General features: G+C 57.7%; 1 protein-coding gene across 7 annotated transcripts; it reads left to right on the top strand.

The window, feature by feature from the left end:
• Nucleotides 1-11,853: 11,853 nt before the first annotated feature.
• ARHGEF10 (Rho guanine nucleotide exchange factor 10) lies at nucleotides 11,854-105,626 on the top strand. 7 transcript variants are annotated; one of them, XM_045991617.1, is made up of 30 exons: nucleotides 11,891-11,926; nucleotides 13,767-13,892; nucleotides 29,684-29,752; nucleotides 37,133-37,285; nucleotides 37,902-38,189; nucleotides 40,890-40,953; nucleotides 45,177-45,253; nucleotides 47,336-47,392; nucleotides 53,024-53,187; nucleotides 55,046-55,162; nucleotides 57,625-57,739; nucleotides 60,749-60,855; nucleotides 63,308-63,385; nucleotides 63,605-63,784; nucleotides 65,302-65,418; nucleotides 67,204-67,296; nucleotides 70,069-70,239; nucleotides 71,487-71,632; nucleotides 73,526-73,701; nucleotides 83,967-84,082; nucleotides 84,391-84,518; nucleotides 84,661-84,761; nucleotides 86,562-86,683; nucleotides 87,471-87,557; nucleotides 89,043-89,248; nucleotides 89,670-89,827; nucleotides 93,144-93,286; nucleotides 97,242-97,416; nucleotides 101,130-101,252; nucleotides 103,931-105,626. In XM_045991617.1, exons 3-30 carry the CDS (start codon nucleotides 29,716-29,718, stop codon nucleotides 104,434-104,436), a joined length of 4,005 nt encoding a protein of 1,334 aa, XP_045847573.1. In that variant the 5' UTR covers nucleotides 11,891-11,926; nucleotides 13,767-13,892; nucleotides 29,684-29,715; the 3' UTR covers nucleotides 104,437-105,626. The 7 variants fall into 7 exon arrangements, with proteins under 7 accessions (XP_045847591.1, XP_045847563.1, XP_045847606.1 ...); XM_045991635.1 differs by lacking the exon at nucleotides 13,767-13,892 and having other exon boundaries at nucleotides 11,854-11,926; nucleotides 67,207-67,296; XM_045991607.1 differs by lacking the exon at nucleotides 13,767-13,892 and having other exon boundaries at nucleotides 11,854-11,926.
• The last annotated feature ends 1,284 nt before the right edge of the window (nucleotides 105,627-106,910 follow it).

Here is a 106,910-nt window from a genome sequence, read left to right as displayed (position 1 = left end):
CAACTGTTGATATAATGTACCATAAAGCAAACATCAAGGAAAGGTTTTGTATCAATATATTCTCTGAGTGTGGATCAATTAACTCAGAAATCAACAAAAGTAATTTAAAAAACATTTATAGAAATCTTAAAAATATACTTATTAAAACTCACACTCTAGAATAAATCATTCTTTGAAAAGGATTATTCTTACAAGTGAAAGCTAATTAAAAAAAAAAAAGAAGTGTGAAAGGCAGCTAAAGCAATAACTCCAGGGATGTTTATAGCTTTCTATGCTATAATTAGATAGAAAAGGGGTCAAGATTATTGGCTCCATAACATTAGCAAATTAGAAATAGAATAATGGAACAACCCAAAAGTAAATAGAAGGGAGAAAATAAAAATGATAGGGTGCAAATTAATAAAGTGAAAAACAATGATACCATAGAGATAGAACACGAAAGAGATTTGGCACAGATTGAAAGCATGACTCCCTGGCAAAACTGATCTAAGGAAAATAGGAAATAGAGGGCAGTGGGAGGTGGGAGATGGAGGGAGGGAGGAGGAGGCGTAATACATGAGTCGTCTCCGAGACTGTGGTGGCAGAATAACGGTCTCCCAAAGTGTGCCCATCCCCCAGTCCCCAGAACCACTGACTGTGACCTCACATGGGAAAAGGGCCTGGAGATGGAGACATCCTTGATTGTTCAGATGGCCCGTCTGTTCCCAAGTGTCCTTAGCACGGGCTGAGGGGGCAGTGTTCAGAGTTAGGTGCTGTGAGGACTGTCCCGCTCACAGCTGTTGGCTTGAAGGACGGGAGACGGGCACGAAGTCAAGGAATGGCGATGCCGTCTAACTCTGCACAATGCCCAGAGCAAGATTTGCCCTGAAGCCTCTGGAAAGGAACACAGCCCCGCCCGCGTCTTCTTTCCTGGTTGTGAGAGCTGTGTCGCACGATGACCTACAGACGCGTCAGAAGATCAATGGGTGTTGTTTCCGGACTGAGTTTGCGGCGCTTTCATCCAGGGGCAGAGTCTGACAGTGGGAGCGCCGTATCAGATGTGGCTCCACGGTAATCAGTGTGAAAGCTTAGAATCCCTGGATAGATTCCCAGAAACATCTAACTTACCAATACTGACCTGAGAGTTCAAAAAACCATCATAAAAATTGAGTAAAAATTTCCCAGCAAGATGACGGAAGCTGCACTTGGTTTTGTGGGCTCATTCTACCAAATATTCAAGGAAGAGAGAATTCGAATTTTATTTTACTTAAAATATTTACTTATCTATTTGAGAGAAAGAGCACGCGCACAGAGGGGCCGAGGCAGCGGGAGAAGCAGACTCCCCGCTGAGCATGGAGCCTGACACCGGGACCGGAGCCCAAACCCAGAGTCTGATGGCTGCTTCCTGAACTCAGCCAGCCAAGCACTCCTCGGATTTTAGACAAACTCTCCCAGGAGTAGAGAACACGCACATGATGAGATTTGCTTAGACTTGATAAGGACAGTCTGAGAGAGGAAATGACAATCTTTGCTTGTGAACTTAGGAAAAAAATCCTTCAAAAAATCAGGCGACTGAATCAGGAGTCGTTGAAAGAAGCCTGTATTGCAGCAAGCCAAAGTCCTTCAAAGTCCGAGAACCTGTTACGTTTGAGTCCGCCCTGGGAATCTGTAGTTCATTCAATAGCTGCAGGAAAGACATTTCATGAAAGTCAAACCCCCTTAATAAGGAAACCTCCCAGCACGTGGGAGTGAGAGCGAACTTCCGTATCTGACAAAGGGAGTTTCCGCGCGTGTCAGACGGGTGGGTAAGCCCCACGGGTCAAAGTTCATGTTGGTCCAACTATTTGCAAAGGAGCTGGCGTCAGCTAGTGACACGGAAGGTGTGTGCACCCTTGGACCCAGCATCTCCAGTCCTGGTGTCCATCCTAGGAGGCCAGAAGAGGTGCCCTGGCAGACGCGCCTGTGGAGGTCCAGGGCGTGAGGCTCCTAGCAGCAGCAACGCGAGCGTCTGGAGCGCCCGCCTCTGGAGCCTTCATCGGCTCATCCTTTCAGGGCACAGAGGACGAGTGACTTCATGTGGCAAGTAAGAAGGGTCTCAGAAAAATATAGTGTGACACTATGTATATCTGGGGTCAAGAGCATGGAAATGGAAGAAAACACATTCGAGAGAAAGATACTGAGAGCGGGTTGGTCATTAAAGCAAAGGAACGACAAGCACAAAATTTGGGATATTCCTGTTCCCCCGGGACGAAAGAAGGAGACAGAAATGGGGACGTTGATATAATCCAGTCACGGCCTATTGCTTAAACCGGGTGGTAGGGAGGCAGGCAGTGACTGTGGATCTTCCGATCCACACATGTGTTATGCGTGTGGTTTAGGGTCTGTGTGCTGTTTGTGGAATATACCCCAATTCTCCCGACACGCTGCGACAAGGTGGGACGGGACACTGGGTTGTGGGTTAGGCTGAGTCACCTCTGGGGAGCCGCCGAGGAATGATGACAACCCAAGCAGCAACACTTCCCTGCATTAACTCTTAGACTGGTCCCTAAGTGCCGCCGGGCGGCAGCCGGGGCAGCTCAGCCAGCTCGCAGACCGGGGAAGCGCGGTCCTTCCTGCGCTCGTCCGACCCACGAGCTGAAGCACGGCTAAGCTGAGCACGGACGTCTCCTTCCATTCAGCCAGGGCACATTTTACGATCACAGCATGTTGCTGCTTTTGAAAACTATTTCATTGGCCGATTACTTCAATTAATACTGTCTGTTTTCAGATGAGGGAGTAGTTAGGGGATTTTAGAAAAATGTAGCAGTTTCCCCCCCCCCGACGACATCGTCGGTATTATCTCCCACAACATAGCCACCTTACCTAAGTCTCATCTGGGAAGGGAATAAGAAAAGAATTAAAAGAACAATATTGTGAACATACACTGAGTCATAGCCCTTCTACCGCGGCTTCAAGTCCTGGCTGGTTCTAACCCTGCAAGGGCCAGCTTCTTAGAGCTAGAAAGGGTGGGGCTCTCATCAGGCTCTCTGCTCCGCAGAGAGCCTGCTTCCTCCTCTCTCTCTGCCTGCCTCTCTGCCTAGTTGTGATTTCTCTCTGTCAAATAAATAAAATATTAAAAAAAAAAAAAAAGAAAGGGTGGGGCTCTTTGTTTAGCTGGTGGTCTGCTTGTTAAACAACACAGCCGGAAATAATTTGGCGGGGGGTGGCTAGGGAGCTCAGTCGGTTAAGCGTCTGCCTTCAGCTCAGCTCAAGATCCTGGGGTCCTGGGATAGAGTCCCACATCGGGCTCCCTGCTCAGCGGGATAGACGGCTGGCCTGGGAGCTGGACTTCCCGGGAGCAGGTGCACCGAGGGGGAGCCAGGGCCCAGAGGAGACCGTTTGTTTGGGCAGCTCAAATGCAATGTCCCTTGGGATGGTTTGGCTTCATCGAATCAACAGGTGGTCATTCTGCTCCACAATGACCCACATCCTAGAAATCGGAGAGAACCACCTCTTTCACGGACAAGCTTTTGAGTAACTGCAGTGCTTACAATGTGGTGTGACGGGCCACCATGTGTTTCCCTGGGTCTCCGCAGCCTGTAGATGACAACCGGCGACAGGGAACAGCCCAGGCTGCCTCCCTCCTGCTTTGGCCTCTGTTCCTCAGGTGACCTCAGCTTTCTACAGGGCAGAGCCCGGCCTCGGTTCTGCTGGAGGCCAACCCAGAAGCCCTGCAGGTAGCAGAGAGTGGGGCGGACCCCATCCTGGAGGAAGGAAGACGCTGGAGAACAAGGGGGCTGGCACTCGGGGAAGCTCCGCGCAGGGCAGGAGAGGCCCGGGCAGAGGAGGGCAGACCCCAGGAGGCTTTCAGCGGGAAGGCCCCTGGCCACGGCCGAGGGAACAGCGGTTTCCAGCAGTGAGGGAGACCAGCCCTGCCCGCTGCCCTTGGTGGTGCGAGCGGCAAGACTCCTTGGTGTCCTTAGCGAGATGTGTCCCCCGAGTGAGGTTAAGGGCCACTCCTGCTGGCGTCGCACGTGTGGGGGTTTCCTTCACCGGCCGGTTCTCCGGGCAGCCTGGGCGTCCTATTGTGTGTCCTACTGTGTGTCGCAGGTAGCGTCAGGGTCCCCAGGCCGGGGGCTCCGTCCCGCAGGCCGCCTGCGCCCCCACACCAGCCGCAGGTGCTCCGGGCTGCGTGGCTCTCCACCCGGGTTCCCACGGCCCCGTCCTCGGGCTGGGGAACTCGCTCCAGCGGCTCACAGAGCTCAGGGAAACACGGACACGTGCCGGCTTATGCCAGAACCCAGTGCAGGGTAAAGGATGCAGATGAGCAGCCGGATGGAGACGCACAGAGGGCGAGGTCTGGGAGGACCCTCGCGGGGCTGGGGGGCATCACCCCCTCCACACTCCGCACGTTCACCCACCCGGGGGCTCCCCGAGTTCCCACTGCTGGGAATTTCGTGGGGATTCCTCGTGTGGGCGTGATGGAGCACGAAGACCGTCTCCAGCCCCCTCTGCTCCTTGGAGGATGTGGGGTGCGACTGGAGGGGCCCCGCTTCTGGTGCCGGCTCCAGCCGCCCTGGCCTGAAGCTATGCCTTGTCACCTCATTCGATCACACGTGCTCCTCGCCCCCCCCCCGCCAGGAAATTGCAAGGGGGTCCGGGCTCCGTGTGAGGAACTGGGAGCAGAGAAACAGATGTTTTGTATTTTATCACAAAGGTGTGATGAGAACCGGTTGTAGAAGGGCTCGAGAGGCCGACTGGCAGTGGGGAATTAGGACACGTGAGCATCCTGGGGTGGGCTCAGCCTTCCCCTGGAGGGTTCCGGGGGCCAGAGCTGGAGCCCCAGCCGTCCTCTCTGTGTGTGTGTCTGCCTGTTTTGGTGGGGGTCTGACGGGGTCTGGAGGATCGGCCTGCTGGTGCTTTGAGATAAGGCTGGACTAGGAGACTGAGGTCTGGGGAGGAAAGTTTCAGAGATGGAGTTGAGCTGGAGCAGGGACACCCTGTCCCTGATAAGAGCTGAGGACGACAGGTCCTTCTGTATGCAGCTAGGAAGGGGCCAGAGGGAGGTTCCCTCCCTGACCCCCAGGCTCAGGACTTAGTTAAGATGGGAGGAGAGGGAAGGCGTGGGTGGTCAGCCCCACGGGGTTGCTGGAGGTTGGAATCCTCGTGGGAGGAACGTCGGTGAACTGGAAGACCCGAATGTGCTCTGTGTCCGGGCTGGCGCCGCACGGCCCGCCCCCGGGAAGCTGGAAGCCGCAGCAGCCCTGCAGCCCTCGGGGTGCTCTGGTCCACTGCAGGACACTCTCCCTGGGCTTCTCCTAGTGGTCCTCAGAGGATGGGGGACATGGCTGACGACAGAATCAGAACAAGTGCTGTCCTCCGACGTGTGGCTGGGGCTCAGACGTCCCACTTCTCACTAATGGAGAACAGGTTTGGGGGGCAGGTGCTCCTCGAGCCGTGGCCTGCTCCAGGCTGTGTGTCTTGCTAGGCATGGATGACACCTGTCCTTGTCAGCACTGAGAACTGCGGCTTGTTGAGGGTAGAACAAGGGCTCTTGGAACAGAAAGGAACCTTCTAGATCATCCATAGGCGTCTCCTTCCTTTGTCCCTTCTTTAACAATTCTTCCCAGCTCCAGCTCCTCAAATTTGGAACTGCTCTGCCAGAAGCTTGGTCTGGAGGAGAGGAGGGTTGGGGAGAGGATGGGGGAGGGAGATGGGGGAGTGTGGGGGAGGGGATGGAGGAGAGAGGGAGGGGATTGGGAGAGGGTGGAGGAGGGGATAGGGAGGCGGTGGGGGGAGGGAGGAGAGGTTGTGCAGTCCGCGCCCATGTAAGGAGGGGTGCAGCCCTTCCGATGGCTCTCAGAGCCCCAAGCCTCAGCCTGCTGGCTTCACGGAGCCTCTGTCCCCCTCCCCCACTCATGCCGCAGGTGTTTCCCTGTGAAGCTGCTGTCCTTAGAGCTGTCCGCCTCGGCCTCTCCTTCCACTGGACACAGAGCAAAGCAAGAAAACAGCTTAGTCGTTGTTGCAAGTGCTCTGGGAACAAAAACATCCCTGTTTCCCGACTGGAACAATGCTTCCTTCTCCCCACCAGCTTCTAGGATCTGTCTGAAACAGAGGGGCAGTGTTAACCCCTGATCTCCCCCAGGCCCCTCCACGCTCCACTCCAGTTCTTCCGCCTTCTTTCTCCCCTCCCCACAGCGGCTGTCCACGCAGCCTGCCATCCCTCCAAGGGGACATGGGTGGGCAGGACGTGCGCTTGTTTGAGGCGAGTGGTGACAAGGACACAGGGAGAGAATGCGGCCTCCGCACGTAGGGCGCCTGCGTGATGACTGCCCTCTCCCCGCTTTCCTGCCTGTCGTTTTCCGCTGACCGACACACATTCCAATCCGATGGATGGGATCCGGGCTGAGTTAACGCAGCCAGACCATTTCCTCTGGTCAGTCGTTTGTGTCCCGCTGTCCCTCTGGGGCGTTTGGCAGCTGGAGACAGGTTGGGGTGGGGGGGGGCTCGACACCCTGCAATTCACGGCTCCCGGCCCCGTCCTGCAGGCCATCTTTGTCCACAGCCACACCGCCCACCAGGTCCCACTGGGCCGCTCTAAGTAGGAAGCTGTCTGTAACCAACCACCTGACCTTGAAACCCAGCTCTGTCCAACACCTGTGCACGTAACGGAGCTCCCAGAACAGAGCCCTGAGCAAGGAGAGGAGGGCCTGGTCTGCGGGGAGGGGGCACCAGAGGGGGCTCGCCTGTGGCTTCAGGACCAGTTGCAGCGTCGCGGCCCAGGCGGTCAAGCTTTCTCTGAGTCATTCCAAACTGCTTTGTGGAGATACCACTGACATAGGAGAAACCGTGTGTACTCGAGTGTAGACGTCTGCGCGCGTGTGACCATCACCACGGTTCAGAAAGGGAGCCCGGCCACCCTCCGCCGCTTAAGACCACCTGCCCCATCAGAAGCCCCTCCTGGCGGATTCCTGAATGGCTTACGTGTTAAACTAGTTGCTTGTTTTTGTTTTTATCTGAGAACTTTGTCAAGACACAATATGGTCAGTTGATCGGCAAGGAGGCCACCCTGGGAAGTGAACGGTGCAGCTCCGCCCCAGTGTGCATCTTTGACTCTGTCCTCAGGGACAGGGCACTGGGGAGGAGGAGGGGAGGGGAGGGAGACAGGGTGGATGCACTTCCCTGGGAGTCGTGCCCCAGGGCCTTTGTGGCCCCTTATGATCAGTCCGCTCCATCCCCTGGTGGCCCACATGGGGTGGACTGTCCCCTAGGAGGTCCTGTGTACCCACCCTGTGCCAGGTGTGGTCAGCAAGCTGTGTGGGGAATGGCACCCACAGTGGGACCATCCCTGGGACAGGGCTTCAAGGGTCAAGGATGGCACAGAAGGAGAGGGGCTTATGGAAAACCTGCCGGAGGGTTGGAATGGGGTAGGGCTGCAGGCCGGACAGACCGCAAGACAGGCCGCTGGGGTAGGGTTCCACACTAACTGAACACACAATGTGCGTCTGGCCCTATACTTGGTGTTGGGAGGCTTAGAGGAAGCTTGAGGACTCCCATGGCTCAGACCCTCAGTGGAAGAGCCAGACACACGAGAACACTGGGGGCCGAGACTTCTAAGCGGTCTCACGCAGCCTGGGGCATCGGGGAGCTTTCCTTAACCCAGCACTGCGTGCTCTGAGCTGCCGCCCAACTGAGACCTCCCTGGTGCCACATCTGCTGCCCCCAGGCTTCACGGCGGTCTTTGGCTGCGCGGCACTGGCTGGGATCCCTCCCGCGTGCTGAGTACTCTCCCGTCACACCATCTGCACTGTCCCTTGACCACTGACAGAGCCTTTAGCAAACACTCACACTCGCGGCTCTGGGTAGAGTGCCAAGCAGGTGCGTGCCCGTGGCCGCATTTAATCTCCACTCCCACCCGAGCTGGGAGCCGCCTATTGCAGCTTAGAGAACACGGGGCCTCAGTGAAGTTCGTAACATGTCCAAGGTCGCCCACTGAGAGGTAGCAGAGACCTGGCCCTGGGGGACAGGGTTCCAAAAGCCGGTTCTGCTCTCCCATGCAGCTTAGGACCGGCACCCAGGAGCCAGGGCTCATCTCCTTAAGCAGCTCCTCTCTATTCTAGTGACAAGATCCAGTGCGTAGGTCTAGAGGCAGGGTCAGCCAGAGAAATGGAACCACTAGGAGACAGATTTGAGAGGTCCATTTTAAGCAGGGGCTTGGTTGGTGGGATGCCGGGGGAGACTGGGAGTCAGAAAGCCCCGGGCGGTCTGTGGTGCTCTCAGGCGGGAGCTGAACCTCTAAGTCTGCACAGGTGTCTGTTGGGTTCTCTGTCCGTGGAGGACCCTGGCTCGCACACCCGTTCCTGCTGCTCAGCAGCCCGATTAACTCTTGCTGTGGTCAGTCTAATTTTAGCCTTTCTTGTATGCGTGTGATGGTATCTCATTGTGGGCTTCATTTGGATCGTCCTGAAAATTCCACTGTTGAGCACCCTTTCCTGTTCTAATTGGCCATCAGGGAATCTTTGGTGAAGTGTTTGTTTTTAAATACACTTTTTCTTGTTGGTTTGTAGGAACTCTTCCCTGGTAAGTCCTGTAGTTTGTGTGCAAACCCTCACTCCCAGTCTGTGCTGTGCTTCTCATTTTCTTAACGGTCATGAGATCCGCAGAAATGGCCCATTTTTATGGATCCATTTCGATCCTTTAAATCCTAGTGCATTTTGTGTCCTACCCTGAGATTGATATTTTCTACATTTTTTCCCCAGGAATTTTATAGTTCAAGGCTGTGATCCATCTCAAATTTCTAAATTCCATGTTTAATGCTAATAAGTTATTTGTAGCTTATTTTGGATTTTCTATGTACACAATCCTATTATCTCTGCATAGTCATATCTTCCCTCCTCAATCCTCACACTTTTTTTTTTCTCGCCTCATAACACTGGGCAGATTTTCCGGTACAATTTGAACAGAATAGTGATGTGTGAAGATTCTAACGTACCTTTCTCAATATTTGGTAGAAACCGTAGACAAAACATTGGGGACAAATATGACCAAACTGACCTATATGGAACATTACATAATACACACAGAATGCATTCAAGTGCTCACAGAACATTCACCAAAACACACGGTCTGTTGGGCCATGAAGGAAGTCTACAAATTTTAAAAGCCTGAAACCCTATAGATTATATTCTTAGACCACAGGAAAATTGAGCCATAGTCATAATGAAAAGAAAACCAGAAAGCCTTTCAATGTTTACAAATTGAACCTAACTTTTCTTTATCTCCCAAGAGTCAGCGAGGGATTCGCAGTTGAAATTCTCCACCTTTCCCGCACGAGGGAAAAGGTAACTACTTCTAGTTACGATGCTGCTACTGTATTGTCCTCATAGGTCCCAAAACGCAATTTCTGAGTGAAAACAATGTGTCATATTGTCCTCAAGTTTTTGAAAATAAGCTTGTGAGCTGTCTATTAGAAACGTTGATTCAATCTGTTTTCATTCTTCTGGGACAATAAACAGCCCCGAATCATGGTATGACTGACCGAGCACCCGCTGTGTGATACATCACACGGGCTCTTCGTAGAGTTCTCCCTTTCAAACTCCTAAGTGGAGATGTGCCTGTGATTAGTCACATTTTTATATGGTTAGAGACTATGTAAGTCACACAGGATTTTATCAGGGTCAGAAACCAAAGTAGCTCAGATGCTCTGTGTAAGTTCTTTCCCTGCAAATTTTGAGTGCAGGACCCCAAATGGACCCCAAGTGGACCCCAAATCCCGGTTTATTCTACATATGGTGCTATTTTCCCTCGCACCTCAGGTTTTAGTGACCTGGAAATGTAACAAGCGTGTGGCTAGCTGGAATTAATTCAGCTGGCCTTTTTCTTTTCTTTTTAACCTCTGTCTATTAAAATTATCTGGGTGGAAGACCTTTGAGTAAGGTACTCAAATAACCCTAGGAATAGAGACATTGCAATGTTTTTCTGATTTTACAGTCACTGGAAGGAGATATGTTTTCTCACTGGTTCAGCCCCCAGTATCTTCACAGCAGGAAGCAATTCTGAAACAGTATTTAAAAATAGCTCAGCCTGTTCCACAAAAGGAGCAAATGCTAATGGTCAATATTGCTAAAATATTCCCTTACCTACTGTTATTTACTTCCCAACCCTTGTGGTCTTTACATGTTGTGACTATGATTTACATCACTCAAAATTTGCAGGGAAAGAACTTACACAGAGCATCTGAGCTTTAGGGGTACTTAATGTTTAAATTAACTGTGACAGCTACTTTGTTCTGTTCTAGAAGCCCAGTGAATGGGGCCAGAGATCTCTAAGATGTCTGGCAGTTCTAAGATTCTGACTTTAAATTACTTCTATGACTCAGAGACTTGGGCAAGAAGGGGAGGAGTCCAGCGGCTGGGAACACCTCTGTTAAGCTGTAACCACGTAACATTCTGTAGGTGTCACTGTGGTTTCTTTGTATTCTTGTTAAAAATTGTCCCAAGTTCCCCCACTTCAGTCATAATTATAACAGTAATCCGTTTTCTTTTTAAATTATAAAATGGGGCTCCTGGGTGGCTCAGTGGATTAAGCCTCTGCTTTCTGCTCAGGTCTGCTCAGCAGGGAGCCTACTCCCCCCGACCCCCTGCTTACTTGTGATCTCTGTCAAATCAATAAAATCTTAAAAAAAAATACTGCTGGTTAACAACAGCTCAGAGGACGATGTTCTTGTGCATGCTGGACCCTTGGGTGCAGGCCCAAGCATTGTGAGTTCATCTCCAGCCACAAACAGACTCATAGTAGGATGCTTTGACAGCCTAAGAAGCACGTAGCCATTCCAAGGGTGGAAACAGAAGGGGAGGCTCTTCCCTCTTAGAGCACTAGTTTCAGGTTCTTAAAATTGCCTGGGAAGGGGCGCCTGGGTGGCTCAGGGGGTTAAGCCTCTGCCTCGGATCAGGTCATGATCTCAGGGTCCTGGGATCCAGCCCGGCCGCCCCCATCGGGCTCCCTGCTCAGCGGGGAGCCTGCTTCTCCCCCACCGCCACTCCCTTCTCTGCCTGCTTGTGATCTCTCTCTGTCAAATAAGTAAATAAACAAATCTTTTAAAAAAAAATTACCAGGGAAATGTGTGAGATCCTTGCATATCCTAACGCCCAAGCCTTGGCGGGCCTGGGAGCAGCTGACCTTCTGCACAGCCAGGACCGCCCCTGCTGGCAGGACGAGCTCCCGAAGGGAAGGTGCTCTCCGGTAGTCTGCAGCACCAGGGGGTCCGCGGGGAAGGGCCGGTATCTGGGGGGGAACCCACACACGACCCCGCCCACGTGTGCAAGCTCGCGGGTCACAGGAAGGTCCAGGAGTCTGGGGGGGTCCTACCCACGACCTCGCCCACACGTGCAAGCCCCAGGGTCCGCGGGGAAGGGTGCGTGTGTGTGTGGGGGGGGGGGGGGGGGTCTTGCCTACTGACACGCCCACGTGTGCACAGCCCCAGGGTCCGCTGCAAGGACCCGGTGTGTGTGAGTGGGGGGGGTCCTGCCCACGCCCACGCGTGCAGAGCCCGAGGGTCAGCAGGAACGGCCAGGAGTCTGGGGGGGGTTCTGTCCACGATCCCGCCCACGCGTGCAAGCCGGGGGGCTCCGGGGGAAAGGGCTGGTGCCTGGAGGACCCTGCCCCCCCCCAGGTTGCCCCCACCCCCCACCCCGCGCCCACGCGTGCGCAGCCAGGCGGGGCGTTGGGCTTAGGAGGGGCCGAGGGCGGCCACGTGGCCCCGCAGGAATGCGCGGGCGTGAGGGTGGAGCGCGGTCGAGGATGGGCAGGCGCGGAATCCAATGGACTCCCGGCACCGTCGGATCTGGCCAATCAGGGCGTGGGGGTGGATCTGCCTCTCTATGGGCGGGGCCGCGGCGCATCCCCGGGCGGCAGAAGCGGGGCAGGGTGAGGGGCGCTCAGAGGGACGGCGGGCGGGGGTCCAGGAAGGGTGAGTGCGGGCTGGCGGGCCGGGGTTCTTGAGGGGCGAGATCGGGCCGGGAGGCGGGGATCCCGGGGGGACGATGCGGGCCCAGGGCAGGAGAGGGGGTCCGGGTGGGGGCGTGAGTGCCTGCCAGAGGGAGCAGGGGTTCCAGGGGTGGGGGGAGGCGAGGTTGCGGTGCGGAGGCTGCGGGCCGGCGGGTGGAGGCGGGGGTCCTTGGAGGGAGCGTCCAGCGAGTTAATCGCGGGGCCGCGGATGAGTGTTTTTCCTCTGAAGCGCGTCTTTTGCCGAACGCTCGATCAGTCCGGCCGGGCTGTGAATCCCGCGCTGCCCGCCGCCTGAGGTCTGCGGGTCCGGGCGCAGCGGCGCGGGGTGTCCCTTGGTTCCCAGGAGCAGTGCAGGTAAGGGACCCAGCGCAGCCCCCAGCTCCAGCGGGGTGCGCCCTGTGCCTGCCTTCGGCCCAGCGCACAGTGCAGGTAACGGGCCGTGAGCGGCCGCGCAGCTTTAGCAGGGCGTCCTCCTAGCTCCCCTGCGCACAGCCAGCGCAGCCCCCGAGCTCCCGAAGTGTGTCCCCTACACCCTTGGGCACAGACAGTGCGGGTAAAGGATCACAGGCAGCCTCCCAACTTCAGTGGGGTGCCCCCTGTCCCCTGGCACGACAGTGCAGGTAGCAGACCATGAGCAGCACCCCCAAGTTCAGCTGTTACCCCCAACCCCCGCGGCTACGCACAGGTGTGGCAGTAACAAGCCCATGAGCGGCTGCTCCCACCTTCAGCGTTGTGCCCTGTGTCCCCGTGTCCCCAGGGTTGGTGGTAGTGGGCTGTCAGGATCCTGCAGGAGAAATGATGAGTTGAGGTATTTATTTGGAAGAGTAATTTCCCTTTTTCTCCAGAGACAAAGTCATTGGCCTGCTTTAGGATGAAGGCAAATGCTAGTTAAAAAACAGGTGTTTCCCCTCACCCCAGAAACTGAAGCAGGTGTGCAGACTTCGGTGGGGAGATGCCTCCTTCTTCCCACCTGGCCACACTTCTCTGTGGGACCCGAAGTTCTGAACATAAACACAAGTAAATGATTCAGCTTGTCCCAGAGCATCAACGTTCGGAAAACAACAGCAGATATATTTGATGTCATGTACTATTTATGGTCGTGACTCACTTTCGCTAGAGGTAAAACTTCTCATTAACCCCAAACCTCCTGGGCTTTTCTTTTGGCTCTAGTTGAGCCACAGAGTAAAACTGGAGTTGCCTGCTGCATTCTGGACCCCGTGCAAGGGTTACTTAGTTTCCCTCCAGGTGCAAGAGTTACTTAGTTTCCCCTCAGCAGGTGCAAAGGTTACTTAGTTTCCCCCCAGGTGCAAGAGTTACTTAGTTTCCCCTCCACAGGTGCAAGGGTTACTTAGTTTCCCCACAGGCTGAACGTTGCAGGGAGTGTGGTTTTCTCTGTTCATTTATTGCTTACAAAATGTAATCTGAACATGTTTCCTAGGAAATAACTTTTATTAGAGAAGGAAGATGAAATTTATTGTTTGTAGTTTTTTAAAACATCATTTGCTCCTTAATCTGGCAGCATTCATTTGATTGGCTCAGGGATATGATTTAGTGGCCAACATCGTTAGGTCAGTGTATCATGTCTTTTTGTCATTAGATACAGACTTTGATGGTGTCTTGTCATTTGTCTAAGATGCTCTTTCCTAACTGGTTAGTCTTTCCATCAAAAGAGTTAGAATTAGGGTAGATGAAAATTCAAACTGATTCAGGATAGCCTTCTACCTTTTAAAAGTTGAGCTTGACTTTCTCTAAATTTACTGTCTATCATCTAGACGTTCTGAAGTGCCATATTTTCTCTGTAGTTTCTTTTGTGGTGTAGTCAGAAGGAGAATCTTCGGGAATTCTTTCGGATGGAGGCACGCTGGTGACTTCAAGGGGCTTTGAGAGGAGCCCTGGAGTGAGTTCTGGAACTGCTTGCGCAGCCCTGGGTGAGTCAGGTTATCCCACAGAGCTTCTGTTCACTCCTTACGAAATTGCTAGAAGGTAGTACCTATGGCTTATTACACAGAAACTTTCTGCCTAATGAAGAACAACTAAAACCGAGGCGAGTTGGGCTGTATTATTCTGTGAATAATACTTCTAAAACCCCATCAGGAGATACGGTATTTTATTGCACAGGGAGTCCTCGGAAGGCTGCAGGGAAAGACTCAGGTCTCAGAGCACGTTCGTGTTCCGTTGATCCCGGACTCAACAGTTTGCCCAGGTAGGAAGGTGAGTGCAGAGAAATACGACAGATGGGGAAAGGAGGTGATAACCATTCAGGAGGTCGCCTTCTCCCTTTCTCATGAAAGCCTTGGACCAGTGTAATTCTGACAGGAGCGAGGAATCCTGGAGCGTTGCAGCAGACAGGGCAGTTCCCGGTCTGCGGAGAGCTGCCAGGGGTCCCGCAGGAGAGTGGAGTGTGTGCTGCAGGAGGGTGTGGGCAGGGCTGGCTCCAGGGGTGGCCGTGTGTCCCCCCTGTGACAGTTGTGACAGGTGAGGGCTGTGATCAGGTTGCTGGCTGAGGACAGGGAGGCCCGGGTGGAAAGCTGGTGGGGCCCCTTCGCCTGTGCCACCGACCTCAGCAACACACACAAGCTCTTCCTGTCCCTGTCCCTCTGGTTCTGACTGCTCCGCGGCACCAGGCCGAGACGCTGGCTCGGGCTTCTTTCTTTGCGTGTGTGTTAAGTTTCAAAACCTCAATGATGGAAATGACGGGTCATCAGAACCTCTGTTCCTCTTGTATTTCCTGCTCTCCTCTAAGTCACTGCCGTGAATTGTACCTGCCAGGGGAAGGGATGTCTGTGCCTTATTTCCTATTTTAATTAATGGAAAAATGATCTTTTGAAATACTAAAAACCTTTGTGCGTGTTCATGTTTTTCTCTTCCGTGAACCCCCTATCTAATATCTAAATAATATTAGAAATTATTTTTTAATGTAAAACAGCCTCAGAGCTCTAACAGGGTGCCATGGCCATTGTGCGGGGAGAGCTGGAGAGGGAGCGTGCTTGCTGTTGGGCTTGGGGAGTGGCGCGTTGTGCTTGAAAAGGAAATCGAGGCCCCACAGTGGGGGGCAGGTGGGGGGGTGCTATGCACCTGGCGGCCCATCTCGGGCTCTGAAACCTTGACCCGGTGAATCACTTATGACTTGACCTGGGGAGTTTATGAAGAAAACAGAATGAACCGTGGAGGGCACCTGCATCCTTCGCCCTCGCACTGCTCCATGGGCAAAGGAACCCATTGCCCGTGAGGCGTGTCAGGATCCCTGAGGGTATGAGTTTGCTCCCTGCGAAGAGGGTCTGTATTCATCCTTATCTGAACCAGAGCCATGCTCTCTGGCTCTGGAGATCCAGACCCTTACACATGGACATTATTATTTTTAAGAAAGAAATACGGACATTTACTTTGAGGTAGAAATACCAAATGGAAAACCACAAAGTCACATGTAGACGTGAGAACCGAACTTGTGTTTCTTTCCTTGGTATGGGCAGCGTGGGGCTACCCGGATGAGGAAGGCCAAGGCATTCTGTTTGGATTGAAGTGAGCTGTGCCCGCGGAGTGCTCTATTCTCTCCTCTTCTCTCAAGGGGAAATGGTGGGGACTGGAGCCGATGTGAAGGGACGGGAGACAAGTGACCGGAAGAGCCGTGTTCGCGCTGATTTGCTCCGTGTGCAGTGAGCAGAGGTTGGAAGCCTGGACTTGGAAGTGCTGGTGTTCAGGGAGGTTGTGGTCCGAGTTTCCCGCACATAGAGTCACCCCGCTGGTCTGCCTCCTCGGACAAGGTCCTGCCATTTTCTAAGGGCAGCTTGAGAGTAGCTTGAAACCCTAGGTCATTGGCTGAGTGGTCTGGATGGGACCCCTGTGTGGGCTAGTGTAGACACAACCCAGGGAATTCCAGAGCTCATGATGAGCACATTTCTGAGGCCGGAGTTCGTTTCTCCGTGAGAAACCTTGAGCTGGGGTAGAAAGAATTCACTGTGTCTTTTTACTCCGGGTGTGAGCAGGTCTGAGCCTGGCCGGGTTGCCCAATCAGACAGCCAGGAGGTTGTGGGCTGTTGCTTGCTCCCTCCCAAGGACAGGGACTGGGCTCCCCTCCTGCCCTGTCCTCTTGCTGCACAAGTGATAAGAAAGTTGCTTCCCGTTTGGTTCTCAAGCCGGCGGCTCAGCTGGGGGTGGGAAGCAGCCCATGGCGGCGTGGACCATGCCCTGCGTGCTGCCTGCTCCCAGGGCAGAGCTGCTGCGCAATGTCATCTGCGTGGGTTCTGCGAATTCCGCCGGCAGAAGCTCTTCTTCCAGAGCCACGCCCCTGAGAAATCCTCTCTCTGCTTAGCTGTGCTGTGCGGAAGAGGTCAGTGTTCATCTGGAACTGAAATCTCAGCTCCTGCCGTTAGGTTCCAAGGCCACACGGCACACCAGTCTCCTTGGAGCTCTCGTTCCAGAAGGGGTCTCATGAGCCAGACAGAGACTGAACCTGGGCGGCGGCTGCTGCTGCTTCAGGCTCCTTCCTGAAAACCATGCAGCAAACCCTGGTTTGTGCTGATGTCCCAGGAAAGAGAACAGGTGCACCATTCTGCCCCAGCACAGGATGACGCCAGAAGTCTATCACAGGTGGCTGGTGCAGGGAGGAGAGGCTGTCTGTTTCCCAGGACCTTGGCCAGAGGGAGATTTGGACCCTGGGATGCTTCTCTGCTCAGCTTTCTCAGATGAGCTCATCACTCAAGGGGAGGACGTGTGTGTGCTCCCCTGGAGTCGAGGAAGGTGTCTGCTTCCAGGTTTCATGTGCAAGGGGATTCCTCTTTTTTTTTTTTTAAGATTTTATTTATTTATTTATTTGTCAGAGAGAGAGAGAGAGTGAGCACACAAGCAGGCAGAGCGGCAGGCAGAGGTGGAGAGAGAAGCAGGCTCCCTCCCAAACAAGGAGCCAGATGTAGGACTTGATCCCAGAACGCTGGGATCATGACCTGAGCTGAAGGCAGTGGCTTAACCGCCTGAGTTCCCAGGTACCCTAGTGGGTTCCTCTTATGGCTCATTTTCCTGATGGTCTTCAGGGTGCCCCAGGTGGACCCATTGTCCCGGGCATCCTGACTGTGTAAGAGCTCTGGACACCTTTTCCTCCAGGGCTCTGCTCTAGGAAATTGGAGGGAGTCTGTGGTGAAACCATCCGAGTAGGCCTCCACTTCCCCCTTGCTGAGATGGTGTGGTGACTATGATAAGTGGTCTGGAAATGGAAAGCAAGAGACAGGGCTGGGGTGCTGAGGGGGGGAGGGTGGTGGTGCTCGATAGTCACATAGGGGCCGGGTGGGTCTTCACTAGGAAGGTGATGCTTGAGTGAAGTTCGAAAGAAGGTGAGTGAGATCACACCAAGAGCTTTCTATCGGAAGGGAAAGCATGTGCAAAGGCCTTGGGACAGGAGCAGCAAGAAGGTCCTGTGGTCACAGGAGACGGCTTAGGACGTGACGTCAGGGAGGTGACAGGGTGACAGAAAGCCATTGCAGAGCTGTGACCCTGTGGAACCCTGTTTCCCTGGGCCATCCTGGCTGCAGTATTGAGTTCAGATGACACAGGGTTGAGGATGGGCAAGGGAAGTCAATGATGAAGCTTTTCCAGGAACTCAGGCAGAGATGGGCTCCAGTGTGGACCAGACAGGCGGCCTTGGAAGGAGAGGCTAGTGCTATTCTGGGCACCTGTTGAAGATGGAGCTCACAGGGCTTGCTGGTGGGTTCGATTGGGAATGGGAGGAAGGCGGAATTGAGGTAAGTCCGAGCTCTTGTGGGTTGTCCCGATCAAGGCGAAGGAGGAGGTTTCTGGGGGGAGGAGGTAGTCCGTGTTCCACCTGCTGAGGAAGGTGCCTTTCAAAGGGGCCTGCTGATGTGTGGGTCTGGGGGAACTCTGGACTTCTACCCCTCAGCAACTTTCATGTACAAGTCTCCCCACTCTTCTCGAAGTTCATGGTGAGACACTTGGTGTTTTCGAAAGATCTATGTTATTACCGAGCTCCAGTAGCGAAGAAACCTGAAGAGGATTTCCCTCTTATGAACAAGCCAAAAAGAGGGCATTGCGTTCAGCATCTGTTTTGTGGGGAACCCCTACAGGCGGTGTGCACCCCAGCCAGCCCCTTCCTGGGCACTGCTCTCCGCATCCAGCCACCAGCGCTTTGAATTGTGTCGGTGAGCCTCTGCTGTGCTTTATCTCCATGTATTTTGGGTATCCCTTAGGATGCTGTGTCCTGAGGCCTAAGAAAAGCCAGAGAGAAGTAATTTTGGGGTCTGACACGCTCACTCATTTTTCCACATGAATGAAAAGTCATTCCTTCTTCAGTTTACACCATTTCTGTTGTGAAAGATTTCATAGGAATACTGTGCTTTTGGCTTGCTGGGGAACCTGTACCCCATCCTGCAGGGTTAGCTTTCGTCTCCGTGCTGCACAGAACCTTCCATGACTCACGCATTGTATCCTTGGAATTTTGGATCTCTCACACCCTTTGTTCATTTTGCCCAGTCTCCACCCCTGGCAACCGCCGACCTGTTCTTTGTACTTATGAGCTCATTTTTATTCCACATAAAATGAGATCATATGGGATTTGTCTTTCTTATTTCAGTTAGCCGTCAGGGCCATCCACGTTGTTGCGAACAGCAGAATTTCTCTCGACAGCAGAACACCCCCTGCACATGTAAGCCGCTGTATTTCTCTTTCCGTTCAGCCTTCAGTGGACGCTGACGTTGTGCACACGTTGGCTGTTGGGAATAAGGCTGCAGTGGATGTGGGGGTGCACATACCCTTTCAAGGTCTTGTTTTTGTTCTTTTAGGGTAAATATCCAGAAGTGGGATTGCTGAATCATATGGTAGTTCTAGTTTTTGTTTTTTGAGGACCACACTGTTCTCCAGAGCGGCCGCACCAGCTCGCCTTTCCACCAGCAGTGCAGGAGGTTCCCCTCTCTCCGCATCCTCGCCAGCACCTGTTGTCTCTCATCTTTTTGACACGAGCCATTTGGACAGGCGGGAGGCAGTATCGCATTGTGGTTTTGATTTCCATTTCCCTGATGGTCAGTGATGTTGAGCATCTTTTCACATACCTTTTGGGCACTGGTAGGTTTTCTTTGGAAAGCTGTTCAGATCCTCTGTCCATTGTTAAGTTAGGTGGTTTTTGGGCTACTGTTGTAGGAATTGTTTATACATTTTGCATTTAACCCTTTATGAGATACGTGATGTTCAAGCATTTGTTAGGCTACCTTTTTATTTTGATGATGGTTTCCTTTGCTGTGAGGAAGCATTTAGTTTTAAGTAGCGTTATTTATTTATTTATTTAAATGTGCTGTTGTTGCCTTTGATGTCAAATTCAAAAAGTCGTCACCAACACTGGTGTCCGGGAGCTTACTGTGTTTTCTTCTCGGCGTTTCTTGTCTTCTAGGTGTTTATAGTTTCAGGCCATATGTTGCCGTGTCTCACCTATTTCAAGTTAAGTTTTGTGTATGTCGTGATGTAGCGTTTAGTTTCATTCTTACACACTGCACATGTCTGTTGAGTTTTCCTGGCTCCATTCGCTGAAGACACTGTCCTGTCTGCACTCTGGGTTTCTTGGTTGTAAATTAGGTGAACACGTGTGGATTTATCTCTGAGTTCTCCCTTCTGTTCTGTGTGTCTGCTTTTATGCTGCTCCCAGACCATTTTACTGATTCCTGGAGCTTTGCCATGTAGTTTGACATCAGGGAGTGTGATGCAGCAGCTTTGCTCTTGCTTGAGGTCGCTTTGGCCATTTGGGGTCTTTGTGGTTCTTTACCAATTTTAGGATTGTTTCATTGTGAAAAACACTGTTGGAATTTTAATAGGAATTGGATTCAGTCTGTAGATAGCTCTGGGTCACATGGACATTTTTAACAATATTCTTCCAATCCATGAACATGGAATATCTTTTATTTTTTTTAAAATTTGTGTCTCTTTCAATTTATTTTATCAGTGTCTTAGAGATTTCATTGTATAGGTTTCTAACCTCCTTGGTTAAATTATTCTTAGTTTTTTTTTTTCTTTTTGATGTGGTTGTAAGTGGGATTGTTTTCTTAATTTTTCTGATGATTTGTTATTATGTATGGAAATGCAACTGATTTTCACATATTGATTTTGTGTCCTGCAGCTGTACTAAATTAGTTTTAGCCATTTTTTGGTGGAGTCTTTAGGGTTTTCTATAGGTAGTGTCATGTTGTCTACAAATAGTGATGATTTTCTTCTTCCTTACCAATTTAGATGCCTTTTTTTTTTTTTTTTCTTTTCTTGCCTAATTGCTGAGGTTAGGGCTTCCAGTACTATGTTGAATAGATGTGGTGAGAGGACATCCTTGTCTTGTTCCTCTTCTTACAGGGGAAGCTCTCAGCTTTTCATTGAAGGGGATGTGAGCTGCAGGCTTACCACATGGGCCCTTTATTATGTTGGGGGATGTTCCCTCTAGACCCACTTGTTGAGAGTTTTTTTTTTTTTTTTAATAAATGGATGTTGAATTTTGTCAGCATTTGTCTGCACTGATTGTAATAATCATATGACTTTTATCCTTTTTGTTAGTACCAGGTCTCATTGGTTTCTTTGCAGATATTGAGCCATCCTTGCATCCCTGGAATGAATTCCGCTTGATCATGGTGTTTGATCTTTTTATCGTCATGCTGGTTTTGGTTTGGCACTCTTTGGTTGAGGATTTTTACAGCTTTATCAAGGCTGTTGGCCTGTAATTTTCCTTCATTGTACTGTCTTTGTCTGGTTTTAGTGTCAGGGTAATGCTAGCCTCCTAAAATGCATTTGGAAGTGTTTTCCATTCTTTGTTTTTCTTGAAGAATTTGGGAAGGATTGGCATTCTAACTTTAACGTTTGGTAGATCTCATCAGTGAAGCTGTCTGGCCTTGGATATTTGTTTTTTGGGGAGGTTTTTGATGATTGATTCAACCCCCTTACTAGTAATTGGTCTGTTCAGATGTTTTGTTTCTTCGTGATTCTGTCTTTGTAGGTTGTTTGTAAAGACTCTAGTTTGGACATTTGTTCACTTACAATAGTTCACGTTAGTGTCTCATGATGCTTCGTGTTTCTGTGGTGTTGTTTGAATGGTTCCTCTTGTAGTTCTGGTTTTCTTTGAGTCCTCTCTCTTTTTTTCTTAGTAGGTCTAGTGAAAGGTTTGCGAGTTTTATCTTTTCAGAAAAATGGCTCTTCATATCACTGAGGTTTTCTATCATCTTTTCATCTTTATTTCCTCCACCCTGATCTTTGTTATTTCCTTTCTTCTACTAACTTTGGGCTTAGTTTGTTCTTCATTTTCTAGTTCCTTGAGATATAAAATTAGGTTGTTCATTGGAGATTTTTCTTGTTTCTTAATGTAGGTATTTATTGCTACAAACTTCCCTCTTAGAACTGCTTTTCCTGCATCCCATAGGTTTTTTTAGGTGTTAATGTTTCCATTTTCATTTGTCTCAAGGTATTTTTTCTGATTTTCTTTGGATTCTTCTTTCCCTCATTGGTGGCTCAGTAGGATATCGTTTAATCTCCACATATTTGTGTCTTTTCTCATTTTCTTGGGGTTGAGTTCTGGTCGGATTGTCTTGTGTTTGGAGGAGGTTCTTGATACTATTTCAGTCTCCTTAGATTTGCTGAGACTTGTTTTGTTGCCTAAGCTGTGCTTTCTCCTGGAGAACATGCGTGTGCACTTGAGAAAAATGTATATTCTGCTTTGGGAGTGAATGTTCTGTGTTAAGTCCGTCTTGTCTGATGTACCATTGAAGGCCAATGTTTGTTATTTTCTGTCTGGACCATCTGTCATGCATACTCTACCCAAAGACTCGGGCTCAAGGAGAAGACGCCCACCACTCTGGAGGGCTGCAGGTCATGGAGTCCCTAGTCTCCCACTTATCATCATCTTCATGGTCATGAGCCTCTATTCTTGCCCTGTGGCCTCCCGAGTGTTGCCCTCCATCTGATTGGCCATCCTCCCCGGTTCTCCAGCCACATCAGTCCCTGATCAGATACCTCTGTGGGTCCCCTCTGAGCCCAGGATGAGGCCCTGCACTGGCAGGGGCTGCAGGTCCCCATGGCCGGTGAGCCGCTTCTCCTTCCATCCTGGGGCCTTCCTCCTCTCAGTCTTCCTCCGGGAAGCACTCCCTTCTTACCCACTCTGGGCTCCTTCTCACCTCATGGAGTCTTAGCTGGCTCTATGTCTGTGTCCCTGCCACAGGCCTGCTGCATGGGCAGAGTGACTGTGCCATCTGGATACCCTGCTCTTCTTCCTGAGGTCCACGGTGTGGCCCCAGCCGGTGTTGTGTGTGTGGGCAGCCCCAGCACCCCCGGGGCGGGATTGGGAGTTGCATCTTGCAGGGAGGAAGCAGGTAGGGCTGGGCCTCCCCACTCCCCGCAGAACTGCTGGCCCTTGGTGTTTGAGGAGCGGCTCACTGTGCTCTGGGGTGACGGTGCTTATTCTGGGTCTGATGCAGTAGCACATCGGCACGGGGCCCTTCTCTGTGGGAGCCCCTCAGTACACTTCCTGTACATGGTACCCTCGCTGTGGGAATGGGAGTGCGGGGCAGCCCCTCCCCAGGTGGAGCCCCCCCCCCCCACACACACAGTGGGCAACCAGGGGCATGGACCCTGGCCCCAGAGCCTCCCCAGAGACTTCCGTTCTGAGGCCTGGTGTCCTTGTGTGCGAGGTGTCTAAACTTGGAGTTCATGTTCTGCAGGAAATCTCTGTGCGCATGGTCTTAGGGGAGGGACTTGCGATTTCACTGGGGGTCACGTCCTGAGCTGACCCTTCCCTGGGGTGTTCGCCCCCGTCTTTGGATGGGGCCCAGCGGGTGTGGGGGATGACAGGGTGGCCCGAGCAGGCTGCGGAGGGGGACCAGCCCCAGAACTAGTCAGAGAAAGGGACGCCTTACTGGCAGGCTGCCTGGGGGCGGGGACGGGTGGGCGGCTTCCCTGGAGCGGAGGCCAGGGGAGGCTTTCTTCCCTCCAGGAGGCACTTTCTGCTGTTTTGTTCTGTGAGCATGACACTTAATGAAAACGTTTCTGGGCAACATTATCTGTTAAAGACAGAGTTAACTTACTCCACAGTAAGTTGTGGTCACTCGAAGCAATTGGAATTTTGTCCAGGTGATTGGGAGGTTTGGAAAAAACTCTGGGTCATTCTGACTTGGCTGAGCCCCGTTCTGACTTGGCTGAGCCCCGTTTGTGGGGTCATCATGTGGGCGGGCGTCTCAGGAGCTGCTGTGTGGTCCTGAAGCACTTGCTGTCTGTGAGTCTTGTCTTGTCTCCCCATCCCCAGCGGGTGAGGATCGCTGCCTCTCGGATCCTGGCAGAGCCCTTGTGGACCCCAGCCCCGGGGTTAGCCCCCTAGCCCCCGCCCACCCCACATCCCAGTTCTGTAGTTTGGGTACGTAAGAGACAGAAGAAGAGGCCAGGAGGGGTGAGGAGGAGGGGGAGGAGGCAGGATGCCCCAAGCAGAGGTGAGGGCAGGAGGGACAGCATGGGAGGGGACAGGTCTGCAGGGTCCTGGGGCCTCCCCACCTGAGTCTCCAGCTGCCCACATGAGGACCAGACCAGGAGCACCCGCAGCTGGCCCCTTCTCCTCCCCCTGCCCCCTCTTCTCCCTCCCTGCCTCTCTGCTTCCTGCCTTCCCTCCCTCTCCCTCTCTTCCCTCCCCCTCCCTTCTCTTCCCTCCTCCTTCCGCCCTCCCCCTCCCTCCTCACAAGGTTTGGAAAGTGAACTACCTCTGGCTTTTGTGCCTGTTAGCAGCCCCAAGTACACAATTAGGGGTGCCTGGGTGGCTCAGTGGGTTAAAGCCTCTGCCTTCGGCTCAGGTCACGATCTCAGGGTCCTGGGATCAAGCCCCACATCGGGCTCTCTGCTCAGCAGGGAGCCTGCTTCCTCCTCTCTCTGCCTGCTTGTGATCTCTGTGGTCAAATAAATAAATAAAATCTTAAAAAGAAAAAAAAAGGTAGATGTTTCAGCTCCGCAAACGTGCAGGGTATGGCTCCGGCGTTAGTCCTTCGTCAGAGCGCGGGGGCATCCCTTGAAGGTCACGAGCATTCCTTCTTTCCGACTGCATGCAGCCGCCCGCAGCTTCCACATGGAGCCCCGTCTGGAGTGGCCTACAGCCGGGCCTGTGGGGTAGGGGTAGGCAGTGGGAGGGGTGGGGAGGGACAGCGCCCCTTTGCTCTCCTTTCGGTCTCTCTAGAGGAAAGCAGTGGTGCCAGTTCTGACTCTGGGCCAGCGAGGGCTGGAGAGCAGAGCCTTGAACAAGGAGGCGGACCTACAGCCAAATTCATCTCAGCCAGTGCGGAGGCCCCAGGCTGGGGCAGGGAGGAAGGAGGCAGGGATGCAGAGGCTTGAGGCCTCTGGGCAGGAGGGGAAGCAGGGGTGTAGTGTCCTAGGGGGAAAGAGGCAGGGGTGCAGAGCCCTGTGGGGAGCACAGAGCATGGCAAGCTGCATAGGCCAGGACGCAGGGAGCGCGTGGAGAGTGCGGGTGTGGGAAGCGCCTCAGCCTGTCCCCACCCGCCTAGTCCGTCCACAGCCTCCCTCTCTTGTGAGCCGAGGCTTCTTGAGACCTTCAGTCAGACCTCCGTCCCGACTGGCTGTCTCTGCTCTGCCCCTCCAGCCGCTGGCCACCGCTTGGTCATTCTCTTCCATCGCAGGACACCCCAGGATTCTGTTTCCTCAGGCTGTGAATGGGGGCCGTTCCTACTCAGCATGAGTTGTGGAGACGTTTTGTTCCACTGAGGCTGGGTGTGGTCCTTTTCTACAGGGACAGGCTTCCAGGAGAAAGATGTGTCCTTCCCTCGTGGCTGGGGGCAGAATGGGGCCTGTGGAAGGTGGTGCAGCCGTGGGGAGCAGGCGGAGAGAGGACCGGGCCGGAGTGTGCAGGGGTCGGAGTGTGCAGGGGTCGGAGTGTACAGGGGAGGGGTGTGTAGGGGCGGGGTGTGCAGGGGGCGGGCAACCCAGGGGCCAAGGCTACAAGGGAAGCGGACAGCTGAGCCCAGCAGACAGGGTGCCCCGACCCAGCCTCTGGCTAGAGAATGTGACCTCGGGGGCCTCACCTTCGTACTCTGGACCCTGGGCTGTTTGGGAAAGAGCTGCTTAGCTGCTGGTGGCCATAGGTTTTCTAATACCGTTGACGCAGAATAAATTTGCTTCTCTTTCAGTTTTTTGTCTTCTGGGGCCGGTGAATAAAGGAGGGGAAGGGATCTGGGGTTGGCGTCAGTCTGACACGAGTGCATCGCTCACAGTTGGAAAGACGCGGACACCGGACAGCCCCGCATAGCTGTCCTGACCCTAACCCTGACCCTAACTCTGATCCCAGCCCCAACCCCAGCCTAACCCTAACCCTCGCCACAGCCTCCCTGGTAAAGCCCAGGTGCTCACGGGCCAGAAGTCCCGGACAGCTGAGCTCCCTGCAAGCGTGTGGGAAGAGTCTCCGTCCTTCCCTTTCCCTTGTGCGTCACCGTAACTGTGAAAACGTTCTGTGCGGGGGGGTTGGCGCGTTTGGTCTGCCATGGAATTTAAACTTAGCGGGGCCATTCCGCCAAGATGTGCGCCGTGAGATCTTGTGTGCTTATCCTCGTCCCCCCATGGTCTCTGTGGGCGGAGAGCCTTACCGATGTGGCATCCGTCCCGAGGCAGTCCCAGAGGGAGTGCACCTGCCGTGGGCCCGCGGGGTTTCCTGGTGCACAGCGCTCAGCGCCCAGCTCCCTGCCCCCTCGTCCCTGGGTTCTGTCCTTGGGGTCCTCTCCTCTTAGGCAGGAGGGCCTGAGGCTCCTTGTCCAGGCAGTTTCCACGCTGGTGCTCCGAGCCAGCCCCTCTGGTTGGGACTCTGGGCGCTCTGTGTCTCGGACAGGCCAAGGTGGGTCCTTGCTCTGGCGGCGGTGGTGGTGGGCTCTGATGCGTCTGGGCTGGGCGCAGGCTCAGCCACCTGCAGCCCATCTTTCCGTGACTGAGACCGGGGAGACGGGTGGAGTAGACGTTCGGGACCCCCCCCCCCCAACCTGTGCCCACAGTGCACAAGAGGTTGTGTGCTCAGCAGGGCTGAGCCTGCCGTGCACTGAGTGAGGCCGTTCCCTCGGGTGTGAGTGAGCCCGTTCCCTCGGGGGTGAGTGAGCCTGTTCCCTCGGGGGCGCTGCCCCAGCCTCAGGGACACAGTCCCCCCCCCCCGCCCCCCCGCAGCCCTGCAGCTGGACGCCCGCAGGCGGGTTGCATGGCTGAGGCTGAGGACATGGAGGCAGGACCTGCAGAGCCCTGCCTAGCTGGGGGAGGTCAGGGGAGCCGGGTGTCCCCAGAGCCCAGGCCCCCTGCCCCCTGCTGCGTGTTCTCTCTGCTGCTTCTCTGTGGAAGGGACCCTGGTTGGAAGTGTCCTGCTGTCTTCAGAGCCCCGAATGCCGAGCGTTGCTGTGGTCACAGGCTGTGAGAAACGTCTGTCCTGAGCCTCGGCGTCCTGCCGCTCACATGCCCTGCATGCTCGCTCGCCCGTCCCACACATGGGGTGAGATGCCAAGGAATGCCGTGGGGGCCAAGGCTCGGGAGTATTTCTGCAATGTGGGAAAAAGCAGGAGGAGTGACGTGGGGTGTCCAAGTGCTGCCCGGCCTTAGAGACCATCTTGTGATGCGGAGCCAAAACACCTGCCGACAAGTCCCATGAAATGGTCCTGCGGGGCTCAGCCTCTGGGCTCCTGCTCCGATGGAATACGTCATCTTTTTGTTTAAAACCGCGATCTGGGTGCACAATGCAGTCTCTCATTAGGATGCTTAAATTGGAAAGTGACCGCAGTCGCACAGCCCAGACTGGAATTATGTCCTGCCGCCGTCTGTCGGAGGCCCGTGTTGTGTCAGTAAGGCTCCATGCTCTGGCTGAGGTCAGTCTTGGACAGAGCCGGCTGCAGTCCCGCTCGGTCCCCAGAACACTGTCTGCAAGCACTGAGGGTCCCCAGGGAGGGCACCACATGTCAGGTGTCACCAGAAGACGGCTCAGCGATGTGGCTTTGGTCCCTGTGTGGCTCCACCCTGTGGGTGCAGGCTGAAGTGGGGTTTTCGGTGTGGCCTGAAGGGCCCAGGGGGGCAGGACACCTCCCGGGTGCTGAGCAGTCTGTTGGGGGTGAGTGCATGCTGGCCTCGGAAATCTGGGGGCAGAAGCATGTGTTTGCAGGTCCTTGTCAGGAACGCGGCTTCCCGTGGACGCTGCTGTGGGGAGAGCGGCGTCACAGAGCATGCTGCGAGCCGCTGGACGCTTGCCGGTGTCCAGGACACAGATCGTGGCGCCGGAGGCTGGCTTCCAGTCCCCGTGCCACAGCTGGAGGGGGTCACGCACCCGCAGGGGCCCTGCGAGCGGGGCACATTGGCGCAGGTGGCCGTTGGAGCAGTGGAACCCCAGCGGCGTCTGTCCTGTCCTGTCCACGTCCAGTGGGGAACGGGGCGCTCAACTGGCCTCTCTTCTCAGGTGTTTCAGGGACAGCTGGCGTTAGTGAGTTTGTGCTCTGTGGTTTGAAAGAAAAGTGTTGAGGACAAGTGACCAGTGTGAGGAGGGGGGAGGCCCACGGCTGTGGTGGCTGGTGTGTCCCGGCTCCTGCTGGAGGAGCCCGGGGCAGAAACGCCACTTGTTGTTCCCGACCCGAAGGCCGTCTTCTATGGCTGTGCCCCCCGCTGGCCTCGCGCTCCAGGGGCTCCCATGCTGAGATCAGACCCAAGAGAAAGCTGTGAGTTGCCCGAAAGCCCGAGGACCCCTCCGGCCCCTGGGGCACTGTCGCTTGGGGATGTTCTCCACGTGGCTCCGAGAATGCCGGGTGTCCACACCCCGTCTGTGGCGACAACGCTGAGTAGCTGCACACCCGGTCCTCACCTCTCGGACAGCTAAAAATACGTTTCCCTTCTTCCTCACTTCCTCTCGCGACTGTGGAGTCCATTGTCCCCTGTTCCTGCGGATACGTCGCGTCCTTCCTGTTCCCCGCGGTGCCTGTGGGGTCTAGGCCGGGCGGGGCCGGATCCAGGGTGAGGTCGTTTCCTTGTGGGACCAGCATCGGTGGGAACCCCAGCGTCTTGGACGTGCTCGTGTGCGGTGCAACATGTCACTGCTGGCTGGGTCCTCGTCCCTTTGCAAGCTCACCTGTAGGATGCAGAAGCGTGGGAGACTTTTGGACTCACGTCCTTGGGAGATGACGTGGCAGGAGAAGGCATTGCCCTCCATGCAGCTCCGAGGGCCGTGCGATCCTGCAGACATGCGCCCCGTCCCTCCCGCCCCCTGCTGCCCAGGAGGGATGGCCCGTCCTGCGTCCATGCTGCATCACAGGCCGTGACCCCTGCGGACCCCACGCTCGGTGCCTGGAACGCAGTGGACGTTGGTTGGACATTTGCTGGCTGACGTGGGGCGGTGGGCGTGGAGTTCAGTGTCAGGGTCTCCGCGCCTCTGTCCCTCTCCCTGTGACCAGGTCACCACAGCCTGAGGCCGCCACTTCTCAGGACGACGCGCTCCCACCTGCATTATTTCCTCCGTAACTGCCGCGGTCTGCATGCGTCTGTCAGCTTCGGGAGCCGGGCGATGGCTTCTGGCCAGGAGGGTGAACCTGCCGTGGGCTCTGCGGGTTGATGTCATATCGAATCCTTGGAGAGGCTGGGGTGCGCGTGGTGGGATGGACGGCGGGCCGCAGTGTGACTCGACCAGTGCTCGCTGCCACCTGCCCGCTGCCCCCGCATGCCCCGACCCCCTGTGCTCGGATGTCTCACCCCTGCAGCAGCCAAGGCCACGCCCGCTGCTGTCCCTGTGCTCCTGGTGGCCTGCAGGAGGGCAGGGGTGCAGCCCCAGCACGGACGTCCGTGTGTCCTGGGTCTCCTCGGGGGTGGGTTCCCGGAAGCCCTCCACGCCTCCGTTCCTTCACTTTGGAACTAGCTTGGGAGCCCGCGTCCGGGAGGAGAGACGGGACGAAGCTGGAGGACGGGCCTGAAGCGCAGCGCAGAGGGGCGGCAGCGCGGGCAGTGTGGGCCGTGCCCCATTGGGGCCCTCGCCAGCTTCCCTTGTGCTGCCCGGGCTGAGAGCCGGCATGGTGGGCACCGCAGCTGTGTTGGCAAGGGACCCACCGCTGGCCCCGCCGCGGGCAGGTGTGGGCTGGGGCGTCGTCACCGCCGCACCCGCCCTTGGCGCCCGCCTTGCCGCCCTGGAGCCTGGGCATTGGCCGTAGGAGCCAGGCAGGTGTCTGGTGCTGTAAGCCGCTGAGAACCAGGGAGCTGGCAACAGGACGGCCCCCTCGGGAGCTGGGACGAACATCCTCACAATGTGGCTGGTTTCACATTCTCACACTTCGTTTTCTTCCGAAAGCACATCGGGAAACAAAAAGTGCAAAGAACGAGAAAAGAATAAAGCCGGGTGTGCAGAGACCTGGCCTAGACCCCAGAGCTTAGCGACTGAAGGCTTAGTCAGCCTGGTTGGCGGTCCTGGGCAGCGAGTTGTTGACTCGAAGCCAAAGCTGAAGGAAGAGAAGGGGCAGCCGTCGGCCCCAGGCTCCCTTCTCCCCTGGACCCTCGTGCCGGGCTGGGAGGGATCCGCCAGCGAGCCCGGGTGCCGAGGGAACTCCTGGCTGCGACCCTGGGGAGATCAGGCCCCCGGGGACTCTGCATGCTCACAGCCATGATTTCGGGGGCGAGTGGCCGTCCCTCGGGGGTGGGTGCTGGCCCTTCGGTGAGCACCGTGACTGGGGCTGACGTCAGCCCTTCACCTGTGGTGACTGTGGTGTCTTTCCTCCCACAGGGGTCCAAGGACCGAGGTTTCCCAGCTCCACCATGGACCGGCCAGAGCCGCCCGCCCCAGCTCCTGAAGGTAACGGTCGTCTCGCAGGGCCCCTTCCGACGTGGGGGGCCCTCGGGGGAAAGGGGAGGGTCTGGCCACATGTCCCAAGGAGGTGGAACTCTGGGCCCCTGCCCGCCCAGTGCCCCTCCCTTACCTTGGGGTGACCTGTCTGAGCCTCCTGCTGGGCCCTGGCACCCCCTCGGGGCAAGCGCCTGCCCGGAGTCCTGTGAGGTCCGACCGACCCATCGCAGACCCACGTGGGGATGAGGACAGGCGGACCTCCTAACTGAGAGAGCACAGGCAGGCTCCTCGCCGCCCCAGGCGTCCGCGAGTGGAGCAGCAGGATGGCTACCAGGTCTGCCTCCTTTCGTGCTCGGCTCGCTCAGGGACAGCGGGGACCTTTTCGGCCTGGCTGCTCTGTATGTGAGGACGGCGAGGGAGGGGGCCCATCCTGGGCCCTGGCCAGACTACAGAGACCGTGGCGTGGCAGCGCAGGGCCTGGTGCTGTCGCTCCCAGCTCGCAGGCCACAGTCTGCTCGGGGCTCCCGTCCCCCAGGACTTCCCTTGACATGTGCCCTAGACAGACGTGCATGTCCCCGCCATGCCAGGAGGCTGGAGGCTATAGGACCGGAGGGGCAGTGAGCCAGAGTCTGGGAGGAACCCATGTGGGGCCAGAGCCTGTCCGTCCCTTCTCCTGTGCTGGCTGTGCAACTCGGGCCTTGAGAGCCTCTTGGGAGGCATCGTGGTCTCCTGATGCCTTCCCAGAACTCATAGCAACCCCCTCCGCCCCGCCCCATGGCAGGGAAGGAGGAGCCCTCGTTGTCCCGTTGCCAGAGGAACGTGACCTCACCCACAGCTGGGTGGCAAGCACCTGCCCACGACGGGTCGGGGCTCCAACAGGACACGAACAGAAGCTGTGTGAGAAGGGCAGCGGGGCGGTGGCCTGTGATGGTGGCATTGTTCTGGGGACACCGCTGTGCACACGCAGCCGCCACCCCAGGGATGTCCGGAGCCAGGAGGAGGCCGACAAGGACGGTGGCCGTGAATGGCCCCTTGTTGGGGGAGCTGTTTGCGCCTGCTGCTTTGCAAAGCTCTTTTTTTTTTTTTTCTAATAATAGTAAGAAATAGAGCACAAATAGCCTTCTTTCGAAATGAGAGAAACATCTTATCTTGGATTAAGGTTTTGTGTTACAGTAGATGTGGTCTTACTGGCCCCAGGGACAAAATGTGTCGCCTTTATCTCTGAACTTAAAAATGAATATTCTCCTATTTTTTTCCCTCAATGTCTTAGTTCCTCCATGGCGTGGCTTTCAGACCTGTTGGTGCGTTTTCAGCAGCCCTTGAGGGCTGTCTGCTCAAAGAGGGGACGACCTGGGAGGGGCGTCTGTGTGTCCCTGAGCCCTGGAGCTCCCGGTCCCCTGAGAGATGAGCGACCGAGCCAGCCCGTCCTGAGCCCAGGCTCTGTGTCAGCTGTGTAGACCGATGCATTCCAGGAGCAGAGGGTGGCCGGCCTGGGCGGGAGACGGGGTGTTTCCCTCACTGTCTCTGCTCCGGACTCAAAGTCCCAGTGGGAAATGTAACATTGTAGCCCATAGTGACTTAGCTTTTGTTGCAGTTTGGGAAGACACTGAGATCTTTTTGATCTGAGAGATCCAGTGTGAACTCTCGATTCCTTGGAAGTGCGCCGGCCCCAGGGTGCAGTTTGCTGCTAGATGGATGCGGAGGCCTCAGTTGTGGGAGGAGGGCGGTCACAGGTCAGACCGCATCCCTGGTGCTGTGCTTGCTGACGAGATCGTTGTCTTGTCAGGGCGTTGACCAGAGGGCCAGCCTGGCACGGGGTCTGAGTCAGGCCCAGGCCCGGCTCCTCTGCCTGGAGGGCTGTGGGCGGGACCCTGGGTGGTGCCCGGGGACACACCAGCAATGTTGCCGGAGGTCAGGAAGGGGAGAGTCCAAAACAAAGGGACTCCTCTGTGGGTTGGTTCATGGCCCTGCAGTGGCCCGGGGCCTAGGGGGGTCCTGAGGTTCCTGCTGTGGCCCCCTCACCCCAGGGGGAGTGTGCAGGGATGGAGAGGGACGGAGGAGTGGCTGAGCCGGAAGGGCCTCCCGGAATCCAAGCGGAGCTCCTTGGACGTGACTCTAGAGCTCCAGCAGGTCTGACGTGGACGGTGGATTTTGTGCCGATGAAGACCAAGGGCTGCAAGCAGGCCTGGCCTCCTGTGGGGAGCGTGTCGGTTACCCTGGAGCACTCGTCGTGGGGGCAGAAGCAGGGGTCCGTCAAGGAGGGGCCTGCCTGCGCAGCCATGCCACTTACTGCGGACAGGACCACAATGTCGTCCCTTAGAGCCCGGAGGCAGGAGGCCCAGTGTCCCGGGGTGGGCAAGGCGGGTTCCTCAGAGGCCTCCCTCCTTGTCGCATAGACGCCGTCTCTCCCCGTATCCTCCTGTGTTGTCCCTCTATGTGTGTCTGTGTCGTGATCCCTTCTCCTTATGGGGACCCCAGTCCTACGGCACCAGGGCCCGCCGTAGGGACCTCCACATGACTGTGTTCGGAGTACCGGGGCCTTGGCCTTCAGCAGAGGGTTTTGGGAGACACAAGTCAGTCCTCGAGAGGGAGCGGCAGAAAGTAGCAGCTGGACAGGTGGGAGGAAGCCAGGAGTGTGTAACGTCATTGATGCCCAATGCGGCAGTGAGGAACAGCCCAGTGACTGGAGGGGCAGATGCGGATGACCCGTGGGCGTTGACTTTGGGGACACATCCCCCAGCATCCCGTGAAGCCGTCTCCCCAGTGGTGGGGAGGCAGCAGGGGTGGTGGGGGAGAGAGGAGCAGGTGGAACACGGAGGGTTTAGGGCAGCGAGACTCCTGTGTGTGACCCTGTCATGGTGGACACGAGTCATTGTCCAAAGCCATCAGGGGCACGACGGGAGCAGTGGACTGTGGGTGACAGTGACCTGTCAGTGTGGGTCAGTCGTAAGAAAAGCTCTTTGCCACTCACTCCCCTTCCTGAGCACGTGAAACAGGAATCCCTTTCTCCCTGCATGGGGGAGCCCGGGGTTCAGGCCCATGGGGTCAGAGGTCATAAGGCTTTTTTTTTTTTTTAAGATTTTATTTATTTATTTGACAGACACAGATCACAAGTAGGCAGAGAAGCAGGCAGAGAGAGAGAGAGGGGGAAGCAGGCTCCCCGCTGAGCAGAGAGCCCGACGAGGGGCTCGATCCCAGGACCCTGAGATCATGACCAAAGGCAGAGGCTCAACCCAATGAGCCACCCAGGCACCCCAAGGCTTTTTTAATAGCAGTGTTTTCCAGGTCACATAGGTGTATTTTATCTAATTCTTAACATGCCCCCGTAATAGAATATCCCTTCCAAGGAGAGCACTGGCCAAGGGAAGAGCCAGCTTGTGATTCTGAGTCTGCCGCGTGGAGTGGGATGTGTGCGTGGCGTGATTTCTCACGTGGCTAAGTGGGGCTATCTGCTCCCCGCCACCCCACGCCCGGCCTGTCTGGTCGTGTGTGTAGTTGGTTGTCATTTCCCTGCCGTGTTGATCTGGCAAACGGGAATCTACGGGATGGGAACAGTTGTATTTGGAAAACGTTGTCAGTTTTGGTTTTTCCATTGAAGAGATTTATTGCCCCAAGACAGGTTGTGACAGTTTGTTCCTGTGAATAAGCTGGCTGCTCACTGATAAAGCCAAAACCCAGACCACGAGTGTTTTCCCGTCGCTCCGTACGACCGGAAGATGGTTGGGGGGGGTACGTAAGCCACCGCGACCGGTGCGCGGGGACAGGTTCTGTCCACCCCCAACCCAGGCGGTGTCTGGTGGTTTTACTTGTAACGCTGCTCACTTGGACGACATGCGTGAGCCGTATCCACGTCTTGATTAAATACAGACCTCAGAGGACTAACATTCTCGGCGAATTCGGACGGCCACATAGGTGTGCTGACGCTGGAAACAGCCGTGGAACAGACAAGAAGTGTCCTTGTTGTAGAAAGTTTGCCAAACACAGGAGCGCAGAGAGGAGAACGTGGGTCCTTCATGGCGGCCCAAGAGCGCACGGGCCCTGGGTTGGTCTTCATGCGAAGGGATTGCGTGGTGGTAAGCTGTACCCACCAGGTGCCCCTGCGGCGTCATGCAGTATCCCGTTGAGCGGCGTGAAGTTCAGCCACGTTGTGCGTCCACAACCACCCTCTGCCTCCAGAGCTGTCCATCTGCCCACGCCGAAGCCTGTCCTCTGTGGCCTCTCACCTGTGCCCTCCCCAGCCTGCGTGTCCGCCGTCTTGTGAGTGGAGGCACGCAGTGGCCGCCCCTGGGTGACTGTGGTGTTTCACTTGGTACAGTGGCCTCGGGTCTGTCCGTGTCGCAGAGGCCAGGGTTGTCTGTTTCAAGACCAAGTGTGTCCGTTGTCTGTGTTGACCACATTTGATTTACTCTTTCATCCGGCCACGGACTCTGGGGTTGTGTCCATCTCTCCGTTGTCGTGAATAATGCTGCTTGGAGTGGGTGCACACTCATACGGTTACATGTGTGTGGTTGCACACTCGTGATCGCACACTTGTGCGGTCGCACACACATGGCTGCACACTCATGGTTGCACGCGTGTGATGCACACTCGCATACACTTACAGTTGTGGTCGCACACGTGTGCGATTGAATATTCGCCTCGTGGTTGCTCGCGTGTGACGCACACTCGCGTACACTTACAGTTGTGGTCGCACACGTGTGCGATTGAATATTCGCCTGGTCACGCGTGTACAGTGGCATGCTGTACAGTTGGACTCGTGCGGTTACACGTGTGTGGTTGCATGGTGCATGTTTGCACGTGTGGTCGCGCACTTGCATGGGCCTACAAGCGCCTGCTTGACTGCTTGTGTTTAACGCCTCCACGTGAACCCCCACCCAGAAGCAGGTACTGGGCTGTGGGGGAGCCCGTGTTTGGCCCGGACGGTGTGCACACCGGCTGCTCCAGTTCACGTCCCCTCCGGTGGCGCACCGGGGTTCCGGTTCTCCAGCCCTCGCCAACCTTTGTTATTTCCTATTAAGTGAGTATGAAAGGGCCAGTTAACACTATTAGTGTGTCAGGAACCTCTTTCCAAATTACTGAATAAACTTCAACGCAATAATTTTAGTGGTTTCAGTAGTAACGCACTGCGTAAACGTGTCCTGATTTGGAGACTGTCTTCTATTGTAAGACATGCAGGTAAGTATTCCGATGGCCTCCGACCATTTCCGCAAGGCAGACTGTCGTGGTCGAATTTCTGAGCTGGAGGATATAGGAAGTAGAAGGCGCGGGTAAATACCGGCAACTTACCGGCCACGGGGTCACCAGTGCACTCTCAGAAGCGCGCGTTTTAAAGACATATTTTTCTGAAGCCCGTCCTTGATCCCATGTCACTATTTGCCACTGTCTTGCTTTTAGCCAGCGAGGGTGACGTGCCAGAATGCTGGGCGGGCCCATGTGTGCCGCGGACGTGGCATTCTGGCGGAGAGGTCCCTCCCGCCTGCCCCCTCGCAGGGGCCAGCCGGAGCTCTCCGTTACTCGTCCCCAGTAAGAAAGCGTTTCCTCTGAAAGACCCGTTAGAGTGTGTTGCTGGTTCCAAAGACTCAAGGAAACAATACACACCTGGTATTTAAAGCCACTTTTTCTTTTGGACCATCAGTGGTTCATCTGGACAGTGAGGCCGCAGCTGGAAAAAGTTTCTAGGCTGACTCCTGCATCCACACACGTCTGCCAGCTTCCCTCCCGAGGAATGACTCCACCCTAAAACCCTGATATGGACTGTCTCGCCCTCCCAGTCCCCCCTCCCCCCAGCTCAGGAGCTTCCAGGTGCCCGCGTCCTTCAGCGGCTCAGGGGCGTGGAAGCTTGTTTCCGTAGCCTGCTCGGCACCCGTGCTGCTCGCCGTTGCTGACCCAGGCCCTGACCTGGGATTGAGGGGCACTCGGGGGGCTCTGGACAGAGCGGGAGGGGCGGAGACCACCCCCACTGGGACATCCCAGCCTGGCCTCACCCCGCACCCCGCTGACTGGAGGTGACCCCGTTAGCACCATCTGTAAGGCCCCAGGCCATCCCAGGAATCCACCTGGACCCCAGCCCCAGGGACAGAGAAGGGAAGGGAGCCCTGGGGCTTCAGCACAGAGGTGTGGAGGGCAAGGTTCCTGTGTCTCCGTTACCTCAGCCCTAAGACGCACCTCCCCTGGCCTCTGATCCCGTTCATGTGTCTTCAGTTCTAAAATAACTGCGTTCAGATCCCTACGTTCCCCACAGGCACCTTGGGAAACAGTCGGGCATATTGACCAGCTGTTTGGCTGGTAAGTCAGGGTGGAACCATCTGGAAGGGACCCAGCTTGGGGCAGTGGGTGCCTGTCCTGGCAGATCCTTCCCCAGCCTCATGGAGCCGGAGCTCTCTGTGCCTCAGGCCCCCTGAGCGGCTCAGAGCAAACCCGGTCGCTCTAGGGCGCGCTAGTTTGCTTGCTGAATGAGTGATTTCTGCTCGTGCTGACCTTCAAGTCATCTCTCTCAGCAGGTCACGTTTTCCTCCTCTTAGTGCCCATTACTTCATAAGGGAACCCCCTAGATTCCTCTAGGGCCTGGGGTCCCTCAGTCCTGCAGGGGGGCCCCTCCCGTGAGTGTGCGTGAACGTAACCTGAACGGCCCAAGCTTCTCTCTGGAAAGTGACTGATTTTTTCTGGTGTTTTGTGATTTGTCTGAGCACCAGACAGTAGCCAACTGTCTTGTTGTCACCGAGTGAGTTGCACGGTGGTGGTTAAGGATGTCCAGTTCGGGGGTTTTTCGTGTTCTGACTTTGTGCCCAGTGTTGGGGTGCAGAAAGGAAGAAGAGGTTCTTCTCTCCCATGCTGTCCCCTGCACGTCCTGCTCTGTCCCCTATCCCAGCTCCGTAGCCTGGGCACTGTGACCTCTCATGGGCTGCCTGGGCATCTGTCCCCCTGCCCCCCGCTTTGTGAGCCAAGCGTGGGGGTCCAGGCCTCACCCCGCGGGTAAGGCCCGAGATGGCCAGCCTCAGATGCCTGTCCCAGTGCCCACCGGAGACCCCCTTGGTGACATCCGTGAGGCCGAGCCCCCTCCTCCCTGCCCCGCACACCCTCGGCCAGGGACGTGTGGCCAGAGGGCCGGAGGGCGGCCTGACGTGCGCAGGGAGCGCAAGGTCCCCTGCCTCTGGGTGGTGATGTACTTTGCAGGTGGCTGTGTGGGCGGAACGGGGGGTCTGGGGACCCGTGTGGCGGGAGCCACGGCCATTCTGTGAGGACGTTGGACGTCTGTCGTGGGCGCCCTGTGTCCAGATTTTCCCTCTCCTTCGTCTTTGCCCTGCTGCCCTGGCCTCCCGATGTCCCCTGCCACTGACAGCGAGCGCCTCTCCCTTCCTCTGGGCTTGACCCTGTTCTTCCGACCTGCAGACGGCGCGGCGAAGCGCGAGTCCGCTGGCCACGAGGACGACGAGGGGGAGCAGTTCGATTTCGACAGTGGAGATGAGGTTCCAGAAGCAGACCGACAGGCTGTGGGCGCCCTCCCGGCCAGGAACGCGGGCGCAGACACCCCCTCCGGCTCAGGTGGGCTTCCGGCAGCCACCGGCACACGCGGCCCGGCAGCTCCCTCGCCCCGACGGCCGGTGGGATGGGCGCGGGGGCCGTGGGTGTCTGGGAGTGGGACGGTCGTGACCCTTCTGGGGCATGAGCCCAAGAGACAGGTTTGGCTCTGGCTGGGGTCCCTCGTTTCTGCTCCTGCCCCATGTGCGCGGGGCGTTGGGGGTGTTGGCCGGCGAGAGCGGCCCTGGCGCCGAGTCCGCGGGGACGTGGAACGGGTCCGGGGTCAGCGCCGTCGGGTGAGGGAAATCCGCTTGGGTCTCGGAGGGGGCGCCGTCGGCTCGGACTCCCCGACCAGGGGGACGGGCTGGGGTGAGGCTTCCTGTCTTCGTCCCTCACAGCAACCCCTCCACGTCGCTGGCCCCCTGAGCTCAGGCGGCTTCTCGCTTGCTCGTCTCACAGTGGAGGCCGCACCGGGAGCTGCCAGGCCCCGTGGGCGCGCCCGCCCCTCCGATGCCCCAGAGTTGGGGGCGCCCCTCAGCACCCCAGCTGTGGGCGTCTCCTGGATGGCCCAGTGTTGCCTGGGCCCCGGGGGGGCAGGTCAGCGGTGCCCCCACCTTGATGCATGTGTGTTTGCCTCCAGGAGGTGAGGTTGGGATGGGGACGGACACAGACGCCCCGGCAGAGGCCGCCGCCCTCCAGGCCCCAGCGAGAGTCAACCCCTACTCCGTGATCGACATCGCGCCCTTCCAGGACGAGCAGCCCTTGCCCCCGGACGCGGACGCGGAGGACGACGGCGGGAGCCAGCCCGTGCCCAGCGGGTACTCGGTGCCCGTGCCCTGCGGCTACGCCGTGCCCTGCAGCCTGCCGCTGCTCCTGCCCGCCTACTCCAGCCCCGTCGCTGTCCATGCCGAGCCCCCGCACGAGGAAGGTAGTGCCCCTGCTCCTCTCTGCACACCGCGGGCCGTGGACTAGCCTTGTCCCTAGGAGCCGTGGTGCTGGGTGCTCAGCGAGAGTCGCCAGAGCGGACCAAGGCGGAGCTGTCCCTGCACCTGCTGAGGCCTCAGGCACTGCCACCCCTGCCGCGGGCACAGGTGTCCAGGCGCTCCTGAAGGCCCGGCACTGTCCCCCCAGCAAGTGTGGTGTGTTCTGTGCACAGTGGACCCGTGAACGCAGCCCGCTGAGTTCTCCTCTCCCTAAACACTGTGCTCTGTGTCCCGGACATGCCACGGGGACCCAGGCAGAGGGCTTCTGAGGGACGAGACACCCCCAGACCCAGAATTGTAACTTGGATTACGTGAGGTTTCAGTAAACGGGTTCTTTCCTTCCCGGTTATGCACAGTGGAGACACAGCATCTTTAAAGAGAATCTCGAATTTACACTGGGAAATGCACGAGGTTTTCAAGGTTGACGTTTCCCCCCATGTTTTCCTGGTGTCATTGGCAGTGATCTCGGAAGTTCACCACGATCCACGATGCTGTCTGTATCTTGTAGCCCAAAGACTAAGAACGATCTGAAAATAAGGAAGTAGATGATGCAATCAAAAAAAGATTAAGGAACATGTTCTTATGTTAATTTGCTTATTTTCAGATCGTTTGGTTATTTTTAATAATTAAATACTAATTTATTCTTAAGTAGTTTAGCGTACTTAAAAACCCTTGGCTGCTCTTTGTGCCGTCCTCTTGAGCTGTTAATAAAGCCCTATCATAACGAACACTGTGGTAAGTCCCCAGAGCCAGGAAGACAGGTCTGATTGTCTCTTGAGCCTTCAAAGACAAACAGGTGCACCAGACTCTCCGTTGGGGTCATGGGAAAGCCTGGACTTCGGGGGAGGCTGGTGTCCGAGGCCTGGACCTGCGCTGCCGGCCTGCCGTGAGCTGGCCAGCTTCTGAACTCTTTGCACCCTGTGGTTCTCCCATGGACCTGGGGGTGCCTCCTAGCTGTGCCAGGGCTCAGGCCCCCTAGCACGGAGGCTGCCCCATCTGGACCCTCAGAAACAGGAACAGCCAGAATCCCTTCTCTTCCCTGCTGCCCAAACCTATTCTGAAGAAAGCCTCTGAGGTTCCCCTTCTGTTCACTAGTGGTCCTCCAATGGCCAGCAACTCACAGTGCTCTGCTGCTTGGCATGAGCTTCCAGATCTTTCCAGAACAATAAGAGATGAACTGCTAGTGTGGCCAGAGAGAGAACTTGCAAGTATGCTTACTTCTCCTGACCTCTCCTCATCAAAGGTCTCGTGTCTGAGCACGCAGGAAACCGGGTGCGTCTCCTTTCTTGAAACGGGGAGCACAGGGAAAGAACACGTCATTTTGGGTGGGTAGTGAGACAAGGCTTGGGTGGTGTGCATTTGGGGATGGGGAGTTGTGCCCTTGGCCCAGACACGGGGCCACAATCGTGGTGCGCAGCGTGATTGCTGCCAGTTAATGTCTTTCTTCAGCACTTTGGTAGCTTTGTCTCTTGGGAGGTCCTGGGGGTCGTTCTCCAGGGCCGTATGGTGTGGTGGAAAGAGCAGAGTTTGGAAGGGGCGTAGGGCTGAGTTCAGATCCTGACCCTGCCTCTGACCTGACCTGTGGTCCATGGCAGATGCCTACCATTCGGTGGCCTTGAGAACACGGTGAGTCCGTGTCCGTGTGGCTCCGGCTGCACCGCTGGGGAGTCCCACCCCCGAGGAAGGGCAGTTGTTGGTAATGAGCAGGACCAGGGGACCATTTATGGCTGAGGTCTCCACGCTAGGTACACTGTGCCCCGCTTTCGTGGACCGCAGCGTACCGTCGCTTCTTTCTGAAAGGCGTTTTGTGGACGGTGTCCTGGTGTGGCTGTTAGCGCCCGTCCTCAGGTGCGCTCGTGGCCTTTTGTCCTGAGCTCATCACCCTCTTGGTAAGCCAGACCCAGAGGTGTGAGAACAGCTGTCGGTGGAGACGCGTGTGACGGACTCTGTGTGTGCGTGTGCCCACGTGTGTGCATGCACGTGTGTGCGTGAGTGTGTGTGCGTGAGCGTGTGCGCACGTGCATGAGGACGTGAGAGGTTGTTGTCAGACACCGTGGAATTAATTCCTCCCGTGAGATCTGCGGAGGCCGCCATGAATAGTCCCAGTCGGAGATTCCCACGCAGAAGTTAAGGGCTGAGAGGAAACAGATTTCTTTGTCGCTCAAACTCGATTTCTTTGGGGCACTGCTAATCCCGGCTGTTTCAGACGGCCTTTGTGTATCGCTTTTTACTATAATCCTATTTTATTTTATTTTATTTTAATTTTATTTTTTTTTATATATATATATTTTTTATTTATTTGACAGAGAGAAATCACAAGTAGGCAGGGAGGCAGGCAGAGAGAGAGGAGGAAGCAGGCTCCCTGCGGAGCAGAGAGCCGGATGTGGGGCTCGATCCCAGGACCCTGGGATCATGACCTGAGCCGAAGGCAGAGGCTTTAACCCGCTGAGCCACCCAGGCGCCCCTATAATCCTATTTTAAATACATTTTATCTAAAACCTGAAAAGCCTTTAAATCTGTCAGTGAATCATTTCTCTGGTAAGATAAGCTTATTGAAAAAATATAAAAGCATTTTAAGGATAAAAATCCACTTTCTGGGCATTTTACCCTAAGCCTAAACCCACTGAGTTTTTTCTTCCCTACAGAAACTCAGGAAGCCGCGGAAGACGGCCAGTTTACTTCTTTACGTTCCGAGGATCCAGCAAGCAGGTACCTCTTCTAACCTCCGTCCGTGCCCTGAGTTCATGACCCTTTCCTGAGATGTGGAATGCAGCCGTACGAGGGGCTGGCCTGCCCGCCCTCGGTGCTGTGAGGGGACCGGCCAGGCGCGCCCCCAGCCCGAGACCCTCCCTCCCAGGTCCGGGACCGCTCGCTGTGTCTTCTCTGCCCCCTGCTGTCACCCGGGCTCCCGAGATGCAAGGACCCCACAAGCTGTCCCTCGTGTTCTGGGGAGACAGGCCGTATGGGGGCACAGGCAGGTCGACCAGGAGCCTGCGGCCCTCCTCGGGCTCCGGGTGCTTTAGCGTCAAAGAGGGTCTCAGTGTCCTGTGGGGGAGGGGCTTTTCACGGCGTCGGACCCGCCTGGCATCCAGAGTCCCCCAAACTGATCTCATCGTAGATCTCTCTTTCCTGCCACTTGCCTTCCAAGACGCTGTTGTCTGCGTGAGATGCCCAGGCAAATCCCCTTTTCCTGGCGAGCTCCTCCTCCCGTTTCGGGACCCCTGCGCGAGCACACGTGCGATAGAACGGACGGCTCTGTGCCCTCACTCTTATTTCCTGTGTCCCCTCTGCTGCTGGACGAAGGGTTTTCAGGGAGAAGGACCAGGTTTACCAAGGCTTAGCACGGACGGTGCTGGGCGCGTGGTCGGTGTGCCCATGGGCGGTTGCCGGGCAGCCGTGCTGGGGGAACCACGCACCACGCCTGTGTCGCATGTACTACTGTGGGTTTTGGCACATTGTATCATCCGTCCCCAAATTGTGTTAGAATCTGCAAACGTAGTATTCTGCCATTTTACGTCTACAGGCCCGCGGCCTCTTGTGCGTTCACGCTGCCGTACAAGCGTCACTACTGTCTGCTTTCCGAGTCTTTCATCTTCTCAGACCGAAGCTCCCCGCTGGGCGGTAATTACCGTTCCCGTCCCGGCCCCAGAGAGCGTCCGTTCCGCGCTGGCCTACGAGCTTGCGTGATCCAGCTGCGTCCTGGAGTCCGACTCACGGCTGTTGTCCCCGTGTCGGGCTCGTTTCCCTTTGGGTCACGTTCGCAAGGCTCCCCGTGTTGCAGGATGCGTCAGGGCTGCCTTCCTCGTCAAGCGGGCACTGGGGCCCGAGCAACCGAGTGCCGGCTCCCGGCCCTTCGGCTCTGCCCCTGGGGGCAGGACGGCCTGATCTCCGGTGCAGCCGGCCCTCTTCTGCGGGGCGGCGCCGGTCGCATGTCCGTCAGCGATGGAGTCCTGCCTTCTCCGTAAGATCAGGAGCTGATTTTCCAGTTGTAAAGAGTATAGTCGTACTACTGAGTGGGAAAGGTCCTCGTGGTGGTTTTGATGTGCATTTCCTTGATGAGCAATGACACGGGGCCCCCCGCATGCCTTTGGTCCGTTCGTGTGTCTTCTTTGGGGAGACGCCTTCAAGTCCTTTACTTATCTCCAAACTGGTTTTTGTTGTTGAGTTGTCAGTGTTCTTTATTTGTTCAGCATTAATTCGTTGTTGGGCAGTGATTTGTGAACGTTTTCTCCCGTTCTGTGGGCTGCCTTTCACTCTCTTGGTACTTTCCTTTGTACAAAAGTTTTCGATTTTGATAAAGTCTAACTTTATTTTTCCCTTTCGTATTGCCTGTGCTTTTGGCGTCCTGCCCAGCAAAGGGCCGGCAAGTCAGCGCCGTGCGGCCGTCTCACCGTGTTTTCTCCCAGGAATTTCGTGGTTCAGCCCACAGGCCCGAGTGATGTTCCGATGGTGGTCGGGTCTGGCTGATTCGAGGTGTGCTTACGGCTCTCCGGCCCGGCGGTCCCAGCCCTGGGCTGCCAGGGTGACGTCCCCGGCTGTCCTCGTGAGCCTCTTTCGGTCTTTAGTTCTGTGCATTTTTGCTTCACTTACTGGGGCCCCTTAGGTGGTCGTGCGTGTGTTTCTAATTGTTACATCTCCGGTCGTATGGAACCTTCTATCGATTTGCAGTCTCCTCCTTTGTCTTCTGGAACCTTGGATGAGTGAAAGGCCCTTTCGTCTGAGCGGCGTTCACCACATGGTGACGTGTCTTCCAACTTAACTGGTTTGTGTTTGGTGTCTGGTGTGCGTGTTTGTTCACTTTGAGCCTCGTTACTCGGATCTTCCTCTGCTCAGCATTTCCTGAGTGCCCGGCGCGTGCTGGGCATCCGAGACGGGAGAGCAGGTGAGCCAGTGTCCGCACAGGCATCGGCAGAGCGGACGGCGAGAGCGCAGGCTCCCGTCTGGGGCAACCTGCCCGCGCGCAGCCGGGTGTCCTTGGCCTTGGCCTGTGGTGCTCAACTCACTTGACGTTTCCTTTCGGGCAGCGGGCTGGCCTCCGGAAGTAGGCGAACTCCTCGCCCGACGCGCGGGGTCTCTGGAGAGAGATGCACACCTGCATGGTCTCTCTACCTGGGTGACCTCGCGAACGTTGCCCGCTGCGCCCAGGACCCTTCGTGAGGACCGAGGACGATGAAGGACGCGTGGGGGGCACGTTGTCCTGCTGATGTAAACTTCACTTTGGGAGCGTGTCTGCTGAAGGACGATGAGTTGACCCAGAAGGGCGTGAAATGACTGAGAGGCTAACCCTGACCTGTTCTCCAGAGCGCAGCCTTGTTCAAACATGTGGAAACACTCAGGAATTGTTAAAATATCATCTGTATTTGCTTCCCATTTTCTTTTTTTTTTTTTTTTGCTTAATGTTATTCTGATGTAATTTTCGATGTAAAAGGTGTAAGAATTTTCTTTTAGTGTGACAAATTCTCCAATGGAGTGCAGGACTTACCCAGTTCTAGCCTCACGAGCGCCCACAGGGCGTCCTCCCGCGCCTCTCGGTCTTGCAAACATCGAACCGTTCACGAGACCTTTTAGCAAACAAAAATGACGATAATGGAAGAGACCGTCCTGCGGTGACACCCCCCATCTCTGTCATTTACTGTGAAGTGTGGCATCAACTCTCTGATTCTTTCTTCCATATGGAGGGTCTCCAGCGCGTCCCGTGTTCTCGGGGTGCTGACCCCGTGTTCCAGGGTCTGTCCCTTCCCGTGAAGGGCTTTACGCGGCGCTGAGTGTGTGTTTGCAGCATGCCCCCGAGACCGCGTGCCCCGAGACCCGAATTGCAGCTGCGTCGGTGTTCTCAACAGCTGCCCTCTCCTCGAGGCGGCCCTCCATCTGTGGAGGGAACCTGATTCCTTCTTCCAAGTAAAGCATTGCCACGGCTTCCATCACCTGCGAAATGACACCCCGTCCCTCTGTGAGACCCCGTGGCTTGGCCCCTGGGGCCCCGCGCGGTGAGCAGACCGCCAGGTGTGCCGTGAGCAGTGTTCACCTCTGGTGGCGGGTGTGATGTTGCTTTCTCCCGCTAACCTGTTCCCGGGGTCATGAGGGCCCGTCGGTCACTGGTGTGGCCTTCCAGTTGGCACCGTGTGCGGCATCTCACAGAAGACCTGGCAGGGAACGGAAGACCACCAGGGTCTTCTGGAGCAGGGGCTTCCCGTCGTCTTCTGTCTGTGGTGCTGGGTCCTGTGCCGTGCGAGTGGTGAGCCTCCAGAGGCATCATCAGTAGCTCGGAACGGAAGCTCGAACTTGGGCTCTGTGTTGAGAAGCCGCAGCTGGGGTGTTAAACTGGGGACGGGCAGATCAGGACCCGCTGAGTGAGGGGCAGAAGCCTCCTGCACGTGTCCGTGGGAGCTCCCTCAGCCTCCCAGTGACTGGTCTGGGGGACTGAGAATCCCAGGGTGACTTTGACGGAAGGCACAGCTGGGGCCACCCACACGAGGGCAGTGGGGTCACCAGATCTATCCCTGACACGTCCTGGGCCCGGGGATGTGAGCTAGGGGCAGGGGGTCCCCTGCCCCGGCAGATACAGGGCAAGGTCACCAGCACCTGTCACTTACTAGAGGAGAGTGGAACAGAGGTCACTAGCTTTTTAAGGGCTTAACTCTAAGTGTCGGTTTTACAAGCTGCCCTGAGAAAGTGGAGCGGGACGGCACGGTGGGAATCCCAAGCTTGGGTCCTTCAGACAGGTCCGGACTGCGGGTGTGGGCAGGCGTGTCACACCGTGAAACACACGGGCAGCAGCTCAGAACACACGAGGCTCAGCCCAGGGCACCCATGATGCTATCTGGGGAAACCGAAGGGGTACAGACGGGGAAGCAGGGGTACCCTTGGGGACAGCCTGCGGCCTCATGACGGGAGTGTCCACTGTTGTGATTGTGTGGTTTGTTTTCTCTTAGTGACGACCGGGCGCACAAGGAGGACAGTGCCCTCGCCCGGTGGGCTGCGGACCCGGCCAACACCGCGTGGATGGAGAGTAGGTACCCACACCACCAGGAGCCGGGCGGGGCCCCCCGGGGGTGTGTGTCTGTCAGGTTGGGCTGATTGTTCCCGTGGCCTCTTCGGGTCGAACACTTTAGAAACGTCTTCATTTACCCCAAGTACTGACTGGTGCTGTCCCCGGCTCCCCGCAGCCCTCCTTTCCCTCCCGTGGAACCCCTCTGCTCACCTCATCCCTGCATGGAGTTGCTCCTCGTTATTTCTTCCTCGCACAGTGTCTGGGTTTTGTTACGACCGTCCTCTGTTTGGGGACTGATGCTTTGACCCGGGCCCATAGTCAGCAAGTCACCATGGGACATCAACCAGATAGGTTTCTCGGGATTCTCACTAAGATGCTTTTTTGTGCTACCATTTTGAAAAGGGGGTGGTTGGCTGGGGGGCCGGGTAAGCCAGCCCACTGTCTGGATGGCAGACCAGATCTTCTGGTCCACGTGTGGTTTAGAAAGCTGAGCTATTTTTAACTACGTGTGATTTTTAATTTTTAAAGAAAAGTAAAGATGGCTTTTCTAATTATCTCTTTATTATTCACTGGCTCACTAATTTCTGTTGTCATTATTTTATATGATCAACTTCCAGGGAAGAATTGTCTTAACCGTCTCCTAATTATTAAATTATCTCCCAGAGTGTGTTGTTCTGGTTTTAATTATGACATTGTTGAACTTCTGCTAGGGGCTGCTAAATTGGGTTCATTACAGGATGAAATTAATATCTTCCAATTCTCTAGAGAATTTATTTCCGAAGTAAAATTTGTCTGACTTTCCCCTGTTACTCGTTTTATTACATCAGAGGCAGCTAGTTAGAATAACGCACAGGTTAGGTGCGCTAAGCTCTACCACAGTAAAAGAATCTGGGTATAACATTTGATTCCCCCAAAACTTCACCTAATAGCCTCCTGTTGACGGGAAGTCTTTCTGATCACGTACACGGCGCACGCCTGTACTCTATGTACTGTATATACAGCATTTTTGTGATAAAGTAATCTAGAGAATAGAAAACGTTAGAGAAATCATAAGTACGTGAGAATACGTTCGCGGTGTGTACCTCAGACGTCAAGAACAAACCTGCTCGTAAGCGGGCTCACACAGCCCGCAGCGGTGTTTCTGGGGCCCGCGGATGCGCGTCCCTTGCGTTCTCTAACAGTGTAGAAATGCTCATCACGATGTCAGTTAATATGACAGCAAGAAGGCAAATGTCCATCATGGGGGGGCCTGGCAGCAGCAGGAGAATAAGGACCACCCTGAATTACCTCCCCCCGGCATCCCCCCGGAAAGTGATAATGGCTCAGTGTCAGAGGAGGGGTTCTGTGTATCGACCTCATTTTCTTGTTGCTGTCTAGCCGCCGGGAACACCGTAGCATGGTCAATTTCCACGTGCGGCCGCACTCACGGATAGGTAAATGCATTTCCGGCTTCACCGCTGTCCTGTACGGGACCTGTACGTGCTCCTGTACGGTGCACAGCAAGTAGTTTGCCCGTGGAGAAGCCTCACTTCTTCCTAAGACAACTTGTTACAGTTTCGGAGGAGATGGATGGTCCATGATACAGTCGGAGAGATTTTATCCTAACAGGCGAACGTTCGCACCCTTGGCCGAAGCCTGCTTTTCCTAGCCAGTGGTTCCGAATATCCCGGAATGATCGGTTTATTTTCAGTTTCCTTTCAACAGAGCCCCGCTTGAGCCTCCCTTCATTCCTGAAACTGTGCACACCACCGTTTCATTTTTTGCGTATCACAGCAACTTCTCAAACTTAAAAACATTTTTAAAGGGCCACATAGAGATGTGTGGATGGACCCAAAATGATGGCCTGTGTTGGCCTGGAAAACACAAAACTTCCTGTCGGCGAGTGTCCCAGCTGGGTCAAGTAGCGGGTCGTCCTCCATCCTGAGAAAACATCCTGTCCCAAAAGCAATGGTCGTGCTCCCGTGGGTCTCACGAATTAGCCCTTACCAACCGACTTTCGGAGTAATTACAGCCTCATAGGGGACTGTGGGCGGTCCTAACAGTGTAAACTGTACTTGGTGAGTCGGGTCAGGTTTTCACGTTCCCCTCTTTGTATTCCAGATCCAGAGGAAGCCATTTATGATGACGTGCCAAGAGAGAATTCGGACTCCGAACCAGGTTTGAATCGTCTGTGATCGAGTTTTAGAGGGTTCAGTTACCAGTGTTTCCCTCTGGGTGTAAAAAAGCACTAGTTAGCCTGCACACAGTCTGTAGACGCGCGGCTCACGTGTGTTTCGTGGTCGTGTTTTGTACGTTGTCTAGTGTCTCCTTGGTGCCATGCAGTGGGTTATTGGTCTGTGCACACAGGTGTGTGTGCTTCTATTATAGGCCTTTAATGAGGGTGATTGACTAACATAAAGAAGCAGAAAGGTTAAAGATGTGAAAAGTCGGGATGGAAAGGTAAAAACATGGAAAGTGCCAGCATATATGTAATAAATGATTTAAATGAGAAAATAGAAGAAAGGAGTCCTAAAACTTTTCCAGAATTAAAGAGCGACGTAGGTTCTCAGATTGCAGAAATACAAAGTTAAAGCCAGGTCCAGCCTGAATCCATACCCTGGCACATGCACTTGAAACCGTGAGCACAGCTCAGTCCACTAATTCCAAAACACGAGCGTAAGAAAAGAGGGAAACAAAGGCAATATCAGATAAAGATTGGGGAGACTGACTGCTAGACTCTAAAAACAATTTCATGTTGCATGTCAAGGAAAAGGTACTGAGCTTAACGAGCTGCAGAGAGAACAGAGAGCAAATAATGACTTTGTGAGCGAGTCTAAGCAGGCAGTGAGGAAGACAGCCCAGTGGTAGTGTTCCATCCCCGAGTGTGGCTGCAGCGTGCAGCTAAAGCCCTGGGCAGGGCACCGGCCATCTGGGGAGGCGGCAGACTGACCCTCGTTTCTGCCGTCTGTGTGCTTCTCAGGAAGAGGGTGTGAATAATGATTGTGTATGTCTTGCGGTGATAGTTTGGGTCTGCATTTATGGGCAATCACTAAGAGAATAGAAATAGGTTATTTCACTTCCAACCCAGTAGAGAAAAACTGAGTCTGGGTTGTAAGAAGCAAGAAAATATAAAATAAGAAAGGAAGAATAACAAGAAAGCAAGAAAATGTAAAATAAGAAAGGACAGCGAATAGTATGAGAAAAGATGGCAAAACTAGTCCGAGGATACTGCTGTTTATAGTAAATATAAATTGAGTTCAATTGGCCATAAAAGAAAAAAACCCAGATCTTGGGTTGGATAAATTCACAGAGCTAGGCACAGATTTTAATGAGAGCTGAATACGGATACAAAACATTTGTAAGTAAATGGATGGAAAAAGAAATACAAGGCCAGTTCCAACTAAATATAACAGCCAGTATTACTCTCATATACTGGATGTTAGTCTGTAAAATGTTAGGCATAGAGACCTTCACAAGAGAGAACTGTAACCATTCTAAACTTGTGTGCTCCTAACAAGACAGTCTCCAAACATATAAAGCAAAACATGACCGAGATGTAATCGGCCGTAGTTAAGTATGGGATCGGAGTGGGAGGTTTTAAGAAAGCTCCTCCCACTGTCGTGGATACTGGATGTAGAATTAGTGAACTGCAGGAGAGCGCGGTATACTGTCTACGGAAAGATCCCGTATAGAATCCTGAAGCTAATCGTTTCAGAATGCGCTTTTTTTCCAAACGCCTGGAATATTGTAAAAGTTATATAGCATTCCTCAAAGCAATTGTGAGTAAATGCCAAAGAATTAGTGTTCATGCCTCAGTCTCTGATTTTAAAAAAAATCAACAAAAGGAAACATTTTGAATATTAAAAAAAATAACACTAATATCTAGCTCATGGATAAGACTGAACACAGGATGGAAATTAAGAATATTTGACTTGAATAATAGTGAAAACGTTACATAAGTTTTTATGGGATAGTTTAAAATAATGAATTGTAGATATTGGCATTTGTTAATAACAGAAGATAGGAAAATAATGAGCCAGCATCTAACTCCGTTATATAAAAGACTAGCAGAGGGAACTCAGAGAAAATAGAAGAAAATAAAAATGGTAGGGGCACCTGGGTGGCTCCGTGGGTTAAAGCCTCTCTGCCTTTGGCTCAGGTCATGATCCCAGAGTCCTGGGATCGAGCCCCGTATCCGTATCTGCTCTGCTGAGCAGGGAGCCTGCTTCCTCCTTTCTCTCTGCCTGCCTCTCTGCCTGCTTGTGATCTCTGTCAAATAAATAAAAATCTTTTTTAAAAAATGGTAGCAGCAGACGTGATAAACAGAAAACAAAGAGACAATAGAAAGTTATCAGCATAACGAAAGAACAGTTCTCTAAAAATAATATGAAAGTAGACAAGCCTCCGGTAATGTTGGGGAGAAAGGATGTTATTGGACGGAGAGAGAAGCAAGAAGGGAAGGAAAATGGATCAGTAGAAACTCATAAATGCCATGAAGGGATTCTGGAAACAACTTGGTATCATTCAGTTGCAACACTTGGACTGCATCTGATGTAGAAAATATGAATGCATAATGATTCCTGGTCTAGAATTAATTGCTTAACTGATGTGCCAGACAGCCCACTGAGACCCGTGTCCTCGTCTCAGAGTGGCTAAACCATCAGGTGACAGGCAGTTCCTCTGCTCTACACACAGTTCCAATGGACAGTAGAGGACAGGAGCAGGTCACTCCTGAGGGTCTCAGTAGAAGCTTGTAACCCCCTTCACCCAAAGGGGTGATGTTGAACATCCTAGTGAAAATGTAAAGAGATAAAATCCAGCAGTATCCCAACAAACAAGCAAAAGCCAACCGTGGCCCTTTAGATTTGTCTCAGGGGTTATGGATCCCTTAACACTAGCAGGTTCTTTTACCATCTTTTCCACGGGAATAGACTAATGGACATAAACCTTACTCCCATCTCAAGGCATGCTTATAATGCACTTGGTAAGATTCAGTCACTGTCAAAAGCTCCTAATAGAAGGAAACGTCCTCAGGCTAATAAAGGACGTGTCCTTGTAATCCACATCCAGCGTACTAACTGGTGAGTTAAAACACGTGGTAATTTATTCATTCCTCCCTGTTTGGACGCTGCCACACACTGAGCACTGTTGCAGGTTCAGCTAACAGACTCGTTCTGCGCCCCAGATTCCTACGTCGAGGGAGACACACACTTAACATTTGGGCCCCTTCAGAAATCAAACAAGTGTTTCTGAAGGAATGTGCATGCAGGTATTGTATTTAAACGCATGCTGCAAATGAAGTGGGAATTGAAGACTGGTTTCTGCAAAAACAAGCTTGAAGTTTATTTTTGGGTAATTTATGCATCCAGGTACGCCCTTCCCAACCCAGACAGAGTGATCTGGGGCCTCCCAACACCAAAACACCAGCAAGAGGTCTACCAGTAGTCTCCCTAGGGAGGGTGCCAGCCATTCTGGGTAGAGCCAGCCGTGTCCCTGTGAGGACAGTGCCCTGTAGGGCACCGATGTGTATGGTGTGTGTGCTTCAACTCCCACGTCAGCCAGCACCCTCCCTTGTTAGGATAACAGATGGTCCTGGTCCTCTCGGTGGCCCTTTGCTCTTTGCTTATTCAATGTTTGGTGGCACGAAAGTTTTGAAACAAAAAAACAAAACTTCAGGAAGACCTAGCTAATGTGCAGATGGTGATACAAACTGGTGGTTCCCTGGCAGGAGTGTTTCCTGTAGAAATTTTTGCCCATGTCAAGGACACGTGTGTAAGGGTGCTTGTCTGTGGCATGATTTGTAAAGAGCAGAAGAGGTGGGGAACACAGTGGCCCCACACCTGGGGAAAGGATCCATATATGGCAGAGAATTCTTACAGCAGACCATTGTGCTGCAGTTAAAAATGAGTAAGTGACGTGTGTGTATATATAAACACACAAACTTACAACCACACATGCTTAAAAGCAGGGTTGAGCAAAAAGCAAGACCCCCAGGGGTAGGGTGCAGGTACCTTTACGTTGGATGGGCACCTCTGAGGTCAGTGGACGCCCGTGGGCCGGGACTGCTTCATGCTGACCTGGGGGAGGGCACAGGGCTCTGGCTGTGCCTGGGTTGCTTTGTGCAGCTGCTCCGTGGGAGCAGGCGCTGCCATGGCATAGGTGGGGCCCGCACACCTGCTCCGTGGTGCTCTTTGGTGCACGTGGAGTGTTTGGTAATTAAACACATTCAGTGAAGATGCCACTAGATATTTGAGGTTCCCTGGAAGCGTAATTGCAGAATTCAGGCTGTCCGGGACCTCGGCCGTCTGGTGAGCCGCGGACACGCAGATGTGTTCGAGGGAGAGTGGAGGCCCACGTGCTTTGTGCGAAATATGGCCATTGAGGGTGCAGTTCCGTCGCAGCCCTGGGAGGATAGCGGACCCTCACACCGTACAGGGGGGAGCATCTACATATTTTTAAATTGCGGCCAAGTGCACACTGCGGGAAACTGACTGTTTTAACCAGGGGTGAGCACACTTTTTAGTGGCATGACGCGCGTTCATGGGCTGGTGTGGCCACCCCCAGCGCAGTCCCGGCCCGGGGCAGGTAGCGAGGTCGCGGCCCAGAAGAACTCAGCCGGTGGACCAGCTCTCCCTTTACTGGCCTGAAGGAGGAGCACGTGCTCCGTGGCTGCCTTTCCTCTGCAGCATCAGAAAGTGTCCCTCTGTGCATCCGGGAACTCCGGAGGGCCTCACAGCTCACCCACCGTCAACCCTCTGTGGTTCACGAGACGCCGCGGAGCCCTGGAAGCTTCCCGTGTGCAGGGGACGCCCAGAGAGCACTGTGTATTGCAGAACGCGGAGCAGAATCGCTGTCACACGTCCTGACCCCTGAGCGCTAACGCAGCTAAGATAAAGGTGGTCCGCTGTGCCTGGGGTGTGAGAGCTCTCCACTGGTAATTCAAGCAGAAATTACTCTTAACGGGTCGTTTATACTTGAGAAAGGTCGTCTGAAATCACCATTTATGCTCACGTGTTAATAAGAGAAGCCAGAGCGACGTTTCATTCTCAGAAGCTCCCGTGCCCTGCAGCGCGGCACTGAAAATAGGAAGTCCATCTGCGTTTCTTTGTTCCACTGCACATTTTTGTGTTAGGGCGTATCACGGGATCACTTTTTGTGAATCTGTGGTCTTGGCACCTGTTGGAAAGGACGCGCATTAATTAATTCATGATGAATGTCAGGACTTTGTCCTTGCTGTGGGCGTACCGGTGAGGCAGCTCGGCTCAGTGAGCTCCCTTTTGCAGAATAGATTACGAAGTAAGAGGTGGGAATTACAGCCTTTGGAATTGTTAAGGTAAGGACCCCTCGTCCCCGTGTTCGGTGGCTAGACTGGGCTCTCTACTGACGGCAGCATGTTAAACGCATTTTAAACGCAGTAAACGTTGAAGCGCAGACGTGTCAAAGCATTGCTGGCAGCAAGGCAAGATTCACTGGTTTCCCGTGGACTTCCTTGTTGTATTTGCACCTCTCATCCGTGCGTCCACCGTCCACTCCTCTGTTTATTTCCCTGCACTTATCTTCGTATGGCCAACAGGTTATTTGGTACAATTCTGGTGGCTTCTTACAGACCAGCGGCCCTCAGTTTGCACCGGGGGCTCACGGGGGCTCACGACCCCTCGTGCCGCTGTCCCATCCCAGAGGTGCTGCTGGCCCTGGGGTCTGACACGCTTCCCGCCCCAGCTCTCGAGGCTAGGGGAAGCCATGCACACGCACAGACCCTAACGAGCCAATTCTGCTTTTTGTATTTCGCTGTGGCCTTTTCGCCCTCAGATGAGATGATTTATGACGACGTTGAGAACGGAGAGGAAGGCGGAAACAGCTCTCTGGAATACGGCTGGAGCTCCAGTGAATTCGAAAGCTACGAGGAGCAGAGTGACTCGGAGTGCAGGAACGGGGTCCCCAGGTCCTTCCTGCGCAGCAGCCACAGAAAGCAAGTACGTGTTGGGGCTGTGCGAGGGGCAGCTTAGCACCGAGCGCCGTGAGCACGAGGGCACGTTGCACCCGTCACGTGTCGCTGCTTCCAGTGTGGCTGCGCTTAGCGTGGGGGAGGGGCAAGCGGGAGCGAAGGGGGCCCCGGCTTGCGTTGTGAGTGTAGCCGCAGCGCGCGTCCTTAGAGACACATCAAGATGGCCCCGGGGACCACTGCCCGCGTCACCTGTGTTGTGCACAGATGGTCACGGCGTGCCGGGCACGCGGAGCGGACGGCCTCGGTGTCTGTGAGACGCCCGTGCTGCCGAAGGACTGAGCCCCGGAGCAGCCCCCTCCTGTCCTGAGGGGAGTGTGCGTGCACGTGCGTGTGCCTCCTGGGGGGGTCTGGGGAGGAGCTTCAGGGGCCGGAGTGTAAAATCCAGGGCTGGGCGGTGGCCCACGGTGGCCCCGGGTGCACTCAGGCGGACCCTCTTCCTGAGACGCGTGGTCTCCGGTGGTGTGGCTGTGCCGTTGGTGAACGGGGTGATGGGCACTCGCTCATGGCCGTGTCCGCCCGTGTGAGGTCGCGCGTCAGGCTGCAGGCACGCGGAGGCGGCCCGTGTGATAGTGCAGTGCGTCACCCGCCCACCCGCACCCAGGGAGCAGAGTGGCTGCTGGGTTTTCGGCTCTGGCCACTGTGTCTGTCCGGCCGGCCTGTGGTTACGGGTCACCTAGCATCCTCGTACTCTGGGGACGGCTGCATGAAGCTCGGGAGAACCTACCCCTTCAAGAAGGTCGCCCGAGCTCCTCACAGCGTGACAGCCGCCCCCGGGACTGCTGGAGCGGCAGCCAGTACAGCCGACACCAGCCAGCCGGGGGACCGCAGCCGGATTCCGTGTGCACCCGCCTCTCTGGCTTAGGGCTGGGTTAGGAGAGAGGAGAGCGCGCTGCGGCTTCCTGGGTCAGGTGCCGCCGATGAGCCTCTCACGCACTTTCTGAGCTGAGACTGCCCCCTTGCCTGCTGGGTGGAGCCCGGTTCCCTGGGCAGATGCCCCGAAGCGCCGAGGGAGAGGCTGCTCCGCAGCAGGTGGACAGCCCACAGGGTGGCTTTCGAGTGTGGGATGACCATGGGGCGTCCTCCTCCCTCCCCTGCCCCAGCGTGGCCACGTGCTGGGGCGGCCGGCAGCACGGCCAGCAGGAGGGACGGGCCGTGGGAAGGCCCAGGCGTTCTCGTTCTAAGTCGTGGTTTAGAACGGCTCGCCGAGCGCTCTTGTGCTTGACAGTCAGCTCAAGGAGGCCGCACTGTTGAGGGAACATTTGCAGCAGGCGTCTTTTCCGGGGTCGGCACGGGGAGCATTTGCGGGGAAGCCCTGAGGAGGCCTCGGTTTCTGTATCGGAGACGCGCGACCCCGTGGGCAGTGCTTGCAGGAGCCCTGCCCTTCCCCGGCCCAGACGACGTGACGTCAGTTGGAGACTTAGAAGTCTGTGCTGCCCGTTCCCAAATCACGACACCCTGTATGTAGGGCAGTCTTGAACTCGGGTACCTTCTGCCTTGGCGCTGACACAGAAGGATAATTTTATACCTTTTCTACTTACATGTTGGGTCATTTTAATGTCCTCAGAATGCACGGGAATGAGGTCCCAGAGGCTTCAGTGCCCGTGCTCGCTCTTGTCGGGCGTAGAAAAGTCCCCGGTCTGGCCCCTCCTTGCCCCACATGTTTGACTTCCCCATTTGTAGCTCCCGGGGGTCGGTGGGCCAGAACTAGGGCTCCCGTGGGGCGTGGGGTCCCCCAGACGCCGCCGCCGCGTCCTGCCAGCGTAAGACTGTGTCTCAGGACGGGAAGACACGCGTTTGTGAACAGCTTGTGTCTCTTTGTGCTGTAGCTCTCCCATGACCTAGCGCGTTTCAAGGAGCACTATGAGAGCAAGATGAGAGCTTTGATGGCCACCGCGGTGGGGGCCGCAGAGATTCAGCAGCTAAAGCAGAGGCACGAACGGAAGGTAGGGCGGCTCGCGCTTTGACCAGCTGCGTGGGTCATGCGTGTTGGGAAACAGGCCGTGCTTCCCGGAGAGGCCGCACGGCAGCGATGTTGGCTCTTCCTAACCATCCTGGTTCCCAAAGCGTGGTCCTCGGCTTCCAGAGGTCACCACCGCCCGCGGAGGGGCTCCCACTGGTCCCGAGATGCTCTTCCCCCTCCCTCCCGTCCGTCTCGGTCTCTTACACAGGGATGCGGTCTCTTACACGTGGACGCGAGTGTCCCCCAGGCTCCATTGGGTGTCACTTCCCGGCCTGATGGGCAGGATCCCGTCTCTCAGATGCTGGAAAGATTCCCACACGTGTGCTACCGCGCCGCCTATCGGGCCGTTTGGGAACTACAAGGATTTTCCCTGAATGTGCGGCTTCCATGACCCAGGACAGGTTTTATTATTTCTAAATGAGTGTTCATTGAAGCTTGATATTTTTCTCAACGTTAACTCTCCGTCCAGTCAACGTAGACCCGTGAAGGCCAGGTGGACAGAGCTCACGGGGCCCTCGGCACTTTTACGAGTCTAAAGGGCCCCTGAGACCCGGGCTCGGAGCAGCTGGGTTTGTGCGAGGTGGCGGCCGTCCCCGGAGCTGTGTTTTAAAAGGGCACTGTCAAGTACTGCTCACGTCCACGTCCCGCGTCCTGCCGATGTCCTGTGGTTTGTCCGTGTGTGTGAAGTGGCGTCTAACCGAAAACAGACGTTTACCTAGAAATGTCTTCCATGAGAGTCTGCTTGATTCCAGAGTGTTCTTGTGTCCTGGGCTTCCCCGAGTAGGAGCAGGACTCTGGGAGTCTCAGCCCTTCTTTCAGCTCAGCCTTGGTTGGTTCCTGTGCAGAATGTAAGGCAGCAGGTCATGTGGGAGCGTCTGGCGCCTGGCGCGATTTCCCAGAGAATCGTGAGCTCAGTCGTTGGTCACGGGGCGGCGTGACGGAGGCCAGCTCGGTGGAGGGGTTTGGAAGCAGGTGCGCCGGTGGGGAGTGGCAGGGGTGAGCAGAATGCGTTTGGGAGCAGGGGGGGATAACATGGTATGTAGTTAGGGCCAGGCCAAGCTGACCCCCTTCATCCAGAAAGAAGCAGGCATGAGGACGGGTTGGGGGCCCTGGCTCAGCTTCCTGGCTGCTGGGACCGGCATCGCGGCTCCCTAGGTCCTGGGGCTTCACTGCTGCTCGAGGACTAGGTGCTGTGCAGGCTGGTCCCCTTCGGTCGTGTTTGCAATTCTCTGATTCTCGTCCGGGGGCCCCTGACTGGGGCCTGGTGAAGATGGAGGCTTAGCCATCCAGCATGGGGTAAGAAGGAGGCGGTCTGGGTCGGGAGACGAAGCAGAGACGCCTCGCGGGCAGATGGGCCGTGGAGGGTGCGAGCCGGAGGGCCCAGCAGCTGACGCAGGGGAGATGGTGCGGTGAAGGGCACGTCCCCAGGACGGCAAGGGCCGATGCGGGAGTCAGGGGGCTGCCGTGGCCATGCCCTGTGGAGGCCGGAGCAGGGTCCCGTCTGGCGAGTGTGGACATGGCTTGGCTGCAGCTGGCCGAGGCTCGGGGACTAGAGGACAGTCAGGGGCAGCCGGGGTCACAGTGCGTGTCCGACACCAGCGCACGCCCCCGGGGAGGGCCCCAGGCTGTGGCGATCCGGCCCTCGGTGCAGGGAGGTGGAGACAGGGTTGCAGTGTGTCTAGTGTCGGAGGAATCGCTGGGAGGACCGGGCGGCGGGCAGTGTGGAGGTCCCTTGGACCGGACGCTGGCTTGTGGGGAGGGGGACATCTGGGTTTCTCTGGAAGAATCCCTGAGAGCCCGGTGGTGAGTATCTCCGATCTCAGAGTTTTCAAGAACAAGGAAGGTGAGAAGCCAGAGCAGCTGGCCGTGGCCTGGAGCCCTGATGACCGGTGTGTGCCGCTGGGCTCTGGGTTCAGGGAACCGGAACCCCTACACGGCGCTCTGGTGGGAAGTGGGGCTCTGGCTTCCCACGGGCTGTCCTCCGTCTGTGACCGCTCACGCAGCCTGCGTGCACCCCTGAGCTGATGGCCCTGCCTCCCAGGGAGCTCAGCAGACAGCCGGGGGCTGTGTCCTGTGTGTGCACTGGGACCCGGCTCTGCCGCGTGACTCTGTGTGCCTCTGACACCTGTGGGGCTGTGAGTCGTCCCTGGAGCAATGGGACCGGCCTTACGCGTGGCGGGTGGAGGAGGGGCTGCTGGTTCAAGTTCGCTTTTCCTTCTTTCTTTTCTGTTGAGCACACAAAACATGGCCCAGGCCACGCATGCACACACGCGTGCACACGCACACCACGCACACGCAGGCACACAACACAGCAAGCGAGCTCTCCCTGATCACAAAGCCAACCCGAGGGGACGTTGTGATGCTTGACAGTATTCTTTTAAAATCACAGCAGCAAGTGGGTTTCTGTCGACGGTGCTGCTTCTCACGTTTTCCCCCCTCTCGCAGATGCAGAAGCTCATGAAGGCCGCCAGGGAGGGCACGAAGGACGGACTGGAGAAGACGAAGGCCGCTGTGAAGAGAGGCCGCTCCCTCATTCGGACCAGGTCCTTCATGGCTGCAGGTGTGTGGCCCGGCTCGGGCCGATGCCGCAGGCCTCCTGGTCCCCTCCGTCCCGCAGCGGCTTGGTGCTTCTGCCCCATGCTTGTCGCTGGGGTTTGACTTAGCCAGGCCACCTGCGTCTCCCCTCCCGGGGCAGGGAGGGTGTGCTCGGATCTGTGCAGTAGCTCAGGGACCGACACACACGCAGCGGAAGGGCGAGTCAATTCTCACGGCTGGTGGACTCCACTTCTCTTTCCGTGGTCTCTCAGCACACCGGCCCTTCCTGAACCCTGCCCTGGGGCTTCACTCTCTGCACGCCCCTCAGAATTCCCTCCGGTGTCTGACCTCAGTCAGTCTGCATTCTCTGCAACTTTATTCTTTTTTTTCCTTTAAGATTTTATTTATTTATCTGAGAGAGAGTGGGTGAGAGAGAATATGAGCACGGTGGGGAGGGGAGTGGCAGACGGAGAGGGAGAAGGCAGGATCCCCGCTGAGCTGGGAGCCTGAGCCTCAAATGCAGGACCCTGGGATCGTGGCCTGAGCTGAAGGCAGACGGGTCACTGCCTGAGCCATCCAGGTACCCCGTCGTTTGTTCTTAGCAAGGTGTGACCACGGACGGTCTGTGGACGGAGCGTCGGTTCTCGTGTGTTCGTGTATTTCCACAAAGACACGGGCTGAGAGCGCTTGTTCTGAGCAGGGATTTTAGGGACCCTTTTGGCGGCGAGGAAAGATCGGGGATGATTCCTGAAGTTTCAGGTTTTCTGAGGTTCTCAGCCGGGGGCAGGAGCCTCTCTGTGCGTCCGAGAGAGATGCGGCATATGGAGGCTGCCGTGTGGACGCTGTGGACCGAGGATGAGATGTCTTCGCACCCCTGCGCTCTTACAAGGCAGCCGGCTACCTGCGCGGCGGCCACGGGTTACCTGCGCGGTGGCCGGAGCACCTGTTCCAGGAGCGGGCGCCGGACCCTGATGGATTCCTTCGCAAACACGAGCCTGTTGCCGGCACAGATGCTCTAAGAGGCGTTCCAGTGCACGGTAGCGTTTACTGACCGCCGTGCTGGGGGGCACCGTGAAGCCACGCCTCCTTAAGGAGCCTCCTCGGGGACCGCGTGTCACGGCATCGACATGCACTAGACCCTCCTCCTACGCATTCTAGTCCTAGTGAAGTTTTCAGCGTCTTGAAACAAGATGCGGGAAGGGGGTCAGGAGCCCCGGTTGGGGGTTGGGTTCTGATGCAGCGTGTGCCCTGGGGAGAGGCTGCAGCGGGACGGCACCCCCAGGATGAACCCCTGCACCAGGGGAGGGGGCACCACAGGCAGGTCTGACAGGTGCCCAGGCTGGGGCTTGGAGGCCCACCCTACACCCTGACCTGGGATCTGCAGGCCAGCACCCAGCACGCAGGACAGGTGGGAAACCCCGAGCCGGGCAGGGAGACTGTCTATGGGGACCCCTGAGGGGGTGGCCGCGGGTCAGGTACATCCCCAAGCCCGACGACCTTAGTTTCCCAAGCTGCGAAGTGGAAGACGGGACTGAGTGGTGGTTCTTACACCCAGGCGTCGTCGCGAAGGAGGTGGGAGCTTTTAACCCCTCCCACGCACCCGGGCTCAGCGGCCCTGGGACTGATCCGTGAAACCCGAGGGGGGTTTTGGATACCGGAAGGTTCTGTTTCTACTTCTTGTTAAGACTTTATTATTTAAGGTCAACTTCAGATTCACAGCAGCATTGAGCAGAGGGCGCAGAGATCTGGGTACAGCCCCTCCCACGCAAAGGCCCCGAGCCCAGCGCCCTCACCGTCGTGGTGCGTTTATCGCCTCTGATGGGGCCACGCGCCATGTCTACGCATCTTCCGTCCGATGGGCCGCGTTCTGTGGGTTGGGACACAGGGCTGGTGCAGGTGCCCGCTGTTACCGTGCCACGCAGAGGAGCGTCACGTCCTAAGAATGGCGGGTGCTCCGCTGGCTCTTCCCTCCCTGCGCCGCACACCCGGCGGCCTCTGCTCTTGTCACTGTCTCTGCGTCTTCGCGTTCCCAGATTGTTGGAGTCGGAACCCGGCCGTATGCAGACGCCTCAGACCGGCTCCCTTCACGTGGGCACACGTCTGTAAGGCACGCCCACGTTGGTTCGTGGCTCGAAGGCTTGTTTCTCCGCAGCGCTGGACACCATCCCCTCCGGATGGACCACAGTTAATGTGTCCGTCACCTCCTGAAGGGATGCTTGGCGCCAAGCCCTGGCCGTCGGGAGCCAGCTGCTGGGAGCACCCATGGCAGGCCTGTGTGGGCCCAAGTTTTCAAGTCCTTCAGGTCAGGATCGAGGGCTGCGGGGTCGGACTGTGTCAGCTTCTGTGAGGAGGCCCCCGACTGTCTCCAAAGTGGCCGCACCCCAGCAGCCCGGCTGTTCGCGGGGGCCCCGCAGCTCCGCGCTCCGGCCGGCCCGGGGTGAAGCCCTCGCTGCGGTCGTGGGCCCGTCTCGCAGGGGTGTGGACACCGCGGGATTTTACAGTCTCCTCACGGACGCTTCGGCGCGGCCGGGTGTGGAGCTCTGAATTCGATGGTCTGGGCTCCCGCCGCAGTAGAGCCCTTGCTGTTCCGGTCTCCAGCCGGCACAGCCGAGTGTTTAGAGACGCGCCAGGTTTCGGTCCAAGCTCTCGGCTGTGCTTCATGGAGCGCCGCGCAGAGTCCAGAAGGATGCCCAGTCTGCCTTGGCTTCCGTCGGCGACCGAGCGTGGGCTCTCAGCTGGCTTCGTTTGAATGCGCGCTGCATAGATCAACACGCAGAAGGGTTCAGAGGTGTTCAGAGGACACGCCTGCCTTTTAAGATTAAACTTCCAAGTATTGAAAATTTTAGGTGTCGACGGACGCTGGTTCCTCGGGTGGGAAGGGTATTTTCTGGGCGCGTCCGCGTTTCCATTCAACCTGGCCCTGCGGAACCTGAGCACGAAAGACCAAAGTGCCCGAAGCCGGGATTCGGTGGGTTTTGTTGTTGTCCTCACCACGCGGTAGCATTCTGACCGACCCTTTCCGACTTCCTTTAAGATCACAGATCCTGTCTTGAGGAGGAGCAGAATTTATTCATCGATGTTGACTGCAAACATCCGGAAGCCGTCCTCACGCCCATGCCTGAGGGTCTGTCTCAGCAGCAGGTAGGATGGGGGCTGTGCCGGCCGCTCACGGAGCTCCGTGTCTCCCCGTCCGACCCCTGCCGTCCCCCGCTTGCGGCCCCCATGTGGCCTGGATACGGGCTTCCTGGCCCACGAGTGTTTGGGGCACCACCGCCAGAGTACGCGGGAGGCGGGTGTGGGCGCGATTTATACCGGTTCTGACAGGGCCACTTCAGCGTTGGTAAATGGCACGTACGCAGGCCCCGCATGCAGACTCCGACAACCGATGAGGGTGTCTGTGCGACTTTAGCCTCTGGAAACAGGTAGCAGAGGGAAGAAAACGCGGAGGTGTCGGTGAATGATTCTGGGTAAAAGGAAGAGAAACCTTCAGAGCAGAGTGTGGAGCGGAGCTGGAGGTTCCAGGGGGCCCTTGAGCTGTTCTCCGTGGGGTCAGCGTGATGCCCATCGTGGGGACACGCCGCACGAGGTGGACACATGTAGACAGTAGTGTGGGACGGAGCGGTGTAGTGACCGTGCTCGGGTCGGAGTCTGGACAAAGCTGCCCTGAGCGGACGTCCGTGGCGGTCAGCCGCCCGCAGACTGGGAAGCGAACGTCCCACGGAGTTGAAGGCAGAGCCTGAGCATGGGGCTGGCAGGCCGAGGAGGCGTGTCTGTGGGTGGTGCGGCTCCGTGAGCGAGTCGGCGGCGGAGGAAGACCCAGAGACAGCAGCAGTGTGCCGGGTGTTGTGAAGTCCTCGCACCTCCATCCGTGCCGTACACACATCCCGCGGGGGGACGCCGGGGCTCCCAGGAGGCTGCTGGTGGGGGTGACGCCATGCCCTGGACACAGGAGGGCCCCACACCTGGGCCAAGTCTCTGATCCCCGAACCTGAAATCCCAAATCCTGCGTCCGTTGGTTGGGTGAACCACAAATGCCCTGCTCTCTCCAGGGCTCCCTGGGAACCAGCGGCTGCGATTCCCACGTGGCGCGGTGCTGGCTGTCCCCGTTCACGGCTCACCCGCCGCTCTCCAGCTTCACCAGCTGGAGAAGGGGACTTGAGTTCTTGACAACACCTTCCATGTCCCTTTGAGGTCTGTCTCTCTGGGTCCGCTCACCCCACTCCTATGTTGTGTGCGGCTCTGACCACTGATGGGGTCTCCGTGCTCATTCCTGGGGGACACAGTGTGACTGGGACTTGGGTCCTCTTGTCGGAGGACATGGGGTCCAGTGGTGAGGGGTGAAGCAGGGCCCTCCCTGGTAGCAGGCACGGGTGGGACCCCGCAGGGGACAGTTGTGTAGAGGACGTGGGGCCTGGCCCCTCAGAGTTCTCTCAGGACTGTTAAAAATGTCTGTAATTTCCGGGGTTTGACCCCAGACGTTCCACCTGAGGAGACTTGGAGCATCTGGGGATGAGAACTCAGGAGAGGGGACGGCGGGAACAGGCCGCTGCTTGTCCGGGGAGTGACTGGGCAGAGGGGTCTGGCCTTCCTTGTGGCGCTCAGACCCCTGACTGCAGGGCCTCTCTGCACCCCAGACCCCTCTGTACTGAGTGTGTCCCTGACCTCCTTGCGTGCCCGAGGAGCACTGGTTTCTGTCTTAGCTTTGTGGGTTTGAATGGTCCTTTTTGTGGAGAGTCGCTCCCGTGTCCAGTCGCCCTTTATGGGATGGTGCGGCCCTGGGACGTCCTCAACTGCCAGCTCCCCACGGTGGGCGATGCTGTCCGGCCGTGGCGGGGCGCTGGGCTCTGTGGTCAGCGTTGTGCGGGGCTGCGGGGCCGGGCGAGGCCGCGGGTCTAGAGGCTGATCCTGTGCTCGTTCTTCACTCATTGGCAAAAGGAACCTGCCAGACTCCGTGTAGGCTTGATGGCCCCGCCAGGCGTCCAGTCTTTCTCGGGAACCGCGCCAGAGTGCCGTCCCCCGGGCGTGAAGGACCCACAGCCGTGAGGGCGAGGGGGGCGGCCTTCATCCCCTCGCCGTACCCTCTGCTGCCTGGCTCTGCTCGTTCATGAGCTCTCGAGCCAGAAAGGTCTCTCACCTCGCAGGCCGATTCAGCTTCCGTGGGTTTGCAGGAGCGACGGCTCCAGATTGGTTTGCAGGAACGACGTCCCCAGACCTGTGAAGCCACTCGCAGACTTCGAGTCAGGGCGGGAGCGGCTCTCAGGCTTGACGCGCTTGGGGAGCAGCCGCAGCCCAATGCAGGGCCCGGGAGACTCCACCCCCGGCTCCTGGCGGCTGATGTCACTGCTGCAGTGTGGCCTGTCACGCTGTCCTTACCGTTTCCAATCTGAGGCTGGATCTGTCTTGTGGCCGCCGCAGTGGGCCCAGGAGACTTTGTGCCCACCACTGCCGTCCAGCATACCCTCAGGGCTGGGGCGGGGTCCTTTGCCTCCCGCTCTGAGGATCCGGGAACAAAGCAAAGCTCGTCCTGCAAGAGAAGTGACATTTCCGTTTCCTGCCGTGCTCCGCTCACTGCCGTGTTTCCACGCCTCACCAGGTCGTGAGAAGGTACATCCTGGGCTCTGTGGTCGACAGTGAGAAGAACTACGTGGGTGCCCTGAAGAGGATTCTGGAGGTACGGACGCGGCATGTCGCGGGGGATGCGGGTGTCACGGGCTCGTCCGCCCACACGGGTTCACGCGCGCCCATGAGCTGGGATGGGGTCCGCGTGGCAGGATCCCCGGGAGACGTGGAGTGCCGCGTGGCTCGCGTGAACCGTGACTTCGTGAGTGGGCTTCTCCGCGTGTCTGCGACGCGCCCTCCAGCGTCCGCGCCGCCCCGCGTGTCCTTGCAGCAATACGAGAAGCCGCTGTCGGAGATGGAGCCCAGGATGCTGAGCGAGAGGAAGCTGAGGCTGGTGTTCTACCGCGTCAAGGAGCTGCTGCAGTGCCACGGCATGTTCCAGATTGCGCTGGCCAGCCGCGTGGCCGAGTGGGACGCCGTGGAAACCATCGGGGACGTCTTCGTGGCCTCGGTAGGCGGGCGCGCCCCGCCCGTGCCCGTGCCTGGGGGGACACTCGTGTTGGGGTCCACGTCGGCAGCGGGCCTGGCTGCTCTCTGTGGCCACCGTGGCAGGGGGGCTCCGGGGCACGTGGTCAGGCGCTGTCCTGAGGCCGGCGGGGTGTCCTGGAACGCCACCGGCTCCGTCCAGTGCAGCCCTGGGCAGTCGGAGTGTGGTTCTCGTGGCTGAGCCGGGGCTCTGCGGACAGGGTGCCGCTCTCTCCCACTCAGCCCCGGGGCAGCTGGGTCTCACCCTGCTCCCTGCCCCATCAGGTTCGGTGGAAACTCCCCACACGTTCCCTCCAGCCAGTGCTCCGGGGCCCATGGACCTGTGCCGCAGACGCAGTCTCGAGGCCGCTGGTGACACGGGACGTGGCGGCCCATGTTCACGTTTCGTGGTGGGGGAGGAGGTCGGCTGCCTGGAAACCAGCAGCCTCCGGTGTGCACCGGCAGTTCCAAACCCTTCGTCTTGGTCTGTTGTTGAACTCCGTGTCCTGGACTTAGCGAGTGTTCTGTGTAGACGGGCAGCTTCCGGGGACGGTGGTCGGAGGCCTGAGGTGCAGGAGCCGCCGATCTCAGCCCACGTGGCCATCGGGATGCGGGAGGCCTTTGTCTTTCCCGTGGAACCTCGTGGGCTTGACGACGTGGGTGAGTCCCAGGCCGCCTCGAGCACCGCGCGGGAGCAGAGCTCTCCTGCGGCGTCTGCCCGGTGCCCCGCAGGCGTCCTCGTGCACAACAGAGAGAACAGAGACAATGTGCGCGGCGCTTGTGTTTTCCGGCTGTTTTATGTGTCCGTCTCTGCATTTGCTCTCGCTTCTTGAAATACTTGTCTCGGTAACTTCTTTAAAAGCAAGAAAAACCTTAAAACGTGTAGTTTATTTTTATACAGAAAGCACTTTTTTCCTGTCAGGGACAGTTGCATCAGAGACCCAGATGGATTTTACTGTGTATCTTGAGAATTTGTGGGATCTTAGGAGAATCCCAGCGGGAGGCCTCTTGGTGATTCCAGGAAAACAGGACAGGGAGCAGCATGGCCCGTCAGCCAGAGACGCAGAAGGGAATCGGTGCCCTGCTTCCCCTACAGCGTCTCCGGGGACCCTCGGGGCCAGTCAGGCTGTTGGGGCCTGTGGGCCGGCCCCGCTGGAGGTGAAATCCACAGAGTGAGGACCGGCCGGACGTTAAGGGCAGGTGTCTGGTCAGGGCTGCTGCTGAGCTAAAGGCCCGACCGTCGGGGGCCTGAGCAAGGGTGCTGACAGGCACATCGGAGAGAGCGGGGGGAGAGCGACCAGCTGTTCAAACAAGTCCTAGCAAGTTTGCTTAAAGAAGAAAGGAAATCACACAGGGTCGTAAGGAAGCGTGTCCCGTGGAAATATCTCAGCGACTGAGACGTCCCGTCTGGGGCGGGTCTCAAGTCTTTTCTCCCGTCCCACAAGTGTGAGCCTCAGGGCTCTGCGCGCCGTTGACGGTTTTCTGTTCTCCCTGGTGTTTCAGTTTTCCAAGTCCATGGTGCTGGATGCCTACAGCGAGTACGTGAATAATTTCAGCACCGCGGTGGCAATCCTCAAGAAAACCTGTGCCACGAAGCCTGCTTTCCTCGAGTTCTTAAAGGTTAGCCCTTGGTTTTTCTTCCCATTTTGGGTTTTCACTCCCTCTGATAACGCGTTCTGTGTGCACATGCTTCGTGGTGAAGCTTTCCTGCACGTTGCCTGTAAACGTCGAGTACCACTTGTCACGCAAGCTCTGGTACCAGGGGGCCAGGTCAGAGCTGGAAGCGAAGGTGAGTCTTTAGGGGAGGCAGGGCTCTCGGGAATTAACCTCCACGTGCACACTCCGGGACGGGTGCGGAGGGGCGGGCAGGCGGAAAGCTGAGGTCCGATTGCAGAGGAAGCTGCCTTGGGATTGGGGTGGAGACCTGCGGGCCTCTCGAGTCTGAGCAGGGAGCTGATCCCTGAGGGATGAGCCCCCCGTGGGCCGTGGGCTCTGTCCCTGCTCCAGGGAGAGGTGAGGTGTCTCTGACGTTGACAGTGCGGAGTTGACCTGGGAGATTTGGCCCACGGCCCCTCACCGTGGCCAGCCACCGACCCCAGACCTCGCTTGCACAAGGCCCCAGCTCCCGTCATAAACCCTGAGCCAAAGCTTGCTCCTGTTACTCGAACTGAATTCTCGATCTCCTGCCACCACGGCGAGTGGGCGCGGGTGCCATTCTCGCAGCCGGTTACGCCCTGGCCGGCGTTAGCGGGGGATCCCGTCAGCCCCTGCTTCCAGGGTCTCGGCGCTCGGTGGTCTCCTCTCCGTATCCCACGCAGCTTCTGGGGGAAGGACGCACAGACGGTCAGACAGTCACTTGCTTGGAGCAGGTTGTAACCATCTTGCGGAGGTGGGCTGTACCAGAAATGTCCGCCGGGGGGGCCGGCTGCAGCCCCCGCCGCTGGGTGACCGCCTGCCAGGTGGCCTGGGGTCGAGGTGTGGGTCATTCTGGTCCACCCGGGAACCAGTCTCAGGGGGCTGAGCTGCCCTTGGTGGTGGTGGGGCTGAGCCCTCACTCTGCCATCCGGCCACACTGCTGCCCTAGCCGGAGACCCCATTCCTGTGCGGTGACCCAGCCTGCGGTGCGTCCCTCCCTGGCGCACAGAGGCACGACGAGGGACTAGGTAGCCCCTGCTGCACGGTGGTGGCAGCCCCCACACCACATCCTCTGCCACGGCTGCTCCTGGGCAGCTTCCACAGGACACAGACTCAGGGACAGCCTGCCCCTCCCCACCCCCCTCCCCCGAGACCCTCCCCCAGAGCCAAGCCTGGCTGGCAGTGGCTGCCGTGTTCCCCAGAGCGTGGGCCTGGCTGCCTTCAAGGGCCCTGCCGACTCTCGTTTGGGCTTCTGTGAGTTTTCTTCTTCTTCTTCAAGTTTTTATTTATTTAACAGAGCAATAGAGAGCACAAGCAGAGGGAGGGGGAGAAGCAGGCTCCTGCTGAGCAGGGAGCCTGATGTGGGGCTCAGTTCCGGGACCCCGGGGCCACGACGTGTGCTGGAGGCAGATGTCCAACCGACTGAGCCCCCTGGAGCCTGTTTCCTCCCTTTCTGTCCGCACACTTTCGGGTGGCTGTAGCGTCTCAGAAACTAACTCAGTCCCTAGAAGGCCGAGAGGCGTCTGTAAATGGACGAGCCCCGCCTGGGGGCCGGGCGCCCTCGGAGAGCATCGAATGCCAACCCGGGAGATTTCCACTGGGAACCGGCCACCGTGCGCTCTGGCCCTCGGAGGCGCGAGCACACGGGCGGTGCCGGGTGTGGGGTTCCGCGGCCGGTCTGCTGCACAGTCTCCGTCGGGTGAGGGCAGCCGCGGCCCCGGGTGGGGTCCCTGCCGTCCGCAGCGCGAGCGTCCGGGCTTCTCCCCACAGCAGTGCCAGGAGTCCAGCCCCGACCGTGTCACGCTCTATAGTCTGATGATGAAGCCCATACAGCGGTTCCCGCAGTTCATCCTGCTGCTGCAGGTAAGGATGCGCCCTTCCCGGCGTCTGCTGAGCGCCGTGGTGATCCCGCCCCGTCTCCAAGCTCCGGGCCCCTCCCTCCCCGGGGCGGTTGTGTGGGGAGGGCAGGGTCGGGGGCTCCTGAGTATGGACATGGCCCCGGGCCCTAACTGGTCCACTCCTGCACGGGCAGACGGGGCCGGATGCAGGTGCTCCAGGGACAGAAAGGAATCTGCCCGGTTCTGCCGCCGTCAGGGTCTGGGTCTAGGGTCAGGTGGAGAAGATCCACCGTCTGCAGCCAGAGGGGACGGGCGGGCTTGGGAGCCTGAGTCCAGACTCCGACAAGCCGAGCCCGTCGTAAATGTCCACAGAGGTGTAGGGAGCAGAGACACCGTGTGGAGAGGCTCCCCCGTGGACCCGACGTGGTTGAAAACTAAGACTATTCAGATTGGTGCCTGTGTTGTTTCCAACAAACCTGGTTTTGGGGCCAGATGTGAGGCACCGATTCCATGGGACGCTCTGTCCGCGCACACGCTTCGCCCTCCCCATAGCTGGGGCCCCACCACACGGGGGCAGGCAGCCCATGCCAGCCCCTGGGTGTGGGTTCTGCCGATTCGTCAGGTGGCTCGGCATGGCTCGTGTCTGGGGACACAGCGAAGGTGGACTGGCCTGGCCCTTGGCGACGTCACCCAGGCTCCTTCCCTTCAGGTTACGGCGGCTGCTGTGACCCACCAGATCCCTGTGGAACGTGACCTTCCAAACAGCGTCGTCACAAAGCTGTGAGAGGAAGGATACACACTCCAGACGGCTGACATCCGCTGTGTCCGTGGCTGGTCTCGTGGGGCAGTTAGTCTTTGTTTTCCACGACTGTGTTCTAGCGAGCGTCCAGTTACCCTGTGTACGCGTCAGATCCAGGTTCTGGTTCCGTCGTGTATGCTAGAGGGTTAATAACAGAAGCCGTCAGAATGCCCAGAAAATGTGTTTGATTCTGCTGCTGTGGGAGGCCCCAGTGGGCAGTCCGGCGAGGAAGAAAGGTGGAACCGATCAGACATTCCTTCTTTAGCTAGTGGGGGACACAGGGACCAAGGGCAAAGACATGACCGTCTTGTGATCATGTGGAGCGCGTTCAAACTCACGTGCAGACTGTGCTTGGTGGCGTGCTGGTGCGTGCCTGGTCACCCCTGGTCACCCTGGTCACCCCGTCCGCGGCACGTACCGAGACCCTGCTGGGTTTTCACACCACACTCACAGATGGTTTTTGTTCTTTGTTAGCTGCCATTGGATGTAGTTTCCGATCTCGCCCGTCAGCTTTTGGTTAACTGTTAGTAAGTCCTGGTAGACCTTTGGCCCAGGTATTACCAAAATAGGTATTTTTAGCAAAGGTGTTATCTTTTAGCAAAAGATAGCAAAGGCCATCGTGGGGAACAGAAGGACAGCAGCAGAGGACAGGCTCTGCGCCTCATGGTGCTTGAGACCAGGGACATGGTCTTGGGTGACATTTCTCTGATTCTGGTCCAGGAACACTGCGTGTAACAGCTGTGCCCCATGGGCTGAGTGAGATCGGTCCCTCTGTGGTTCTTCCTCCCCCACCCCCGCCCCATCCACCTGGGACTCAGGAGACTCACCTGATGCCTCCCAGATCCCTGTGTGTGGCTCCCTGACAGGTGGGGAGGGCTCGGGGCTGGTCTGGGGCTCAGGAGAATGCACGGTTGGATGCAGAGTGTGCAGTCTGGGCGGCTGGGTCATTCTGGGGGGCTGGTCCCAGTACGGATGCTCCCGGGAGCTGCTGCCTGGGGGCTGCAGGGGCCAGTGGCCGGGTCTGTAGGGGACATGGGTGTGGCAGGGCTAGTACGGCAGGGTCTATACGGTGACACGTAGGGACGCAGGCGCGGCAGGGTCTGTACAGCGACGCATAGGGACACAGGTGTGACAGGGTCTATACGGTGACACCGTAGGGACGCGGGCGTGGCAGGGTCTGCACAGCCCACGCAGAGCGGAAACGTATCGTTGCTTCTGCAGGTTTTCTCCTTCAGATGAAAAGCAGGTGGGAAGGTGAGGCCCGCACCGTCGAATTCCGGCGTCGGGGGCGGGTGAGAAGGGTGCCCCAGAACGTCTGCCTCCGTCCGCAGGAGCCTGTACGTGGCCTGCGTGAGCGAGCTGAGACCCACTCAGGGCCCGGTGTCAGAGCCGGGGGCCGGCCCGTGACTGTCCCACAGATGCTGCTCCTGAAGCCGACACCCGTGTTGGACGCGTGTGGTACCACTTGTCGGTGACCAGACTGTGGGCCCCTCCTTGCAGCCTCCTCTTCCCTCTGGGACCCTGCAGACGCGCACAGAGGGTGTCCGGCCCCCGAGAGAGTGGGGTGCTGCGTGCGGGGTGAAGGCACGGGAGAGAGGCCGCCGACTCTGTGCTCGGAAGCTGACCTCCGGGGCCTGGGTCCGTTGGTCGGACTGGGGTGGACAGAAGCAGGCTAGGAGTGACCTTGAGCACGGTTGCGGAGGGCGGGGCGTTTCTACGATGTGGCTCGTTCGTATTGATGGTGCCCTTTCTTGGGAAATGCTGGTTTTTTCCATTAGCAAAGCCATTTAATAAGTTCCTTTTGTTTGTGCAAAAGGAGCCGTTCCTGAGTGTAGCCGGATTGTGAGTCACTCGGCTTCTCGTCTGTCCCGGTGCTTATCTTATCCTCCCCAAAGGAGCGCGTGAGCCTCGCCGACGCTGGCTGAGCGCACGTGTGGGCCGTGGTTTGCACCCCCGCCCGGGCAGTCCCACGACTCCCTCTGACCCATTTCTCCCCAGGACATGCTGAAGAACACGTCCAGAGGCCACCCGGACCGGCTGCCCCTTCAGATGGCGCTGACGGAGCTGGAAACCTTAGCGGAGAAGCTGAACGAGAGGAAGAGAGATGCCGACCAGCGCTGTGAGATCAAGCACGTCGCCAAAGCCATAAACGAGAGATACCTGAACAAGGTTGACGGGCTCCTCAGTCCGTGCGGGCACTCAGCGTGCTGTGTACTAACAAGCCGCCCTTCTTTCCGCCGCTTGCTACTCACCTTCTGGAAGCTTGGTGCGGACGCCACGGCCCAGGCCCTGCCTCAAGAGGCGATGGAGCGCGTCGGGCGGGTCGGGCACGCTTTCTCGGGGGAGGGGCCTCCCACGTTCACGACACCCTCGCAGGGTCTGAATCTCGCTGCCAGAATGCGGCGTTTCCTCTTAGAGGGTCATGACCAAAGCGGAGGGTGTCACATTCGTTCTCACCTGTACCCGTCGGTACTCGCACTGAGCTGCGGGCGTCATGGAAACAGGAGGAAGCTACAGCGGGAAAGCGGTTCCTGGGCAGAGCTGTGTTTCTGCTCTACGTTGGAGCCCCTCTCCCGGGACAGCAGCCTGGGTTTACGTGGACTTCGTACCTGCTCACGGCCCTGGTCCACGGGGAGAGGCTCAGTGAGAGGAGTGTGTTGAGTAATTCCGTGTCGTACTTATCATCGCTAGGGTCATTTCTGTTTCTGTCTGTAGGGGTAGTGTCCTCCCAGACAGTGACCCTCCGTGGGTTCACGACGAGAACGTTAATGTGTTTTGAGGAACAGGTTTTTCCTGACTTTCTAAATAATTTGATCAGGAATTTCTGTGAGCTGAATGTGGCATTAAGAGCTGGGGACGTGTTTTAGGACCTTGCTTGGCTCTGGTAACAGCGCTTGCGGACGTGTGCGGGGCCCAGAGTAAGGTTGATGGGAAGGGGTATGTGTCCCTCGCTGGCAGTCCCGTACCTGTGTGCACGGCCTCGTCCTCCCTGTGTGCACGTCAAGAACAGGCTGACAGGCCGGCCGTGGACCAGAGTCTGTAAGGGTTGGGGCTGATACTCGAGCAGGTCGTCTAAGGAGAAGGCGTACGACTGACGGGTGAGAACAGGGGCCCCTTGCCTGGGTCCATGTCTCTCGGCTGGAGGAACTGTGTGTACAAGGGCTGTGGTGGTCAGACTCCCCTCACTAGGTCACTCCAAACACTGGGACACCACGCAGTAAAAAGCCGCCGTCAGAATTCCACGCGGCGCTCGCGTACAGGGTGATCGGAAGTGCGGGAATTCTCCGTAAAGGGGAAAACCGGCAAAGCTCTGACGCTCTCTGCTCCTGTATTTTGCAAGACTTCCGCTCATGCTTTCTGTCCTTCTGACGACCTCGGTTCCGGGGAGCGCGTCAAGTGTGACTTTGAATGTTCAGCTTCTCAGCAGCGGGAATCGGTACCTCGTGCGGTCAGACGACATGATCGAAACCGTGTACAACGACCGAGGAGAAATCGTCAAAACCAAGGAGCGCCGCGTCTTCCTGCTGAGCGATGTGTTGATGTGCGCCACGGTCAGTGCACGGTGAGTGGGGGCCTCACCCGGGGGTCCGCTGGGCGCCCGCGTGTGCGCCAAACCACGGGCAGCTTGAATTCGTGCGCTCTGAGGGGCGACGGCACGGAACTGGCCCGTGAGAGTCAGGGCTCCATCTCCCAGGGGGCCTGGGTGCTGGGCCTCCATGAGCCCACGCCCGGATGGGAGCCAGCACAGTGCCTGTGGTCCTTCAGTGGCAGCCGGCCCCCGGGCCTGTGCAGCCCCAGCAGGGGTCCGGGTGGGTGGGCCTCCAGGGGCTGACCCGGCACGGCCCGATTCCGGCCCCGCCTTCTCAGGGCTCCGGAAAGTCACCCCATCTCACTGAGCCTCACGCGCACACTCTGTAGGGTGCTGGCGGGGAAGCCGGTGATCCCTGGGACTCTGGGGGGTCCTGCTGAGGACCACCGTAAGACCAGTCAGCCTGGCGCCCGGCACGGGGCTGCCTGGTAACTGTCAGTGTTTGTTATGGTTCCTCCTCGTCCTTAGTGGCTCTGAGGGAGGTACAGAGTAAGTCTGGAAAATATGCCCTTTTTTCTAAGGTTTTATTTGTTAGTGAGAGGGGAGATAGCATGAGTGGGGGAGGGGCAGAAGGAGACTCTCCAGACGCCTCGCCAGCATGGAGCCTGGTGCGGGGCTCGCTCTCCCTGAGATCATGACCTGAGCCAGAACCAAGAGGCGGTTGCTTAACCGACTGAGCCGTCCAGCTGCCCTCCAAAGGTGCCAGTTTTAACGACTGCCCCGTGTCAGGAATTTGCTTGATTCATATCCGTGGCTCAGCCTTCATCGTCGCACTTGCCGTGGCCACACTTGGACCTCTAGAAGCAGCCACACTCGGCATGGTTTGGCCACTGCTTGCACCTGTGTGTGGAAAGGAGCAGGTCAGAGAGGCGTGGGCCGAGCCTGGGGCCCCAGAGAGGTCCGCACAGTACGTCCCAGCAGGGAGCACCTTCTGCTCCTGGTGTTCCCCTCCGGAGAGCCACTTCCTGCCACATGGAAGCTAATGGCACAGACTGGTTTCCAGACCTAACTGTGCAGGGAGTATCCCCCCTCCAGGTGAATCGGTCAGCTCTCCGCACACACCGGGAGATGAGGTCACACGGTGAAAGGACTTTGTGGGCAGTGAAGCACGGTGCACACATGGGTGTCTCCTGTCCCACGTGTTTGCTGTTCGTAAGCAAGCTTTGTCTGAATGTAGCTGGAGGGCCGCCCACCGCCCTGTGTCCTGCGGGGTCCCGGGGCCGGCCCAGGTGCACACTCCAGCAAGTGCCCCTCGGTCAGTTTGGGTCTTTGGAAAAATTTTTTGTCATTTTTAAAAACCTGAAGCTGACAATATACTTTCAAGATGAACGAGAAGTGGACAAACCCTTAAACACGGATTTAGTTGTGTTCGCTACCAGGGCTGCTCCTTACAATAACGCCCCGGTCTGTGGCAGGGATCCCAGGTTCCGACGGCCTTCTACAAAGTGAGGGAAGAGGGGACGCTGTTCCGTGGCCACTGAGATGTCCTGAGCGACACTCCCGGGAGGCGGTGCAGGGAGGACCCACCTGGGTCAGGCCAAAATGTTCTAGCGGCCCAGAGGATTATCGGAATAGGACGATTCCCCCAAACCTCAGTAGGAGTGAAGATTAGATTCAAACAGGATGAGCGCCCTGTCAGGGAGCCTCCGGCTTGTCCCCTTTAAGCGTTCGTGGGAACCTGAGAGCTTTTGGGAGATAAGCCTTCCGTGTCCCCTGTCCTCCTGGATTAGGCAGTGAAGGGTTCCTGCCCTCCCCGGGATGTCTCCTGCGGGACCCAATGGCGTGTTTCTCGCCTGCGTGTCAAGGGATGGCAGGTATCCTGGCTTCCGCGGGGAGGGATGCTAACCGCGCGGCCGCCTCTTTCAGCACCGCGGACAGCAGCGCCCTCGCGTCCCCCAGCCGGAAGTACTTACTAAAGTGGAGCGTCCCCCTGGGGCTCGTGGAAGTCGTAGAGTACGGCAGCAGCGACGGCGCTGGAGAAAACAGGTGTCCGCCCGTGCACCCGCCCGAGAGCCTGGCTGTGGTCGCCAACGCCAAGCCGAGTAAGTGACGCTTGACTCACGTGCGTGTGTCTTGGGGCCCCGTCAACGCCACCCACAGAGGCCCCGTCTGCTCGGCCTCTGCAGCGTCTGGGGCCCCCGGGGGATGGTGCGGCTGTTGGACGGGACCGTCTGCGGAGCCCTGTTTTACGTCGGCGGGTACACGTAGACGGAGAGCCCGCTGGCCCCTCATCTCTGGGTCTGCCTCGCCGGCGTGCGCCCTTGGTTGTCAGGGGAGCCACGCCCCATGGGACGCGCTGTCTCCCCAGGTTTGAGTTCCATTCTGCGTTTTCCCACTCAGCAGGGAGGGCGCCGCCTCCCGTCTCCCATCTCCCGAGTGTGCATGGACGTCCCGCAGCATGGGGACCTCGGTTGTGGGCTTGGCCCTGCCATGCACCCTGGCATGGTGCAGCCCCTGCTCTCCCCCAGCTCCTCAGGGAGGGGGTGCCGGGTCCCGATGAGCCGAGGCGAGCCAAGCGCGTCCAGACACTGCGGTGCTTCCACAGCTGTGACGTGTGACGTCTTTATCACCAAAGGTCTTGGGACTGGAGATTTGAGTGTGTTGTAGTAGTCGTGACTTTCTCCTTCCGTCTCTCTTTTTTATTTTATTTTTAAAGATTTTATTTATTTGACAGAGAGAGATCACAAGTAGGCAGAGAGGCAGAGAGAGAGAGGAGGAAGCAGGCTCCCTGCTGAGCAGAGAGCCCGATGCGGGGCTCGATCCCAGGACCCTGGGATCATGACCTGAGCCCAAGGCAGAGGCTTTAACCCACTGAGCCACCCAGGTGCCCCCATCTCTTTTTTAATCCAATTAAAGCCTGGCTGAGTTTCACCCTGTCACCGGCCTCTGCCCCAGGCGTGGAACACACAAGACAGAGTGAGTGGGGACTCGCAGTTGGCCTTTTCATACATGGCATGAGCCTTGATATTAAACGTTCGTGCTGTAAATATATGGGACAGCCTCTCAGATGACTTTGTTTCTGAGTGTTCAGAAGAAGGTGCCTTTAAAGCCAGCTGCTCTCCGGCCGCTCGTGTCCGTCCGCTCGGACTCACGGAACAGGCCTGAGAAGTATCAGGTCTCATCCGTGGGAGGTTTCCCGTTGTTCTCATTCGTGTGATGGTAGCTGTTGGCCCCTCGGGTGGGGGATCAGCCTGGAAGACCGTGTCCCCAAGCCCTGTGTTACAGGTCCCACAGTCCTGAATCACTGACTGCCGAGGCCTTAAAGGCATTGCCGACGGGCTCCACGAATAATCAAAGTCCTGGAGCATGTCACAGAGTTTCCACGGCAGAATGTACTGAGCAGAAGGGGCGGGGAGAGGGTACTCCCCGACTGATGCGGTCGCTGGGATGTACTCACATTCCACTTGCGTATCTCGAAAGTTCAAAAAGTCCATGTAAATTGCTTGGTAGTGTTGGGTGCAAATCCCACATGCGTCTTGGTTTTGCAAACAACACCGCGCCTTCCTGTGTTTGTAGCAGTAGCAGTGTTAAAAGGTATTCGCAGGTAAGATTGCCTCTTTGTCTCGAGTCACCGCGGAGAATCACGGACCTGCAGCGTTGATAGTAGAAGGGATACTGGGCAGTCTGGCATTGCTACGTTGTCCTACTTGAGTTTTTATTCGTAACCTCCGTGGAGCTAACGCAGAACGAGATTCGGATCCGTTAGCAGCATGGAAAGGCATATGGGAGGGAGATTCAAGTTTTAAAGTACAGTCGACCCTGAAACAACTCTGGGGTGAGGGGCACCAACCCCCTGTCCGTTGAAAATCCTCATGCATGATTTGACTCTCCAAAAACTTAACAGTGAAAAGCTGCTGTCGAGCAGAAGCCCCACCGATAGCACGAGCAGCTGGCACACACTTCGTATGATACACGGATCCCGTCCTGTGTTCTCACAGGACATCAGCGAGGGGACACACAACGTCAGGGAGTACATGGTACAACGTGTTCCTGGCACGGCCGTGGGTCTGTCAGAGGAACTTGCGTAGGAACGGACCTGCACAGGTCAGAGCTGAGCTGCTCCCGGTGGACCGGCCGTGGAAGGGCGGACACGGGCGCCGGAAACATTCCCCTGAGCTTCCGTCCATGACGGCAGGTGCAGTTCTCCTTGTCGGTGAGAAGAAAATATGTCCCTTGGGAGAGTGTCGGGTTTTCTTCATTCTTCAGTTTAAGGAGGATTTTGATGCGACATCCTAAGTTCAAGAGACTTGGGAACGTGCTTGGGGCCATACACAGTTGTGTTCTGACTTGCCGTGACCTTTCCCGTCCCTCCGAAGAAGCACGCACTAACCTCGTGAGCGCCGTTGTTCGGGGCGTCTGTGTGGACACCGTCCTGAGGCGGGGGTGAAGACCAGACCTGCCTGCCATCCGTCGAGACGTGTTCCACTCCGTGTTGCGGGTGGAGGCCACGTGTGGGCGTCACCTGTGTCGTGGCCCGTGCTGTGGCCCGTGGTACAGGCAGGCACCCCTTTCAGCACGGCCCGTTACTGCGGTGCCGTACTTTACGAACTCGGGGTCCTGGTAACTGAGGACCGTGTGCAGAGTTCATCAGCACCGAGCCAGTCACTGTTTCCTTCCGGCTTTGGGGATGGGCATGCGGTGGGTGCCCTGTGAGTATTTGTTGGGCAAATGAAGAGAAAATTGGAATCACCGTTTAATGCAGTTTTTAATGAAACTGCGTCTTTCTACCTACCTGTTTATCGAAGGCCTGTTCTAAACTGAGCGCCGCGTTCTGGTGACCCCTGACGAGTAAGGTGTCAGCAGTGCCTTCCAATGCCCGAGAAGATGGATGCAAGGACACGGCCGATGCGCTCGGATATGGTCCTCGACAGAGCCCGGGCACAGGATGCTTCGGGAGGTCAGAAGGGACGGTTTTCTCTGAGCCGCCTCTGGAGCCGGTTGTGAGGAGGAGCAGGATTTCAGGAGCTGGAGGGTTGACTTGTTGGTTCCTTCCGCCAGCCTCGTCTGACGCCCGCCAGGAGCACGGAGGGGGCTTGTGCCCGGGGAGCACTGAGGGTTTTGTGACTGGACCCTCCCAGCCTGTGGCGCTCCCTTGGGATTCCAGAGGACGGACGCTGGTCCGTTTGTGGGTCCGGGGCCGTCCATGGGTGCATGAACTCCAAGAGGCTTCAGGGCTATCCCGGGATCGCGTGGGCCATGGCGCAGTACTCACTGTGGCTCTCCAGCCAGCGGCACCGCTTTGTCCAGAACGAAGGCTCAGACCGGGCACGCGGTGCCGTGTGGACCCCAGAGCCTGGGACGCCGCTTGGCAGATCCTCTTCCTTGTATGGCTTTGTGACGCACGTGGCTGGACGCAGGACGACAAAGTGTGGGGTCAGACCAGGAACACAATGATTGTGGATCACTCCGTAAACTGCTTCTGGAAAAACAAAGACAGGACGAAGGGGACTGGTCATGCATCGGTCGTGCTGGTCTTTCCGGGAGGGAGGCTTAACGTGCTGCTCGTCCTCCATCATGAACGGACTGTGGCCATGAAAGGGTTTGATTGGGAATGGTCTGGACGCAGCTTTCCAGATGAGAAGGCCTCCGGGAAGCCGTGTTCTGGGCCCCGGAGTCTGGGAAGGGGCGCCTTCCCGAGCTTCAGGCTGTCGTTGGGCCCATGCTCCTATTCCCGTTTCCAGAACCCGTCACTCATCTCAGCTCTGTGTCAGACGCGGTCCTTGTTTAAGTGCGGGGTTTTAGCAGGCTGTTCCCGTTTGACTGCGGGCAGCGGGGAGGCCCATGGGCAGCGAGTCCGCGGGTCGGGGTGCCAGCATCTGGCCTCCATGGCAGCGAGTATTTGCTTCCTTCTTGGCTTACTGCTGCACCCGAGCTGTGCGGACCCCTGTCTTCTGGCTTTCCTGTCCGTGGCGGGGATCCAAGTTTCAGCTCTAATTCCTGAAATGATGGGCGTGGAGTACGTGGCCCTTTAAGTGCCTTCTCGGTCAAAAAGATTTCTTTAACAAATTGAAATGTGCTAATTCTGTGTGTTGGAAGATTGAACTCCAGCCAGACCTCCGTGGGGCGCTTTCAGGCTTCCGGTCAGGGGCAGGGAACGGCAGGGTCACGGGCAGGAAGGACTGACCCACCCGACACACACGCCCTCGCAACGAGGGTCCACGTGTTGTCGGGGCCAGACCATGAGCTGCTCTGTGCCCGTCAAGTCCAGGATATGGGTCTCCTTCCCACCGGCCTGCGGCCAGCGAGCCGTGCCGCTCCGTGCGTGATACTCCGTCTGTCCATGAGTCAGGGCCACCTGAGCCTTCTCCGCTGTACCCGGAGTTTTCTAGAAGGACTTCAGGTTCCCCACAGTGCTGCTATTCCCTCTGATTCTCCTGCATTTGTCATTCCTCGGTAGTTTGAGACACCAGGCAGGAGTCGTTCCTCCCTCAAGAGCCGTGTGACTTTTCTGCCGTGTGGGTGACTGAGCTCTGAGCTCAGCGTTGGGGAATTTGGTCTGTGGCTCAGCACTGAAAACAGTGTGGGTGTCACAGCCTAGCAGCCGGGCTGCAGGAGCCGGGGAGGCCGCCGCCGTGGGCCCGCAGGAGCCACACTCAGGAGGCACCGTCCGCACCCCAACACCACCCCCACCCCAGGAGAGCCCCGTGCAGAGCGTGGAGCTGCCTGGCCGCGTCCGTCCCCGAGCTGTGACGTTTTCTTGGTGTTGCGCTTTGCTGTCTGCACCGGCCTGCAGGCCGGCATCCATGGGCTTCTCCAGGCCCTTCTGGGAGCCCATGGCTGGTTTCAATCTCCAGATCTTCCGAATTCCTTTGCCAAATTCTGTGTTACTTTCTGGAGTGACTGACCCGTTTTCAGCCTCTTTGTGAGTTGGGGGTCAGGTTGGGGGAGGGAAAGCGTGGCGGTGAGACGGGTTTTCCTGAGGTGCCCGGCAGGGATCCCCACGCTCACACTCACCGTGCTAACCCTGCCCGGGTAACAGGCTGACCAGAAAACACACTGCCCTCTTGCCTGACGCAGTCGGACTCGTGCAGGGTCTGTGCAGATCAGCTCCATGCCGTCGCAGCCTCTGGGGCGCGAGCAGGTCTCCTGCCCTCAGGAGCCTTCCCTGGCAGAGACCCATCATTGCCTCTTCTCACAGGTCCCCAGGAGAGCAGGAGGCCTGCAGACGCCTGGACAGCGGCGTGGCCGAGTGTGCGTGGGCACAAGCAGATCCTTTCTGTAGGGACCAGGCCCGGCACTTCCCCATAGTTAGTGCTGGAAGAGGGTGGTGGGTGTCAGCCTGGCCGGGTGCTCTGTGCTGGGGGACCGCATGCTCTTGGCTCCGGGGCTGTGGGAACTGCACCTGCTGCTCCCGGAGCGGCTGCACGCTGTGCCCCTGCAAGCCGCCGTGGGAAGAGGGTGTGACTGCCTCGGGGGTGACCTGCCCTCTCCCGGGCAGCGTGAGGTGAGGGACCGCAGCTCCGAGGAGCAGAGCTGCCCCTGCTTGCCGCCAGCAACTCTGTACGGAGAGTAGAAAGCCAGCCGGCCATCCCCGCTGGACCAGTGTCCCCTCCCATGCCCAGAGCATCTGCCCAGTGTGTCCACTCTCTGCTCAAGTCTTCTCAAAGTGTCCAGAGCTCCTTCTGCAGTCTGGCTTCAACGTGGGGGCTCCGTGTGGGCGCCAGGGGTCAGGGATAAGGCAGGGAGTCACGTCATTGCTACAGATGAGCTGGCAGAGACCTGGGCATCCTTGATTCTAGCGGGAGCATCCTGGAAGGAGAGGCTGGGCAGGGGGAGGGGCAGGGGGGAGGAGGGTCCTGGAGGGAGAGGCTGGGGCAGGAGGAGGGCTGGGCTATGGTCAGAAAGTGAACTGTAGACAAGTCACAGATGCTGTGCTCAGGGGATGTGGTAGTGGGTTAGGTTTTAGCCAGAACGGGGTGCACGGAGGCGCCGGTGGGCAGCGGACCAGAAGCCCCAGCTCTGCCCCGCTACCCCGGAGACAGTGCCCCGCTTGCTTTGGGCACGTTAGAAAGACTCACCAGGCCTTGGAAGTCTGTCACGCGGGAGCCCTGGGTCTGGGCTGTGGGGCCAGGTTCTCGCTCTCCGGAGCAAAGGGCCCACATGCGGGGCCTGGAGGGGGAAGGGTTAAGTCCCCCCCACCAGCATCTTGGTGCTCACTGTGGCCTGTGGACAGGGACAGCAACTCCTAAGAGAGCCAGAGGTGTGCGCAAGGACGGAGAGGGATGCGGCTGCCTCGAGTGAGACCACAGTGACTTGGAAAGCACAGCACTGTTTGGGGCCGATGCTGCGAGGGAGGGACTGGAGAGGACGAGGAATGTCTCCCTGGTCACTTTGCTGACAGCGGTCCGTGGCCTTCACGTGAAGCTGTGGCGTGCTTGTGGGGTTCCGGGATGACTCTGACTTCCCCGCATGGTGTGACCCTCTGGCTCCCTGTGCCCCGGCCCCCATCGCGGAGATGGCCTGGCTGCTCCCCAACATCTGCTCTCCTAGAAATGTGCAAAGACCTCAGGGAGACTCCCACGGTCTGTGTCTGCATCCTGGGCCGGTTCACTGCCCAGAGTCGTGGCCAGAGACGGCACCTGGGAGTGACACAGGGCCCGGGAGTGACATGGCGTCCAGGAATGACGGGGTCCGGGAGTGACACAGCCTCATGAGTGACACGGGGTCTGGGAGTGACGGGGTCTGGGAGTGACCCGGCATCCGGAAGTGGCATGCGTCGAGCCGCGGGCCAGTCCCCCGCACCTGAAAGGAGCTGGGCCGCAGCCGCTGTAGAGCGCGACTCCAGATTGGTGCTATTTCCTTCCGCGGTGGAGTGAGCTCTCCAGAAGTTCCGAGTCACTAGCTGGGATTTGGTCGGACCTGCGCTAAGACACAGACGGCTTTTCCGAGGCAAAGAGGTTCCCGAAGGCCATGCTGGACGGCACTGAGGCGTCTGGTGATGGAGACGCGTCCACGAGCCCGCTGTCTGCATGTCGGCTGCAGAGTCACTCCTGCTCTCCCTCATCCGTGCAGACAGCCACGGCCTTGGCATACACGAGTATTCGGTGACCCAGCCAGACACGCATGTGGGTGCGCTTAGGCTCCCCCTCAGGTGTGGTTTTGAAACCGGAGTCAGTCCTAACAGCCGAGTATGAGAACCGTGGTCAGCCTCCGTCCGCCCGAGCCCTGCTGTCCTTCCTGCCCCGTCTCCCACCTCACCGCGCCTGCTTGGACTCCCTGGCCTGGAGGGCAGCACCGGTGACTACAGGTGACCGTGGGGTGACCGCGGGTCTCCTCTCTGGGAGGTGTGGGGTGGGGAGGCTGCTGCAAGTTGTTGGCGTCTGGGCGGTGCGTCTGTGTCAGCCACAGAGGACTTCCAGATCGGCGTGTCCCTCTGTCACATGGCACCACCAGCGTGCACGCACAGTTCGTGGAGAGATCCTGTGGCTTCAGCCTGTCCACGTGCTGACCGTTTGCCCACTCCTCCCCAAAGCTGGGGTCAGCTGGTGAGGACTAACACGGCTGCCTCCCTGGACGGGCAGCTTCTGTGGGTGAAGGCTGTCCACCTGCCACGGCCGACTGGCTCCTGGGGCACGTGGGGCTCCTCCCCAAGGCTCCAAGGTGGCGGCCACCGGTGGGGAGGTTTGGGGAGCTCCGGAAGCTCTCCTGATTTAAAACACCGCTCTCCTCACCCTTGGGTGAAGCACAGGGAGCATGCTACTTCCTGACACAGGAAAAACCCGGACTCTGGAGGAGAGGCACGCGGGGTCTGCTTGTTGGAAGACAGCAGTCATGGCTCACACACGGGAAGGAAGCCGGTGCCTAGCGCTTTGGAAGGGGCAGCTGAGGAAACAAGCAGGCCCGCGTTACGTCATGTACGTCGTGGGGAACGACAGGCAGCTCGGTAACATGCAAGCTGCAGGTGCCTTGCACGCCGACCCCCTCTAGCCCTAGGGTGGCCCCGAGGTGGCCAGGAAGGCACATCTGTGCCCAGGTGCCCACAAGGTTCTCCTTGGGTTCTCCCTGAGGAACCCAAGAGTCCCAGTGGCGAGATCCGACAAGGAAAATACAGCCTGGCCCCTGAGACGCGTCCGAGCTAGCGTTCTGTGGTCTCTGTCTCCTGAGACACGTACTTTCACACCTGTTTTGCACGAGTTCCGTGGGAGGAACATCTGTCTGCAGGGCAGACTCCGAGGTCAGAGTCTCGCCTCCCTGCTCGTGTCACACTGCAGAGCTGGGCCGCATCTCTGTGCTGGCTCTCCTTGTGCTCCCGTGATGGTGCGGCGGGCTCAGGACCGAACCTGCGAGGCCCTGAGTCAGGTTCGATGCTGGGCTCCCCAGCTCAAGGCAACTCCAACCTCTGTGTGCACAGAAATCGCCTGTTCACGCCCGTGAAAAGCAGAAGTGGGATATCGTGTGCACTCGGACGCGACGTTCTTGAGAAGACAAAATGGAGATGTTGGAGGAGAGACCAGTGGTTGCTGGACAGGGCAGGCAGGCCAAGGTCCTTGGGGAGAAGGCACTGTTCTGTGGGCCACACCCACCCCTGTTAAAATTCAAGGGCCATGGGCTCGTGGTGAGAGGGTTGGCGGCTTTCCTATGTGACAGTTTTAACAACTCAACCAAAGGCTAGATGTGGGCAGGTTGACGCAGCCCACGGAGCGGGAGTAACCTCGCCGCCGGTGAGCTCGCGGGGTCTGCGGTTTATAAGGACAGCACACGTGTGTGGCCACCGCCGACGCTTCAGGTTACGCGGACGTGCTGGTAAGGAAGAGCGGTGTGATGAGCAGATGGTCACGGCCAGCTTGCTCCCTTTCTTCTGAAACGTCACCAGAGCACTTGATAGGCGATCGGTCATAGGATTTGTCGAGATTAGTCCTGAAAAAATCAGGCCCCGGGGGAGGCATAAAGATCCGGGTAAAAACGGCTCAGACGGCGTTTCTGCAGTGAGGACTGTTCGCTTCCCTGGCGAGGAGCGAGTGGTCGGACGTCCGCGTGTGGGAAGCTCGCGTTGGAAGCACGGCTCCGTTTTGCAGGCAGACGCGCGTCCGCACACAGTCTGCACGGGAGGACGGACGAAGCTGTGCACTCGGCTGGGCTGTGTGCACGAGCAGCGTGCAGGGCACCTTGTGCACCCCCATCGAGAGTTCTGATACACAACGGGGCGCCCGAAACCAGCAGGGGGTCTTGGTTTCCTCCGGGCCGGCCCCGAGAACCATCCCAGCCATCACGGGCTTCAGCTTTAAGTGTTATTTTCTCTCAACGGTGGTTTGTCCCTTAGACGAGCGTCCGCTCATAGCATGTGTACTTGCTTCTTGCCTGGGAACCGCTGGGACCCACCCAGCCTGGCCTGGTGCTGAGTTCTGAGGGCGGCGTCCGCTTCCGTCACGCTAGCCTTGCGGAAACAGACCCAGGAGACGCTCCTTGTCCAACGTGGATGGATGCGCTTGGCTCCCTGGGCCTGCGGGTCGCTGGCGGGGGCCCAAGGCCGTCTGTTTCCGTGGACACTGAAGAGGAAGCGGCTGTGACCGTGTGTCCTGTAAAGGGTGGGCTCCGCGTGGGACTTGGCGTTGGGTCCTGCCTGCGTGTCACTGGGGCCCGTGTCCTCGCCAGGAGAAAGGGGGACGGGGCGTAGTCCTGGGGGGTGAGGAACTATTTCCCCCCAACACAGAGGTGGCCCCAAGGCGGGGACGGGGCTCTTCCCCTGCCTGTCGCTGTTCTCCTCTGGGTCCTGTAGTCCCTTGGAGAAAGGGCGCTGGGGAGCCCATGTTGGTGTTGGAGGACCCAGTAATCGGAAATTTGGCTTAGGTTAAATGCCATTTCAGCAGTGTTAAAAATACAAGTGACAAGACGTCAGCCAAACCCGAAGCGTGAGCAGCTCTGTGACATAGCGCACCAGCCATGGTCCGGACGTTCAGGTCCTGGAAGACAGGTGCCCCAGGAGCTGGCCGGGCCTGGAGCGGAGGCCGGTGCGTGGGCGCTGTGGGTCGGGTCCAGGAGCAGAGGACGAGCTCGGGGGGAGTTGGCGATGCGGGGACGTGGCTTGCGGGCTGGCGAATGGCGTCCTGTCCACGTGACTTGGCGGGTTTGACGACGATGCCGTGGTTCTGTGAGATTCTAACGTCATGGGACGCGGCGTGAAGGGCGCACACAGGGACTCTCAGAAGCGTTTCTGAGTCTGAAGTCCTTCCAAAATGAGAAGTTAGAAAAGGAAAAACCGCAGAATGCTTGGCGAGAGCCCCTTGTGAGGCATTCTCGGTCCCGGGGCGTCTTACCCTCCGGCCGCGAGCGTGGCTTCACGTGGCGCCGTGCGCTGCTTCGTCCGCAGGCCAGGTGTGCGTGGGGCCAGGACAGCTCTATCAAGACTTGCAGAATCTACTGCACGACCTGAACGTGGTCGGGCAGATCTCGCAGCTCGTCGGGAGCCTCCGAGGGAACTACCAGGTAACCGGCGGGCCCCGCGGCGTGGAATTCCGTGTCCACATCTGGGTCGCCATCACGGCGAGGCCGGGCCTCCGGCCTCCCCACGGAGCGAGAATCAGGCTGATCTTGAGAACCAGTGCGGCGGCAGGGGGTAGGGGTGAAGCCGTCCTCGGGTCACCGCGCTTGCAAGCGGACTCGAGCCGCCGTCCCGTCTTGGAGACTCCTGAGCCCGGGGTGGGGGGGGTCGTGTTAGGAGGGCGCTGTGGGAGGTCGGTCTCCCTGGAGGCCTGCCTTGGTGAGACCTTCACTGCGCGCCTGTCCCTTTGCAGAACCTGAACCAGTCCGTGGCGCACGACTGGACGTCGGGGCTGCAGAGGCTCATCCTGAAGAAGGAGGAGGAGATCCGAGCCGCTGACTGCTGCCGTATCCAGCTGCAGCTCCCAGGGAAGCAGGACAAGTCAGTGGTCACTCGGCGGGGTGGCCGTCCCGGGCGGGGCTCGGACAGTGGCTCCAGGGCATCGTCGTCGGGTGCGGAGTGGGCAGGGCTGGTCGCAGGACCCGCGTTCTGTGCACCGAGTGCTTTTCCGCTCCCCCGGCAGGTCGGGCCGGCCCACGTTCTTCACGGCAGTGTTCAACACCTTCACGCCCGCCATCAAAGAATCTTGGCTCAACAGCCTGCAGATGGCCAAGCTCGCCCTGGGTAAGACGGGGCGACGGCAGCTCGGGGGCGCGTGCAGGCAGGGGCCATGGGTGCATCCTGATGCCACGTCGCTCCGGATGGCGGAGTCTGTGCCCAAGAGGGCAGCAGCATGAGAAAGACCCCGGCAGTAGAGTCCCGCTCACCCAGCGGAACGTTTCTGTTTCTGTTTTTTAGTATTTATTTATTTATTTGAGAGAGACGATGTGAGCGAGCAGAGGGAGGGGGAGACCAGAGCAGGGCGCCCGATGCGAGGCTCGATCCCAGGACCCCGAATTTACAACCTGAGCTGAAATCCACAGTTGGGTGTTGAACCGACGGAGCCCTCCAGACAGCCTGGAAGGATGTTCTCAAACGGGAAAAATGAACCCCAGCACGAGTGATTGTTTTTAAAAGATTTGATTGATTGATTGATTGAGGGAGCCAGGGAGGGACAGAGGGAGAGAGGAAGGGAGGAGCCCAATGCAGGGCTCGATCCCGGGACCTGAGCCGAAATCAGGAGGAGCACTTCACCCACTGAGCCGACCAGGTCCCCCTGCCCCCAGCAGGAGTTGTTTTTACGATATATGCATTATAATTAAGGGATTATAGGAAAAACAGGCCCTGACTTTCATTGTAACCATGGGCTGACATCCACCAACACTGACCCCACGTGTGGATCAGCCCCGCGGGTCTGCGGCCACTGAGTGGGAGGCCTAGCCCCACAGGTGGGACGTCCTGCTTCCCTGCCCCACTGCACAGGGTGGCCCTGAGCGCTCCCCGGAGACCCTGCCTGCACGGACAGGACGTCCCGTGGTTCCTGCTGCCACGAGGGGCCTTGGTGATTCTGTGTCCGCTCCTCTGTCCGCAGCCCTGCGGTCTGTTGAGCCGTGAGTCAGACAGACAGGCCTGTGCGTATGTCGTTTACACACGGTGTGACCCCGAGCACACCGTGACACCCAGGCCCCGTGTGCCGTTGTCGCTAAGTGAAAGTAAAATACGGAGACACGGCCCAGCCGCTGCTCGCCCCAGGCCCCAGGGGGCTGCGCTTCCTGCCAGACGGGAGCCTTCCCACCGCCGCCTGCGCCCCCCTCTCTCCCGGGACGATTTCACTGTTTGTCACGTCAGGCTCTTACCAGAGGCTGCGAGCCTGAAACGCCCACTCTCTGGTGAGAGCAAGCTGAGTCCGAGAATCCGCTCCCTCCGTCCCTTCAGAGCCGGGATGGACAACTTGCTCTGTAGCAAAGTTTCTCTTTGCTTCCTCGTGCTCTTTTCTTTTTAATTTTTATTGTCACAGAGAGAGCACAAGCAGGGGGAGCAGTAGGGAGAGGGGGAAGCAGGGTCCCCACTGAGCAGGGAGCCCAACCCGGGGCTCAATCCCAGGACCCCGGGATCATGACCTGAGCCCACCGCAGACGCGTCACCGACAGAACCGCACAGGCGCGCCTCCCTCACGTGTTTTACCCCACGGTTTTCTGCCTGTCGCGGCCGCTCTCACTGAGCCTGTGGTATTTGGATCTGAGCATCTCAGTTGCTTTGAAGGCAGACAAAGACCAGCAGCTCTAGCTGCTTTTTGGGGACGTTCTCAGCCCTTCGCGTCCGCGCAGTCGGGGGGAGCAAACAGGAGACAGGACACGCTTTCAGAATAAAGCGGTGATTTTCCAGACCTGCCTTTGGGAAGACAGCGCGCTGTGCTCCGGCAGCTGTGTTGAGCTCTGCGGGCTGGCGTAGGCTGTGATGTCCACGTCTGGCGTCCGTAGGGCCGTGTCGACCCACGGGTGGCTCAGGTCCGCCCTTCCCGGGTTCTCCTTCACACGCCCGCAGAGGAGGAGAACCACATGGGCTGGTTCTGCGTGGAAGATGACGGGAATCAGATCAAGAAGGAAAGACACCCTCTCCTCGTGGGACACATGCCGGTGACGGTGGCCAAGCAGCAGGAGTTCAAGGTGATGGACGGGGGGCCTGGAGGAGGGGTCCACTGTGTATGGAGACGGTGCCCCCTTGTCCGGGCAGAGTCCCACGTGGTCTCCCCAAGTCAGCCACGGTCAGCATTTCTCTGGGGGTATTTGTTTCGGAATTAAGATTGCTGGAATATGGAGATGAAAGCCGGCTTTCCTGCCCAGCGGCCGTCGGGAGTTCTGGGGGTCCTCGCTGCACCTGGTGCATTCCAGGCATTGTTAGTTACGTGAGCGCGTGTCAAATCTGTCCACTCTGCTGCCAGTGGCCGCCATGTCCAGTGCCCACAGTGGGTCACAGTGAGAGCCTCATGTTTGCCCGCAGTACGGCAGGCTTGGGCTGACGCGGGGTTCATCCGTGTTCCCGGCTGTCTGTCCTAGCACCGTGGCGGGTGCGTTCAGAGGAACATGCTATGTCTTTCTGTGTGCGACGAGCAAAGACATTCCATTCCTACTTCTCCCTCCTGGACTCTGGCCGACACTCCGCCCTGGAGCTCCCGGGAGGGCAGAGGGCAGAAGGGGCAGTGCGCCCCGTGACGGACGTCTGCGGCACCTGCCGGGGTCTGAAAATACGAGAGTGGAGACTGACGTTTGCCTCTGAGAAGCTGATTTCTGAGGCTTACACCCACATCTGTTCTTTTTTCTGTTTTAACCTTTAAAAAGTAGTAATGTGCCGCTTCTGTGACTGTCAGAAGTCTGTCATCCACTCAAGACACTGTCTTCTGGATGCCTCCCGGTCCCTTTTTGACGTGTGGGTGTTTGATGTCATCCCCGTTAGATCGAGTGTGCGGCGTACAACCCGGAGCCCTGCGTGAACAGCGAGGCTCAGCTGGATTCTCTGGCCGCCGCGCACGGCTTCCTGTGGGTAAGACGCTGCATGCCGGGCGCGGCTTCCTGAGGGTCCGTGGTCATGGCTGGTGTGGGCTTGAGAGGTTCCCAGACCCTGCGGGTGGTCGCTGTGTGCCCCGGGCTGTGTTTATAAACACGGAAGTCCCAAACCACCCACGAGGGGACTGAACGCTTTTGGAAAATGTCCAATTCTCAGGAATTAAAATGTTCTTTTTCATCTAAAGCTTTGTGGGCTTAGCCTCAGCCTGGAGACAACCAGTTTAGCGAATATGAGAGTAATTTCTTCAATTTGGGTGGTTGAATTGCATGCGACCTTCTCCCGCCTTCTAAGACAGTATCGGCTTTTTACACTGGAAACTTTGCAATTAAAATTAATTTGTTCCAAATGAAATACTGCATTTGAATTATGCTCCCATCCCAGTGGGCACTTCTGTTCTTGCCAAAGGGAGATGGTCCTTGCGTGCTAGATGTGCTCCCTGATGGGTGCCCTGCTGTCCTCCACCACGGTGCCCTGCCCTCAGGTGACCTCTCCACCTTCCCACAGCCCCAGCCTCTGCGGTCGGGGCTCCTCCCTGAGCATCGAGAAGGAACGGCCTGAGTAACTGGGTCATTCCACGCGTCCAGCTGCGAAGGAGGGACGGGCTTATTTCCTTGAGGTTTTCGAATTTCAGCAGAGACATCCTCCCATCACTGGGGCTGTAGTTGGTGCCTGATTCCCTCTCCTGCTCCTATCCCGCCTGCATCCCCGCCAGCCGGAGCAGGGCTTGGTGGGTGGGCACCCTTCCCCTGGCAGGACGCGTCTCTGTAGCCTGGAAACACTGTAGTGCAAGTGAGGGGGTGGGACGCCCAGAGGAAAGGGGACCCGGGAGCCCCTGCCCCCAGGCCGGCTTTCCCCACAGGACCCTGAGCGCTCTGTCCTGGCGATGCTTCCCTTAACCAGATCTGACTCTTTCCCGCTGAGAAAACAGTTAGACCTCACGTTGGGCACGAAGCCTGTGGGGTGCCTAGGGACCTGGCAGTTAGAGTCACGGGGGAGCCCACGGCCAGCCAGTGTCCCAGGGCCACGGCACACCGCCTTACGCTCACGCCGGTGGCCACATGGGAGGCGCTGTGACACACGCTATTTTTAAGTCCTGTTTGCTGGGGTGAGTGCTGGGTGACGTCGGGCCGACTCTCACGCTTGGAAGCCTTTGTGCTGTGCCGAGCAGGCCGCCACGGCTGCATGGCGCTGGGACGTGGCTTTCTGGGGTAGAAAGAGGAATTAAAAACAAACCCAAACTGTGTTCTCGTTACAAAAATTAAAAGGGAAAGTAACCCCATTCGCTGAAAAGGAGAAGCGGCCTCTCGTCGCAGCCTGTGTCAGCCGCTCTGGAGTCCGGGAGGCGCGTCCGCTCCCGTGGCAACCCGGAATGTCCCCGCGGCACTGGGTGTCCTGGGGGGCAGGGGTCGGCGTGCTGTGGACACCCAGGCGTTTCCTCTCTCCTCCCAACCCCCGGCCCAGATCGGAAGCTGCACCAGCCAAATGGGCCAGGTCGCCATCGTCTCGTTTCAAAACTGCAACCCCAAAGTCATCGAGTGCTTCAACGTGGAGTCTCGAATCCTGTGCATGGTGTTCGTCCCCACGGAGGAGCGGCAGGTGGAACCTGAGGCCGCGGCCCGGGGGGTGTTGGGCGTGCCCACCGTCTGCCTGGGGACTGAGGAGGGGAGGTGAGCCCGCTGCCAGCACCCTGAGGAGGAGCTCGGGGTGCGGGGATGGACGGTCGCCCGCCCCGTCTGGGTCGCCGCCCGTGGGAGTGACCACCGGGGACCTTCTAGTTCCGCCGGGCGGTGTCCCCAGCCTGTCTCTTCCTGTTTTCCAAGCGGCTGACCACTCACTTCTGGGGTAGGACAGGGCCGTGGTCTGGGCTGTACGCGGGCGGAGCACTGCCCCCATTCACGGGCTGCCGCAGGGGTTTTCCTGCTGTGAAGTCGCCGCAGAACTGGTTTCTTCCACGGTGTCTCCTTCACAGCCGTGGGACGAGATCGGGGGCAGCAGCGTTCCCATGCAGGCCGGGGCGGGGGCGGGGCCGGGCGCCGCGGGAGCTGCCGGTCGTGAGCACACACTCACCGGCTCCTGGCTCCCACGTAGCATCTCTGTGTACAAGAGCAGCCAAGGCTCCAAGAAGGTGCGTCTGCAGCACTTCTTCACGCCGGACAAGTCCACGGTCATGAGCCTCGCCTGCACGCCCCAGAGCCTGTACGCCGGCCTGGTCAACGGCGCCGTGGCCGTCTACGCCAAGGCAGAAGGTAAGCATGTCTGCACCATGTGCGCGTCTATGCGTCCACTCTCGTGGCGTTTCTGGGGGTTTGCTCGGCACGGAGCTTCACGTCCCGGGTCATGTCCCCGTGTCTGTCACTGTGCATCCCGAGGTGCGTGTGGCTTCCTCAACCCCGAGCGGACGGCGTGAAGCGCCTGCACCCCAGCTGCCCAGGCGGGAAGTGGTTTCAGACGTGGGTCGCCTGGCTGACCTGTCCCCGTTCCACAAAGGACTGATGTCCACACGTGTTCTTCTCCCAATGGGTGGGACCCCGGCCTCCTCGTGGCCCCTGCCATCACTCAGGCCACGGGGCTTTGTCTTCTCGGGGGGAGGTGACGCAGGCCACCCGTGGGAGTGGCCGGAGCCGGTCTGCGCCAGCCCCACAGCCAGGAACCCCGAGACGCGTGCACTGGCCGTTGCACCCCCCCACCCCCTCAGGCTCCCTCTTGTCTCAGGCGCTGCCCAGCATTCCGGGGGGTTCGGGGACTCCAGAGGGGCACAGCGGGTCTGTAGCCTCCTGGGGCCCCCAGGCCGCAGCTCCCGGGATGGAGGCCGGCGACGTCCAGCCGCTCCGCGTCCTGCCCATGCCCACTCCTGCCGCCTGGGAGCTGCAGTTCCCCAAGCGCCTGCCGTTCACCGCACCGCGGCAGCCAGCCTCCCTGCACCCTTGTTCTGGGGATGACGTGGCCGTGCGGGATTCCCCACCCGCTCCCCGGGCCAGCCCATGCCCCTCTGAGCGTCTCCCCCAGCCTCTGCAGTCAGATATGGCGTCTGGTTGGCCCGGGTGCCACGGCGTTGACTTTGGCTCCAGAAGCTGGAGCCCCGGCTGGGGGCAGCGGTCGATCCCCAGGAGTCGCTCTCTGCTGCCAAGAACACCTCCTCAGGGCAGGACAGCGTCCTCCTGGCCGATAGACCGCGAGCTCCTCTTCCAGGGGCGCCAATCCCGTGGCAGGGTCCCTGCAGACGCCGTGGCCCTCAAGACTGGCACCTCCCTTTCCCCGGTCCCGCGGCAGCCCCGGCAGCCCCCCGAGGATCAGGTGTGTGGAAGCCGAGGGCCAAACCCCTTAGGGAATGCGGGTTCCCCGGCTCCCCTTGGGCCCCGCATTCCTGATGTCTGCCTGCCCGTGGCCCTCCCTGGGACCTCCGGGTGCTGGGCTGCTGTCCCTCACCGTCTCAGGGACAACCTGAGTATTGACTCGGTTCCAGTGACCCTGGGCTCATCACCAGTGGCTGCCGACGGGAGCGAGTCCTGCTTCTCCCACCTCGGGGCATTCACGATGCCTAGGGAGCCCCGGGAGGCAGTGGGTCGGAGCCTCTGCAGGGAGGCCTGTTGTCCGGGGGAACAGGATACCAGGGCTGCTGCTACCCCTTGGGAGGGGGAGCTGGGAAGGTGGGAAGGAGCGGGGGTGGCCGTGGCCCTCCCGTGGGCAGCGGACAGCAGGCGTGCCCCGTGGAGTGAGCAGCGGCTGGGACGCGTGGCTTCTGTGCGGGCTCAGCTGCGTTTAGAGAGAAGCGTGTGTTGATTCAGGTACAGTGAATCGTCACCGTGGGGCGCTGTTTCCCCTCCCCGTTGGCTCTGGCTTGGCCGGCCACGCACACGGGTTCCCTGCTCTCCATGTCCTCCCCAGCGCTCGTGACTTGTCTTTCTGCGGACGGCCGCTCCCACGGGTCCCGTTTCTCTGCTGCTGGGGGCTGTGGAGCTCACATTCACGGGCGCCGGGCCGTCTGAGTGTCGTCTTGGAAGGGAGGGTGCCTCATGGCTGCTGTGTTCTCCGCGGCGGGAGGCTTGCCTGGCTGGAGGCCCTCACGCTCCCACCACTGCTCAGCCAAGCTCTGTTGCAAGTCTTCAACTCTTTAAGGAGCTTGAAATCTGGAAATCTGTAGGGAATTGCCTGATTTTTAAGTGTCGGCTCAGTATGTCCTCGGCATGTCCTGGGGCCGCTGGTTGGGCAGTCCGGCGGAGCGCTCCGGTGGGGAGCGAAGACTCCAGAAAGAGGCTGTCCCCAGGCAGGTGGTCCGTCGGCGAGAGCTGCCCCCTGCTGCCCAGGGCCCAAGGGTGTGCCCTCCCTACCACCCCCAGGGGACCTGGCCCGAGAGCATCTTTTGGCTTTAACTGCAGCGTAGAAGCGTTTCCACTGCAGCTGAATCATAACAGAACGTACGGCTCGAAATGCAGAATGTGCCTCGGGGCATCCTGGCGTCTGCGCACTCAGCTCGGGACGGTCACTCACAAACAGCGTTCGCGTTAGAAGGTTCGGTGGTTCCTGCAGAAGCCAGGAACAGCCCTTGGTGTGCAGCCGAGACCTTGCTGCCTTCCGTGTTCAGACGGCTTATTCCGGGAGGATGAGAGGCCGGACTCAGAGCCGTAGTTGTGTTTTTAGGCACGATGGCTTAAGTGAGGGTTACTTCAAGCACTGAAGAATCCGTTTCTCTGTTTCCCAGGGTAGTCACGCCGTCACTTTGAAAACATTCGTCAGCTCTGGCTTTCGATATTTTCTGTTGCCGTCCCCGTCGACTCACACTTCATGTCCAGTGGGACAGAACCCCTCAGTAGGTCTTTGAAAATATTTTCAAACCAAAATATTTCATCCCTGCCTGTGCGTCAGGAATGCAGGGAGTTCCTGAGCCTCCTCAGTTCTGGCTTTTTATTTTTTGAAATTCAGTGAAGATGTGGTCGGTCCTGATACACCGTGTGGGGCAAGGGGAATTTCAGAGGGGAGAGCCGGTGACGGGGACACGTAAACACTGTCCCACACTGTCTCGGGAGCAGAGCCTTCCTGACGATGGAGTCGTTCTGTGCGTGTCGCCGTAGATGACAGGACTCGCTGGACGCGGGTGGCCGGGCGCTGTGCCGAGCCTCTGGTCGCCTTGTCACCCCTCACGCTCTCACGCAGCCCTGGGGGTGTGTGGCTGAGTTGTCCCCCTGTTGCAGAGAAGGAAGCCGAGATGGGGTTGGATGGTTCGTACCGGGCGGCCCGGCCGGGGTCTGAACGTTGCTCCGTGCATCGTCACTTAGGTTGCCTCATGGCAAGGATGCCCGCTCTGCGAGCCTGGGACACCCAGACCCAGGCGACAGCCTCAGAATTACCAACAGTATTTTGCTTGTTGTTTCAAACCGTCTGTGGGGCGCCGGGCTGGTTTGGTTGGTAGAGCCTTGACCTGAGACCCAGGCTCATGAGTTCTAGCCCCAGGATGGGTTTTCCTTAAAAACACCGAAGGACAAGCAAGGTACAGTCTGTGATCCTTGCCCCCAGGTCCTGCGCACGGATAGCGGAGTCTGAGTGAAGGTAACTTTCTCTTTTAAGATGGATCCTGGAATTCCGACCCTCAGGAAGTGATAAAATTAGGCGTCCTGCCAGTTAGGAGCCTCGTCATGGCAGAGGACACGCTCTGGGCGGCTTCCGGAGGCCTGGTGTTCACGATCAGCACCGAGACGCACACGGTAGAGGTGAGTCGTTTTCGGTGAGTCCGCGGCCCGGGAGGGATGTGCTTCCGTTGAGCTGCGACGCTGGCGGTCAGGGCGCCCTGGCCCGCGGCCCCGCACCAGGAGGACGTCCCTCCTAGATCTGTCTGCTCAACTAGGCAATCCAGCTGCGTGCAGCAGTGTGTCCGTGGGGGCATGGCGCATTACTGAGCCGCTAACGGACACAGACACTACTGCGAACACTGCGTTTAGTATGAGCGTGATAGAGGGTCTTTGGGGACACGGGGACAATCGGCCCTGGTCTGGGGCCCTTCCGATCCATGCAAGGCTGGCATTACTCAGTGGAGGGTCAGGAGAGAGCCCGCCCCGTGGACTCAGGGGGCCGTGAGTAGGCCCCGGTTCTTTACCCTCCTCCACGTTCCAGAGGGAGAAAATTGTGAAACATGAACAAAGTCACAAACTTAGATGAAAAGCAGTAGAATGTTCTCATTATTCTGCTGTGGGGGAGGTTTTCTGAGCATGACCCATGCTTAGAAGTTGTCATAGTGGGATGCCCGGGTGGCTTTGTTGGTTGGGCCGCTGCCTTCGGCTCGGGTCGTGATCCCGGAGTCCTGGGATGGAGTCCTGCGTTGGGCTCCTTGCTCGGCGGGGAGCCTGCTTCTCACTGCCTCTGCCTGCCTCTCTGCCTGCTTGTGTTCTCCCTCTCTCTCTCTAGCAAATAAATAAAATATTAAACAAAAGAAGAAGAAGAAGAAGAAGATGTCATAGTAAAGAAGACAGTGAATGTGGTAAAGTTTTAGAATGTTTTTTGTTCCCATTTAGTACATGTATGTGATTGTACAAGAAGAAAGTTTTGTAAATGACAAATGCAGGAAATACTGTCCATCTCTGTGACTGAGAGTTAACGTCCTGAGAAGAAGGAATTCTTACTAGAGGACAAAGAAGCCGAGCCATCCGCGATCATTCCTTGCCTCCTCTCGAAGTGAGCTCAGATAATAAAGGTATTGCTTTTGGCCAACGGAATGAGTCGGGTCCCGACTAGAAATCTCACCAGCACATGAATGGCCCTCGAGATAGGAGGCCGCTTGGGGAGGACCCCCGTCGTCCATGCAAGCACACCGCGGGCACCTTGCCGTGACTGGTGGGAACCTCCACAAGCTCGTCATAAGCCGTAGACATCGTGGCCAGGGGATGACGTCTGTCCACGCTCTCCTGGGGAAGGATTGTCGGCGCAGCAGGGTAGGACCTGCAGCCATTTTGCCAGCGCTCACTGAGACGTGTCTTAAAACATGCGTGAAGCCTATTCTGGGACACACGTGGCGGCGTGTTCTGGGGTCTCAGAAGATGGGATGTCAGCCTGCAGCCCGGAGCCCCCACATGAGCTGGAGGGCGGGTAGACAGTGGTCAGGGGAGCAGTAAATCCTTACGAACCAGGGTAGATGGGCTCTGACTACGTGAGCCCAAGGACGGCAGCAGAGGAAGGGATGCCCTAGGAAGGTCACCAGGTGCCACACTCAGACCCGCAAGGTCCAGATGCCTCCCGTTGGTCACAGGTAGCTCTTCGGGTTTCCTTCTGGATGTGTGTCTCCAGCATCCTGCAAGCCCTGCCTCCTGAAGCTGACAGGTCTGAGCTCTGGCCAGGCTAGGCAGTTGGTAGGAAGGGAGGAATCGTGGCTTTGATGCCAAGAATATGGAGGGCAGGACAGAAACAGTGTAAATTATTCCCACCCGAGAACCTCCATGAGGCTGGGCTGTCCCGGCAGAGCAGGGATCCCTAAAAGGAAAGTTCTTGGAGCGTCTCAGGTGGGAGAAGGGTGTGGGCACGTCCGATGGCCCGGTGGGAGGTTCGGTTGGCACAGACGTGGTGGGAACATCTGGGAGTTGGGACTTCTCTCCCCCGCACCTGGAAGCTCTCAGAAGAGGCCCCTCGGGGTCACCGTACTAGGGGGATCCCATGGGAGGCAGCGCATCTGGCTGGCTTTCTCAGGGGCACATCCTTTCTGCTGGGACGGCCCCTGCCATACAGGACGGCGAGCCGCCGAGGGATCTGATGTGTGAAGACGTTCTGACCTTCGTGTTGTCTGAAGGTCAGTTTGCTGGCAGCTGGGGGGCCGCTGCTGGAGACCACCCACGTGGCGGAGCCAGCCGGGCTAACCCCACAGGGCCCACGGGCCTGCAGAAAGCACGGCTCTGGGAAGACGAGGGACCGGCCACGAAGTGAGGAAAGCGTAGCGGCAGCCGTCACGGGCCCTGGCGACCCCGGCTCTCCCGCACCGTTCAGGGAGCACCGTGCGGACCGTGCGCAACCCCACACCCGACACTCCCGTGGCATTCAGGGAGCATGGCACGGAGGTGTGCGGCCTGACCAGTTAGAGGACAGAAGACAAACAGCAGGAAATGAATAACGTGAAGGTGGCCGGGGCCCAGCAGCACTTGTGGGAACATTCTAGAAATAGTTCTGGGCCCCACCCCGGGCCTGCTGGAGTCGCTCGAGGGCCAGCAGTCTGTGCCATGGTGATGTCTGGGGGTCCCGGAGGGCAGGGCTGGCCTGTCCTGGCAGGGGCGAGGGAGCACGTGCGGGGGTGCCTGCCAGTCTCCGCAGCCTCCCAGGGTCCCCCCGCCGCCACTGTCCCACTGATCAGCCCCACGGGCAGACACGTGGCTGTGGGGTGTAGTGACCCTCCGCTTCCTCAGGAATTCTGTGCTGGCCCCCAGAGCTGGAAACAGAACTTCCTTCCCCGGGAAGTCTGTGGTGGGTCAGGCCGCATGTGCTCCCGTGGTGGGCGTGGAGGGGGTGGGCGAGGCCAGCTCGGAGAGTGGGGTCCCGCCCGCCTGGGTCTCTCTGGGCGCAGGTGACAAGGGCTCTGCCCCCGACTGCTGCGGGAACGTTCGCCCTCCACTGGGCTTCCGGCGGGCTCCGCGGGGCGTGGGTGGGTGAGGGCTGGAGCCTGGTGGCCCCTCTCTGTGGGGTAGGCACACGGCACGGGTGAACACGGCCTGCCCGGCGGGGTGATGGCCTCGGAGCACCCCGTTCCGTGATGCTGAGGAGCAGCCCCGCCATCTGAGACGCGAGCCCGTCTGCTTTCCCCGCCCTCTGGAGGGTCGCAGGGGATTTGATCGGCTGCGGGGCTTAGGGGCTGCTCTGAAGGTGCCGCGTCTTGATGCTGACGCTGTGAACTTCACCCCTGGTCACCCTTCCTCCGGACCTGTCGGGAGCGCCACCTGCTGCCCGCCTGGGCCTGGCCCTGGCCCATCCCTGCTGTGGCCGAGTTCCCCTCTCACGGGTCCTCGTGGGTCAGGGCTGTCAGGATGGGGTCGGGGCAGAGCTTGGCTAGACGCTCGGGAAGGACCTGGTCCCGCAGGGAAGTAGCAGGTGGCCTTTGGGGACCAGGCCAGGGCTGGGTGCAGACCCAGGGACCCGTGGGCCACCCACGAGCACTCGGAGCAGTGCGGTCAGGCAGGCCTTCCCAGGGCTCTCCCGCGGCCGGGGCACGGCCTCCACTCCCTGCTCCGGGTTTGGGGAAGGGGCTGCGGGCTGCACACCAGCATCCCCGGGCGCAGGCTGACCTTCATGATCCCCGACCTTCTAGCTGCCCTGCTCTCCTGCGCTTGATGACCTGCCAGCAACCTGGGCTTCACCTCCGCAGAGGGAAGGCCTTCCGGCAGCTCGTGAGGGTCAGGGTCGCTGGGAAATACTGCTTCAGAGCGGAACGAGTGCCGTTTGGTCGCTCCCTTGTGTCTTGGGCACAGAGGTGTCTGTGGCCTTGGAGTGGTGGTCCCCTCGCCGTAGGTCCTTGGGGGTCACGCTGGGCCCCTCTGGAGTGCCAGCTGGGTGCTCACAGTGAGGGCAGCTGTCTCACCTGGCTGTTGAGTTGCGGCGTGGGGGCTGGCGGTGGCCAGCGGTGGCTGATGGTGACACCGTGGTAAGTCTCTGGCTGTACCTGGAGCCCCATGCATCACGTCTCCTTGATTTCCCCAGAACCAGCTGGAGGCGCACCAGGAGGAGGGCATGGTGGTCTCTCACATGGTCATCGCTGGTGTGGGGATCTGGATCGCCTTCACCTCTGGGTCCACGCTTCGCCTCTTCCACACGGAGACACTCAAGCACCTGCAGGACGTCAACATAGCCACCCCCGTTCACCACATGCTGCCAGGTAATCGGGCCGGCGGGCAGGGTCCCGGGGGAGAAGGGGGCGTGGTGCGCAGGCCTGGCCCCTCCCGGGCAAGGACACAGAGTGAGACTGTGCCTCATCCTGGAACCAGACGGGAGCTCGGTTCCCGTCGTCGGAAGCCCTTCACCGTAGACGTTGCTTGTAGTTGAGCCCAATGAGACCAGACGAGGGGAGTAAGGACCTCACGTGGAAGAACAGAGAGAAGGAGAAGACGCACCGGGGCAGGGAGGGCTCTCGGGGGAAGCCAGAGATGCCGTGTCTCGGCCGGGAGCCCCCCAGGCACAGAGCGGGAAGGGTGCCCCCAACAGGCGGTAAAACAGGTGCGGGTGCAGAAGTGGGACTGTGGGGACAGCGGGTGGCCAGTGCGTGCGGCCAGTGTGTGCGTGCGTGGAGCCAGTGTGTGCGCATGTGGCTGGTGTGTGTGAACATGGAGCTTCCTGTGACCGCACATGTGTCCCACGTGTGCTGCGTACACAGAAGCGTGTGGCTGGCGTGTGTGAGCATGTCACGAGCAGGTACACACTTGGAGGCAGTGTCTAGTCACGTAGCCAGTCTGTTCGAGCTTCTGGCCAGCGTGCGTGTGCTTCTGCGTCACGGAGCTGGTTTATACGCGTGTGTAGCTAGAATATTCTCCCGCATCTGGTGCGTGTAAGATGTGGACAGTGTGTGTTCGTTACATGAACATGGAGCTGGTGCATGTGTGTAGCTGCTGAACGTGAGCACGTGGCCGGCGTGCGTGCAGACGCGTGGCTGCTGTATGCATGCGCGTAAGCACACCACGGGTGTGTGCAGGCCCCCGCCAGCCCCTGTAGGCTCATGGCTCGTGTACGTGAGCGTATGGCTGGGACCTGCAGGCGTATTGCACGTGTGTGCACAGGCAGGCGGCAGCTGCGCAGGGGCGGGGGACGGAGGGAAGGAAGAGTCTGGCAAGGCTGAGTCTGAAAGGAGCGTCTGGCAGCAGCCAGCGGAGGATGCGGGGGGAGGATGGCGGGGCCCTCCTGTGGTCCAGGGGGACCCACGTGAGTGAGCAGCAGCGAGAACCCAGGGAGAAGCAGAGTGCCCCAGGGCAAGACTGATGAGGGGAGGAAGGGCCGGAACGTCTGAGATTTGGGACCTGGGTTTCTTGGGAAGAACATACAATCATCAACAGACGTGGGGTCACAAAATGCCGGTTTGGGAAAACCAGGACCCTGCACTGGGTGCAGCTGAGCAGAGCAGCCTGTAGGAAAGAAAAAGAGGGTCTGGGACGTGGATGGGGAGTCAGGAAAGGGGCTGCAGTGGGGGAATGCATCCCGTCTGGTGCGCGATGAGGGACGGGGGCAGGGCAGAAAGCGTGGGTCAGACCATCAGACACCAGCCTCCAGAGGTGAGAGGAGTGTGCGGAGTCGGAAAGAAGGGCTGTCAGGAGCCAGGAGAGCCCTCCAGTGCGTGCAGGGAGGCCAGGAGGGGAGCCAGGCAGGGCACGGCCGAGCTCAAGGCCCGAGTGCTGGTGTGTGCATGTGTTGGTGCAGGTGCGTGCACGTGAGTGTGGGTGAGTGTGTGTGCATGCATGCGTGTGGGCGCACACGTGTGCATACGCGTGAGGGAGGAGCTTTGCTGCAGACGTTTGAAGAGCAGTGGGAACCAGGGAGGTAACGAGATTGAAATTAGATTTCGGTTTGGAAAAGTTAACAGCAGAACCTGACCCAGTCAGGTTAATTGACTTTACGTGTTTGATAGGATTTTAAATTCTGCAAGCCCAGAAGCCTGGTGAAAACCTCTGAGACGTTATCTGGGTCCCCTGCCCACGTGGGCAGTAAAACAAGTTGTCAAAATCTCACAAATTCAGTGCAGGTTGTATTCTGGCCGGGGACCCTGCCCTATGTATACGTGTTTAAGTCTTTAACCCTCGTTTAAAGGGAGGGAGACTGGTGGTACCCCTGGGAGGTTTTGTTTTGCTCGTTCTTGATTGTTGGTGGATCGTAACAATGCAAAGTGTCTGCAGCTTCCCCAGCCGGTACTAGAGGAATAGTTACCTTTGATGTGGAAGAAGCAGGATAAGGGGTCAAGTTCTAGAAAGGCTGGTCTCTGAAAGGGGAACATTAGTGTTGGACGTGGGGAAAGAAGAATATGGAATGGAGGAGGGGTGACACGTTTGGGGCTTGGTGAGGGCTGGTTATGGGTGGCGTGCAACAAAGCCAAGTTCACCTGTTGCCAGAACAGGCGATCCTGGGTTAGCCAGCAGCTGGTTAGTCGGCAGGCGATCCTGGGTTAGCCAGCAGCTGGTTAGTCGGCAGGCGATCCTGGGTTAGCCAGCAGCTGGTTAGTCGGCAGGCGATCCTGGGTTAGCCAGCAGCTGGTTAGTCGGCAGGCGATCCTGGGTTAGCCAGCAGCCAGGCCCTGCCCACGTGCCACTGTTCTCTTCTGGGCTGGAGAGAGCCCCAGCTGGTGCGTGTCCTCCCACACTGCGAGGCTCGCTGCTGCTTCTGTTCCCTCCGTGGGTGTGTTATTAGGAGCCTGCGGATAAGCGAACACGTGCTGCGTCACTCAGTCATACCGGCTGTGAGTTGGTCTCATTTGCTTCCAAAAGTGCCCACACACCTGTACCTGTGTGTTTTATAGGCATTTTATACCTGTATGCAAAATAAACAGTGCCTGCCCGTCTCCAAAACCAAGTCATTCAAACAGGCAGATGTCCAGAATTCCTGGGAACGTAAACACTATTAGCTTTTAAAACTACATATAAGTCTATGTTGAAAAGTAAAACCAAATCTTTTTTTTTTTTTGTAGATTTTGTTTTTTTTATTGGGGGGTTTTGGGTTTTTTGGGGGGGTCTTAGGGTTTTTTTGTTCGGTTTTTCGTTGTTTGTGTATGTGTGTGTTTTTGTCATTGCGAGAAAAGTACATAAAAATAGTGGCGTCTGTCTACTTTGGGCCTTGGTATGAGACCATTTGTGTCTGTGTTTCTTCTGCAAGATGGACTTTCAGTGGGACATAGAGACCTTGGAAGTGACCTTCGTTTCTATAGAAGAGAAGCAGCACATTGTCTTTAAATGCCGCTGTCGCTTCTCAGGAGCAAACAGCTGTCCTTGTCCACATGTGGGCGTTAGAGCCACCCGAGGGACGTGGGGAGTCCCGGGACTCTCCTCGGAAGCGCAACCCTAGCGTGGTCCTGGCGAGTCCCACGGCCCAGCAGCATCCTCCGGGCTGCCCTGCGCATGGCAAGCTGTCCGATGTCTGTGGGCCTTGGGGCCATGGCCATAAAACCAAACTGGACAAGCAGCCAAAGCCGTGCCGGCCCCTGTGACTCTGCCGTCCCCTGCGGACATTTCCCACACCGTTTCTCATGCTGAGCCCGGGCGCGCCCTTCTCCCTTCCGCCAGACGCTGCGGGAGGCCCCCCGTGGCTGAGGGGCCGCGGCTCATGTGCGGCTCACGTGCGGGGACGTGCGTCCTGGGTGCAGTGGGGCCCCTCTCTCCTGGAAGGCCTGGTGGCTCCTGCTGCTGGCGGCCCGGGACGGAAGCCCAGCCCCTGGTCCCTGTCTTCCCCAGCAGTGGAAGTGAGCACAGTGTGTGGCCAGAGAGCCCTGGGAGGCCGTGGGTGGCAGGGCGGGCACTCGGGCTTGAGGCCGGCGGCCTTTCCAGGTGGGGCACCGAGCGCCTGCCCCCAGCACCGCGCAGCTGCCGAGACCCCCTCCACTTCCCTCTCTCTGTCCAGGGCACCAGCGCCTGTCGGTGACCAGTCTGCTCGTCTGCCATGGCTTGCTGATGGTTGGCACCAGCTTGGGCATCGTGGTGGCCTTGCCCGTCCCGCGTCTGCAGGGCATCCCCAAGGTGACTGGTGAGTAGACACCCCCCGGCCTCCGTCCCGCCCCGGGCACTCACTCAGCCCTCTTCACGCTTCCGCGTGCTGGGAGCTGCTTACGCGGTGGGAATTCGTATGTTTTCTTTCAGTGTAGACTTGAGTTCTCAGTGCCCACGTGTACTCTGTGCTTCTTACGTCAGCGGCCCAGGGACACTCTGACCCCAGGACGTGTTTGCACGTTCCCTTTCTTGCCACGTGTTAGTTTCTGTCATTTAGACACGATTTTGCTTGGTGGCCGTGGATGTGTGTTCCACTTTGTATCACAAAGAAGGAAGCTCAGCGTCCAAACGGGCTTTTTTGCGGTGTTGGCAGGAGTTCAGACGGGTCCAGTCTTTTCGGGGAGCGATCTGGGATTCCGGGTCATGAGCTTGAAGATGGTGTGTGTGTCTCTGTAGTCAGGATGTTTCAGTTCAGAAATCTGCCTCGGGGGGCAGCCGAGATGAGGAACAAAGCAAGATGCAAAAAAGATATTTGACAAAGCGTTCAGTTTTTCCTAGCACAGAACAGGACACAACTTAAAAATCAGGGGTGAAGTGGGGCTCCTGGGTGGCTCAGTGGGTTAAAGCCTCTGCCTTCGACTCGGGTCATGGTCTCAGGGTCCTGGGATCGAGCCCTGCATGGGGCTCTCTGCTCAGCGGGGAGCCTGCTTCCTCCTCTCTCTCTGCCTGCCTCTCTGCCTGCTTGTGATCTCTCTCTCTCTGTCAAATAAATAAATAAAATCTTAAAAAAAAAAAAAATCAGGGGTGAAGAGAGGTTTAAGAAAGTGGTTGCGCTCCCATTTTAGAATATAAAGAAACCGGTAAAAATGATGTTTGTGGAAAGCTATGAACGATACAGAGATATGTAAGCCCTGTAAGTAAAACCAAGATCTTAAATTTTACATTGATTACGTACTATCAGCCATGGGAGAAAGAAATCTCAGAGAAGAAGATCTGTAGTTAATCAACCAGAACGGTAATGAAGACTCCGTTCCCACAGTTTCTTCCTAATGACGCCAGCAATGACTTCCTTGGCTCCAGACGCCCTTCCGTCCTCCGTAAGCTGCGGTGGGCTGTTGCAAATAGATCTTTACATAATTCCGGGCCACCTGGTAGGGTTGAGAAGTCATTTTGCTCGTCTTTGTCTTCATTTCTGTTTCTGTTACGGTCCGTGTGCGGCACACGCACAGAATTGCAGGTAGTGTGGACGTCCAGGTCCGCAGTGCTGCTGAAGGGTCCCTGTCCAGGGACCCCGGGCCCCGGGCATAACACGCCGCTCCTCCCTTCGGCGCCCGTCCCCCCACAGCCGCACAGAACCTTCTCCTGAGTTGTGTATCCTCATTCCATCATCAAGTTTTCTCTAAGGTCTCGCCAGTTTTTACCCCCCAAAACCAAATTTGTATTTTTGCCATTTTCCCCATTTTCTAGAATTGCCTCCTAACACGCATATTCCTCTGTGACTTTTTTTTGTTTTGACGTTATTGCCAAGACGCATGCTTGTTGGCAGTGAGACGTCTTTGCATACACGTTCATCTGGCCACCTCTGCTGACACCGGCCCGCGCTCTTCTGGGGCACGTGCCAGGCGCGGAGTCATGGGCGTGTAGGAGACGCATGTGCCCACCTTCCCTCGGTGACATGGACATGTTTTCCCCAGCTGTCACATCGGGGACACCTTGCTCGCTGGTGTCTGAGCCTTCCTGCCCCTCTGGGTCCCCCCCACCCCAGTACCTGCGAGCTTGCCACTGTGCTCACCAAGCACCTGGTAAAGAAGGGTGCAGGCTTGCCTTGTCCCTGTCACCTGCCCTGTGAGGCGCTTGAAACAGTTTGACACCCTGTTCCCACCTGACGACCTGTAGGGTCAGGGTGTTTGGGGACGGGGAAGAATCGTTATTTCAAAATAGACCTCTGGGTAGTTTCTGACATGTGCTCTTAGGTTAGGTGAACATTTTAAAATTAACTTCATACCACTCTTAAATTGAAAAGTCCCCCGTCTGGGTGCCTGGGTGGCTCAGTGGGTTAAAGCCTCTGCCTTCAGCTCAGGTCATGATCCCAGGGTCCTGGGATCAAGCCCCGCATTGGGCTCTCTGCTCAGTGGGGAGCCTGCTCACCTACCCCCCAACTCTGTCTGCTTTTCTGCCTGCTAATGATCTCTGTCAAATAAATAAAAATCTTGAAAAAAAAAAAAGAGAAAAGGAAAAAGAAAAGTCCCCCATCTGTAAATAAATCAGATAGCTAGAAAGCAGAGTCCCCAGTTTAATTAAAACTATGGAAGGAACTCGTAAAGCACAGGGCCTTCGTGTCACAAGAAACGTCAGGAAGCTGCTGGCATTTTAAGCATCTTGTGCCTCAAATAGACACATTTCTGGCATTTAATTTTTCTACCAAGACTTAGGAAAGTCACATCTGTTTCTTAAGTGCGGGTGAGGGGAACCCCGTATGGGGAGCAGGGGGACCACTGTTGTACCGCAGGCGTCGGAAGTCCCGACTGTCACTCTGAAAGCTTTGTGGGCGTTCAGTAAAAGGCCACGAGAACATGCCCACGCACTGTTCTGGTTTGAGGCTGTCCGTTGGTACCCCAGGTCTACGTGGGTTTCTGTGGTTTGGACGAGAGAGGGATGCTCGCTGATTGCCCTGTGACCCTGTCTGTTGCACGCGGCGTGTGCGGAATGGCTCAGGAAGAGGCATGGTCTCCTACCACGCGCACAACGGGCCTGTCAAATTCCTGGTCATGGCCGCTGCCACCGTCAGGACAGACAAGGACAAGCCCACGGACAGCCCACCACCCGGCGCAGAGGCCTCGGAGGAGGAGCAGAAGGAGGCGCCCCCCGGCGAGGGGCCCGGGCCAAGTCAGAGCGCCGCGGACGGCATCTGGCTGGGGGGCTCGTTGGGCTCTGGGACTCACAGAAGCGATTTCTCCTCGCCATCTGGGTCCCTGACCGCCTCGCAGGGCTCCGGCTCCCTGGAGTCCCGATCGGAGGAGAGTGTGGTCTACGACCTCCTGCGTCTCCCCAGCGTCCTGCCGAGCCGGGGGCGGCGGGCCAGGAGGGCGAAAGCCAGCTCTGTGCTGGTGGCATGCGGGGGCCAGGGCCACCGGCGGGTGAGTAGGAAGGCCCGGCAGCAGCGCCCGGAGGAGCTGGCCTCCTCCGTCATGGTCTGGCAGATCCCCCTGCTGAGCGCCTAAGCCGGGCCCGCCGAGGGGGCGGTGTTCCTCCGGGTCGGTGACCAGGGCCATAGACTGCGTCTGCACTGCTTGAGGAGGAACTAGGTGTTCGGGGAAGAAGCGTGCAATATCACGGTGGTGGTGTTTCGTGTGAGCTGGTGCCCGCCCTCCAGGAGCAGAAGCAGGTGCGGACGCTGAGAGTTGCCGCACGGCCCGCGGGGGGCGTCGGGAGCTGCTGGAGAGCAACCGCACTCCCGACCGCCGCAGATGGAGAGCACCCGCACTCCCGACCGCCGCAGACACGCGGGGGCCCCGACTCACCGCTGTGCCATCACCCCGAGATTTAATGTCCGGACTGAGAACGTCTGGCAAAATACAGCCTGTTAGTAGTGTGGACACTTAGTAACGATTCTCAGAATAATGACTTTGCTTGGTTCCGAGTCCCGGCTTCTATTTAAACTGTCCGTAAATTCCCGCCCGGAGTTGGCAACCATGAAGAAAGCCTGAACACACCCCGGTCTGCGGCGCTGGTTTGCTTTCTGAGGTGAACTGGGTTTCCCAAAGTGGTGTCCTGTGTGTATTGTATATTTTAACAAATTAGTATTTTTATATTGCATTTTTTCTATTAAAAATTAACAGTCAACGTTTTAGTCGATATGAGATCTGTAACGTTTCACGAATGATGTTTGCTTTGAACCAAAACGCCCAGTACCTTCCCAACGTACCTTCCCAACGTGTACTCTCGAGCGTCAATGCCAGACTCTGCCTCCCTCCTTGTGTCCGATGGCACAGACGCCGCGGTGGCGTGTGTCTCCCTGTTGCAGGAAACACATGGAAGGGGTGCTGGTCGGCTCTGTCCCGGTGCGGGTCAGTGTGGCTGTGGGACGCGGGCCAAGGTGGGCAGCGCTGCCGTCCAGGCGCCCCATCACTTGGCGCGTGTCTGGGTGTGCGGCCGAGCGCTGAGACCCATGACGCACCACGTGGGCTTGCGTATCCGCGTCGTACTTAGTGCTTTAAAACCATTAATGCAGGCGTCACTGGAGATGAATTTCTCAGCACTTTACAGATGACTAAAAATGCTAATTTTATGACTTAGCCAAATATTTTCCAAGGTGCATATATTACCCCCCCCAGAGTAATATCTCCCCAGGCTTTCTTAAATCGTTAGCTGCTACCTTAAGTCATCAATAAAGTCTTTTTATGTAAACATATGCTATTCGAATTGCCTTTTCTTGCCCTGAAACACAGAGGGGCACTTCTGGTCCAGCAAGTCGAGGGTGACCTGTGGAGCCCTTTGGAATTCGGGAACACCGCCTGCTGGTTTGGGAATTTGGCGCGAATTCCAGAGACAGCCATGAGGTGTGCGGGAAGGCTCTGGTTTGGGGCAGGTGCCGAGAGGTCCAGGACTCACGGACACCCCGGTTTGTGCTTTGAGTGATGTCGCGAGTGGAACGAATTCCACGTAAACCGCACAGAGGGATCCGGGGCAGACCCGCTTCGGCTGTCCGCGCCGAGTGAGACCCGGGGCTTCTCCGTGTGTTCACGGGTGGAACAGCACACAAGCCCTCCCGTGTACGCTTTATTGAAACCTTGGTACCCAAAGGCGTTTGGTCTTCTTCAGTATCTCAAAAAACTCAACTCAGTATCTCAAAAGCGTTCGGGTGTTGACGTATTTAGACAAACCTTGTGTGACGCCATGTGTCACAGTCCCGTGTCGGAAGCCTGGCTGGGCTCGGCGTTGGGCTCGTGCGGTGAAGGGCCCCCCCGTGGGGCCATCGTCGTCTCTCTGTTCACGCACCTCCCCTGCAGAGCCCAGGGTTCCTCCTGCCGTGGTGTCTGTCCCCCGCCATGTTTGGGGGGAGGCCAGGTCCCTCAGGCCCCCCGCAGACCCTGGGGCAGCAGCCTCGGTGGCTTCGAGGCTAAGGCCTGAGCTGGTGGGTCCGCGTGCCTCCATGCGGGGTTGGCCCCCCTGTGGCATCCTGGGACCATTCGTGTTAGACCACAGCTGGGGTGGGTTTGGGCTAGTGCTGTTTGCTGGATGCACCCCCCGAAATCCATGTGTTGAAACCCCGGGCTCCAAGGTGGCCGTGCTAGGAGGTAGGAGGTCGTGAGGTGGAGAGGTCGATGGGAGCCCTGCCCCTGCCCCTGCCCTGGGTGAGGACGCAGTGAGACCACCTGAGCCAGGGAGACCTCACCTGACACTGGCCCTGTGGGGCCGCGACCCTGGACTTGCAGCCCCAGGGGGTAAAATTCAGAACGCCCCGTCCCTCCCATGTCCTTCCCGGGGTGGTGCGTCTTACCTCCTGGCCTTCACTGCTGCTGAAGTTCGGGTCTTGTTTCCAAAGGGAAAACTTTCAGCAAACCAGCAGACCTACCCGGCGCCACGTGGGGCCCCTCTGGGCAGCGATCCAGCAGGCAGAGAATGGCTCCTGCCCGGGGCTGGCAGCAGGCGCTGGTGCCCACAAGGAGCCAGGGTCCAACCTCCTCCTTGAGGA

This window comes from Meles meles, chromosome 2 (assembly GCF_922984935.1).
Source record: "Meles meles chromosome 2, mMelMel3.1 paternal haplotype, whole genome shotgun sequence".
NCBI lineage: Eukaryota > Metazoa > Chordata > Mammalia > Carnivora > Mustelidae > Meles > Meles meles.
The sequence above is the reverse complement of the archived record's forward strand: the minus strand, read 5'-3'. Positions and strand labels throughout refer to the sequence as shown.

Excerpts from the sequence above, each read along its gene's own strand:
- ARHGEF10 (XM_045991607.1), top strand. The coding sequence starts at position 29,716 with ATGGACCGGCCAGAGCCGCCCGCCCCAGCTCCTGAAG. Across the intron at positions 70,240-71,486 it reads ACGAGAGATACCTGAACAAG|CTTCTCAGCAGCGGGAATCG; the intron begins GTTGACGGGCTC and ends TTGAATGTTCAG. Across the intron at positions 97,417-101,129 it reads CGTTCACCACATGCTGCCAG|GGCACCAGCGCCTGTCGGTG; the intron begins GTAATCGGGCCG and ends CTCTCTGTCCAG.